We start from the raw sequence: 130,778 nt of genomic DNA, 5'->3' as shown, positions 1-130,778 counted from the left end.
TGCCTCCCTCGCTATCCCTCCCGCCTAGCCTGCGCCGGGCCTGGCTCATCCGCCCCGGGGGTTGACAATCCCGCCGTGAGGTGGTTGCAGGCAGGCGACGGGCGGCCTGGGCTGCTGGCCGTGGCGGGCACGGCAGGGTGCTGGGGGCAGCTGTCCGGCACAGGCGGCCAGCTGGAGGTCTCCGTGCGGGGCTGAGAGGGAGGGAGGGAGGGAGGGAGGGCTCGACTGTTCCCCTCAGCTCAGCCCCGGGGTGGGACAGCTGGTTTTGCATGGTTACTTGCCATCAAATAACACAGGCGGCTTCTTTTCCCTGCTGGTAATTGCCTGACGGTGATATCTTGCGACACAATTAAAAAGGAAATTTTTGTGGCATCCTCCCAAATCTGGCTCGCATCACCCATGGTCAGAAATGGGGAGAGGGGCGGTGCCCTGCGCGAAAAAACCTGCTGGAAGCAACAGCCCTGCCACGTTTTTGGCTGTGGGTTTGCAGCTTTAGGGTTGGCACTTGTTGGCCTTGCGAAGTCACAGCGGTCCGAATGGGAGCTTACAAGCCGAGGTCCCCAGTCCAGGGACCTTGAACAGCAGCACTGCAGAAAATGAGAAATGTGGTCAATGGAGCACACGGGGCATGTTCATGAACCACAGCGTGAAAAGCTGAGCCCTGGAACTTTATCTCAGCCCTCTGAAAACAATGCAATGCCAGAATAAAACAACTTGGTTGGCTATGATGCCTAAGGACTGATCCAGTGGGAAACAGATGAGCCTGCAGAAACCCAAGGAGTAGCTTTTCAAGATAATAAACATCAAAGAAATCTTTTTCAAGTGAACCGTGCCGCAGGCCAGGTACTTCCCTTGTGGTTTGAAGAGAGAGCATTTGAGGCTGTGGGGTATAGTCACAAGTGTCACATCACCAGGTCTTAATGGAGTAACACACAGACTTCAGAACAAAGGGAAGTTGAAAGTTGCATGTACTTAAATGAACAGTCTTGGGTGAGAGGTAACAGTTAATGCATATAGCTAAAGTAGCATCCATTTCTTCCCTTCTGTTTAACTACATACATTATCCAAAACTTCCAATTCATTTCAGCAGATTTTAATCCATCACCCCTTTCTGATTCCCTCAGGTGACGTCCTTAGTGAATCAATGATAAATAGATTTCCCTTCTGGGGTTGCACCTGCTTACAGAAATTTGAACAAATAGCCTGAATGGAACTAAGTAAGTATCTGCATTTGTGATAATTTACTTTTTATGGACTAATAAAAGAAAATATATAAAGCTCCATTCTTAGAGCCTCACCTTGAGAAAAAGCACCCATACATCCTCAGGAGATCTCTTTTTAGGATCAGCATCAAGCTGCAGAATCGCTAGCTCCAGTAATAATCTCCCACAGTGGCCAGTAATAGCACATGTTTCATCAGCTATCATGTGTTTTTCCAGGGAGTGGCAATGTGTGATTCATTTCAAATGCAAGTGTCTGCTAAAGCATATTTTGAGAAACCAAGCCAGGAAATTGCACTGAACCACATTACCATGGAAATATTCACTGGGGAGGAAGGACACAAAAAAACCCCCAGTGAAACCTGCTAGCCATTTTAAGGATGTTACCAGCAGTTGCACGCACACCAAATAAAGGGTGCCCACACCAGGAATTACCATCTTTTCAAGAAAAAACTTTGAGCAGAAATCTATCCGCTTGAAAGGCACGAGCCAACGTAGGATAATTTTCAGAAATGTAGGTCTGGGTGTTAGCAAACAGTTTTGGGGCTATGCAGCAATTAACTTAGAGGCTTCAAAGACTGTTATCAAAACTGGCTGCAAACAGGAGACATTTAGGATTGAACTCTCACCTTGAGCCTTCAGTATTCATGGAAATGTTCTTCAGGTGTACTGCACAGTCAAAACACAGCACACGGTTACTTCGTGAGGGACTGGGATGCCAGCAGGAAGAACATTGTATCAGAGAAATACACATTGTGAGTGTGGTCTGCCTTGGGATCCCTCTGCCATGCAGTCCATCTCCCATCTCCTGAGCTGAGGCATGAAATGCAGCACTTCTGCATGAGAAGATCCTCTTGCAGAAAGAGCAGGGGGAGAAAACCGGAAACTTCTGCCTCTGGGACAAACTGCTTTTGGTATGGGACAAGATTTAGCTACCTCGTTTAAGTAAATAAGTGAAGTGAGACAATCCACACAAGAACTTCACAGCCACAACTGAAAAAAACGAGTAATGCACATAATAAGTGAGTAATCACACAAAAGATAGTAGACTGAAAGGAAAAAAGAACCCCAACACAATCTTTGTATGCTCTTCGAACACCTCTGTGTGAAATTCCTCAGGCATATTAAAATAAGAAATAATTGAGCAGGCCACCACAAGATGTCAGCATTGCAGAATGGTTATTCCTACCAGGTACGGAAAAGGTCTTTGTATCGTATAAGCGTTTGGCATTAGGTTGGGTTGGGGGGGGTGGTTGCTTGGGGTTCTTTTTGTTTGTATGATGGCATAATCTGGCCTTATTTTTTGAACCATTGACGTTAGAATGTAAGTCCAAAATTGGCTGCAAAGGGGAATTTCTTAAATGGCTAATTTTTTTGTGTGTCTCTATCTTAAAAACTTTTCTAAGTGCATTCATGGGGGCAGTATTAACAGCAGTACTAATGGTATATAATGTCCTGTAGCCATCAACGAGTTGTTTCAGGCTGCATCCAGCTGCCTAGAAAGCGCTCACTGAAATTCAGCCTGTGCATCGACGTGTCAGAAGGTTGTCCAAAGCTCTCTGTTGCTGCATGCTAGGCTTTTTTTAAACCCTCACACTGGCTGGAGAAGGGTCTGCTGGCTTCAGTTCTGTGGAGGAAATGGGAAGAAAGCGTGAAACTATTTTGGGCTTCTATTTAGAAAAGAAGGGTACTTAGGGTAGCAAATCTTTTTAAAGGTGTCCAGCAACATAAGCCAAATCACCAGCAAAAGAATGAACTTCTTTTTCCCCCCCATTTCCTTTTTCAAGAATAAAAGATCTGAGCAGCATTTTTTTTTTCTCTTCTTTTCTTGCAAATCAACAAACCAGCCTCATTTATATTTCATATTAAGATTCATCTCCTGTTTTGGTGGGATTCTCTGTAGTTTTCGCCTATACCATTCAGTCCTCCAAAACATTTCCTGTTGCAAACAACAGCTTTTTTGCTCTTCCCCGGTACGGCTGTCATCAGCCCTGCCACACTGCCAGCAACTAGCAACAGGCTTAGCAAACAGCATGTTACTGTGCCCTGCTTAGGGGAAACCAGTGGGAGGGTGCAGTAAGCCAGGAGGGACCGTGTGTGTTCAAAGCAGCCAGAAAGCCATTCTGCTCCATTTTCCTACCTGTTTATGTGATCTTCTGTCCATTCGGCTCTTAATGGTGGCAATGGGAAGGTGACATCTTTAACCATCTGAAGATTTTGCCTGTGAGATGAGTTTGGCTGCTATTTTGAGGCTATCTTTTATTGTCAGGTTCATCTCTGCTACCTCTAGGGACCAATAGGAAGAAAAAAAGAGTTCAATTCTGGATCTTTTAGTACCTTGGAAGGACAACTGGAGAGTGCCACACTGAGATGCAGGAGGTGGCAGATGTGTTCAGTATAACTCAGTCAGATCTTGGTGCCTTGAGTATTGATGTTGTTATGGGGGGAAACAGTACTATATCTACCTTTCTGTAGTACACGTGTTGTGGCACCGGGCTCCCCTCTGTCACTGTAAAAGCTCCCTTATCCCTGCAGTGACAGTGTTTTAGGGTAGCTGTAACTTTCTAAAGATATCCCTATGAAAACCTTGTGATTATTTGATTTTCCCATGATTTTAAGAAAATTGCAGAAAGGGTAGGCTAGGATCATGTCTAATAGATTGTGGTTACCTAAGGAGTCATTTAGTGATATCTCTAAGAATAACAGGGAGGACAATTTGCATGAAGCTGCATGAACTAAGTGCTTCTAACTTTAAATTGTAGTTAGATGGCAGCTACAGAACTTTATCTCTTTTACAATAATGATAAAAGAAGACTTAGGAATAGATAATGTTTCTTGCATGTCTCAAAAAGTCTTTTCCCATAATAGTTTATTATGAACCATCTGGTCTCATTAATGTTTTATCAAAAACCATCTGGCTGCTATATTGTTCAAGCTATTTAAGTAGTAGGACTTCCTCATAAATTAGCCAAAAGGAATGGCTATCAAACTACTGTGTAGGAACCCCAAACATTTATGTAGGTCCTACATAAACAGTTATTTTAAAAGCATATTATTCCACATTAAACTACAGAAGTCTAAATAATATATCAGTAATAAAATCTGAAATGAAGCCTATTCCCTATGCTTAATTTTTCTTCTCTTTTTACATCTTTGGTTCTTGGCCAGTTGGAACAGGGCCTACAAAGTCAAATGATGAACTGTATTAAAATAGCAAATATTAGGATTTTGTTTTTCAATAAAACTTTGCAAACAGAGGATAACTGTCACTGAGCCTCCAAAAAATGAGGCCTTTCATCGTTGTGTCTCTGCACACATACACGTTTCAGACTGTAAGCACTCTGGCAGGGTTCTTTAAAATATAACTGTACAGCACATGGCACTATTTAAAGTATAGCTGTACAGTGCCTAGTACTATGGGCAGCAAGGTACAACTGATTGTAAATTATTGCATAATACGCACTGATTTAATAAATTGTGCTTCCACTTGTAATTGTTCTATTGTTACATTTTCAGATCAATAAAAAGTGTGATCCTAAAATTAGTGCAGTTCATACTGATTGTTATTTATAGACAACCTTAAAGTTACAGTGAAGGGAGGAACTAAGGAAAGCGCATCAAAAGAATACATAGAAAGTTTAGGACAAAATTGGCAAAACAAGAGGAGTTAAATGATCTATAGGGAAGAGCCTGTGACTGACGCTGCCTGTGGAGAGAAAAGCTGACTGTAAGGAACACTTTTCTTTGATCATCTCCCCAGGTTTATTCTGGTACACACAATTCCTCTTGCATCCTCTGAATGGATGTGTATGCACAAGAGCCCTCAAAACCACTCACTATCCAACTGTGGGAGCAAATGATTTGGGCAGAATTTCCCAAAGAATCCGCAGTATGCGACTGCAGCTCCCCACAAGGCCGCTGGCCGCATGGTGTTTGTATTACGCTGACACAGAACTGGAGCACAGCCATAGTCAAACCTCACAAAATGTTCAGAAGCTAACATTAATATTTCATTGAATAACACCAGACCCATGTTTTCATCTACTACAACATTTGTAGCAATAGCTTTATTATGATTTAGAAGAAATTTTGTCTCCCTTTTGGTTTTTGTGCTTCCTTTGTTTTATTTCCCACTTATTTTGCAACTCCTTAACCCCCATTCTCATTACCTATTAATTGTCAGCTCAATCTCTCTTTCAGAACTGGAATTCCTGTTCCAGGGCCATCTGAAAGGGGTTTCTTCAGAACAAAGTAAATGCATTTTTAAGTACCCACAAAGACAAAATCGAGAATTTTGTTTAGAGATCTCTGAAGCAGGCCATGGCCCACAAAAGTAGCAGATGCACTGAGGAGAAGACCACAAACAGCAAAGAAGCCAGTGGCTCCAGAGTGTTCTGAGGAGCTGTGAGGCTGCATTGCTACTACAAGGCTAGTCAAGGCTCCTACATCTTCCCAGGGTCTCTGCAGCAGGAGCTGCCAGGGGCTGTCTGCACCTTCTGCTGTGGAAATGCACACCGTGAGGGAGGACAAAAGGAAAAAAACCCACCCCATTTCATACAGGGCTGATAGTTCAGCCCCATTGGGTACCTAGACTAAGGCCTCATGTTTCTTCTTAAAGCCATTTCATTTTTCACCTTGCTGTTGGTGCCTCCTAGTTTCAGCATGCAAAGGGGTTTTTTTTCAATGTCTTACAGACATTGGGGTAAGAACCTACCTGGGTTTTCCCACTAAAGAGAAGCAGAATGAAAAGAACAGTTCTTGAAACAAGGAGCAAGGGCTGCCAAACAGCTCAAAACTGCGTGGGCTGCTAATTGCATGGGAATTCCTTTTATATTAGGCAACAGTGTTGCCCAAAAAGACAGCAAGGTGCCATAAAAGGGGTGCTGCGAGTCAAAACAGATGGGTAGGTATGAAAGGCTGCAGCTGTCCGGAGCAGAAGGGGACAACAGTGGTGTCCTGCAAATTTGTACAAGTGGTGGCTAGGGCTAGAGTCACACCACTCCAGGTGTTTGTTATATTGCAGTTGCACATACAGACCAAGTCTTCACTATGCTGCAAAAAACGTCATATGAAACAAAGTGCTGGACTGTTCTCTGACAATTAAACATACATTTTATTTGCTCTATCATGGGACTGAAACTGGTGTTCTTGCTGCTTGTACTGCCCTTGTTTGTCTGAATGACGCATCGATTTGGGTGAGTAGCATCTGTAACGGGTGATGCAAGTAACATTGGGTGGGTGGTTTTCTTATTGCCAGTACTACCCTCTTTGCAGCCTGGAGACAGAAATGCACTTCCTCCTGCAGAACTGGTCACAGTCAGCATGAGCTGGGGCTGCTTTAGTTCTTCCACACTGTCCAGCCTCACCAATGCCAATACACCACAGTGCGAACAATGCAATTTCTAAGAGAGAAGGAAGACCAGCTGTGTCCCGAGAGGAAGTGTTAGTATGAAAGGAAACGAGCAACTGGTACTGGGAAAGCATGAACTGCAGCCATTCTTTTGGCTAGGACCTTGTGACAGCACACTTTACTACTGAGAATCTTATTTCAACAGTATATACTCATTCGTCTCATTCCTTTCCCCCATGATTTCAAGCAAACAATTCCTGTTGGTGTCAAGACCAAAGCATTCACATGAGCATCAGCTTTAGGAAGCTTTGCAGCTAGATAAAATGCAGTGGAGCTCCTACTACAGCCTTGCTTATAACATGGCACATCCAGATCTCTTTTCCAGTTTCTGATACTCACAAAAGGTGAGAATATAATATCCTTGAGCTCTCTACCCTCCACCAACTTTGACTGAAGTTTTACTGTCTCTCCAAAATGAAAGGGGACAGGTTAAAGATGGGCTAGGCTCACCACCCTCTGGTAACTAGAGAACCCAGAAAAAGTCAAGCTTGCTCTAACTGACCTATTTGCGGTGCTCTTTCTCAAGCAGAGTCCCCAGTAGAAGTTTTTCCTACGAAAGGACTTAAGAATTTGGTGCACTATTTTTGAACTTCATAAGAAAATTGATCTTCCCATCCAAAAAACCTATATAGCCATTATATAGCTCTAGCTGCTTTCACAAGATTTGTTTCACTGACTGAAGTGCAAGTAACAAACAATGAATACAAGTAGGATGATCTCTTGACTCCACTCCATCTTCAGTCTGTCAATGGCTGAAATGATAACAAACCTAAGAGTAAACAAAACAGTAAATCTCTCTCTGCTATTAGACAGGTTCTCATCTATTGATAAATCTACATAATCTTCCTTGCTCTAGGCAGCAATCTAGGCATTGCAGATATATCCTCATAAAACCTAAGAAGGAAAGGATTTTGCAAGCCACGTACTGCAGTAATTCAAACTAGATTTACTGCAGCCTTTTTGATGGCTTCTCTTTTGTTTTTTTTTTCAACACAAGTTAAAAAGTATGACATTTGTAATTTAGGAAAGCAATTTTTTATTAAAGAAATTCTAATAAAGAAAACAATGTTAACTAAGGAAAAAAATAATATTTTCAAATTTTAACAGCTGGTCTTAGTAAAATAGCAAGTGAAACATCAGCTCAAAAAATCCTCAAGTAGTGCCCTAACACTTAGAGAAAGCCAGTAATTCCTGAAGTCTGTGAAATTACAGACAGAAGCATCACCTGATGTTCGTACACAACATCTTGTCTTCCAGGAATTTATTGTTCCAAGAGCCTGTAAAAATTTACATCAATGAACCCACAGAGTCAAATTCTCAGTTAACTTAAGCCTCACTTATACTCAGCTCAGAAGAGCAATGTTGATTTACCTCAAATGAGGGTTTACACATAGCAATTTCAAATATTTCCCTTGGTACAGAGTAAGCAAAGATACAAATTCGTAAGTATATTCAGCATAACTTGGCACCTGGCCAGCTTTTAACCCCATTTAAAAACTCGGAGTAACCCTACAAATTCTCATGCATCCACTGCACTACAGGGGGTCTAACTTAAAAATCAGCAAATTGAGAATGGAGAGCAATGTTTGCAAATTGAAAGAAATGTAACAGAGGCATTAAAAAAAAAAAAAAAAAGGGAAAAAGAAGCCAAGATATGTCAGTTAACTATGCAGAGCAAGCTTTGCTCAGTTGTCAGTGTTTCTCTTCACGCTATGGTGGTTTGAATCATTTTGCAGTAAGCAAAATTACTTTAAATAGAGATTACTGTAAATGAGCAGACAACTGAGCTTAAACACAAATTGGATGCAAGGTCTATATGAGCCAACTTTACCTTACAGTTCTGCAGGGGAGAACAGCCTGTTTTGTCTGGGTAGCACTGACCACACTGTGGTACCTGGCATGTTATTAGCTCCAGGGGCAATCATAAGAAATTCACTCCATATCCATTTCTCTGCAAGAGAAGTTCCTACTGCCCCAGGTGTTCATGATTAGGGTGCCAATAAAGAGCATCCCTTGCCATCTATCTTCCTTTCCCTTTTATAATTATGAAAAAAAATATTACTGCTTCTGTAAACTGCTATTTTCCCAGCAGGTTGAACTAAATGTTAGTTATTTCAGGTACCAATTAAAGCATAGATCTCTATGAAAGTAAAGAACAATGAAGTGATTCCCACTGACATGATAAGCAAGTTTCAAAGTTCTCAACCCAATACAGAATCAAAATGGCTGGATTTCAAAAAACAGGAGCTGATTCTTGCCCACTATAAAAGCTGTTTTTCTTTCAGCCTCTATCCTTATTCTGCCATGTACAACAGCTGAGGACATTTTGCTTGGTAGCAGATTTATTGATCCAATTTTCCCAGCTTTTCCTGGAATGTCCGTGCTCCCTCTCACCAAATCTTTCTACACAGAGCCAGGGAAGTGCTGCAGAACTGCAGTCAGAAATTACAGGTTGGTCAGCAATTACACTCACTGTACTCCCATATTTTTCAAAATCCTAATCCATATGTATTGCATCGTACATGCGTATGGTGAGACCATGAGACATAGTTAAGATCTGATTGGCAGAGCTGTCCTGAATCACCACCTCTGAGGAAGAAAACACCACATTGATACCATTTCCTTCCATTTATTTATTTTATTCAGTAAATACTATGCTTCCTTGTTTTTAAAAGTTGTTTTATGGAGAACATGTGGTTTGTGGTCTCCACATTCATACTAAAGCATAATATTTATGCTGCACATCTGTCTACTAAAAACTGCTTTTAGGAATCAGCTTCCAGCTATCAGTGAATTCCACCAGCTTACCCCTTTCCCTGCCCCAGTGTCTGGCATAACAGCCATGTAACAGTGCTGTACAGTGTGTGCAGGTAACTGGCAAACAACGGGAACATTGCACAACTACCAGTCAGATTGTAAGAGTGATAAATACGGCTTCTAGCAGATGGAAGCTCTTTCATACTTGCTGTTTTGGCAAGTGTAAAAAGCACAGATCACTACAGCAGCTAGACTTATTTCAGCTGTCACTAACAACCTTTGAAGAAAGATGCTTACAACCCCTGGGAAAAAGTCAGGGTGCTCTATGACCTTTTGCAAGTATGATTTATTAACATCCAACTAAATTGGTTACAGAGACAAAAATAATAAATCAAACTGTGCATCAAGGTGTTCCAACATTATTACAAATTTTTTGAGTAAGTGAAGCAGAAAACAGGAATGATCTTGACTACAGAAAGTTTTCTCAAAAATCTGAAAGTCAGTGATAATTCTAACACACAAGATACCTTTCTTCATTCTGAAATCACTAATGCCCTATCAAAACAAACAACAAATTCAGCATTTAGCAGCTTTGCATATGTAATACCTCATACATGTGGTATATTTTTCCAACACTGGAACTAATAAAATCTTGTTAACGTAAATACAAGACTGCCCGATTCTCAGGGATACCAACCATCTCAAAGGTGCAGAACTGGAGTTCATCACCTCTTGTGCATCAGCCTCCTCAACACTCATAAGCTTTAATACAGTTTTGTTTTACACAACAAAAACACCAAATCCACAATTTATATAAAAAATGAACTGCTGAAAATAATTTTTTAACATATGGCAACTATTTATGTGGAAAATTTCTCTTATTGCTTTCAAAAGCTGCAGCAAGAACAGTAAGAACTGAGCAGTACAATAATACATTTGGTGGCAAGTTACAGCATTTACTAAGTTTCAACAGAAAAGCCAGATAATATGTGCAGTTCCTTATGAACCCACAGCTGCTGGAGTAAGTTGCACCCACCAGCAGCTAGAAAATAGAAAGGATGAGTTAGTTAATACTGTGAATTTTATTTATAGTAGGCATAATCCATTAATGAAAACACACTCAAGCAGAAAAACCCTTCCATTTTAACTTCACTCCTTTGAATAGCACCGTCTGGCTCTAGCCCTTGCAAGATGTATTCAGTTATGTGAAGAAGTTGGATTTCATCCTTTTCTCTATTATATATACACTGTGGGCCAAGTTTTGCACTCCTTTTCAGCTTGCCTCCTCTGTATGAGTTGTACACAAAAAAAAAAAGATAAGAAAAAAAGCTGTATTGAACAAAATAAGACATGCTGAAAATTTCCTGCTCTGTAAAGCTGGTTATCTAGAAGAGATGACAGAAGACAAAAGCAGATATGAGGACATTAATTAGGAGTATGCCAAACAGATGTAGCTGCATGTTTCCATAGCACACTACCCAAACCAGGCTGTGGTCTGACTCCAGAGTGCAAGTGGGAAGAAAGACCTGTTCAGAGTCAAGGAAAAGATACAGAAGTAGGCCACAATGTTTACGGGGAAAGTTTTTAACTATAGCTTTTAGGAATGATTTGTCAATTTAAAAGCTTGTTAGAACGGACTGTTTTCCTATTCTTCAGAAATTTTTTTAATAAAGAGAAAATGGGACACCGAATAAGGACTTTCAGATATGAGAGTCCACATAGAAAATCTATACAGGACTGTAAACAGCTGAGGGAAAGTGGGTAGCATGGCAAAGGGTGAGGTTTTTGTTAGGTTGGTGGTTTTTGGTTTTTGGGTTTTTTTTTGAGACCAGCATTGGACCTTTGTGCAACCCCAAAGCTGTCCCTGGTTGTACATTCTGGCCCCGTGAATTTGTGTTCCTTTCTGCACAGTGATCTGGCTTCAATACTAAACTGCCAGATAATAAGGTGACTGTGTTTGCAGCCACCACCTCCTTCAGGGGCCAGGTTTTAAAAGAAGCCAGCAATCCTCTTTCAGGTCCTTCAAAAACTTGGTGGTGGAAGAACAGATCTCTAGGATGTTGCCTTCTCAAAATTTTGGCTGTTTTCACTCTTCCTTCAAAGCATCTAATTTTCCAAGCTCTGTATAAAGAACCTAAGTACTTTGCTGGATCTGTATTTCAAAAAGTAGATCAGTGCTGGCAAACTAACACATAAAGCATATCTCAGAGAGCAGAGATTAAGGAATACAATGATTAATGGTGCACTCCAGTTTCACTTAGTCTAAAGGGCACTTCATGCTATCAAGAGTAGTCTCCTAAACAAGTTACACTGTTTCATAATCCCAAGTTTACACTGCACCAAAATCAGTAACTGTCAAGTCTGCCAATCTGGAAGTAAGAGTTGTGGGTTTCTGTTTCTACGAATGCTATTTCCCCAGAATTTTTTTCTTTCTTTGCTGTGTAATATGAAAACTGAGCCAGTGTTTTAACACCTAAAGGCCTGAGCTGCTCCATCATCTTGATGTAAGTTTATAGTGAGTTTTTACTTTGTGAAGGGATACACAAAAGAAAGGCAGTGCTAGATAAGTGCTTCTCAAACTGCTCTCCAAAATCGTATTAAGTAATGTTTATAAAGTCATCAAATAAGAGAGCTGTAACAGCAGGCCATGGTCATCAGGAAATTTGAAGACTGATCAATTGAGCTAAACAGCTTGGGGATCACTGCTCTGTATGAAAGGAAGCAGTAAGTTGCCTGATACATTCTTTTTACCATTCAGGGTACAAATGGGGGAAAAAAAGTTCCTCAATGTCAGTTATTAAAAACAACAGCTGTCTTAATTATATTGCAGAAAGCTAATCTAAGTTTTGCACCCATTAACACATCTGAAGTTTTGGGGAAGAAAATTACCAAAATTTCATATTTTACCAAGAATAACTGTATAGAGTATATTAAGGTTTGTGAGTGATGAATATATTTTTATGCAGAAATACACAGAAGTAACATCAAGACAATTTTCTTCCACTTCTTAATATACAGTTGACAGAAGTTTAACAACTAAACCCAATTGTTTCATACAAAACTAAGCAGGGACATGTATACTGCAGTTGGAAACATGGGCTCAGAGGATCATTAACAACTGGCTACATCGTGTTTGTAGATGTGTATCAGAGATTTACAAAAGGAGTTATTTCTTGTGCGATGATTTTGCTTCATGTATTTAAGAAATGCCCTGGATTATTCTCAGGCATTATTCTTCTGGAGATGATAGTAAAATTCTGAAGTTTACCTTCTTGATATGGAATTTTGCTGAAGAAAATTTTATATAAGGTACTACTCAGCCCAATGCTTCCTGTCATTAATCAAATGTATTTTAGACATTTTAGATTGTAAGATACAAGGCAACACTGCCAGTCTGACTTCTCAAAAATCATGACTCAAGCACCCAGTACGAGATTAGTTTCGTTTAACATCTGCTAATTTTAATGCATTACAATTCTTTAACTTTGCCTTTTGGTCTCTAATTCTTTAACTTCAGATGCTACCAACTATTAGGTCATATGACAAAGTATAGGGAAATCCCCTCCATACATAGACAATACAAACCCAGCAATCAGATCAGACAGTAATCACAGTAGCTGCCAAATATGACAATGAGCAAGTTTAATGCATCCTCCACAAATTTTGCTCCCTTTCTTAAAAGCTTTTTTTTTTAATTTCCCTTGCCCTCTTTTGTTGTTAAATGAATGCTATTTTTAGTATAAATGATAATTACCAACAGCAAGGATAGTTACAAATATCAACTCATTTCTGTGCCAAGTTTTGACTTTTAATACAAGAATAAAACACAGGAAGGGAACAAGCCATGAAGAGATCCTCACTTTCCTTGAAAAGCCCAACAGCCCCCAAAGGTTAAGATTTCCTTTGGAATCAATGCCCAGATTTTGTCTCCATATTGACGTGAACCTTGCCTTGTAAGCTGTTGGCGTAGTAGTCAAGTCTTTAAAAGACGTATTAAATAGAAAGAATTATGCTAACTTCATTGGTAATAAATTACATAAATGATAGTGAGACAGAGTTCCTGGGCAAAGTGAAAAATGGTGAAAAAACATTTATCTGCCTATAAGACAATGGGCCTTCAAGGTAACAGAAAGCAAAATTCAAATATACATCTAAATCTGACATCACCGATTTGTTTTAAAATGGAAGCATTCATAGTATTTCCTTCATGTTACATATAATACATGGGTACATTTTTAATGGGTTTTCTTTAGGACAATACCGCACACAGTAAAGTGCAAGCTTTTCTAAGCTACTAGTCCCCCTAGGAGTCTCCCTTATCCGTGCCACGTCCAGTTGTTCCAATCGTAAGCCAGTTTAACATGCCAACAACATTTGGGTTTGTTTTGTGTCATTGAAGTGGCATGTAAGAAAAAGAAAAGGAGGTGATGGTAATGAGAGGATACAGATCTATAACTTGGAAACTGCATTGTTGCCAGAGAGTCACAGACACAGAGAACAAACTTGAAGAATCGTGGGTCAGGCTTGAGTTGCAGATAGGTTGGAATGCAAATTATTCTCTTAATGACTGTGGCATTGTGATTTGATGGGAAAAACAAAAATACCACCCATCTCTATAATCTTCATTCAAAAGTGCAACTTCTGCTACATTTGTTTCCTGCTAAATTTCTGACCTATGGTTTCGTAGTTTCACAAACCTAGCTGTATGTATAAAATTACAGGGAAGGGATGCAATTGATTTAGTGCAAGACACTTGAATATTTATCTGAACATAACAAACAGAGGAAGATCAAAGACTCCATACACTTCTCCATAAGGCAGATGGTCATTTTTTAAATATAATATCTTAAATATGCTGTTTATTTCTTAAGAGGTAGAAAATATCAAAATACTAAGAAAAAAATTTCTAGCTTAAAACAATGTTTGCTTACTTTTTAAAAAGTCTTACTGTTGCAATTTTTAGGTTAATCAAAAAACAAGTGAAGCTATGGAAGCACAGGATTTCGTGCTCTGTATAGATTTTACTTACTGGAAAAAGAGAGAGCTTCTTAATCTAGTCAGTGCTCAAGCAGTATATACAAATGATCTCCTCCTCTTGCCCTGTTGGGGGCTATAAATCTGAAGTGGAAGTTTTTCCAAGTGGAAAATTTTAGCGATTCCTGAATTTCTAGCACTACACTTAGCCAGGTACAGTTTACGTATAAGGCAGTAGAACCACTGATGCAAGCTCAGAACTACCTCCTTCCATAATGCTAAGGAGAAAGCTAATAGAAACAAAAGCTTGTTTAAATCTTTTCTATAGGCAGAAAAAGATCATACTCAGATTCCAGTATCAGCTGATAATCTGATTTAGCAATTTATACCAGCCCAGAGACAGCTGAACTACTCATTGAACTGTGGAAGCCTACTTACAGTTTGAGTTACTAAGGCTTGCACTCTGATTTCTCAGCACAGCTAGGAGATGCTGATGCTATTGTCTCCAATGCAATTCAATAAGGCATAAGTTAACTCAAAACTGACATTATTACACATTGGAAAAGTAGTGTAAAAGCTTTTCTTTGCCCTCTTGCTGTTAACATTCAGTACTATTTATTAAATATTTTATAAAAAGAAGTTAGGGTATTTATACTCATATTTATATTCAATCACTGCAATAGTCAAAGTAAAGGAAACAAATTATCAGATTCTAAATTAAGCACAATTCTGGAGATATGCACACTTGCACACATACACACACTCCACACATATTATATATGTGTCTGTGTGTATATATATATAGATATTTATAGGTGTGTATGTATAGATATATTTTATATATACTTCTTTCAAATCAGATTCAAGAATACAGCACAGAGAATCTTCACTTAGCTCCTCTTTCACCAGAGGACAGGATTGTCCAGTTTGGAAAAACCAGGTTCTTTTCTAAGGTTCAAGTAGGTTCCATTGCTCACCCAGGAGTCATCGTTGGATTTCCTATCAAAGATTAAACAAATGTCTTAAATGTAAAGCTTATATTTTCCATACATATACTGTGTAATGCAATGTAGCACTATGCACAGATACCCAATCCAGCCCATGAACCAGGGGCAGTGCAACTCAGTACAGCCTTGAAACAAGGCAATATAGCTTGGAGAGTCAAACTGGTATGTCTGCACTCGGCCTTGGAGATGCACCTCAATAGCTGAGTGTTCAGCTGAGATCAACACTCTTATTTCACTGTCACATGCCAGTGCCTAGAACTTAAAACTACAGTTCAGTTTTATTTCATGGTCTCAAAGGCAGCCTTGAGTGCAAAGTGGAAGCTTTCCTTTACCTCTCCAAAGACAGTTATTGCATAAAGATAGCCTATAGCTCTCAGTCAAGAAGTGAGACTCATTGTACTAGATACCATACGCTGAAGGAATCAGCCTGCTTTTAATCTAGTGTGCAACATTTTTGGCACAACAGCTAATTATTCTTTTAAGTAAATCAAGGCTTGTGATTTGTTGAAGAGAGAAATCACTATTGAAAAGCCAAACACATAATTCATGTCTATTCTTAACAGTGGGTAACATTTTTGCTATATAGTAATTAAATTCTTTATTCTGTTATTTAAATCTACAGCAAAAATCTCAATTTTCAAATCCTTATTGTGAGGATTTAAATCCTCATCCTTATTCACAATTCTCATTGTGAATATACAATTACTAAGTATTAGACTTTGCCTCTATCCTGCTGGAAGCAACATTTGCTTCTCCTTAGTAGGTGTGATTGACATCTGATAGGTTAGCTCACCAGCTTGTCAAACATGTAGTGGTCAGGTGCAAAAAGGGAATAGCTCAATTTGAAACATTTCTGCGTTCCTCAGAAGTACAGTACCTATCTATCCAGAAAAAAATTAGGATCCCAGATCTGTTAACTGTGCTACACAGGCCCATACAACCTTCACCTTGACTCCAGCTCTTTTATTGCAAGAGAACAGAGAAGCTGGAGGGCAAAAGGCCACATCCTCACTAGCATTCATTTTTGTCTTTCAATGGCTGAAGTCTCCTGTTAATTGATTTACAACAGGAAGAAATAAAGTGCCCTCTGAATGATAATTCTCTCCCCATGAAAGAGGGGAAACATTCAAAAATAGCCCTGGAAATGAAAGGCTCCAACTCTGCAAACTTCTGCACAAGGCAATCCCACTGAATTCAGCAGAAGTTCAGCAGAGGTAATTAAGCTAAATCCAGCTACTTCACCTTGCTTGAAAGAATCAAAGATGCTACATTCACTCAGGCAAATTCAAACATAGATTAAATATCAATTGCCATCAAAGCAAAAAAATTAGAAAGAAATTCAGGGATGGACTAATGAAAAAGCAATATATAATTCTGAGTTTTAACTAAGTCTGGAGTGTTCTACATTGCCAAAGTACAAAAATCAAGAATATAGAAGAAACCTGGAAAAAACTGGAGCCTGCTCTATGGCAGTTTAGAATCAGATCTATAATAAGAATTTAAATAAATGATAGTATATGCTAATTATTATATAGTACCTGAAAAATCTGGGCTGATGCTCTAGATTGTTTTCTTCCAGCACCTTCCGTCGTTCTCTCTGTAGCTGCTCGATCCTCTGCTTTTGCATTTCAGCTCCTTCAATATCCCCTTCCTCCAGAAACCTGTAGCATCAGCAGTGATAAGAGAACACAATTGGTGCTCCTGTCCCCCATCTTTGTTAGATCCTCTAGAGCTCCAGAATCTAGTCTTTACAGCAGGCAGTTCACACTGTTTGAAAGGTCAACAGCTACATCTGCAGACAACCACACCGTCAAAAAGCCCTTAAGAAAAAGTAACTCTCATAACAAGCTCAGAGTCACCATTACATTAGATTCTTTTCCTTGAAAGTTAGCAACAGTAGAAAATCCACCACAGAGAGAAATTTCAAGTGTCTCAGGTTTTGGCTATTGAAACACAGTATACTCAACATCCAGTACCTGAAGTACCGAAGTTTTAACATCTTTGGAAAGGCAGTTATCCAGAAGCATCCAAGAACTAATTTTAGGAAACACGAGTCCATAATGACTAGACCATCTCTTGAAAAGTGATTAAAATGTCTGTTTCAGACGCATATTAGTGTAGAAATAGAAACACATTGCAGGTATCTACACAAAATAGAGCTTAGGGTAAAGTGAGCGTACAGAAGATTAAGAACTATTTGAGGAAGATCTTTATGAGTTAAAACTTCTTACCTTTGGTCCGGCCTAAAACGTGTATCAGTGGATGGGAGTAATGACCTAGTTTGCAGGTCCAGTTCATTTAACTCCAGTGCAAATTGAGTAAATCCATACCAATGTTCATAATCGTTAGGCATCGGATCTACAGAAGAAAAGAGTACATTCAGAATTCCAATTAAATGCTATTATCTTCAGAAGGAAAATTCCAAGCTTCCCTCAGTCATCTGTTCATCTCAACCACAGTCTCAATTCTAGGGGAAGATGAATTTTTTAATAATGTGACAAAAGACAACAGCCCCCTTGATAATTGCACTGCAACAAAACAGATTTCTGTTCTCTCAGCTGAATCAGAGTACCACTGTGATGAAGGCCACGCTATTATCATAGTGCTTTTTCAAACTACAGTAGACAAAACCCTACCTGTTTGGGAGCAGTTCAGATATGGCTGTCGTTACAGAGTTGAGCTTTGGGAGCTATCCTCCAATGTCTAATACATGAAATACACAACACTTGTCCACACAAAAAGTGGGGGGGTTTGTTCCTTCCCCCCCCCCCCTTTTTAGAGTCCTCAATACTCACTTCATGCCCAAATAAGAAAATGAAGGAGAATGGAGAAAATGCAGGAAGCCATGGTATTAAGTTCTTCATATTATTTAAGTTAAATGATTTAAGTTAAATGATGTATTCTTCTGGTCTAAATTCTAAATGCTTGACAAAAATCTAATATGCCACATAGAAATAACAAGAAGCTGGGGCCTAATAAAGAGATAAAAATAGTAAGCTTATTCTCAAGCAGATCTTAAGTTCTGTATGCTACCCATTCTGATCACTAACTTGCTCTCCATATGCAGTTTGAAGATGAAGTTGTCCCACAGTATAAACTTTCATGCCACTTCCCAAAGAGTCGATGCACAACTTTCCCGGCTTTATCCATGACACTGCCTTCTATCTCATGTGCATTTGGATTCCAATACTTTGCCTAGAATTAAAAGGAACATAGGGGAAAAAAGGTGCACAGGAGTTCAAGTGTGAGTGATTTTGCCATCTCAGTAGTAAGTAGTACCATGCTGTAGAATAGTTTTCTGAAATGAAAATATTCATTCAGGTGTGCGTTACAGTATCATATGCAAACAACAGCTGTTAATACTGTTAATCAGCTTATTAAAATACTAATATTGAGCATTGTATTTATTTTGCTTGCCTTTTTTTAGGGGCAGTACTAGGTGAAGCATAGCTGACCTTGAATTTTGCCCAACAACAGGTAACACTGACTCCTGACTTTGCTATCTACATCTTCCCCAAATTTGCAGAAGAGGAAGAGAAGGAACTGATACAGTAATCTCCACTTTAGACAATTTACAATATCAAAGGTGTAAGATTTGCAGGCTCTCAATCTTTAAAATTTGAACTCTAAACATTCACTGCAACTCTGCAAATTACAGTACTTTCAAATAAGCATTTGGAGAAAAAAAAAATCACCCTAATGCTTCTTAAAAAGCACAAAATATACAGGAAACTTTCCTTCTGCTGCTAAGCATGCCATGCTGCATAGTTATGCTGAAGTACTTAGCTTGTATCTGTATGGTCTGTTTCCATGTAAAGCACAGCCTTTCTACAGCAATCAGATACAGAAAATGCAGGTTAAGTCTCCTAGCATGCTTTGCAAAACTATTTCTCAGGTTAGAAATTTTGGCAGTGTTTTAGGTTTTCACTGATTTTCCTTTACTAGGAACAAGTCATCTATTGCCAAAATTAATTTTAATTTCAGTTATAAGGGCATTTCCTGAGGTAGTAGTATCTTGATGCCTTGTACTGAAGCAAAAGCTTTGAGTAACACCACAACCTCTCACTTAAACTCCTCCGGGTACCCGCAAAGGGCTAGAAAAGAGCATTGGGTGAAGCACCCTGCATAAGCACTGGTTCCATAGTTGCCGAATGTTTGCAACCACAGCACATGCCAATGGGTGAGCAGGAGGCATGTGGTAAACCAGTGTCAGTAAACACCTTGTGCCTACCTCTCTCATCAAACACAGAATAGGTTTTTCACCATATTTCTTCCTTTCCTTTCCTCATATTTTTCCGCATCTCCAGTAGAATCACTTGAGAAAGCTGTTACTTCTCTTTCTCACCTGGCTTTACTTACTGAGGGGCAGTTCCTTCAGAGCTAAAGTTTCTCATAGAATCACAGGTAATTACAAGCAGAACTATAGGAAAATAGAGCTTGTAAGCAGTTGTATTGAGCTTCGGCAGAGAGCATCCACCCACTGCTGTGTCTGTTAGAAAAGGCACTCCGAACATTGCTGTGGTTACCTTTATGAAAGTCAGTTTGCAGTGGCAAGTGTCATCGTTAAGATTTTTGATGATGATCTCTCCATAGTGTTCAATCCATCTTTGCCCACTTAAGATGTTATGGATGCAAGATGTCACCTTGTTCCATGCAAAGTGGTCTTTAAAACTGTAAGAAAAACACACATAAGAAAAATCTCATGCCATGTTCAACTGAGCTCATAAACTTGTGAAAAAAAATTGCAGAGAACTTGATTAGAAAAACCCCACGATTTTTTTTTCTGGAATGCCTCAACTTCTTGTTCCATACCTTCTCAAAAACAAACCCTATGACAACAATCCTGTCTCCCAGAAAAAGCTTTTCACTTCTGCTATAAACGTTGGTCTTGAATTCAGTTTTCTCACAATTTACTTTTCCCTCATCACCAGTTCTAAGTTTCCAAAAGTAATCATTCTAATATCTTCTACTGACTGAAATGCCCATTTCACAGCTTGTAACACAGTGACAACTGAAAACACAAGGACATGGGCCACCGGAGTGTGAGAGACTGAAGGAGTTCATGTCTCAAACATTGCGGTGGGGCAAGTTCTGCTTAGTGACTAACTGCATAACAACGAACTCTGTGGAGCAAGGAACCTAAGGTGGAAAGAAGTCAATCAGCGTCCATCAGCAACAGGAGGGAGAGGGCGTGCTGGAGGGTGTACAGCTCCCAGTTCTGCTGTGCTGTTCTGATGTGCTGAGCAGCGCAGCCCACCGTGTATGGCCAAAGATCACGTCAGCAGGGAAGGGGAAGCTACTCCCCGAATGACCTCCAAGCCCGCGGCCCAAAGGCTACCTAATTAGCCTAATGAGTTTGAGTGCCCACCCAAAGGAGGGCAAAGGATGATAAAAGGACACAAACTGAAGCCCCATGCACATGCACCCACTGGAACCGGACCCCTTGGCTGATGAACAAACGCTAGATCCAGGACTAGTGAAATCTTCCTCTTCTCTTTCTCCCTCTCCCTTTTCCTTTCCGTAATCCCTACATCTCATCCCTTCAGACATAAACCGTTGACCAAGTCTGGGACTAGGAGTGGATCCAGCTGCCCCTGGGCTCGTCTCTGAGGAGGAGTCTAGAAAGCAAGGGGGTCTGCTCAGAACCTCATGACTCAACGGGAAAGATCTCCTTATTGTCTTCCCTGAATTGATTCCCAAATAAGCAAGGCCTGCAGTATATGTTTGGTGATGTAGGGTATAGCACGTTACAAAGTTTACTGACATAGTTTCATGCCAATTTTTGTTGTGAGCATACCAATTTTGGTGGTAAGCATGCCAATTCTTGTTGAGAGCAAATAAAAATGGAGTTTTGTGAGTTAACGGATCCATGGTGTCGTTTCACCTTAATCTTGCCCTGGGAATCGGCAAACCTGAGTCATTGTCCTGAGAAATTGGGACGTGACACGGAGTCATCAGCAAATTTATTGATTGGAATGAGCTTGCCTCAAGCTCTCAAGGCTGAGCCTACATGTGTGCTTCAGGCAAGAGCAAAAAATTCTCAGCAGGTTGTTCAAGGTGCAGTTGCACACTAGAAGACAGCAGACAGGGGGAGATGAACAAATACCAATAGGTAATACAACATATTGCCTTTTATTAAAGTAGATGTTCTTATAAAACAGCTTTATAAAACCTCAAGAAAAGGCAAGCCTTATGAAGACATATATTCTACAATTTGTTCTGGGTATTGATAGCCAAATCACTACTGGTAAGGTAAAGGGTAAACTTACAAAGCACCAGTTTTGCCATAGCAACTGCCTCACACACAGCCCATGAGAATATTAGAATTTTTCCGCATCTCCCCTTAATCACTTGCTTTCGCTTGCTGCATTGTAAGACTATGCACAAGAACAGCTTTTGCAGACTAGCAGATATGCAGCCAATTTACCCCACAGTAGCTTTTTTCCTGCCCCTACCTGCAGGTCACATGCTCTATCATGCATGCTAAAAATACTGTATTGGCTCCAGAAATAACCCTAATACTAATGCTTCATTTTTGCCTATAGCCTCAGTACCTTTTTTCTACCCAATTCTATATCAGATACACAGGGATACAAACCAGCACATGGAGACCACATATGAATCAGATTATTTTCCAGTTCATCAGCTCTCCATGGGCCCTAATCTATTAGTTACCTTGCCTCTGAACCCTCACTCACATCCCAAAGACCTTTCACTCCACAGCTTAGGCTAACCACTATGAACACAACATGTTTTATTCATTATCTTTTGGATACTATCTTATTAGATCACAATTTTACGCACTTAAAAGAAAAAAGCATGCTTAGTCGCTTAGTCTGATGACTGCTAGGTTCTTGAGTTATTTTTCTTTTTTTCTTCAGATAGCAAAATAATTCATTTTGTAGACTCTATTTGGAAAACAGATTTAATTGGAACACTACTCAACATTTAGACCTCTGGTTCTGCAAACATGATGGATACAGGCCAAATTTTAAGGGATCTTAATTGCTGATCTATAATGGGCACTCTGACAAGCCAGCATAGGATCGCTACAGATTTTTATTTAAAAAAAAATTTAAACTATACTCAACACTTAAAATGGCTGTTTACTTCCTTGGATAATAAACACCAGATATGCAACTGGTTCTCTTTATCACTTACAATAATTATTTATGCAGTGATGATGGCTATCAGCCTCACCTACAGACCAGGACCTCATGGTGTTAGTGTCTGTACAAATATAGGTACAAAAGACAGGAGGAACAACACCCCTTCTCCCCTCCCCCAAACCCATATTTAAGGAAAAGAATTTACAGCTTCCTCTACCATGCAGTTTTTCCCTTTGAGTTTAAAATGCATGAAGCTTGAAATTCAACTGAGGTAGGAAAATACCAACTTTGCTTTTTTTAAGATACACAGGAGTAATGTTTTTTATTTCATCTTTTGCTTTATAACATTTGGAAGAGTTAGTGCTTCTGTTTTATGCTTCTGGTTTTGGTCTGGCAGGTTTCCCCTCCCCACCCCACCCCCCCTTTTTTTTTTTTTTTTTAAACTAAATCATAATCACCAATTCTTCCAAAGGTCTACTACAACACAGCACAGCTTGTTCTCATCTGGGTAAATGTGGCTTCAGTGTGTGCAAGCATGTCCGTGCCTGTGCGTGAACAGCAATGCATAACTGCAGCACTTACACTGGAAGAGTTACATGTGTTGTACCAACTGGAACAATTTCCATGGACTTTCCCCAGAATTTGTTTTTCCATCTTACATCTGAAACATGAAGAGGGGAAAAAAAAAAGACAGATTTAGTTATAGGCATGAATGAATCAATCTATTTCTGGGTTTTACTTTATTTTCAAGAAATGCAAAACAAAGTGCAACATAATTAAAGTGTTCAGAGAATGCTGTGGACCTTCAAACATTGTTTTGAGGGTGTTTTTTTTCCCATTACATTATTAGTTATTTAAATAGAAAAGTAACAGAGGTTTAAAAGTCCTCTCAAAAACCTTTTCAAGAGACGAATTTGAATAACCTATAGACAGAGTATATTTCTCTACAATTCAGTTGCTAGTGAATGGATACAGACATTTCCAAAATCAAAAGCAGAATTTCAAATACAAAAATATAGCAACTAAGAACATTCACAGTGAAGAAGCAAGAGAATATTTCAAAGGGCGCAAAATTGCAGAGGGCTTTAGTCCAGCTTCCTCTGTAAGTTTAACTGGCCTTTTAAAAATCTTGTCTGAATTACAGAAAGACGTGTCCAAGTCTCACATCATTTCTCCCCCAAAAAGATGAGAAATCTCAATGCAAGTTTAGCCAAATTTATTGAGCAAAAACACCTGGAAGAGAAAGAAACATAGAAAAGCATGGCAGAAAGAATATAGAGTTAAACTGGGCTAGATAATCAGGCAATAACTTTCATAGTAACTTCAGAGCTCCTTGCTGTATTAGAGAGTAGGAACTCCATTCCCTGCCCAATCTGAAAAAGAGGGAAAATTTCATCTCAAGTCTCAAAAAGATGCAAGTACTAACACAAGAAAAATCAAAACACTGTTTCCCACACAAGTGTTGGGGGAAGCTGTTATGCTGGCTGTGAGAGATGCTTAAATCATAGTTAGGAGATTACATATCTCCTGAGTGTTTATGTGCAAGTGGTAAGACTGAGTCACACCAAACTGCCTACCATTGCAAAGGTTGGAATGGGACATAAGGTACAATTCCTCATTGAAAAAATTATCCTTTTCTTATCACTTGAGAGAAGAACCTTTTGGCTTTGAAGTTTGATGCTAGGTCAGCATCTTCACTGACAGCAATTCTGTTGTGATTCTTATACTGCACAATAAGATGTCCAAAACTACCTTGAGTATGATAATTTAATAAGGCTAATTTAATACTAGCTTTTTCTCTTCTGCAGTGAGATGGAAGAGAAAGGTTAAAGGCACACCCTGCTGAGTTTAACAGTTAAAATGTATTATCAGACTGTGTTACTTTCTGTGTTCTCATAAATGGCAAAGCTGTCCCACGGAGATCAGTACATGGGAAACACCTTAGAAACCAGTGTGCAACTTGATCACGCAAAAATTTTAGGACAGCAAAGAAAAGCGAAGTGTTATTTCAAAGCTGTGCTCAGACTACTTCAGGCACAGATGCTGTAACAGCTGGAACTTTCTGTTCTGCATTTCCATTGTTCATCTGTCCACACTCCTTTGCAAAAGCAGAGTCAGCTTCATAAGTCAGGGAAAATGATTTCCAAAATAACTGTCCCTGTCAGAACCCAGTCTTCTAGCTCACTAGAGATGATCAAGAGATTTCTTGATGTTGAAATAGATGAGCTAAAGTCAGTGTCTGGTGGGATGACAGCACTACTCTGGCAATGTTGCTGAGGACTGTCTCCTTGTTGGCTGAGGAGATAATGTAGTAAGTGAAAAGACTTTTGCACACAAAAAGAATTTACCCCATTGACAAGCTACCTTTATGATTAATTTGAAGTTAATATAGCCCCATAACAAGAGGCCACAGTATTTACAAACTGCCTTTGCACTGGAAAAAAATAATTGTCTAGATCTCCCATAAGCTCAGCTAGCCACATTTAAAAACAAACCAAAACACCCAAACCCCTGCAGTACACTGGCTGAGTCTCCTGTGCTCATCAAGGCTAAATCTCAGACTTTATCTCAGTGATCAAATTTTCAGCTCTCACCTTTACAGACAACTTTGTTCTCTAAATGCAAGTGTTAAACTATTTGAGTGATAACCATTGTCAAGATCTGTTAAACAAATCCGTCTCATCGGTTTTTATTAAGACAGGCTGCTATCTAGTCTTATTTATACAGTTTTCAGTTACTGAATAAATTTTTGGTCCTCTGCTTTTTGGCTAAGAACAAAAGGACTCTTGTCCCTGTATTTGTTTACAAAGCAAAGAATTATATTGAATAATGAAATCCAGACTAATGAGCAAGTTCCAACTTCTGTTCAGTATGGCTCCATCTGTAATAACTATAATCAAGTCAGCAGAGTCAGTCATAACGGAATTAAACATTATAATATGGCTACATTGTGAATTGACAAACCTCTGGGTGAAGGATTTTAACTGACTTAAAAGGCATAGTTATGTTCTGTGTACACTTCAAAAATATCTAACCACACAGGTACAGTGACTGGCTGACATCATCAGCATTACATGGCAAACAAAGCTCCAACACACTTCTTTTGAAACACAAAGTTAGTAGTCATAGCACAAAATCTTACATACTATAATAATGCCAGCAGAGACAGACAAGGTAAATATATTTATCCTTTCTGTTATGTTCATTTTTGACAATTATTTTCAGTACAGGTTTAGAAGATCTGCCAAGGCTCAGGATCTAATTCATAGTTTTTCAAGCTGTCTTCTAGCTTGTTTGTTTTGTAAATAGCTTCAGATATGACTCTTCTTTAATAAAGACAGCCCCCCAAACCAAACCTGATTTTAAAGAAATGCAGATATTCGTACATGAAAAGAATAATCAATTAATGTTATTAAAAAAACCCCTTGAACATTTTTATAATGGCAGAACATCCAAGTAAGAAGCATGCAAGTAAGTCCAGGCTAACATTCCTTAAAGTCATTCTAATACAATTTAAGCAGGGAATGTCACCTTTTCCCAATTAACAGGTATTTCATGTTAGACATACAATGAAAATATTATGAACACTGTAAAAGTAAGTGATAGACTGAAGAGTTACCTTGCCAAAAAGCAAAATTCACAGATTCAGCATGGCATGCAGAAATAGGTGGATGGTGACTGACCTAATAGCAAGACATGAAAGGGGAAAAAAAAAAAAAAAAAAAAAAAAAAAGAGATGGATATATTAACAGTTGAACAGTCATTTTTGTTTGTTGGTTTGGTTTTTTTCCCTTCATTTTTCATTCATATATGGCATTCACGATTTGAACATTTACTTTCTTTTTGCCTTTGTGTCCTGAAGGGAGAGTCAGCGAGATTAATAAGGTACTGAGACCTAAGAAGCCTTGAAAGAAACGGGAAACACTTCTTTTAAAAGGCCTGTAAATTTTGTTCATCAAGTGAATATCTAACTATATATTTTGTACATTGTCTCTAAGGTGATAATTACATTTACCCTTAGGACCTCTTCATATACTAACAGAAGCCAGACTTCGAGCACACAGACAAAAATAAAAAAAAACCCCAAACGGCCAAATTCTTTTGTACAGTAAATACCCACACAACCCTGACTATAAAGGAAGAGATAGCAACTCTGAGGGGGCCACGAGTCGAGAAATCAAGGCATGAAATTGCATCTAGCAACACCTACTACTGCAGTAGTGACACCCCAGGTGTTTCTAGTGTGAAACTCTATAACCACGCACACTGCATTTTATCAGCTTTGTGTAATAGCACATACACGAATTAGGGCAAACACCAAAATAGCAATGCAAGGACTGTGAGTAAATAAACAAATACACAATGCAGACTATTAAAAGGAATAGTAAATAATGAAGTAACTGCACAAAGTGAAAGCAGCTACTCCTCCCTGGCTGTAAATTCTCCCTTCTGGGTGAACACAACTAACAGCTGACCAGGACCAAATCTTTGATGTGTACTATCTACTGTTCTTTTGATGGACAGCTTTATTTTCAAGTCAAATTGCTATTTCCCACTATGAATTTAATTTATTAACCACCTAGATGGTTCAAATGCAGTTTTTCTTTGTTACTTATTTTGCACTGCTGTTATCAAGCATTTTTTCTGCAGGCATCCAGTTATTTACTGAACATACTTGCTTTAAAAAAACAAAAGAGAAAAGTACTAATTACTCTCAGCAATGCCCTAGACCACCAAGAGCAACACTCTCTCTCACATACTGCACCCAGATTAACCCCAGATGTCACTATAATTCATGGGTTAAACTTAGCTATCACTAAAACTGTTATAATTCCAGAGTAAGGTCATGGTGCTAAGTGGAGTTATTCTAAACTCACTCTAGTAATAGAACAGAATCTCTGTTATTGTATACATTTTTCCTATCTATTCCATGGATTACATTCTGTCTGCACTAACAAGTTACCTAGAGCAAGCACCAAAATGCTTGCACAAGCAATAAAACAGCAGCTCCTGATGCGAAGAGAAATATTTAATGCTTGCAAGCTGCATGAAACTTCTCTCCTCCTATACTGCTCTCCTTTCCTAATATGCGTTCACCCCCACTCCACTATTACGATAACTTTACCACTCTAAACACTCACATCACTTATTGCATGTATTAGAACAACAGTTAACAGCCCAAGCCCCCTCCTGAATTAAAATCCCTCTTTAGAAAGAGTAGCCTTTGTACTGATTTATCCAATATTCAGGAGAAAATCTCTTCCTTTAATTCAATCTAACGCAAAGCTCAGTACCAACCTTTATTCACCACTTTGTTGCTCCAATTTGATGTTACACTGGTAAATGCAGTGCTTTATACACATCATCTTAGAACTGAAGTAACACAATGAAGAACCAGATACAGTACCTGAACTTTAAATTTGATTCTTGCTTTGACTGTTTTGCTTTCTTTTTCCCCTTATTTTTTACTCTTGCCTGTGACATTTCCCGAGACTAAGGAAAGATCACATAGCCCTCCTTTTTGTCAGTTCTAAGACATAATGTACAAAATGTTGTATCTTCAGAGGTGGTCAAAACCACTTTTTGTTTCCTAAAGGAAGCCTCTTAGAAGGCTTTCTCTGATCAAATTTCTAGGTTATACACCCTTGCCCATAGAACTTCTTGTATTTTTGGTTTTGTTATGTCTAGACAGAATGAGACAGCTTTCAATTATTCTTAAGTCTGCTAGGCACCAGATCATTTAAGTTTTACCTCTTTTTAACATGTCTCAAGCTTAGCAATTTTGCTAACTTGGCTGATTTAAATTTAATATTTTTCACCCATACTGAATAATTATTCTCATACTGGGGAATTATTTTCATAAACATGCAGACCTTGATGTGTTGTATATGTCCTTCACCTAATAAGCCGTGGTACCAGATTTCAAAGGCTTAGCCCACAAAGTATTTGGACAGGAAGCAGAAATATTCATGGTGCCATAGAAAATACTAGTGGTTGATTAACTCACACAAGGGATGTATTTGTCATAAAAGAAGACATTAAACAGATGAAGATACAGTATTTTTAATGATCACACACAAAAGAAAATGACAAGAATGTGAATGCTTGTTGCAGTCTTGATCAGATTTCAGCATGGGGAATTGCACTCTACTTAACCAAGTTACCTAGTTACTGGAGTAGGCAGCCTGCCAGCCTTGGCTTCTCGAGTGTCAGCTGTTGGTTGTCATCTTCCATCCCAGAGTTAGCAGACCTTCCTCAAAAAACAACTTCCTTCATTTATAATTCTGCAACACCCCTTGAGTTTTGCTGGGCTCAAGTTATGCAAAGTAATTTTGTATTTTGCTATTAATTCCAGAGGATTCCAGCCATGCATTTAGAATTAAGCAGTGCAAGAAGTAGCAAATCTAAAGGTTGCAACATACAATACCTGTTCCGCAAAGAACTGGAAACCCTTATCTTCACGAATACATTCATAGGTTTCTCCAAGCACAGGATTAAATGGCTTACTTCCAGCTCGGTAGTAACTGGATGCATAAGCAGAGACTGCAAATGCAGCTATATACACCTGGGAATAACGTATGTGGAATTTTGATTAATTAATTTACCACAGCCATGCACATTTTTTGCTATACATTCTGATTTAATAGAAGGGGGAGGGAAAAAAAAAAAGTTTTATCCTAACATCAGATTCTGTATTTTTCCCCTAATTTGCAGACTACAAACATGCATCCCTCCAGCAAGCTAAGCACAAGCTCACACATTAGAGGATTATTCAGTTTTCAGAGAGTCATACAATGGTCCAGGGATGGAATTATTATGGTCAAACACTGAAAACAGCATTTCGGAAAACTGTTTGAAACAGCTTAGCATTCTGCAACACAGTTCACAGCAGTAACCTTAAAAATCACTGTTAGATTTTGTATTATAACTGGCTTTTATACTTATGGTCTGTGATTCTATAGATCTACCAACCAGCCTTTTCCTAAACATGGCACAGCAAGCATTGGATGAGTTTTCACCAAGTCTGCTATTTCTAATGCAGTTTGAATTGAATTGCCTTTTATCTACTCTATGCTATATTACCTTCTCATGAAACTTCTTGGTTATGACTGAGACACAGGTAACCCTTCCAAATTTTTGCAGTGAGCTCAAGCACAATTCCCCCTAAACCTGAGGATTTAGAATTTGTGATTGTTCAATTCAGGTCTCTTTTGTACCAGTTTTCTCCCTTTTCGTTCCCTTTTCCTCACCTTGTGAAAGCGTAGATGCTTTGCTTTCACAACTTCAAAAACTGAATCCACTTTGGAATGGCGCTGTCATGAACTACTGTAACTACAACAACAGCTAGCATTAATTTTGCCTCAGGAATTTCTCAAAGGCAAAAAATACTCCATTCTGAGGTAATTTCCAGATGCTTGGGTGTGGGAAGGGTGGAAAAGGCTTATTTTCACTCCCATATGAACAACTACTGCACATTTCCTTTTCCTTTTGACATACATTCTCAAGAGAACAAAAAAAAGCTATGCACCAAAAAGCCCAGTTAATAGCCATACACTCTGTCCTGAGGACACTAAATTGTAACCCTTGCAGAGTGTCAGAATGGAGCAAGAGGCTTTTCAAACAGTATTTATAACACAACTATTTACACTCATTAATCACCTCATTTTAAGGTAAGATATATTGAGTTGAAAAGGCTTAATTAAGTTTAAGGGAAAATCTATAGCTTTCATTTAAGAGAATTTAGAGAGCTTTTAATCATTTATTTATGGGCTTACATGTTAAGTAGCTCTTGTGCATCTGGAAGCAGAACAACTGAAATACATTTTTCTTTTGTTCTTTTGCCAAATGCTGAATTCAGGGTTCTGCACTGGCAGAAGACGACACCATTATTGTACCCAACATACGTTCATATTGCCCAGTTTTGCGATCCTGAACATTTTGGATCAACTCCAAAACTTCACAAAACCAGTTAATAAAACAAATGGAGCTCATTTACTTTAATAAAGATATCACAGTAGTGTAGGGCTGGAAGATCCAGCATCCTCTATGCACAAATGCGATACCAGATTAGACACCCTTAAAAAAAAGATACATTGGAACTTTAATACTCAAGAGGGAAGTATATTAGTTCAACGACCCACCCCTTCCCCCCACCTTTTTGCTGTAAAGTTTTAATCTTACTCTGTAAGAGCTGCAGAACAGAACTAAACTACTTCTTTGTTTAACCTTGCAGGACAGCAAGGTACTTGAGGAGAGAGACCTCTTGACAAAGCAACAGAAATTATGCAGAAGAGTCAAAAACAGTGGGTATGTACAGACACATGTTTGGAGAGTCTGCCTCAGCTGGGAGGAAAAGCAAAATAGAACAGAACATCTTCATTTCTTTAGCAGATTGTTTTTATATTTATTCTAATTACATTGAATTGCTGCTAACTATTTGGAATAACGTATTTACCATCCGTTCAAATGGGTTAGGCGTATGCGCTGCTTTATCTAGTAGTTCACTGTACTCTAGCTCCTCGCAGAGACGCTGAAGGGTGTTAAGTGGCTCATTTAATTCAACAGGCATGGCCACTTTAGAGAGATCCTTTCCTATGTTATTTCTCAGGATATTCCATAGGCTAATGTTACTTGTATTAGGACATCGAGCTGGTAAACATGTTCTCCGTTTAGAATTGCATCCAGTTCCACTTTCAGAAATACAGTCTGAAAAGGAAGGAAATGGCAGAACAAGTCAATTCACCGTTTACTTAGTTTCATCCCCTTTGCAAACATAAATTAAAAAGCAACCACCTTTTTCTGTCAAAACTTCCTCCCACCCTCAAAATTCATTCAAGTATTTCAGTTGTGGTTTGAAGATAGCCTGTTATAAAAATGATAAAATTAAGAACAAGTTTTTAATTTCCATATGTTAACTGAGATAAATGCCAGGTACAAAAGATGCATTAAAAAAATGACCTTCCTTCCCCTTAAAGTCCGTAAAAAAGGCTCAGGCTTTCCACTGAATTTGAAAGAGTAAATATTGTAAGTATTTTATTTGTAACAGAGATGGATTCCTATCTGTTTAAGGGACATAAAACCTCCCTCCTTGACAGAGCTTCAATTAAGTTGACACTTCTCAGAAGGCAAGGCGTAACTTACAGATCCAAGCATAATAACAACTCCTACCTATCTTTTCTTAGGTTTTTTAATACTCCTACCAGGGAAATTTACTGCACCACAGATATACATGCAGGCTTTTCCACAGTGCTCCCCATAGTGCTTAGCATTTAAGAAATTTTAGTGATGTTAACTTTTAGATACACCCATATGTTGGTGGAGAAATGGCCTCTTTTAAAGGTGGAAAAGCTGAAGGAACTGTGGAGCTATAGGTTTACTGAAGATAAAAAAAAAGAGAAAAAAAGAAAAAAAAAAGAACTCATGTCAAGAGTCCTTGACATGAATATCTGAGGTCTGTGTTGCCATGTCAAAGCAATTGGAACAGAAGAAATAGTTCTAAGTGTGCCATGAAATGATTTGTGGCAGGATCAAAATAGAGCTACAAGCTTCTGCAACAGGCACTAGTCTGAAGTGATTACATTGCTTAGCTGTACATCAATCTCATTTCAGAGAGGAATACGGTTGCCACTACAAGAACATATTTTATCTTTATACATCCTTAGAAGCACCTAGGAAGCTCCGGCCCTAGAATCAGTTGCCATTTGGAAACATTCAGATATAGCCCCAGTCTGTCAGCCCCTGTCCTCACCTGGCTTTCCTCACTCAGCTTTGTCTTGGAGGAATTAAAACAGCACTGGGCAGCACATCTTTTCTGTGCTGCACATGCCCAAAGAATCACTGCTCTTAAATGCATGGTTTTAACCAGTATTTCCTCTGCTGGTCCACTGACATAAGCATGATATCAGCAGTGCTTCCAACAGTGACAAAGTACAGATAACCACAAGGGCTAACTTCTCCATCACTCCTATGTATGCTAGCCCATGCCTCAGATGGAGATTTTCAAGTGTAATCAGCAGTCTCAAAGTTTTGAGGAAGAAATTTCCATCTTTCCTGCCACTCACAAACTAGGAGTCCTAACATATCACACAACCGAGTTACTGTAACAAGGATGGGTGAATTCTTGGCAGTCCTTCTTTTTGCATAAAAATGGCATGGGCACTATGAATCAAAAAAATCTACCTGAAACAATTATACTGTTAAGAGTTAAGAGGTTGGCTCCTATACTTCCCTCTTGGAAGAATTTATTTAATATTGGAAGAGGCCAAAAAGAAGGATGTTCCCTTAGATACCTCAGGAATGAGGGGATATCTGGAAAGGAAAGAGGTAAATGCTAAAAATTTATCCTTGTTCAAAAGAGCTCTCTGAAATGGGATTTGGCTATGCCCTTTGACAGCTTGATTAAAAGCAGAATACTAATTGACTGAACTACATATTCTGGACCACCCATTAACTGGGGTAAGCTGGTGAAAAAACAGAGTAGAGAAATGACTAAGAAATTTAAATACCAAATTTTCTATTCAGAAAGTTTGAAGTTTGCCCACCCCCGATGAAGAGAAAAGCCCATGCAGTTTTGGTTTGCAAGACCTGTGACAAATGGCTAGCAACAATACTGAAGGAGATTAAGACATCTGACCTCCAGCTACACTCAATGACTTTTAAGGCCAGACTGGGCCATTATCATCATCTGGTCTGACCTTATACGTTATAGCGGCCAGAGGATTTTATCATAATCCCACAATTTATGGTTCAGTTAAAACCCTGTAGGAAAAAAGACATCCAGTTTGCTATTAATGGGAGTGGCAGGCTGCCCAAAGCACAGAAATAGCAGGTACCAGAAGCACGTGGAGGTGCTGCTGATATGGAAGAGCTTCACTGATAGTCTTTGTTACAAGAAGATAAACAGCCACACTATTACAGTTTTCTAAGGTACAGATCATGAGACAAATCAATCTGTATTCTTTCCTATCTTTCAAAAGAAATCTTCATTTTTAAACAGTTACAGAATACAACAGATCTCCAGGCATATCACACTACCCAAGTTCATAGGGATCCAGTGGTCCTTGGAGATGATCAGGAAACAGCTGCTAGTAAGAAACCACTGTTCAGCATTTTTGAAGATAAAAATATATTGATAGAATGGGAAGAACATCGTGGTTAGCTGAAAGGAGTTGAAGGCACAAAGCCAATTAGTTTGTTATGACCAATTCTTCTACCTCTTTTTTTGATTCTGTCTCTAATTAGCAAGACAGTTAAATAAGCATATGTACTAACAAGACTATCATGACTAAAACATGCAAAAAAGAAATCCTTATGGTTACACACCAGGCCTGCCAGTGTGTAATAATTCTTATGTTCCTTTAAACACTGAGTTCTGCTAAAAACAACAGAACTCTGAATGTGGTGTTTAAATTGCAGACTGAAAAAACCAGAGTGACAAGAAGAAAATTACTTTTTGAAAAAAAAGAAAGCAGCTAGGCCTTGCTACTTTGAAAAGTCATGTGGCCATGAAAGGAACTGAAAAGGAGTAGGAGTTGCACCAAAGCAGCCAAGAAAATAGGTGTTTCTTTGCTGATACAAACCCACCATCCTGCTTAATCAATGGTGCCCGGACCCTGTTAATCAGATTAGCCAGAATGTGCTGTTCAAAACCAATCTGAGGCTGTAAGAGAAAACACACAGGCTGTTTACATCTCAAAACCTGTAATATCAAATTATTGCTAGTAAGAGAAGAAAAAAATATCCCAAACAAAAAGAAAGGAAATTCTCAATACATGGTATAAAAAAATACTGAACTTACCTAAAGTTTGTCTTTCATTCTCCATGTCATTGCTTAGGTTATCTTCTGAGACATTATCACTGATATCACTTACATACGAGTCATCATCCGATACCTGAGCGTGGGGTGGGGAAATAAGCAAGATGCATCACTCATTAAAATAACACCATAAGCACATTAATATTGTTACTTTCTGCTGCAAGTATTGTTTTAATAGATTTCAACTGTTCACACTGTGTTACAGGAAGGTACTAAGAAGTCCCAAGAAGACACACTTGAGTTTGGGAGAGATCACCCTCATTGAAAATTCAACTATTCTTTTAGTGGAGACATGCTTCATCTTCTTGGCCTCCACAGCTAAGAAGGCTTTCCTCATATCAAAAGCCAAGGTTTTTATGGAGTGTGAGAGAATGAGGTATTAAGCCTCAATAAGCATGACAGCAGGTATGATGGACAGGTATGAATATATATTTCTATGATACAATTTCTTAAGCACCTGTATAACGACTCAAGGCAAAATTTACAACAAATGCAGTATCTGCATACTAGCTACCTAATTGCCATTTGCCTCAATGCGCATATAAGACTTCTCCATAATAATTGTTACATTTTACTGTTAAGGGACAATGACAACAAATAAATACAAACAGCATATTAATTTTAAAATATTTTGAATATTTTCATTTTCTGGCAGTCATCTGATGTGCAGTTAGCACTCAGAAAGACTGCATGTCAAGTAGCAGATAAGAAACTACATCGGAATGATGTCAGTCTTAATGTTCAGACCTCATTCTCTGAAGAGCTAGCAGACAGTAGGACTTCCTGTGCATCAAAAAATTCTGTGAGAGAGTCAGCTATAGACAGCCTGCTTTCATTGGAGACCTGGTGAACCAGACCTCTGCTTTCTTCTCTTGAATTTTCCTGTTTAAAAGAAATAAAAAGTTTTGAGAGAAGTACCACAAATAGCATTCATGCATGCAATTCCACAGTCACATAACTTAAAGGGCTGTAAAACACTGGGAGAAGATTGATTGCACATGCTCCTCTCCAATTTAATGAAAGGTAGTATGTGTTTTAGGGAGGGATTTAAAACCAAAGTAAAACAGACCAAGGAGAAGAAAAAAAAAAAAGCAAAAAAAAAAGCAATGCATATTTAGTAAATCAGTTGTGGCAGTGCATGTACGTTTTCTTAAAAAAAAAAAAGTAAAAATGCTTTGGTATTTGAGTGATTTAGCCAGATATATACAATTGTATCATCAAAAAGCCCCCAAAAGAACAAAAGTCCCATCTTTTTATTTTACATCCTAGATTCACATTCCCTTCTGATCTTCACAAATTAGTCTTTCCCTCCCAAGCCTTGCTTAATGCAAAGCTTACGGTGCAGTGGCATACAAAATTCAGAGGGACAAAGTTGCTTTCTATATAATAGCAATGCTTTCCTAGCTCACTTTCTTCACTAGATAATTTTCTATGCTGTGCTTTGGAAAGCTTTCCTTCATACCCACACCTGAGATAGCTCTGTGTTAACCCAGACCAACATATTATCAAACTCGTGTAAGTGACATCGCTTTTGCTGCCACAGGCACATTTGACTGCTACAGAGATCTCTGTAACTCCTCCCACAGAAGCTCTACAGATCGTTGGCGTAACAGAGTTCCAAAAGGTGGCCTAGCAAAGGTGAGGTGACCAGTTGACCAGTGAGACTTGGTTCATTCTGTGGATGCAGTAGAAAAGTTGGAGAACATTGTGCACTACTGTTTTCCCTGATAACTCCACCAACTTTAAGGAAAAGGGCTAGCTGGCCCAGAGGAGTGTGTTAGCTGCTCTCAAGCTTTTCTGCATGAGATGCTTTATTAATTTGTAACCATGGCTGTCCTATCATAATTTTGCAGGTATTGTAGTGTTTTACTTTCAGAACAACATAATGAACAATCCAACAAGTCTATAATCAAATTGACAAGTCTTTCACAGCTTTTCTGCTGGTAGATTTTACTATAGTATGGAATGTTATTCAGTATGTGCTGATAATGGTGACATGGTAACAAACAAAACTCTTATCATACAAAAGATTATTTTTTTTTAAATACTTCCGATACAGCAGCAAGAAAAGAGGAAACCTCAACATTGTCTCTTCTGTGGGAAGGCAGTTAGTTATACTAGCCTACCAGTTAAAAAAAAAATTTAAAAAACCCAAAAGTCTTACACATGTGAGCATTGCTACTGGGATTGTTTCCAATACTATTTTGAATCTGAGGAGGAAACACTCATAAAAGAACAGCAAATTTTTATATCTATCACATGAGAGCTTCAGGTTGTCTTCTTTCATGTTCCCACTTTGGCATGATAAAGGACAACATAAACTGCCCAATAAACAAACTAAACTTTTACCTTATGCAAAGGCTTGAGGTACTAGTTTATACTGCTTCAATTTTCACAAGTCTATCATAGCACCTGATGTATCATTTAAAGCCAAGTTTTGTGCAGTGGCCCTGTCTTCCTCACAGCAGCACTACTGTATCGTAGTTCTCAGAAAAATCTAAAATGAAACTTCTCCAGTATAAGCGATTTTATCCTTAAGTTCCATCCCAAACCATGCTAGAGGGAATTTGTGAATGAAACCTCCAAAGGACCTTTTGAAAGCTATTTTTGTCATGTGTGTGTGTATAGTGCATAGAACAAGTTTCAGAAATAATCCATTGTCATTGCAAGGACCTCCACTAAGTAAAGAACTTACTCCTTAAATTAAAAAACAATGCATTAATGCTTGTCTGCCTAGCTGTTTAAGTGCTGTTCAAATTCTCATGGGATTAAAAGCAAAAGGCATTAGAATGATCAACTACCAATCAAACGAACAGCTAAATATGACCAAAACACAGCTCTACTGAAACAGAACAAAACCAGAAGTGACCAGATGGAATGACTAAACTGTCTTTAAAAATAAAAGGAAGTAATAAGTTATATAAAACCCCCAGCACTATATCCACTCAAGTTCTAATGAAAGATTTATACTACAAGCACAACAGAAGTTTCTGTATGAGTTAACATTTAGGAAAATCCATCAGAAAGAATACAGTTTTTGCTTCCCTCACTAGCACCATTAACACCTAAATCCTATGACCTATAAACACATCATATTCACATGCATTCTGCAGCAAGCCAAAAAACTATCTGAACATCAGTATGTCTCAAACTTGCTAACTGGATATGTAGAAGACTCCCTGGCTTCACGCAAAAAAACCTAAATGGCTTAAAGGGATTTTGTACATCTCATTTCTTTGATCCTTTCATGGAAATGTCTGATAGTTGTTTCTAAGCCTTACACGAGCCACACTGGTAGCCAGCATTCTGGGCTAACAATATTTAGACAGGCAACAGAAAGAACTACAGAATTTGAAAGTTAACAAGGGAATAAGGGGAAGAGAAATAGTAGAATGAGGATAACAAGGCAGAAGCTCTGTTCATGCCGAATGGAAAGCAGGGCAGGAGGCGAGGGAGAACACCAGGAACCAGTAGCAAAAAGCAATGGAACTGTGCTCAGGAAAACTGCTCACAAGGAAAGCCTTTGAAATCAAATATTACACAATGCATCATCAGAAATGACTCATAACCATGAAAGCAGACTCATTTTACTAACACAATACACCATAGGGAAGACATGAAGAACAGGACAAGATGCAGCTACGCAGCACTGTCTAGATGTAGGGGCTTGAGGAACAGACATCACTGAAGGAGGAAATCCATACCCACCTTCACCAAATCTGGACTTGATTTTGCATTAGATGCTGAATCAAGGATCATAGATTCGGCATGTATTCTGCGTAACCGGTCTTTAAGATCTGTGTTTTGTGCTATTGCCTGGAATATTTAACAAAAATATTGGGGACATAAAGTTCTCTCAACTAACTTGAACATGGCTTTATTATGTAAAAAGGGGCAAAGATTATTTAAAAGTGCAGTATAAAACACTATCACCACATGATTTTTTACTGGTTCAGCAAATCATTTATTATAAATGCTTCAAACCTTGCTCCTTATCTCACAAATTAAAACTATTTTTGTTCAGTGTGATTGGAAAAGACACATAAATGGAGAAAAAACCCCAAAGATGGCAGGGATATTTGAAGTTACCAGGTTTTGCTAGTTGATTTAGTAAGTTACAAATGAATTTTGTGCATCTTCTTTCAAGCTCCCTTCCTTCACCCCTATCCAACCTAGCCTCTCTCAACATCAATTCTTACTCTTGCCACATCCAAAAACATTTGATTTTCCCATCAGCCTGCTATACTGACAGTTCCCTTTGCCTTCCACTGACAGAGAAATAAGACTTAAATTCAGACAGGTACAGGTACAATTTGTGTCCTATTGGGTTGTAATGGCAATGATCAGAATAAAAACTCTCTACTGCAGACTCACGTTTGTTACATGTTATTTACTCATGCTGGGTGCACCTGGTGGACAGATGTCTGTTCAAGTAGACTCCTACGAAGAGGCTGCAACCCTGCCTGCAATGAAACTATCTCTGAATAAGAAGATTGGGTTACTAATTTTGGAACAATACTGAAGACTTACTGCTCCTTTTAGTTATCTGAATCAATACGAGGATGTGGAGAACCCTGCTGTTTACACATTCACTTTGTCCCACAAATGCTTCTGATTTCGACAGTAACTTTTGCTGGAAATAGTCTTGAGAGCAGGAAAGATGGTAAGCTCGAAGTGATAATGGAGGGGAGAAAGTAATTTCTGGCTTTATGTATGTGTGGTCTGAATTTGCCATACAGGCATATATCACTTCCGTGCCAAGTGTTTAAGTGTCTGTTATACCCACAACATCAAGTGCAAAAAAGAATTTACACAGCTTTCCTGTAATAGCATCTTCCAACTTTCATTGTTTGATACAAAATGTTTTCTTCCTTCTATTGTCTTTTCCTTCCCCCAAAATAAAAATATTGTACTTTTCCCCATTCCGTATTTGATTTCTTAGACTATGTGTAGGTCAAGAATACTATCTTAATGAGGAAGAAGCAGAGGCAGAGATGCTAATTTTATGGTGTTTTATCCACTTTAAATCTGTTCACTTTTCTTCCCCTGCCAGGCTGATGAGAACAAAACAGACTTATATTTGATAACTTCCATCCTGTGAGTCTGATTTTTTGTTCCTCATGTACAGAAAACAAACTGAGATGAACAACAAGAAACACTAAGTCAAAGTCATCAACACAGGACTGTCTTGCAAGGAAGTCTTAGAAATATGTCAAGTTTATCATATCTATGCTTTCATACATCTTCAAAGGAAGCTTATTTCTTTCTCCTACAGGATTTCTGCTGTACAGGGTGAGAAAATTTCTGTTAGCATCATGGCTTTACATATCTGCAGGCTAAGAATAGCTCTCAGAGGTGTTAAGCTCTGCTGAAGCAGCCAGGGTTCACAGGTGACTTCTGGATGGGCTACAAAAGGCTTAGCAAGTATCAGATAAGACCTAAAAGCATGACTTTTAAAAGACAGAGGATGAAGATGGACAGAATTTCATTGCCTAGAAGAAAAAAATTCATGCTGAGTGTTCACTGAGTTCAGAAATTTTAAAAAGTTTGGGGGTGTTTTTGGTTTGTTTTTTTTTAATATAAAAATGGTAGGCAAATAACACTGGAAAAAGAAAATTCACCTATTCAAATATCAAAAGTGGAACATCTGAAATCCAAAAACAAAGAAGTGCAAGTGAGTGAGTATAGTTATGCAGCAGGTTTCAGCTTTCTTTAAATACTATGAAGACATCACAACCTCTACAGGTCTAGGCAGAGAGGCATGTTATACACTTAAACTATAACTATACACAGCTTTTCTAAAACAAAGGGAATTTTCATACTGAAATAATTCTAAGATGATCTATTTCACATTTATCAATGCCAGAGAGTCTCCCCTGCCTCTGATTACGAATTTGCAACAAACACTGAAATTTTAAGACCATGGTAGCGATGGCCCTCATTGCTCTGAAATCAGATCACTGTTTGGTTGACATGTTCAAACATGACCAACCTGAATGTACTGGTTTCAATCAATTACAAAAACCACACCAACCAAAACCCCTCACCTTTTTAAAGAGCATAATCTTTTGTCATTTAGAACTCTGCCCTAACAGCTCCATTGCTGCTTTTAGACAACTAACAGATAATTAAGGTTGGAAGTCAATATAACAAGTTGTACTTGAATTTGCTTTGCAGTGTCTTGGTGCAGCATGGTGAAGCTCTAGTGCATTTGAAGGGACAGATGAGTGCTTTCAGCCACTCTCACCTTTATTTTATGTGAAGTCATACAGTGAATACTTGAGTGCTGTTTAGGAAAAGAAAAGGAAAAGGAAACCCACAACCCACCAGAACTGAGTGATTAAGCAGTATATGTTTTGAGAGAAAGTAGACTCATTGTCACAGAGCAGCCCTCTGATTCTTAACATCAAATGGTAGAGATTATACTATATACCTAAATCAATTTATCAAACCTTAGTGATTTCACAATACCTATAACATTTAGGAAAGAGTCTTTGAAAAACACCATATGTAATAACTTACTATGATTCAATACTGCAAATTCTAGCACAGAACAGACAATAAAGAAACAGAAATTAACTACTATAAAATTTAAAAGTAGTATCTGATGACAATGAAGCTTGCTAAACTTCAGTGTGTCACTTACGGACGTTAAGGCATTCTTCAAGCCAACTATTTGGGCAGATGGAGATGAGGATGCATCGTGTTCCAGCATCTGCTTCAGCTTTTCTCTCTCTGTAGATATGGTGCTGAAAGCTGACCTCAAGGTGAAGTAAACTAGAACCATTTCATAAAAAGTGACAGTTAAAAACAGCTATCAATTGTATACATACCAATTATGTAAAACTTCAATGAAACATCATTTATGGTGACAGAAACAAGAATTTAGGTTGAGAGATCCAGGGTGGGTTACTAAAAACAAGTAATATTAATCAAGGTTATAGGGTAGATTTTTTAGTAGGATAAATGTTTATGGTGAATGCTACCATGTTGACTATATTAGCCACAGTCAATATTACTGTGATTATTTGTGACAGATGGCAACAAAGCTAACTAACCACATCTGCTCTTCACTTGCTTTTGTTCCCCAATTAGCTTGAATCTTCAGATGGTCATGACTCTATTCCACATTCCTTTAAGAATTCCAGTGGGGGAGAAGAGAGGGAAGAAAAAAAAATGAAATAGAAAAAAAATAATCAAAAAAGCAGCTATAACACATACTGTGCCACAGCTATAGAGTTAGTATTTTCCCCACAAGCAAGTCAACTGTGGGGCTGAGTTTTGTTATCTCTTTTTGGGATAAAGAAATTTCAGCTTGTTAGATGATTTAGTGACTCAAAGGGTCAGATCCTGGATGTTGTGCATGTTATGCTGCTACTTCTACTCCTTCCTGAGCCAGTATCCCCAGCCTGAAACATTTAAATCAGACAACAGATCATGCAATTTTAAAATCACTAGATTTGTAAAGGGAAAATGCACTCTCCTTATTTTTTTTACTTTTAAAACATTTAATGTTTTGTTTAACCACAAGGAATAAAAATTTGAGTAATACTTTTTTATGTAGGATTTCAACATTCAGCTAACTGGAGAATTAAGAGGATTTCTGAGGGTCTACTCAAGCCTTGCAATACAGTCATGAGAACTGCCAATGCAAAAATGTATCCATTTACAGGGAAATGGAGATATAAAATCTGAACATGGATGCATGGAAAGGGCAAAGAACAAGAAATCTGATACCTCTCTCTTCTAATCATCCACTCTGAGTTAACCTGAATCATCATCACTTCATTGAGTATTTGACATAACCTAATTTACTCTTCTAAGAAAATATTCTTCTTAAGGTATATTTCAAAACTGCAATTACCAAAGCTAATTCTCATACTTTAACCTATTTTAAGAAATCTTTAACAGTATCACAGGGGGTGGGGAGGAAGATGTATCCACTATGACCTATTTTGTTAGCCTTTCATAAGTGGATGACACGACCAGAATCTTCAGTGACCTCAAATGTCATTTAGTAAGTTGTATGCTAACTGAAATTTTCAAGAATTATTACATACTAAAGTACAAATGTTACATTTTATTTAATTTGTATCAAAAACTAAAGCAAAAGTTTTCTTCACTACCCTTTTTTGGAAGGGGTGTGGTACAAAGCAACTTTGGAAGAAAATTCTTTGTACTCTTAATAAAATAATACTGCATTAAATAGTACCAGATCAGTTGTCCACTCAAATGCATGGGTCAATCTAATCAAAATTTCTGACATGGACATTTCAGGTAAGATGATCTTGAGTAGGTAATTTCTTTGGTCTGCTTAATAGCGACTTTTCCAATTGCGTCCCATCCCCACTTCTTTTCCCTTTTTGGAATACATACATCAGTTTTTAATATCATTGACTTTATAAAGTTTACTACTTAGATACATTCCTTACGTAATGGAATCAAGATACATCAGCACCAGAAGGGAAAAACAAGCAAAGAATGTTTATTGATAACATCAACCATTATCTTGTGCAAAATGGGACAAAGCCAATACTTCCAAAAGTCTTTTGGATATAAATGCTTAAGTGCCTTCCTCACCAAGATCACTTAAACAATAAAAATGTTTCTGGTGCAAGGGTGATAGAGCGAAGCACTGCTAATGAAAAATGATTTTGAGAGAAGAAACATTTCCAGCCAAGCTGCCCCTCTGGCTGGTTTACATGATTTTACTCTTCTGTATTCACTAAAAATAGGTTACTACCATAGCAACCCTTGCATCACCAACAAATGTTGACCCTCAAATACAGTGAAGCACACGAAATATACAAACATACATGTGCTCATATACACACATATGCGTGCAAACACAAAAAAGCATAATCTGCTGTTGTGTTTATAGCAACTGATTTTAGGATTTTTACCTTTTGGCAAAAAAATACAATCCAGATTTTTAGCACATAAAACAAAGGTCTGTCCTTTATTAAATAAAAAATTAAAAAAAGTGGTGATTAAGCCACTTTTTCCAAATAACTCAAGACCTCAACATTTCCAATTCCTTAAGGGAATTAAAGGAAGGAAGGGTACTTTCTGCTTTTTCTAAACAGTAAACAGGAAGCGTTCTCGGAAGTCACATAATTATTTAAATTGTGATGATAAAAAAACACATACAAAAGAATTTCATTTACCTTTATGTGCAATGTGAAATAAATCCTCTTGCATTTTAGTAAATTCTGATGATGTTTCAGAGCCATCGGAGTAATTTTTCTCTTCTACAAAATCTATTGTAGATAAGTTTGGATTGGAAGCGTGCAGTCTCATAGGGGCAGAAAATACTGAAGGCACCTGTAAGGAAGATAGCCATTTGTGACATTTTTACAAACTGTAAAGAAAATTTTGTTTTATTGTACCCACCTGGGTTACATTGGAGACACCAAAAATGGAAAAACTACTGTCAATTGCCAATAGGCTTGGAATGGATGACACCTGGCAAATGAAACCATAGATATAACTTTGCCCAAGATACCATAATTGGAGATTTGGCAAAACTGCAAGAAACAAGCCCACTGAGAGCTGTAGCAAATGCTATACTATTTTTCTCCATTTATAAGTATCTAATCACATGGCCTCTGGATGCAAACATGTACTAAACTATCTGGAGAATTTGCAAAAATCTGTACTGATAAAAAAACCCAACAGCACAACCCCCCAAACTGGAGGCAGTTTGAAAACATGGGTAAAAACCATGGCCATTCTCCTGAAGGTAACAGCATAGATCCTATTGCAGATATCAGTGACAACATATTTGTGTTTTGTCTGATATACCACCACTTAAAACAAGCTAGCATAGAACACTATTTAGAAAAGATTCGTATTTCCTAAAACTGGTCACACCAAGAAGTGATCAACAACTAAGATTTGTAGAAAGATGGGCACTGAAAGGACAGAAGTTACCTGTAACATTCCTTTAGCCTCTTTCCCAACAACTCTGGATCGCCACCTCCTGTGTGCTCTCTTTTCCTTCTTTGGGCTTTCAAAAGGTCCAACCTTTTAACAACACACAGGACAAAAATAATACAGTTTGCCATAAAACTAGCAGAGCCAAGAAGAAATACCTCGATCCTTTAGGATTTGGGGTTACTTTTTGGAATTGCAAGGGAAAACTTTTTTGGTTTTGCTTTTTAAACAACAAACCTGCATAGCATTTATAGCAGGCGCTGAATATGTCCTGTGAAGAACATCCATGCTCTGTAACAGCTGGTTCATTTCCAGTAAATATGCGTGACAGTTGGAGAGGTCTGTTTTGAACAAGAGAATATTTTCAGTTGCCCTAAAGTAACAGACACACCGAAAGTTTTTTTTCTTTGGAGGTTAGTCTTATTTTGATTGTAGCTAGCTTAAATTATTCATTGACTAAAAGCACATTATTAGACAACTGCATAAAGAGCTTGTATCCTTCAATCTCCAAGTTTAAATTCAAAACATTACAATGCATCTATATGGTGTGTATAATGACCATGATATTTTATCCTAGTTGACTGCAGAAAAATTAGAATAATGTGATAATTAGTGCAGTTTGGGACTAGTCAGAGCTCCTCATGGTGAGGGTAGCAACACCATAGGCATCAACAGTGAATTGTACATTCAGAGCTAGAGATGAGTCTCCTCTATATTAGAGCTGAAGCTCACTGGTAGTAGAACTTCACCAAATAAGTATCACACAGACACTACCAACATGAGAAAGATCTTCATGCTCTTAGGAAAGCATGAAAGCAGAAGGTGACTTTGAAGTACAAAGATTTAGTGCTTTTTAAATGACTAGGTTTTGGATGCTTCCCTTTTTTGAATACCCAGCTTAAGAAAGTTCAAATCTTACTATTGAAGGTGATGTCTGTATATAGAATAAAATGTACTGAAACATATAGCTTCCTTGAAGAGGTGCCCACAATTGATACCCTCACATCTAAAATCACTAGTCCTTTTGAAAACGAATAGACAGTAAATCATCAAGCACCCCTTTCCTCCCTCCAGTTTCAGAGAAAACTCTAACTGTAATGACTACTTACGGTGTAGTACTCTTGTTGTCAAGAAAAACTAGGGGAAACATTAGGCTACTCTCAACTTCCTTCGAATATCATTACCTCTTGAGCATTTTTCCATGTCTTCAAAAGACTGCAGCCAAGATGAAATCCTGGACTCATTACTCGAAAAGGAAGATGACAAGTTACCTCCAGCTGACAATGAACTCTGTTTGGTCAAGCTGCCTGCCTGTTCCAAAGAATAACAAGTGAATTATTAACAAACAATATTTTAATGTTGTATGCACAAATTTTGACAACCAACAGTTGAGCTCCACTATCAGGGACAAGGACTGAAGGCATCAATAATATGGAGGAAAAAAGTGTATGAACTAGACTAGGTGTCATTGAGCATAATGTCAGGATATCCAACTACCGTCTACAAGCAGTATAAACACTAAAAGAACCATAAAAATTTCCTGAAAACTAAATTTTGAGGAAGGGCAAAGTTCTGCCTAAAGCAAGTCAAGTTAATTCAATTAAAGCACCATATCTGAACGGGACCAAAGTTGGACATTCTGTTTCCTCTCCATGTTCCCCAAAGAAGCCCTCAAAGTAACTTGTAATGTAACATGCACATACTTGTTAAAGCTATTTTTCAGTGAAGAAAGCAAGATCTACTAGATGTTATTTAAAAATTTTACTCAAGGTTGTATGACTTTAGCATGGATTTGGCTTGACAGGCCTTAATATATGTGTGATCATACACCTCATCTGGGTAAATACTACCCTTTTACAACAGCTCAGTAACCATTTTCAAACTTATCTCATTTTCAGCAGTGCCCACTATCAGATGCTTCAGGACATGCTGGAAATTCTGTGAAAGAGCTAATTGAGCAATACAATTAAGTAGTTTCCAATGGGAAAAAATTTCTACCTGATACTATTACCAGTTGATTGTGACCTATAATGCTATTTTCTTCTCTAACATAACTATGAATAATAGCCATTCAAATGCCTAATTATTTTTAGACCTTACTAAACCTTTCATCTTTAATAATATTTGTCAGGAAGTTGCACAAATTACATGCTTTGTCAACATCACTGTCCTGGTTTCAGCTGGGATAGTTAATTGTCTTCCTAGTAGCTGGTATGGTGCTATATTTTGAGTTCAGTATGAGAAGAATGTTGATAACACACTGATGTTTTCGGTTGTTGCTAAGTAGTGTTTAGTCTCAAGTCAAGGATTTTTCAGCTTCTCATGCCCAGCCAGCGAGAAAGCTGGAGGGGCACAAGAAGCTGGCACAGGACACAGCCAGGGCACCTGACCCAAACTGGCCAAAGGGGTATTCCATACCATGGGATGTCCCATTTTAGTATAGGAACTGGGAAGTAGGAGGGGGGGGAAATTGCCGCTCGGGGACTAGCTGGGTGTTGGTCGGCGGGTGATGAGCAATTGCACTGCGCATCATTTGTACATTCCAGTGCTTTTATTGTTACTGTTGTCATTTTATTAGTGTTATCATTATCATTATTAGTTCCCTCTTTTTTGTTCTATTAAACTGTTCTTATCTCAACCCACGGGTTTTGCTTCTTTTCCTGATTTTCTCCCCCATCCCACTGGGTGGGGGGGGAGTGAGTGAGTGGCTGCGTGGTGTTTAGTTGCTGGCTGTGGTTAAACCACGACAATTGCTTAAAATCAGTTTTAAAATGTTTCACCTTAAGTGCCATTACATGACCACTTTGCTGGTTATAAGAAAAGCTGACCAAATTGTTGAGCTCTTCTCTTCACAAACCTTGTTACCTCCTGCTTACCTTATCTCAGAACTCAGGTAGTACTAGTTTTAAATGTATCCATAGGAAACATCATCTACATCTCAGTCAGTTGCAGTTTTCTTAGCTGATTTTTTAAAATTTACAATGTAAGCTCCAACTTGAGTTGCAGAATAAAATAAAATGCACTATCCATGTGATGTCATTCAGTACTGTGTCAATTTGTATAGTCAGTATGCAATAGTAGTAAGCATCAATAAGCACACTTATTTTTAAATTCATCTGTGTAGTTTAGCTGTTTTATTCCGAAATAAAGCTGTATGAGCTTTAATCATCTATATATGTATACCCAAATAATAATCCCAGCACCTTTAAAAGCACAAGTTAACTGAATTTAAAGTTGAGCAATTGTATTGGCATTTTGTGAAAAAATCCCACGTTTATCTCTTCAGAAATCTATCTCATATAATCAACTTTTCCAGAACTCATATACATGAGGGGCATGAGCAGGAGGGAAGAAGGAAGTAGGCATTGCCAAGAAACAGGCAAGAGAGAGTTTGTGTAGCTTCAGTTAGCATAGTTTTGCTTTTGATAAGCACGGCTAAGCTTTAGAATCCAAGCATTCCACATAAACATATGTAGATACATACACCCACCGTCCAAGAACAACAAAAAACCAGCTGTGAAAACTGATCAGGTGTTTCTAAAAGCCAATAAAATGCAATGCAAAAGTTCACTTGATATATTTTTCTCAAAATAACCTAACTGCTGGATTGATAGCAACTAACATCAAGCTAAGGTTGGTATAAATTGGCAAACTTCCATTTAGCTTCAGCAGAGCTAAGGTGATTAACTGCAGCTTAAGAACTATCCCCTTCTATTTTTCACATGAAAATAAGTAGGGCTTCTTTGCAGTGCAAATCTGGATTAATAAATTAGAAGTGAATTAAAGTCTTTCATGCCAAAGAAGAAATGCTTAGTTTCCTGACATAGATTTTACATATGCTGGTCACATGGATATTTTTGAGAGAGAGAGAGAGAGCGCGCACAGGCACAGATTTATCATGCGCTTTGCGATGTTCCACTTTTACCCTTGATATTCTTCTCCCGTTCTTTCCCTGCTCTCTTTTGGGAGGAAGGAACTAAACAGCCCCAGGAGGTTTGCCATTTCCTTGCAGACACAGCCTCAGAAGAGCAGGCTGTCAGTGCCACTGAGGTGCTGGCACCATGGAAAGTATGCAGACAGCAATTTGCAGAACAGCCCCGTTACTGCAGGGTGAGTTACTGTGTTTTCAGCTGCCCGCTCCACAGATCCCCTCACTCTCAACCACTACCAAAAAGCTGTTCAGGCACATGTCTGTGTTTGGTAAAACTCATACTCAGTTACAGGATAGTTGTACCAAAGTGATGAACTGCAGGTGTTGGGGAACAAGCCCACTCAGACCATACAGCAATATAGCCAAGGAAAAGAAAACCTTAGATAGGTGGATAACAAACAGGTGACTGCTGCTTAGGAGACACTCTGGTATTGACAGAAAGGGAGCGCCATTTCAGTTATAGCAAGTAACGCAATATTGCTAAAAAAGACATTATTCTCAAAAGAGATCACTGGTTCTAAACTGTAGCAGAAGAGCTTCTTTGGTTGAACGTCAGCCAGTCAATGTGCAGACTGCTGAAGGCACAAACACAATCACTCTTCCATAAGACTGCATCAAAGAGGTCAGTTATGGTGTTAGACTGAGCATTTGTCAGGTCATTTGTGAAACTAACAGTCACAGACATTACCTAAAGAGAAGCACGCTACTGACGGGACCCATCCAGACCCCACACCCACCTACAACATGGTCCTTGGATTGGTTTGAATAATGCTTTGATCTCAGTTAAAAATATAAATAGTGGCCACAGGTGATGGCTCTTGGATAATTCCTATATACTACTCAGGTAAGCACAGTTAGATTCATTAATGTAAAAGGGGAGAGGTTTTATTAGCTAAAGGATAAATGAAAAAGTGTTAAAGGAAAAAAAAAAAAAAAATCTAGCTGAGTGCTCTTCTGTGACCCAGACTTGTATTCACCAGCACATATCAGACAAATACTGATATATGTCTCAAAAATTATGAGGATTCTAACTCAATATGCAGTTTTAAAAGTCATCATGAAAATACAATTTACTGCATTAAACCAATGAGACAATATTATAAAATTTAATATCAACATAGAGAAAACTGCTTGGGAGTAGATCAATAAATAACATCATTTTCCTCTTGATATTTTAGAACATAACTTAAACCCCACCACAAACTTCCATTATGCTCTTTACTTAATAAACACAAGTCAGACTAATTTAATCCCTGATGAAAGCTCATTATTTATAAATCATAACTACTACCTTTCTACCCAGAGTAGAATCACAGAAACCAGGGACAGAGTCCGCAGCAGTAGACACAGGGAAGAACAGATTATTGACATCATGAGGAAACATGGAGATTTCGTTCTGGCGGTACATTCTGTGGTGACGAAGTTTTGCTACCCATTCATCAAACAGCTCCTGAGATTTCACCTACACAAAATTTCAGGTTTTATAACAGTCACATTCAAAATCACTAACAAATAAACAAAGATATTTTTTGCTCATTAAACAGCTAGCCTAGCTGACCTTTATTGGCAAAATATCAGGAACGTTCTTCTAATGATGCTCCTACTAAAATGCATACTGTATGAGCTTAAGCATGACAGAAAAACAATCACAGGATAGTAAAGAAAAAGAGAAACTTCAATTAGTATAGTTATGACTTCCAATGCAGAACACAATACTTGGCAATTTCTAGATGGAAAAAAAAACCCAATATAAATTAAAAAAACATTTAATTTGTTATTTCTTAATTGCCATTTTGAAGGTTTCATCAAGGTTTAGTTAAACACAAACAGAAATTTGATTCTGGTGAGGTATTTCAAAACAATTTATTCCACAAGGATAGATAAACCTACACATTTGACTATGGAAAATACTTCTTATAGATAAGACAAAGAGCAAGATACAATTACCGAAAATAAAAGCACTTGTGCAACAAGTGCATACCCTTTGCTGAAAAAAGTGCTAGGTGAAAAAAGTGCTGCTAAATATGAGGCATCTTTGAAGTTTCTATTCAGGGGGTTACTGACTCTGGAACAGTACAATGAGGCCTCTCAAGTTATAAATGTAAACTAGTCTGCTGAGACTATAAAGTAAGTTATTAGTGTAACTATTAGTGTAACTATCAGACCTCCTACTATTAAAAAAAAGAAGTCTCCACCATACAGAGCTAATGTTGTTATTTTGGGAGTAAGGTTATAACAATCTTGAAGACCTACCTTCAGATGGTATATCTGCTCTTCTGTATCCAAATCTATACATTTTGTTGATTTCTTTACAGACATGACAGAAAGTCCAACATCAATACAGCCATGAAGCTTCCCTCTCTCTATCTGCAAAAAAGTAAAAGGAATACAGTCACTCCAGAATAAGGCAAAAGGATAGATATTACCTGCTGAAACCACCATTTTCCTCCCTTCCCCCTACTGTTTAGAACTGCTGAAACTCTCTCCCCCATTGCCAACAACATGGAATTATTTTTATTTTGGATGAAATAGTGTTGCCACCTTATAATGGCCTTAAAGGGTTTTGGATCACTTACATCAGCTCGGCATTTAGAATACTTCAAAATCCCTCTGTCCAAAAAGAAGTATCTCTGTAACCAGAAATGCGGAGAATTAAAAACAAACAAACAAACCACCCCAAAAACCCCAAACAAAACCATATCACAATCCCATCCCCCATTTGTTTGGAGAACAATTTCTCTGCTCTTAAGTAACGTTTTTGCCACAAAACCACACCAAGTCCCACTCGCAATGGCATCAGGCTTTCAGATACACATTCATTTCCTACCTTGTGCCAGCCCTTCAAAGGCCATTTCCTCTTTTTCAGTAAGCAGCCCTCCTGTTTCTGTGGCTCCTGGGTACAATTCATTGCTCCCCGGAGTCCTTCTACAATTTCCCAGCTGTCCTGCTTAAACAGAAAATCCAAATGTACAACTTATCTCTTCCAAAGAACAGAATTGTTAAGAAAGATTCAAGAGGAAGACCAACATAAGTAAAAAAACCCCAAATGGTGTTGAAATCTAGGCTTAGATCTGTCTTTACACTTTGTTATGTATCTTCCAAGAGACAAGATTCTTTTTTATTTTGATAAAAACATACAAACTAAACAAAACACTTTTTATGACACCATCCTTCATTGAATATATCTGCTTACCAGAATTTTATGTGTATATTTTTCTGTACATACACACACAGTGCATAGCCACAGCCTAGCCACAGTTTAGCATAAAAAAACCTTCTGCCATCACAGGCAGAAATAGCCTATGCTAAAAGGATATGTTTTGTAGGTTATGAAGCAGAAATAATAGACAGTGAAAATGAAGACCTTTTCTGTAAAAGTCTTTTGCCCATATTCATTAACTCAAGGTTTTGTGTTTGGTGTGAATTGCAGCCTCCCTAAACTAAAAATAATAAAATAAAATAAAAACAAATGAAAAAGCCAGGGAAGTAACTCAAGTACTATGAGGAACATGACATAAAGGGAGAGTACAAGAAGAATAAAACCCACTCTTCATCTAATATACCTCTAATTAAAAGAGGATCTCTCTTTTTTTGCCATCAGGAACTCTCAAATGAAAGACCCTGCAGCAATATAATAGAGAACAAATCTCATAGTATTTTTACAGTTCTTATTTATGGATGGCTGCTAATGAATGACAACATAACATGAGTTTCAAGATTTCTGATCAGATCTCATGAATTATTTATTGCCAGCTACCATAGGATTTGACAGATCTAGAATTATGAACAACTGACAGGAAACGGCATGTGCTAGTGCCATCCCCATGTATTTGAAAAAGACAAAGAATACTTTAACACATAGAATTTAATGACAAAAAAGGACTAGTATGAAACACTTTGGGGAAAACAGAACTATACCAGGTAGGTAAGTACTCATGGTCCTCCCTGCAAGATACACAGGGAAGTATTCCCAAGAAGATCTCAATTGACTAAAAAAAAACTTTAAAAGAAAAATGAAACAAAAATTAGCAAGAGTGCTAGTTGTGCTCATTTATCCATTCCAGAATCCTTAAAATTCACCCCTAGAAACCTAGAAAAAAAAATTACATCAGGTAATATGCTTATTACTTGAGTAAAAAGGTAAACCATCTTCAAAAAGACATTCACTAAACAGCTTAAGGAATGAGATCTCTTATTCCACCATGTTACTGGTGGCACTCCACTATTTCATTGTTATTTTCCTTGCACTGGACTTTATGGAACGAACTGGAAAGCTGCTCTGCTTCCCTGGATTGAGTTCACTCTGCCAGCACTCACCACACAACAGGCTGCAAGCAGTTGAAATGTGGGGCTGAGCAGCTCCTGTCATTCAACATCCTACAGATGACCCAGTGATGTTCTACTACCTGAAGGTAAGTCAAAACTGCAGTTGTCCTAACTGAAATTGTTATCACAGCACACATTTTGTGCCCCTACAGGTTTGGGTTCTATCCTCGTCAGTTTTGTAACAAATAGCTTCTTTTACTCCCTCCAATTTGAGAGATGTTTTGACAGCTACTTAGATACCATTATTTCTAACCAAGGATCATGAAATCATATTTTTCCTATTGAAAACCAGAAGTTACACTCCATAATGCTTATTTTTAGTTTTACTACTTTGGAACTCAAAATTCTCAATAATTGTGAACGCTTTCCTGCTTTGGGGTAAATGACTATGACATCAGATCAGTGAACAGAGAAGTTACTCATGGATATCATGAGTTAGTGGGCTGAAGGCCTCCTGGGCTGTTTCCAGCACATCAGCCTAACACCAGCCACAGCAGTGCACGCTCTGCTGCTAGACACCAACGGCACTGGTCTTTCACAGGGTTAAGCTGACAGAGAATGAAGCAGAGCGCCAGCCTGTGCCCATGCAAGGACAGTTAGCTAAAGCTTGCTAGCTACAGTTTGACAGCTATTCAAGTACAAAGGCAGCTCTAAGCCTCCACAGTTAAGGACTTCCTGCCCCCATCACCCCTTTTTGTTTTTTTGACAGAACATTCCAGTCTACAACCTTGAAAGCCAAAGAGAAATGATGTTCCACCACCTCTTTTGCCATAAATGTAAATATTAGGCCACTAAATGTTTTCTGTAGTGGTCTTGGATTCCTTTTTCCTGTAAAAGATTATTTATTAGCCCTTATATAATCACAAGGATTGGGACTGTTATGATGATAGAGAACAGCCTCTTCAAATATCATCACATATAGTGTAATGCTACAATTTACATTAAGTAACAGCTGAACTTACTGCTGCTTAAACGTCCACCTGTGGATAAAATCTCATCTCCTCAGAAAATATGATCTACTAAATGAGCCAATATAAACAACAATCTTGACATTAGCCGATTTCCAACTGGGTACTTGGATAAAAGTAAACATTTTAAAGAGTGAGAAACCTGATGGAACTAGTGAAAGATAATTCTAATTAAGAACTAACAGGACCATCTGCAGGATTAACAAAAATGTTGTGTTTATGTCTTTGTTTCTTTCTTCTTGAAATTAGCCAAAGAGCTTAAAAGCTGTCTTGCCCGATTACCAAGCAAGCCATTTCCCTTGCCTTCACTGAAATATATTAAACTGCAGTACCCAAACACATAACTTTTCCACTGAGAATTAATCTGATAGCAGTCAAGACTAGTGAACAGTAGATCCTTTTCAATATTCTAGTGTTATACCAAATGAAACAGTTTTCTTGAACTTTGGATCAAGTTCTCACAGGCTGGTTAAGCTTAAACACAACATATGGTTGATAGAGTGGTCTGCTTGCAGGAGACAAGCAGAAATTTAAGCACAACCAAGAAAAACACAAGAATACAGATAAGCTATAAGGATAAGCTTAGAAAGAAAAGGACTCCTGAAGTGAGACAGACCCACACTACATTGGGCATATGAGGTGAAGAGAAAGGAAATAGCTGAGAAATAGCTCAGCCAATTACACCCACCTGGAATATACACAGCATCAATAGTTTGGGTTAAATTTTTTAAAAAAGAGCACATCCTGGCCTGCATTACAACTCCAATTTTGTCTGGGCCTTTCCTGCAGTCCAGATACAAGGTGTCTCCCACATTCCTCCAGGAGAGCCACATTTCTCACTGTCCTGCAGGTCAGTGAGCAGCCAAGAATGTGCTTTCACAATTAAAAAGTGTGAAAATGGGAAGAAAAGCTGGAGTGGGAGCACTTCTTCCCATCAAGCAGGCCCAATGGCCTGCCAGATCTCAGGTGGTGAAGGCAAGTCTCCTACTCAGATTTCTGCCCTGGGAACCGCACACTGCAACTGCAAGCTTTACGTAAAGGCAGCTTAGTTGAATTCGAAATGGATCCTTTTAAAAGCACAAGACTATTTAATCAACTAAGTTATCCAAGGAAAGGCAAGCAATAGCTCAAAGAATTAACAGTTTGGGGACCTGCTGGACACATACAAGGTACAACGCTGCAGTAACAGCATCTGGTCCTCTTCTGCATACATCCATCCAGAAGAGTCCAACCTTTCCCACCTGAACCACCAAACTCCCACATTTTTCAAAACACTGCTGCTGTGACTGATTTTGGATCCGTTTGCTCTTGACCCAGACCGTGCGGCATCTTGATGGATATTTTGTTTTGCAAGAGATCTGACACCTCATTTGGTGAAGAAAAAGCATCAGTTGGCTACTGCTGGAAGCACCAGCGGAAGTGAAAGAAAACTGCTTGGTCTCTAAAACAAAGGCAAATGAATCAGGCTGGTTGGTTATCAACTGTTCTCATCTGTCCGAAATAGCAGAGGAGCAAATTGGAGATACAGGATTTCCTGAAAGCTACTGGAAGCATTCAGATTATGCTCCATTTTGCCAATTTTTATCCCACAACAGGGAACTGAAACAGATACCCCAAACCACAGTGCTAAATTAAAAAAACAAAAACAACAAAAACCCAAAAAACAAACCACAAACAACTGCCACCACCCACCCCCCCCCAAAAAAAAAACCACACACAAAACTCCCAGCTGAATGGCATTAACAATTCTAGCATAAGCCTGATGTCCAGATTGGTAGTGTTTTAAGATTATGGCACTACCAAAGATTGTGTATCATTATGGGCCAATATCCACACAAAACGATCAACACTGCATTTGCTGCCCAGGCAGAAATTTCACTCAAGGCTGAGGGAGGAACACACTCTTTACTTTTCTCAGGTCCAGAGGTACTCATTTCAGATCATCACTGGAAATTCTCCCTGTAGTTGCTACTTGGCTTATATACCTGCTTTGTGGCTGAGAAAAGAACCATACACTTTGGTCTTCAGAGATAAGTCTGTCATTAGATAACTGTAGTCATTTTATTTATTTAATAAAATAAAAGCCTCCTCATTTCCTGCAATTTACTGTACCATACAGCCCCTCAAGGTAAATTATTTCAGCAGAAAGAATGAAGCAATGAGTTTGAACAGCTCTCAGACCAATGCTTGCACTTACAGCTCCCTGAACAAAACAGATGACAGTGCCAGACTTTCTTCCAGTGTAAAATGCAGTCAGTTGTACCGAATATTTTAAAGTGCCAAAAATAGAAACCTGCTTTGTGGAGGATAAGGGTTGGCAACAGCTGCAACTAAAGCATTTGTTACAGTTCATAAAATCAGCAGAAATGATTTAATTTTCTTTTTTAGAACATGAGGTTTTTTTAAGCAGCTCTTCTGACAAAGAGCTTTTCCCTACTGAATCTATTTTGAAAGTTAGTTAACTTATTAGACTTAAAAACAACTACCACAATACATCTTCTTTTGATTACAGGTCAATTTAAATTTAAAGAAGACCAGCACCGGTCTTCCTTCCTTACAAAACATAGTTGGAGTTGTGGTCTTGTAGGAGAAATCCCTTCCCATGACTGAAGGAGAGGGGCAGAGAAAAAGCAGAGAAAAAGCAGAAAAGTGGGATGTGGCAGTAGTCTCCAACCTGCTATAGGGCTTCAAGGAGAACTTAGTGAAACAGGATTAACAGTTAGCATCTTCAGGTCACACTGCATCTGGCAGAAAAAGGGCACCAAGTTTAGCAAAGGAAGGAGTAGGCCCCTCCAAGTCCTGCAGCCCTGCTTAAGTCAACTCTTTTTTGGCACAGTGGCCCATCATCTGCACAGGACTCTACTTAGGCTCTACACCACTGACACATGTTGCTCTGCAGGGAGCAATAACTAAATTTTAGCAGGCACAGCAGCCTTGTACTATGGGGGTTCCATATCCCAATCTCAGGTAGCTGCTTATTATTTGGTGCTAGAGTGTACGTGCAACAGACTCTGTGCCTAGGAAATCAGAGACTCAAACTCAGATCCCACTGGTTTGGGGGGGAAACAAATGAATTGTCCAGGTCCCTTCCCCTGGGCATTTCAGAATTTCTTTCTACTTAGTCAGATTAAAACAACTGCTGTGTCAGATCAGCAGCACAGAGAAAAGCACCTGTCAGGCAGATCTGCCCTTAACCTGCAAGCAATGAGCCTAGCTCCGAGAGACGCACAAGCATTTGAAGGAGGAATAAGCAGCCCTCCATGGAGCTGGAAGGTGAAGGAAAGAATATCAAAATGATAGCACTTCACTCTCCAATCTGCACATCATATGGCAAAATTATTTAAACTTTCATGATAGTATTAATAAAAAAGTATCACTGACAGTGTTACATTGTACTCTTCTACCAGGGCTTGGGGGTGGGGGGGTGGGTGTGGAATCTGTGGTACTTTTAAGCATAGGGGTTTTTCAACAGACTTGTAGAACTTTAGGTTGTTGCTATTTTCTTAATAGAACACCTAAAGTGCTGTCGTTTAAACTAACATGCAGATGAAAAGGGCAAATTAAGTAACTATCAGACAAGTGGCATCACTCATCCCCAGTCCTGTCAGCTCTGAGCAGGTGGATATTAGTAAGGACAGACTGTGAAGCTCCCATTTACCAATAAAAGAAGCTGAATGAGAAAAGAAGCAATTAATGACATAAACAAAACTACTTGATCTGGTGTGACATGAAATCCTCTGTGGGAAGGGGGGAGCAAAGGGACAGGACACAAGAATGATCTCAACATCCTCACTGCCCAGACCAACAATTTAGATTTTATAATATATGCTATACTATATGGTTTACACCACTAAAGAGAGGGGCCTCTATAATCTGCAAGACCAGAGCCTTTCGAAAAACAGGGAGAAGATAACTGTTCCTCATGCAAAGCACTGCTGTGTCCAGGCCAGTAAGTCTTGCAGAGCGCTGCCTCTGTCAGACCTAAAAGTCTGTCTTTCCACACGCAGCACAGAAGAGTATATCTAACAAAACATTCCCTGAAACATGCTACCATCACAAACTATAATTAACAAATAAATTAAAAAAGCATAAGGGAAAATGACCCACAGAAGTTATTTTTAAGTAAATATCCAGAGTGCATACTGTACAGGATATTTAAATCTTTGTTTTTCCCAGCAAAACAGTTTGTTCTGTAAACTGCAAGACAACCTCAGTGTGAAAAAACAGCCGTATGAAAAACACCAAAAACATCAGAAAATTAAGGAAGGAACAGCAATACACAGCCATGCACATAAACACTGACAATGCTGAAAGGAACTGTAATTTAGAATTAATTTCTTTTTTTTTTTCTTTCCAGATTTCGCTACTTTGAAGGAAGACCTCCAGATCACTTCAGCAGATGCAAACAAAGTTATAAGATAAGATGGAAAATTATTGCACTTGGTAAAGAAGGAAATAGAGAAAGTATTGGAAGTATTCCTTACAAATATTAGAAGTCCCTATTTAAAAATAAAAATATCAGTCAGACCAGTGGAACCTCAAAAGGCACCTGTAATTTCTGAAAAATATTTGTAAATTTTCAGACTATATAGAAAAAGTCAGCAAGCAGAGCTTTTAGCCCTGCTTAGTGATCATTTCCCAGCATATAACAAGTCACACAAACTCCCCAAATTCTGTGGGCTTGCCCCTATCATTACCACCTCCTGAAAACATGGACAATCACTCAGTAGGTTCCCCAGATGTAAAAGTATACTGTTACTTACTTGGTATTGCAATGACTGACCTTGAAAAGATTAATACTGAAACATCGATCAAAGTGGAGATACTTATCACAATGCCCCATATTATCACAAAGAAATGTAAACTGTATCACCCTTCAATATACATTGGGAAACAACCTACTTTGTACCTCTTTTTAGCTTGACCTGATAGGTGTATGAGTCAATTTACTATCTGCCTGACTATAATGAATGAGCACAGATGTACCAGGAATACAAACAAAACACCAAGTTGCATTTCTCACCTTGGTCAGGTACACCTTGCATTTTTGTACAAGGATTAAACACTAAAAAATTGGGGATTGACAAGATGACATTAAACCTTACTGAACAACAGATTCAATCATGTTAAATGGCAGCAAGTGAGGTTCTTGAAGAAATTGCCTCTGCATAAGTATTGTTGCTTATACTGGCTGTGTAATGCACCAATGGATTTAGTCAAGCTCATGTAAATCTTATTTAAATACTACATGATAACACTTGATAGACATGAACTGTTGAAACAAGCTATATCAAATGTTTTAAATTACACTTTTTAAAGGATACCAAGGATATAAAAAAAATAATGTTGCAGGAAAACAAAAAAGGCACCCTGAAAGCAAAGATTTCTTTGCTTGGTATACTAGAAATGCACAGCATTTCTTACAAGCACAGCACTTTAAAAGGCATAAATAGTTCAGAGATTTGTCTGCCTCGCCAATTTTATGTATGGCGCTAGAAGTCCCAAAAAAGCAGGTGCTAATTCAAAACACAGCTGAGGTCTCCAAAGCTTTTGGGGGATTGGATACTCAATTCCAATTAAAATTTCAACCTGAGACAGCTTTAAGAGCTCCACTAAGCCAGCATTTGTACAAATAAAAGTTTATGTTGAGCGTATTGCTCATGATTTTGCAAGCATGGATTGAGCGTGTTTAAACTTAATTCTCAGTGTGGCTGCAGGCCAATGTTTCTTGCCCACAAACAAAGGCTGTCTTCAGCAGTCTCACTTGTCAGGTGCAAACACTAGTAGACATGTCTTTTAAAACTGTAAGGTTTAAAGAACTGCATTATCTCTGCAGAAAACAAAACACCCTTTGCATTAGGTACCAGGGTGGATCACATTACACAAATAGTTATTTTCATAACTACAGTTCTACAGCAACAACCAACACAGGCATTCACAGGCACTTTTTCATTGTCAAAGAGGCCCTATGTCAAGTTTCAGAAAAATGCAGTCTCTTTCACACATGCATGTACATCTTTCCCTGGAAACTTGAAATAAGCAGAGCAGTAAGACAATAATCTACCACAAAAGTAGTATCTTACAGGGAAGATTTGGGATTTCAGAATCAAACCACTGAGACCAGGCTGCTACAGCAGCAATATTTCACTATAAAGACACCATACATACAATGTAATAGAAATTCAAATTCACTGTTAGCATTCCAGTTTTACAAGTGCCTGCTATTCAGTAATGTGTGTTTACTGCATTTAACTCAAAACAAGATGCAGCTACAAACAAAAAACCAAAAGAGACTAAGGAAAACAAAGCAGCAATGAAATAAAGCAAACAAGCAACACGAAAACAGAGTTTAACAGATTCATGAGCAAAAGTAACAGCCAATCTTAGTAATGCTTACAGTTTGGTTAAAAAAGTTTGCATTACCTGTCGACTTCCCTGCTTGGAGGAGCAGCTGCTAGTACTTCTTGAAGGTGACAACATTTTCTGGGACACACCAAAGCTTTTTTCTTCACTCATGATCCAATACCATTTGTTTCACATAAGCTTACTTAGAACACGATTAAAAGGTAATTTAGAAAATGTGTTGGAAGGCTCCTGAAAGAAATGCAGAACTCATCCTTTATCCAAATGCAGTCCAGTGGCATGATCTGCACCCCATGGAAATTCCTAAAAGGGAAAAGAAAAACAAAAAGCCAATTTATCAGATGCTGTCTTTTACTGCCATCCTGTAGCATGAATCATAATAAAGCCTTTGGTAATACAAGCTGACTGCATTACTGTACATTATTAGAAATTAATTCAATATTCACTTTAAGATAAATTTTCAAGTCTCAAACAGGAACAACGTGAATTTTGGATCCTAAACACATGCTTTAATTGTCACTATTTATTCAGAGGATGAAGTAGAGTATCAAGCATCTTTTTAAAGATTTAAATGAATTAAAAAATTTTTATTAAAGACACACAAAAAGTATAAGTAGTATCTATATAAAATGGACCAAAACAACCTCAAAATGAGAAGAAAGCATCTAACTGTCTCACAAAAAGGATGGCAAGTAATCAAAAAAATACCTCTTTTTCTCAGTTTCTTGGTAATTTAAACAAGTAAGCATGCCTTCAGGTTGTAAGCAAAAAAAACAACAAAAAGCCTCTCTATATGAAAGAGCAATATATAAAAGCAGTGAGCATGCAAACTCAGCTGCATAGAGCTGTGCATGACTACTCTTACTGGGATCAGAAAGTTGTAACTATTGTCACATCAGTTCTCAGTCAGTGACTGGAAGAAGAACTAACAGTCTGTTTAATAACAGTGCTGTTTGCAGCATATGCAAATAAAAGCCATGCCAGAAACTCCCAATTACGGATTTCCATTGTGGGCAAGAGTTGTCATGGTAACTGCATATATTTTTTACAACCAGAGGACATAACAAAAGGGTGATGCTTTCCAAAACTTGGGGTGGCGGACGAGCTTCATGAACTATGTATCACTTCAGATTTTATTGTCTTGGGCAAGGAATTTGCACATTAGGAATAGTGCAAGAACCACCACTGAGTAAGGTCAGGAAGCTTTCACAAAGAGAACAGAAATTCCCTTGCTGAAACAGGGAGGCACTGCTTCACAATCCCCTTGCTTGTGCTGTCAGAACAGTCCTGAACTGGGATCACTGGCTATTGAAGTTTGCCATTCATTTTTTCTTGAAGAGGCTGAAAAACCTATTCAGAGGGAAGCTGCATTTTCAGATCCCTAGTAAAACACTCTGTGTATTTTAAGAATTCCATTCCCTTTAAAAATCCAAACCAAAACCCACAGACAAAAAAAACCCCCCAAACAAAAAAACCCAAAACCCAAATAAAACCAGGTGCTATATTTAAGATGAAGACAACACTATGCAACATAAAACCTCTCTCCCTACTGCCATAGTCTGAAGCACCCAACTTCCAAACAGAGACCTTTTCCAATCTACAGTGCCCCTTTGGCAATATAATTTGCTGTAACATTTCAACCAACATAACCTTTTTTCACCTGAAACAAGGTCTTTCTTCATGGCATTTACCTTACCTAGTTAGAAATACTCAATGATCCCCAGAGCAAATCTATGCTCAGCAACAGCAATGAAGCAGCCCCAGTCTCAAGTGAGAAAGCGAGTTCTGCTGGTGCTCTTTCACTGGTGAGTCAGATTGGCAATTATTTCCAGGAACCAGACAGGTACAAAGCCAGGGAGAACAATGCAAAAGCCAAAGAAAACCAGAACAGCACAGCAATATCATAGCAAGGTCTGAATTGAGCCTACCACATGGGTTTTAGACTGAAATTACTACTGAGATAGGAATAGTGCATTTTGGAGGAGTTATAGTCGCTTTCTATCTGGAAGATAACTTTGTGTCGCATTTCATTAAGGACTAGTGCTTTTAACAGGTTTAGATTTATCTCACTTCATGCAGTTTTTTAACTGTGGAGTAAGTATAAAGTATAACTTTCTTGCTTAGTTTCAAGCTGTACTAGTAAAAGACTTTAATGATACCATCTCTATTAACAAGCAGAGGTCAAATATTCACAACAGGAATGGAAATACACTTTCTGCAAACTCATCATTCAGACACCCCCTTGAAAATACCATGCAGCAAATGCTTTACTTTTTTGGCACACTGTTTGCTCAGAAAACTGCTTGTCCTCTTCATCATTCCATGTTCATAATAAGCACTTTATCATTTGGCTTTCATTGGTGACTATCTGGCATTTTGGCAAAGACTGGCAGAGTTCATGGCAAGAAACAGGCTCTAATTTGCAGCAAATGCACTGAAAGTTGCTGTCATCAGTACCTTCCAAGTAGATTTCCAGGACACACTAGATTTAAGTTATACAATGCCCTTTGCCTGTTTGAACACACAGCACAATGTTTGTGATGTCCTGGAAGCGTCAGGTAACTGGAAAAAATTGAGATTTCATGGCCTTTAACACAAAAAGAAGCCATATAATCAGAAGAGTATTTCTATCACCATGTTTTTGGTGTGGAGACTAAATGAAGTTAAGGTGTGGCTTTACTAGCATCTTAGGACAGACCATAAGGGCACTTCCACTGCAAATCTCCTGGCCCCCCCCTCCTTGCCACATTTATGTTTGTATTGCAGGGCAGTCTTGGAGCATGGAAACTAAATCCCTTTTGGATGGAATGTGCTCCAGGAGTGCATCCAGTGCTCAAAGCATTAGTCTAGTGCTGTGGACTCAGAGCTAGCCCTGACTAGTCCCACCCTGGTGTAGATGTTGGGTCCTCACCTTTAACTGATTGACTACAAAGGTCCGCTTTTACTGCATTGATCTACTTGCTAACATTCATGTCATCTAGACACAGACTTACGTCACTGAACTAAGTACCTAAGATCTCCTAAGGCAATGCCACTTGTCCTTCTGGAATCAAAAAGAGAGAGACAAGGACACTTCCAGTTTTCAAATGAGCTGAAGGGGACTCACCCACCTAACCAGAGTTGCTTGAATGAGGGGCAGGAGACAGATGGGGTAAATCTGACAGAAAGCATCTGAAGCATTTTGTCAGTCTGCTTCTAAAATTGGGCTTTTGAATTTTCCTTTATTCCTTCAAATTAATTTGCTACATGGGCTGAAGAAAAGGCTTTTGTTACCAGCCCTGAAGAAGGCAGGAGTAAAATGTGCCCTGTCTCCACAATGTTTTATTATTATTTCATTGGTGTTTCCCAGTAATTTAACTTATTACCTTGAGACTTCGAGATTTGAACATAAAAGTGTATGTGAATAATGAATATGGCCCCAACTCATCTGTGAAAACTGCTGCATGTTCCAGCAACTACTTTGTGCTCCTTTCTTAAAATTCTCTTCAAGTTCAGGAAGAAAAAAGATGACTGTGGTTGCCCTTCAACAATAACCCACTTATTCTTCCAGGAATGTGTGAAAACACTGATCCTGCATCCCGAATTGACTCTCATTCTGGCTGCCAGCATTAGTGATTGGGCCTCTCTAGGGCAACTGATATTTTACATTACCTGTGGAACTTAAGGCTACCAGGTACAAGAGCAATTACAACTTTAAAGCAGGCATAAAAATCAGCATTATGCTAACTAAGCTAAGATTGCAGCTAAAATTGATGTTTTGAAGACATCATGATCCAATTCAGGTTCAATACATTTTGCTCTTCCCTATGTCACAGGACGGCCTCAGGACTGTGTTTGTCCCACCTTTCCTCTGGAGCACACAATGCCACTTACTTTGGTCTACTCCAAAAAGACAAATCAAAAGTGTGAGGCTGAAGCAAATCCAAATAAGTTTAGGACAGAAATTTTCACAAGTGTAAAGTGTTGGCCTAATTCTTCGCTATCAAGTCAACAGAAGCAAAAGTAGGCCAGGAGTACTTTTGCAAATGACCTCACCAGGTGCATTTTAAAGAACTAAGAATACCTGAGTATCAAATATTATTTATAGATACTACATTCTAAACCCATAAACAGCACTTATCTCTACTTATCATCTGTTATTAAGAGTCTTACCATTCTACATCAATTAAAGCTAATGTAAGCTTATAATAACACATACAACAGGAAGACCCATTTTTTAAAATAAGTACTGTCCCGAGTTGTCGTCAAACCTTTAAAATTGCGCAGGTTCAAAGCAGCCTCTCAGTATCACAAATCATCTCTCACAACTCTCAAATTAATAAGCTTACAGCAAAACCCAAGTTTTTCCACATCTCACAAAAGAAGAAAGGCAAAAAATTCAGAAAAAAATGGAAAACTGTAAAAAAATCAAACATTATGCAATATTTTTGTCATGGCTCCAGAAGAAAAATAAAGCCTTAACAGCTGCTTCAGAGCTGATTCAGCAGTGAAAGAACACTGTAAAGAGATTTTGAGCAGCAAAACTGGAAGCATAGATCTCATTCTATAACAGTAGTCAATTAAGGTTTTGTGGATAGAAGAATAAGAACAACAGAAAGCCTGATGAGAGTCATGTAGACAAAGCAAGCACAGGACTGAGCAATCTAAATCAGAGTTGCAAGCAACAGTGAGTGACTTGCACAGAATCAAAAAGAATCCGTGCTGAAACCTTTGCTCTGTAGCTATTATTAAATTACATTCAGTCATGTCCACTTGGATAAACAAAGCAATAGTCTTTTCCAAGTACTGCTTTCATGGCTTCTCTGTCATACTTCAAATTGTCAGCTTTAATCTATCCCAGTGTCTCATCTGGCTCAGAAAAGGAAAGAATTATTTATAGACTACAGATATGCCATGTACAACTATTGGAGATATTTTTTCAAGGCAGGTATTTGCTGTTCCTGAATTAAAAGATTCATACTATTGAAGGACAAAGCACACAAATACTGTCCTGTTGCTAGCTATTCTCTTTACAGAAAAAAACTTGCAGAAACAAACATAAAATAGTTTGAAACAAAACAAGCTCTTAAAACTATCCTTGAAACCTAAAGTTCAAACAAATTAGGGAGATTAACAATAACATTAACTATTTCAGAACGGCCTTCCATCAGATAGGTTCTGTCTCTAGACATCATCCAAATCACAGCCTCTGCTGAGCAGATGCTTTCGTTAGCCATGGATACATACTACTCGCTGAAGTAGTCCATGATGCAAAGAAACAGTTCCATCTAGCCCACCTCCTTAAGGAGGCTGTTGTAGTAATTAAATCATGCTATTTCAGTGACCCCAAAGAGGAAAATTTAGTTCAAACAAAACTCTCCTAACTGTCTAATCAAGAGAGACACATACAGAGTGGGAAAGGGAAAAAGCTAGACAAATGACAAACATACCACATTTAACACCAGGTTACTTTTCATGTATAATGTTCATCACCTGATGAAAGAAAATCCTGTATGATCCAATACCGAGAAAGCAAAGAACCAAAACAAAAAAAACCAGAAACAATCCAGTAGAATACATCCCAAGAAAGACGTTGAAGAAGAACATGCTTCAATGTGAAGTCTAGTCAGACTCCCCTGAAGGAAAGCAAGTATCTGCTGTTTCACTAAACCTTGGGGCAAATAATTCAATCCTTATATTAGAAAAATCTTATATAACTTTAGAAATAGGTCAATCAGCATCCTGAAATACAAGTATATATAAAATTACCACCTTTCCCTCACATTCACCACAGAAACTGACTATAATACTGTATGCGACGTGATTAATTTTAAATGCTTAATGTTGACACTGTTTCCACCCCCCCAGGAGATCTGCGACAGATTACGCTTGTATAAAAAAAACCTTGCTGAGTATATATTCTAGATAGATATGTTAAAGGTCTTGGTGACTAGCAATACAGAAAATACGTGCAGTAATGGCTGTATTATTATGGTAATTAGTCGGCTGTCATACCATCTTTTCCACCCAACTTTTAATCGCAGATGAGAATCGTAACTAATAGGACTGACCTAACTCACAGCCAGGTTCTAAATAACTAGTAATTCTCCTTCTCCCCCTGCCCCTTTTGGAGAGAGCCTTGCCTAGGGACAGCCTGGCAGCTCAGGGCTCTCTAGCATGAGCTGCCAGACTGAGTGGGGTCCCACATGCTCCCTTCCAGCTCTTAGCATGACTTACACACTTGACTGAGAAGCCAGAAGCTGGGGGACCACAGGAACCAGTTTGTGACCCAGTAACAGAGGGGTTCCACAGTCTCCCTGTCAAGAGGGTGGAGCAGAAAAATAACAGCTACTGAGCTGTGATCAAATCCCGTGCTGGGAGCACACACACTGACTGCACGTACCAGTGCTAACAAGGTTGACAGCCCTCCCTGTGCTCAAATAATAAAGCAGCAGTGGGTCTGTTTGTACTGGAAGTGCTATTCATCTAGAGAAGACCTTACAAGTGAAAAGGCAAAGGATGATCAGGCAATAGAAAAGAGAAAAAAAGCCTTATTATCACAGTAATGAAAGTAACAGGCACATGGTATCATCTTACAGACTGTACTAAAACCTTGGAAAGGCCCATCTGTTAGCGATAACGTCCCAGAGTTGGTACAAGTGGAAACATTACCATCAGAGCCTTGGCACAAACTTGGTTGCCTTTCTTTCTTCTGCTGTTACTATTTAAAGCTTTGCTTTCTTCACTAAAACAAAGATACTCCACTATGCTCAAAGGCTTATTCCTTTCTAAAACTGTACTTGTTATTGCTAAAATGTTACTGAAATACACACTGTTTGTTTTCCTAGTTTCAGTTTTGATAGGCCCAATGTTAGTTCTGGAAATATCTGTCAGTCTGCCAGCATGTAGTAATTCAAGATCTTAAGACAGCACTGCCTGCACACCAAGAAAAAGACATCACTTTCCTGTCAAATCATTGAAGGCATCCATGTAACTACAAACCAGGCTGTCTCTTTGTGACCTGATAAGTTGCATAATGCTGTGAGATGCACAAGTCTATCAGGGCTGACATCAAGCAACATATTTTATTAAACCAGCTGACATAGTTGGTTTAACTATGGAGAAAGAAATCCAAACCCAGTCACCTGTGGTTTCAGGTAGAACAGCAAATAGGACTACTGGAAGAGTTCAGGTGGCCCAGGAACAATCCTCACCAAAGTCTGAAGAATAACATTATGGGGTATGTATGAACAGCAAACAACACAGAGATCCTTTATCTCATGCAAGAAAGGTAGATGTGTTCATTAAAAAGTAGCAGGATCCAACAAACCTGATTTGTCCTCTTTGATGTGGTGTTTTACTTTTCACACTTTGGCATCATCTACTTCCAAAAAAAAAAAAAAAAAGGGGCAAACAAAAAAAAAAACCAAAAAACCTAGGGTCCCCCTCCCAGATACCTGTTTTTCCATAATACACTGGAATTGTCATGTGTATCTTATGTATGTCACTTAATTTCTAAAAGAAAAAGAGTTACAAAGGAAACAACACTTCCCTTTGAGAATGGTTAGTGCTTCTCCTTTATAAGCAGGCCTATTAGCTCAAAATTTAAATCTCATTAACTTTAATGACCGTGGTAACAAGATTCAGTTCTTCTTAAGGTACACAGAAATTCATTTATGTACTGTATAAAGTGTAATGACCATGAGTTATGAAAACATCACATTTCTTCTTGATTGACTTACCGTATCTTTAGAAGCTTCTGTCTCTAAGTCCATTCCAGTACACCTTTTTCAGTGTACTTTACAACATTAGTATTTATAAATGCAGAGCTAGACCTTTCTTTTAAATATTATGCAGATTATTTCTTCACAGAAAGTCTTTCATATTAAGATAGCCCGAGACATCAAAAGACATGTATAGTATTCTGAACAAGGGCAGGTAGTTGTTAGCACATCAGTGTTAACCCTTTCTAACACCATCCTAGGTGAGGGGCCACTAACTTCCCAACACTGTTTCTGAACACGCAATGTGTGAATAAACCTTGACTCTTTAGAGATGTGTTGTAGGAAACACTTAACTTGTATAAAGTATATTGAGGACAATTAGTACTACAAGTGCTAAGCATTTTTGGTTTTAATGACAAAAAGTAAGAGTTTGTTAACCCCAAGCTTTTGATAAAAAAAACCCCAAAAACAAAAACCAAAAACCCACAACAAATATAAAAAAGTATACATAGAAATATGTTTTTTCAAAATTTAAAAATATTAAGGCTTGGGCTGGAGCTTTTCAAGGTCCGACAGGATGACACCTACAAGTGTCCCTGTGCTTGGAAACAAGTATCACATACTTGTATGCAGGTGACTAAAACTGTGAGGAGCAGATGCAGATGGAGTGAACAATGCTCTTGAAAGATTCTACATCACAGTTGGTCTTAAATCCATTCATATTTATGATTGTAACAAACACCTTGACAATGGGAACCAGGAAAGAGATTCCACAGATCAGGTTTTCTGCAACATTATCCTCATGGCATAAGATAAAGATGAACTGAAAGCGACCTAGAAGCAGAGGGATGCAAGATGTGGGAAACCAGATTATAAATCTGAATGATTAGATGCAATTTTTTGCCTAAATAATAAGAAACGGAAAAGTATCAATCACAACAGCTGGGTCAGCCAAAGAAGATGCAGGCTAGAGTAGAGGGCCTCCGATTAGGTTAACAGGTTAGCTCTAGGGACGTCTCCCCATCTCAAGTGATAGAACCCCACCAACATCTCCTCAAGTTCTAAAATTCTGGAGAAGAACCCAAATACAGCTGGGGTTACCTTAGACGCTCTACTTGGACAGAGCTGATAAGAGAACTGTTGACCTTGAAAGAGGAAGAAAGTAAACACAAAGCTGCAGAAGCAGCAACTGTGCTCGGGAAGAACAGAAGGTCCATTTCAGAGAGTGCTTTCATGTCAGATCTTGTCCTGCTGCTACCTAGCTACCACACAACAAAAATCTAAAAGCAAGTTAGGAGATTGGCCAGAAAGGAAAGCTTCAATTGTGTGAATAATTTAACACTATTACAGACAGGCCAGAACAAGGAAGATGTAGAGTTTTAATGCACTAAGTTTGTTTATACACGTCTACTACAGAATGACATCCCAATGTAAAAATATGGCCTGCCTTCAGCAATAGAGCTCAGAGTTAATACAAAGCTGCTGAGAACTTTTATGGGTCTCAGTAGCAGCTCAGTGCCTCCACTGACAGGTTAGAGCTCAAATTCATATTCACTTTTAAAACTGCCAAAGGAGTTAAAGAAATTCTTGCTAGCAAGCAATTTGTTACTGTCTCTTTTCTGGAGATCAGTAGTTCCCCTGCCAATAAATAAATAAATTTAAATAAAAATCACAGGAGCCCTCCCCAATCCACTTCAGTGGAGAGCTGTTTGTCACAGGGAGTAGGTAGTTCACATACTTTGCTTTGGCCAAAATGCAGGGATGGTCATCACCAACTTGTGGGTAAGAAAGTGGAAGCAGTATTGTTTTCAACCGATCCAGACAGATCTGAAAAAGATACTCTGTCCCTAATCTTACATTCAGATTCCAGTTAGTGCAAGCTACCAGCTATCTATTTGAATTTAATCAAACACAAAAGAAATTCTGCGTGATTAAAAAAAGCTTTAGGTACACTCCCATTCTCAAGCATTTTTAGAGGTTTAAAAGATGGAAGGTTTTAATTAAGGTGCCTCAGCAATATGAAAGAATGAATAATTTACAAAGAACTTGTTTTGAGCTCAGCTAAAAGGTGCTACAACTTAACAATCCATACTTGTTATTTCTAATGAGTACACATTTTTTACTTCAGTTCCAGTCACTGTAAACAGGCTATAGAGACAGCAGACAACATGAAGAGCTTTACGTGTGCAGTCTAGCAACTTGGTTGCTTCATAGCATTTTTGAGGTTAGTTATACTTGAACTGCAGCTAACAACCTGGATTTTAATTATAGGCTATAAAAGCAGCAATAAAGAGAAGTGTTTACAAGTGATGTAGATTCCCCTTAAACTGCTTAATATTAGAAGAGTGTCACCATTCTTGGTCTTTGCCTTCTATCTCTACTCTCTTCCCAACCTCTCATCATTTTTGTGTTTGTTTCTAAAATGCTGGCACATGGGACTGGCTTATCTAGACCATCAGAACTTACAACACAAAAATAAATTAAACCTATGGTTAATTATGAGTAGTGCAGCATAAAGTGCATCCTGACATACTTAACAAAACATTTTCTACAATTTTTCATATAATGCACTTGATGAATTTCTGAAAAGGAAAATAGAAAAAAGAAGCAATTTCTTAGAAGAATGAGCTAAAAGGGGTTTTTGTTTTTAATAAAAATATCTAAAATAACAACATATGAAGTTGCAGGAAACATAATATTGAAAGCTAATTTCTTAACAGATGGCAGTCATGCCCACTTCACCCATTCTGACCTATATATTTTTTCCTTTGCTTTTATTAATATTCATCTTTCATTGACTGTGTTTTCCACAATTTTGCCAGCACATGATACTGTTTGGGTAAAAGGTCTGAGAAACTCATTCAAGTACATGTTTTTCACATGGTAAAATATAGAATGCATGAAGGAGGAAAATGCCTTTACAAAGCTTATGCCATAAAACTGCACTTTTGATATAAAATTTTCTTTTCAAAGGCTGCTCAAGTTTGAAACTCTATGTACAAAGTCTTCATCAAGTCTTGATGGCAAGACTTGAAGTTTGCAGGCATTAAAGCATTTTCATAACTCACACTTTCTTCTAGAAAAAAATACACCTGTGCCATACAGTTAAGACACAACCATTGAACTGAATTTCATTATTTTATTATTTTTCTATGCATTTAATTGTGAAAAGGTAGAAAAATTAAATGCCTGTAGAAAGTGAAGAACTGAAGGAGGAATGTGAAAAAAATTTGCTGTGACTGGTAATTTAAGTCAAGAAAATTTAAAATTTCCATATAAAGTGCATCCAATCTTTTCTCCTAAGCATTATGTTATAATGTTTTTGAGAGCACATCATAAAATATGTCAAAAATATTCAAATCTTTTACTTTTGTTACTCAAAAATGACAAGGATTTACATGGAATGTCACATCAAAGATAAATCTTGGAATGACAGATGGCAGTTGGAAGGATTACATTTGAAGAAGTTACATCATAAGCATTTGCAGTTTTCCAGTCTTCTCTTCTGTATTCAAAAAACAAGAAAATAAGTCAACTGTCTGTCCTAGCAGCAAACAAACAAGGTGGCCACAGGAGCTGGTACTCCCCCAATTCCTATTTCAGACTGTTGTTCTTAAGCACGCTAACTTGCCTAACTGCTCATCAGCATCTGGGGAAAAGAGCAAGGCAGTTTGAGCATATTTTCACTTCATAAGCAATGGAGAGTGCTGCAAAAATATCCTTTTGGAAAGACTTACAGGCTTTCCTGGAGTAAAAGAGCTGAGCTTCTAAGTAACAAATTCTTTATGGATGAAATTCATGAGCAGCATTTCATGGTTAGCAACATAGAGATGTCAAGAAAAGTACCACATGTATCTGATTGCCTAACAAAACTCTGAAACCCTGCACATACGGGCAGAGACTCAAAAGGACAAATAGTTCCTATTTTGACCAAAGGACCATCCCCCTGATGTCCCTCATTATAATGATCTTCCAAAGTAGAAGACTCACACTATTTGGGAGAACCATAAAATAGTTGTTGTTGAAGCTATTCCCATGTTGTTCCCATAGTGAAACATTGAAAGATTGTTCTCTAATGTGATTTTACAATACCAGTTAGGCAGATGAACAGTGAAAGTGACCATTGCTTCAAGTCAGTAGCCAAACTATAAAATAAAATACAGTGACAAAACAAACAGGATCTCCTGTCACACTCCAGTATCATTTGCATCACTAAGAGAGATGATTTTAGGAATTGAACGCTTATCATGCTGAATGAGTATCATACTTTTAAAAGGTGACAGTCAAATACCAAGTACAGTACAACACAACACATTTCTTGAGCACCTGGTGTTGTATTCTAGCTCTTCATTTTGGTCAATTGAATTAAAATGCTGCCAGTTCATTTAGGAAGCCCACATATAAAAAATCCAAATAATTTATATTTGTGTCAAGTACAAAAAAGTTATTGAATTACTTGGAGAAAAAGATTCTGATCTCTCTCCTTATGTTTCTCTCCTTTCAGCACCATTAGGTTTTTGAACAATTTTGAAAGTGGGACAAATGGGAGCCACATGCCAGGCTCTGAATAGCATCCAGTGAAAGCTGACCATCTTCATGCTTCCCAAAACATCCACCCTACTGTGCAGTTCATTTAGGCTGACCCAAAACTGCATTAAAAGCTTTCACACTTCACATTTTGCTTTCACATAAATGATAGCATTCCCAGCCATACAAATTCTGACTTATTACAATCACCAATCTATTCAAAGATTCAGTATCATTCCCAAAAATGGGATATAAATTTGCCTTTACTCCCTGTGGCATCTAGCAACTCATTTTGAAAAGTCTGCTATTTGCTTTTGTGGGTTGTCCATACAATTCCAGCATGCAGTGCTTTAAAATAATTAGAGCTTCCAGTAAATGCTGCAATGCACTGGTCTTGCTGCCTTGTGTAGAGGGATCTGACTTTGTATCAATTTGGCCTGGGGACTCCACAAACTGCTCAAACAGAGTTCACATCTGCTGTTGCCAGTTCATACATTCACAGACTCCATCTCTCTCCATCTTTCTCCCTGCCCCACTCCCTATGCCTGCAATAATTTTCTAGCACTAGGCTAGGACATGGAAAAAGCATGAGGTATTTGGAAGTTAAAACCAGAAGCAAACCACTTCATACAGCAAAATTAAGAGGCTCAAACTCACCAACAAGTGCAAGAATTGTCAAGTTGGATGTTACGTATTAAGCATGAGAAAGTAAATACATGTGACAAATGCTTTTCTTCCCATGTGAATGTAATGATTCTCAGCTAATGTATCTAAATTAAGTCACACATTAGTTATGTCTGAACAGAGCAGAATGACAATTAACATTTTGTACATAATCAACCACTGGCTTTTTTAGATTCAGAACTAATTCCAGGGACGCTGCAGGCCTGACTTTTCTTCAGCTGAGCAAGCAGCGAGATATTATTTCAACAACATCCAGTTAGAGTAGCCAGCCTTCTTGTCCACATGCACAGAAGGAGGATATTTCACAGGTAGCAAATCAAATAAATCATGTGAAAGCAAACAGTTCAAACTGGGTTGCCACGATTTATCCAAACCACTAAACACCCTTCCATTTGATCTTCCCTGTAACATAATGAATCAGGACTTGTTCACCACTAGTAAGAGAAATAAATAAATATCAGCAACACTGGTGTCCTGGTTTCAGGGATAGAGTTAACTGTGCTGTTTTGAGTTCAGTATGAGAAGAATGTTGATAACACTGATGTTTTCAGTTGTTGGCAAGTAGTGTTTAGTCTCAAGTCAAGGATTTTTCAGCTTCTCATGCCCAGCCAGTGAGAAAGCTGGAAGGGCACAAGAAGTTGGCACAGGACACAGCCAGGGCACCTGACCCAAAGTGGCCAACGGTATATTCCATACCATGGGACGTCCCGTTTAGTATAGGAACTGGGAAGTGTGTGCGTGGGGGGGAAATCGCCGCTCGGGGACTAGCTGGGTGTTGGTTGGCGGGTGGTGAGCAATTGCCCTGCGCATCATTTGTACATTCCAATCCTTTTATTACTACTGTTGTGATTTTATTAGTGTTATCATTATTAGTTTCTTCTTTTCTGTTCTATTAAACCATTCTTATCTCAACCCACAAGTTTTACTTCTTTTCCCGATTTTCTCCCCCATCCCACTGGGTGGGGGGGGGGGAGTGAGTGAGCGGCTGCGTGTTGCTTAGTTGCTGGCTGGGGTTAAACCACGACACTGGTTTTCACTATCATTTCAGAGTACTCTGGAATACAAATGCATGCAGAAATATGAGTACTTTTGTGACAGCAATAAAATACTCTTTATAAAGGTGGGTACACCTACCTTCCCCTGCACTTTATAACATGTTACTTATTGTTCTCAGACTCCAGCTTAATGACAGGAATTTTACTAATACTCAGTCATGGCAGTTGCAGTCTGATGCTGCAAGGCTGAAGGACAATTAAAGGTTACTGCCTATTAGAGTACACAAGCCTCACGACAGGGCACATTTGGAAGCTAAGGCAGAAGGCCCCTTGCTCTGAGTCACTGCAGAATCTCAACAGATCTGGACTTTTCACTCAACATCTGCATCACTTAGGCTTTCTGAGCTGGCCACTGTACTCAGATCCGTCAGTATGCCACCTGCCTGGGAGACTCAGATGGACTGCAGCCTTGCTCTCTACCAAATACACCTTCAGCAGCTGTATTCCATTTAGCAGGCTAAGAACTTCTGCAGCACCTTCCATGGCAAAACCCACAATTCTTGCTGGTCATAAAGCTGCTTTATTCCCAATACCTAAGCAAAGCATACACATATTTATACACATGCCTTCCATATGTACACCTGCAGTGATGCTATCACCTGGTTCAAGTGTCAATGATCCTTTTTTAATCAAGTCTTAATGTACGCATTTATTTTCTCTATGACAACACCTCTCTGTCTTAAATGCATGCACCATATCTAGCATAGCCCAAAAGTCTGACCACAACATAAGTTAAATAAAATGCAATGCATAGTTATGTAACTGAAAAACATGACTTTGTCTTCCCCACAGGTGGTGATTCTAACAGCACAGCTGGAGCATCCCACACACAGGCAGACATCCAGGCAAAAGACAGTGTTAGTGGTTCCTTATGCCTTACAAGTTACTACTAAAAGGGTCTCCAGCTTATAAAGATCTCACTTCAGAAGTATTCCTCAAATTTTTTGCTGCTAGTCACAAATTAACCAAGTCTGAAGATGCTAACAAGATAAATCCCAAAATATTCTAATCTGCCTAAACAGATGCACACTAAATAACCTGTGGCTTGACCAACATAACCTTGCAGAGGCATTTATATCTTCCTCTATTAGGACTTCAAAGAAAAGAAGAAAACTCTGATAGTCATCTACATTGAGTTGCATTTCAGTCTTAATGGGGGTTTTCAAGACCTCTAAATTTGCTTTTTCAAACATATAAAAGACGCAAGACAACACTGACAGGAATAAAGTGAAATACATTTAGAAATAAGATTTTAGCCTGGGTTTATGTTTTACAGAACCCTGAGCTGTTCATGATTTGAAAATGGCTTTCTACTTCTGCTTTGAAAGATACATTTATTATACGAAGCCAAATATCTGATTTTAAGTGCAGACATACAAAGTTGTAAGAAATTCTTATCACTCCTTTCTTTCTTTCCTTGTATTTCTCTAAAGCCTGTAGTCACTGTTCTCTACATCTTTCAGCCATTCTGTCCTCCATACTTCCCACCGCCATGTAGAGATGGTGATTATTGATGTGTGGTGCCACTCTCCTACCACTACATCCACTTTTACTAAAGCACAGCTCATTTCAGTGATACTGTTTTGACATACTGACAATCTGAAAGTTACTCAGTACTTAGGATTGTTATGTGTTTCTTCTTTTGACAAATACTTCTGTGATATTGTTCAAAAATCTTTCATCTGAAATGCAACTGCAGGGAGAAAACAAAATTAAAAACACAGCCAAAACCAGTGAGAACTTACTGGCATTTCTGGGGGTGGGAAGAGAACAGACTCAAACGAAAAATTGAAGTTTTTCATTGCAAGGGTCTTATTTAAGACATCTCAATTTTGTCAAGTGAGATTTAATGATATAGCATAAAGCTACTTCACTGGGGAGAAGTTGTTCATTTCCCCCCCCCTTTCATTTCAAGGGCCATTGTTTGTTAGTTATTGCAGCTGTTAGTTTGTTACAGTCATTACTTTCTTTAGCTTGGTGTTTGGGGATTTTCTTTTTTGTAGTTTCACTTTTTTTATTTAAATGAAATGAGCATTATTTTCCAAGTTGATTCATTAGGCCATGGCAATCGCTGCCAGTAGAAGTAATATACACCACCCTTGAAAACAGACATATTTTTTCCAAATATATCCAAGGTCAATCCCTACAATATAAATTTATTTAGCTTCATGTATAGCATCTAGGTATACACTTATTAGAATAGGATGTGCAATTTCTATAAACTTGAGAAAAATAAAGACAGCCTTTTTCAGACCAGATCATAAGTCACCCTGATGAAGATTATAGGAAGGGTCTGACAACAGGGCAAATGTTTTGTAACTATTCAGGGTAACGACTAACACACTTTCCTCCATGGCATCTGGTACTGGCCAGTGCCAGAGACAGGTACAGAGAAGCACAGAGTACATCTGCATTGGGTTTGCATGGTAAGGTTTTGGTAGCAGTGGGGCTACAGGGGTGGCTTCTGTGAGAAGCTCCTAAAATCTTTCCCCCATGTCCGATAGAGCCAATGCCAGTCAGCTCCAAGACAGACCCACCGCTGGCCAAGGCCAAGCCCATCAGTGACAGCGGTAGCACCTCTGGGATAATGTGTTTTTTTGGAGGGGGGAATCCTGCACAACAGCAATGGCAGCCAGAGAAAGGAGTGAGAATATGTAAGAGAAACAACTCTGCAGACACCAAGGTCAGTGAAGAAGGAGGGGAGGAGATGCTCCAGGCACCAGAGCACAGATTCCCCTGCAGCCCATGGTGAAGACCATGGTGAGGCAGGCTGTCCCCCTGCAGCCCATGGAGGTCCACGGTGGAGCAGGTGCATGCCCAAAGGAGGCTGTGACCCCATGGGAAGCCCACACTGGAGCAGGCTCCTGGCAGGGCTTGAGGCCCCATGGGGGACCCACGCTGGTACAGTCTGTTCCTGAAGGACTGCACCCCATGGAAGGGACCCATGTTGGAGCAGTTCATGGAGGACTGTCTCCTGTGGGAGGGACCCCACGCTGGAGCAGGGGAAGAGTGTGAGGAGTCCCGTCCCTGAGGAGGAAGGAGCAGCAGAGACAACGTGTGACAAACTGACCACAACCCTCATTCTCCATCCCCCTGTGCTACTGGTGAGGAGGAGGCAGAGACTATGGAAGTGAAGTTGAGCCTAGGAAGAAGGGGGGGGGGGGGGGGGGGGGGGGGCAGCGAGGGGAGGTGTTTTAGGGTTTAGTTTTTATTTCTCATTACCCTACACTGATTTGATTGGTAATAAATTAAATTAATTTCCCCCCCAAGTCAAGTCTGTTTGCCTGTAACAGTAATTGCTGAGTGATCTCCCTGTCCTTACTTCAAACCCACAAGCCTTTTGTTATATTTTCTCTCCCACATCCATTTGAGGTGGGGAGTGATAGAGCACCTTAGATGGGCACCTGGCATCCAGCCAGGGTCAACCTACCACAACATTCATCACAGCAGCCCCTGCACCCTGGTCACCAGCATTCCTTCACCAAGGAGTTTGCAAATACAGGGTAGATTGAAATCTCAACTTGCAGGGGGAGATAGTTGCAAGGGGAGATGATAAATCATGCCCTTAGCAGCTGTTACTTAGCTATCACCACCTCTTAATTAGTGGTTTCTTTTAGATTTTTTTATAACTGTATGGCACAGGGAAGAAAAAAACCCACCCAAAACATAAACCATAAGCAAAAATTTTAAAAGTGAAGTATAAACTACAGTTTGGCCAGATAGAACAAACAGCTTCCTAGATTCAGTGTCTAAGCGAAAGCATGAATCATGGCCTGAGGGAAGAATCATTTTGTACCTAGAAGACTTTCAAAAAATTTGCAATTTCATGGGATGACTTTGAAAAACAAGCAAGTGAACTCCCTCACTCTTCAACCACCCCTCAGCAGAATTTGGGCGAGTAAGGAAAGAAACATTATCTCCAAATTTGATACATCCAAGTATTTCTCTGGAAAATTGCCTAATAGACCCTACTTCTGTAGAAGAAGCCATGCTGCGCAAAGCTAAGAAGGTGATTTAAGCAGAGCAGTAAACTCCCCACTTTTTCTTACGGTCAGACAGCCACAGTCCTCCCTCACCCACTGCTAGCCTCCCTTTTCTTCTCTCCAATAGATCCTCCAATAACAATGAGGGAAATAAAAATAAAAATGCATGCTGTCGAGGACTGATTTATAAGAAAAATCAAAAAGTTTATCACTACTTCGGACACTGATGTGCACGCTTCTATAGTTGGTCATCCAGCAAAGATACAGCACATGCAAGAAATTCTCCAGGCTTAGTGATCTGCTGTAGGAAAAAAACCAACTCACTTTCATCTACATTGTCATTCCTTTATGTTTAAGTAAAATGAGTGAACCACTGTATTCATTAATATCTTTTCCAACTATAACACTACAGATCATAAAACCTGAGTTTAACCAGTGTTGTTTTAGAAGTCATTGTTAGTTACTCTTTGTAAAATCTATTATTGGAAGCATATTACTGTCTGATTGTTATTTAGAGTGTGGCAGTTAGAGCTTTTGCATATTTTATGACCTGTTGACTTTCCCACTAAAAGAACTGAAAGGAAGAAGACAGGAGAGCTGTGTCCTCTGTTTCTCAGAGGACAGGTGGATTCTGTCACCCCAGATGATGACAGAACACTAGAAAAACTGAAACCGTGGTCATTATGGACAGCCTGACATGCCAGCAAAAAATAACCTTGTCAAAATGTTTAACTTTGAAATTTTATTTCCGAAGTTACAATTACACTGCCTGACAATAGTCTACTAAACATGATTTAAATTGAAAAAGCAAATTAAAGCAGCATATGCTTAAATGGAAGGTTTTAAGGGGACTCTATCCATGGGATTAGGAAAAGCTGTTAATCAGCCACTTGGAATCAAGGTTGTTGTGGAAAGTTAACATGACCTTTTATATAGCAACATCTTCAGGTAATACATGCTATGTAGTCTGAAGTGTTGTATATTGCTCACTCAAAAGGAGGAAAGGCAAATGGGAATTGCAAAACCTGCTAATTCTTCACCTAATAAATTAACAAAATAATAAATTTTGCACTTCTGAAGTACAACCAGAAACAAATCAGTACAGTGGAACAATTGTACGTTTCTGGTTCAGTGAATTAGTTCTATGTTGCACTTTTAAATGTAATTTTTAAAATTACTTTTTCAGTATTTTAACCTATTTCCATGGAAATGCACTTTACCACAGATCATACACAGAATATCATCTTAGTCACCATTCCAAGAGTAATAAAAAGTGTAAAATTAAGAATCTGAATTAGACATATGCGATGCTATATAAATTATTACTTACTTAAGCAAAGATGTACAGCTGTCTGTGAAAGTACTTTGTTTTGCTAAGCTAAATTTACTACCAGATATCCACATATAGCTCATTAGGTTTTAATGAGAATCAGTCTTTTATCTTCATAAAAAAAGCAAACATACAAAAAGATTAAAGTAAACTTAAAAAAAATTGTCTTCTAGATTTAGGGACACTTTTGTAGTTTTCTAGTACCACATTAATTTACATGATCACAGAGATATGTAGCATGTTTCTTCTTTATGGGCAGAGAACACTGTCTGCTCTGTTAATATTTTCACATCCCCGTTTCATTACAACACGCTAAATTTAGTCAGAAGTTTACCAGCTATGAAAGCCGTCTACAGGCATAGAAAATATGCAAATTCATACTACCCTCATGACAAATCAAAATCCACTGAACTTTTCAGTTCTTAACTTGGCAGCCCGTCTCCCTCCAAACAGTGGAGAATCCAGTTACCTTCAGAGTCCCAAAGCCTGAGCTAAACAATGAATGCTTTTTCCACTTCTCTTGAAGAAATGTTTTCTCTCAAAAGCTGCTGGCCAGATGCTGGAAGATATTACAGGTATAATTATAAACTAGCTTATCTTACAGTACCTTTTAACTTGCCAACCACTTGTTAATATAATTTTGTCCAGTGATGACAAAAATAAAATCAGCAGGTAGGGAGTAGCATGTCATTAAGTATTAAAAACTGCATTAACAAGCAGTTTCAACCTTCAGAAGCAATCACTTTCTGCCCAAGAAAAGTTGGCATTAAAATCACACATAAAGGGACAGGGTACTTTTGCAGTCCTCCTTATGCTTCTGAGCAGCAACACCAAATTCTATTGACATCTCTCAACCAGAAACACACTCAGCTTTTTCACTGTCACAGTGAGCACTGCTGTCTCTGGACTATTACTGTAGCTGACAGCATCTACCTTTTAGCTAACATAGAAGCCCTCCAGGAATTAAAATTACTTCATTTTGTAGCACTTGACAGCTTGTTAGCAGTTTCAAACACTTGCTGCACTACAGAAAGAGAATTTTCCAGTATCAACATTTTCATTAATCATTTAGTGTTAGACTTCTACGTAGAATAATTTAAATTTCTTTGATTTTTCTGAAAGCACAATTCCTGCTGTTCAAAATAAGCTACTACTTGCAGTACATTCAAACACATCTGTGGACAGTTGTCAAATTGTTCAGATATTTAAGGATCAGAAGTAAAAAAACTCCTGGGGACAAACATACATGTAGACAAAACTTAGGCAAAAAAGATAAGGAAATTTTTTTTGTACTTTTTAAGGTAAGGCATCATATAAAATCTGGTCTTGGATCAAGAAATTTTCTTTTTCTTTAATAACTTGCCACCTTAGCAGAGCCCAGGTCTGCTCCAGAAAATATGGAAGAACAGAAGTCACCTGGACAGAAGGGAGGGCCAGTGAAAGTTACAGTAAAACATGCTGCTGCATTAAAAGCTTCTTAAAGCTTTTAAAAATCATTTTATACTGTATTGCTCTGATGTTCACTATTGCACCTGCCAGTTACTAGCCAGCATGTTTTATGCCCTACCAGATAAGACCTTGCCTGGTTTTCTGCCAGAATCTTAATGTTCTTTCAACATAACTTCTGCTGATGGGAGAATATATTTTTCTTCTCAAAAGTTCTTGCTATGGTTTTTTTAACTAAAAAGCATGTGTCTCCACAGTACACATTTTCTTTCATGTGTGTGTGGCACAAACATAAAGTCAGTAAGGTTTAAAAACTTGTTAAACAAATATTGCAAATGTTACATTTCCATAAATACATTTCTGTTTATTAATCACTATTGATAATTATCCTTGGTCAGGGTTGACGTTTTTTCATCCCTCATATATGCTTTGATAAGACGTGCAACAAAAAAATCTACAACAGATTACATGCTTGGACCAACACATGAGGATAAAAGATTAAAACACATTACTACAGAAGCACACTCACTGTGAACTTTACACAGGTGACTTAAAATTATACTGTTAACATTTAACACAGTCTTTAAAGTAATCTTTATTTCTTCTTGAAAAGTACCTACTTTAATAATCATAATATTTTTCTGTTTAGTGTAGGAAGCTTCTTCAAACCTAAAGAAACAATGCAATTTTCATTTCTTCTTCAAATACCTAATGCTACAAGAACTAGCCTTATGAATTAAAATGAGGATATGACCTTTACCCAAAAGCAAATGGGAGTATAAGGCATCTAAACTAGAAGTCAGTGAACGAGCAAAGGAGTCACTAGAGGCCAAGAACATAGCTCATTCACTATTAACACACACCAGGATCGGAGATTCAGTCCCACATCCTCATTACCATACTACTAAAGGAGTTCAATAACTGCAACTTTCTCTTCCTCTCTCACACACGTAAAAGCGTGCAAAAACTTTGCTATTGCACACCGGAAAGCAAGGAGCCCTGAAGCTGTACAGCAGTTGCTCTTCATAAATAAATTTCTAATGCCACCCTTGAAATGTGACAAATCTTCCACCTTCTGTTGTATCTGAAGCATTATTTTTATTCTTCACCTGGTGGACAAATAAACAACTTGCTAGAGTTTACATAAGCAAAGGCAGGAAAAAGTTACTCAGTCTTTCTAAAAAAGATAAAGCTGATCAAAATGCACGTTCAAACATATACTGAAAGACAGAGATGGTATCTTAGAGCTACTCTTAAGATGAGGGGCAAGTTTTCATGGCTCCTCCAAGCGCAAAACTGATTTACAAAGGACTGACTGAGTTCATGACCTCCAAATGAAAAGTGTGTGCTTCTGCTCAGTGAGAGTACAATGAAAATATTTTCAGTGGTAAGAATCTGGACTATCTGTATCACTTTCTGGAAGCAAAATGCAGAATCTCACTTTGTAAAATCCTCCTTGTAACGGCAGTAAAGCAGCAATTTGTTCCTGTTGCTAAAATGCACAGTGACCAAACTGATAGTCTCTGGAATGATGAGGCACACAGCATAATAAGCAGATAAGCATGAGGAATAAGAAGTTTGAATAACAGGAGACAAGATACACGATCTTCTCTTAGAAGTTACTTTTGGCTATGCTAATTACCTATTTCAAGCACTTAAGTTCATAGTCTCTCCCAAGGTAGGAAGCAGTAACTATTAAAGAGCTCTTAATTTTCATGTCTGAGACGTACTGTGTCCCTATTGCAGGGAGAACATTCTGTGGCCTTGACACCACAGGACCAAGGAGCTCCTAACCTTTTCACACCCCTTTAAGCCCAACATCAGCCTGGCATGTTTGGCATTTACAAGTGACAACTTGTCCTAGAAGATGCATTTAAGCTATGACTGATTTACAATGCTGTATTATTGAAACTGTGCCTGTACATTTGATCCACCTTTTCACAATTTCACAGACATCTAATTTCTACTGACACAAATTCTAAAAATTACTTTATTCTGTAATCATACTAAATAAATCAGCAGTCCAATTGTTTCAAACAGCTCCTCTGTCTAATCAAGTATTACCCCTTTAAGACCAAAGCACCTATGAATGACAACTAAAAGTTACAAAATTATGCTCTTATGAGGTAAAGTTATCCTGCTTCTTCAGCCCTCCCTTCCATAGATGTCTTCCATGATGATTAGATGTATAGTTTATTTTAGTCTTAAAAAATAACACAAAATTAATTTATTTCAATAGCAACTAGTAAGACAGTAAGTTAACAAACATCCTTTTTCTCCCCTTCTCCACTCTTTTTGGAGGAACATCTACCTGTGCTACTATCCATTGAACAAGTTAGTGAAAGTATTTATAACTAAATCCACAAGAAACACTTTGGAATTAATCTGAGAGAAGTAGCTTAAATTCACAGACATGAGCTTGTGCACAAAGAAGAGCTAGGGTTATGCACATTGGTTATTTTTGCATTTACAGGTATATGCACAATAAGACTTGACCTCATCTTCCTTCAAAGGAAGTACTAAATGACATTTTAGCACAGAATTTAGGTCTGTACAAAGAGTTTCTCATATAAGACTGTTAGTAAAGAGCCAGCAGACAATGTTGAGCTACCAATATTCTTAACATTTCTGTCAATGTTCAACTTACAAAGTAAAATTAAATACCTTTCACAAGATTTACTACATCAGAGGTCCAAGTGAGAGAAAAACAAAAATCAATGTACATAATATTTGTACTGAAGAACTAAGCTTAGAATTTTAGGTTGGCAGAACCTAGAGAAAATACCAACAAAGGAATATATGGGGTTTCCATGAAGTTTCTTTAATAAAATTTATGAGGATTGAAGAATGTGGATCACTTCCTTCACTATATTTTCCTACGTTCAAGAGAGCAGTAAAGAATTCCTCTACAGGCTCAGTAATATATGGAAACTGCTTCAGTAATAGCCATAGATTCAGTTTTCAACTTTGTAAAAATGAATCTAAGATAACTGCAGCTTGGTAAATTGACTTTGAGCACCAAGTACTGTTTCTTTCCTTTTTCAAAGACAGAGCTATTCTGTGAAATTACACCACATGTTAATGTGAGATTTAATGTTTCTCAAAAAAGGGTGTTACAAATTATTAATGCATTCCAAGAACATATGCCAAAAGGATGGTACTATGTCAGTATGACAACAAAAATACTATTGTTAAGATAAATACTAGTTCTCATTGCAGCCTTCTGCTACTGCTATTAGAGGAGCAATGAAAAATTCTCTTTTTGTAACTGTTGAAACTGTTGGCTTTGTATCCCTGTAGATCTACCACCCTTCCTTTTGGCAACTATCAAAATTGTCTTTCAATGGAGAACATTCTTGCACTAGGAAGATTAAGATCAGCAATGTGAGGTCTTGCCCTGACTTTTTCACAGGTTTCCTGCACGACTCCATGTGAAGTCATGAACATACCTGTTCCACAGGAACCCCCTCTGTAAATAAAATAGCCGCATGTTGCAGACTGGGGTGGGGCAGATGTATATTGATTTCTGCCAAGTACACTGAAACTTTTTGAAAGTCATTAGACAGTCATCAAACATTGCTTTGCTACTTAAACATAAAACTTCACAACATAATCAGCTAACTATTTTGTAATAGTATTTGATAAACTCTGCTATCTGCGTAGGTAAAAGGATCCTATAGCAACTGGGCACCTCCCAGAGAAAGCCCATTGTAGCAATATGGCAGGCAGTACCTACTGACACAAATAAACCAAGTAGAAATATCTTCCACTCCTTGCTCTCCTCCGACTCTTCTACTCTAATTCGTAGAAGCTGAAAGGACACACAGATGTTAATATGCTTTACAACAGCCACATCTAGCAAAGATTCAACCCTTGTGCCTGTTACATACTTCACTTTTCATGACTCATCTCCAGCTTTCCAGAGGCAAGTAAGTCCTACTGGGCAGTACATACAGCTAGTGATACCTTTTACATGCTCACAATAGGAACTGTCAGAGATTTAGTCTAAAAGGACTCACCAAGCTTAAAGCAGTGACTAAGGCTACACCAACACAGGTGTAAGTATAATGGGAAATCAGTGCAGAACAGCAGTGCTATATTCTGCTTTACAGGTAAGAGGTCTATGTAAGCCTGTTAACACCAATTTCAAAACATTAGTTTATATACAATCGCAGGACTGTAAGAACTGCACAGTTCAGAACATCCAGCCTTCCACAAGTGCAAGCAAATATGTAAGTCATATGCGTGTAGAACCTACAACATCCCACCTGTCCTTTAAAAAAGTTAAAATGCAGCACAAGCAGCTAGCCAGGAAGCTGAAGTGCATTATCAATGTCCCTACCACAAAAGAGAATTTGTTAAGTATTCAGGATGCACTCTGAGTACATGCCATCAGAGAAGGTGAAATGCCACAAGTGCCATGACGGGCAATATGACTTGGGAGAGAATTTCCTCCTAATGATAAATTTCACAAATAGTGAACACTCAGACAAAAACCACACCCACCAGCAACACAAGAAGTGTTTCGATATCACCAGTAACATAATCTCAACCTTGCTGAAGTCCTATCTTTGGCTGCAATCTATAGAGAGCATTTCAGAATGAGACACAAACCACAGAGACCAATGGCACAATGGGTGAGAGAGTCCCTTCCTGACCTGGTAGGGGACCAGTGGAAACGCCAAAGCCTAAGATTAAAGGGAACCCAAACACAGTACAACCCAAGAAATGATATTTTTTCCAGTTCCCTCAAAAGTAATACAGTTTTGAGGTATTTTTGAACAATTACCCTCATCTCAGCAGAATATAAGGTTGCGTAAGCACAACTTCAGGTTTACCTATTCCATTTCATTGCTACATCCTTCAATTTTTCTAAGATATACGATTAAGTAAAATGTATCATCCCAAACAGGGATTGAAGTGCTACCTCTGTGCCAGCTATACTACAGTCCTCTCTGATTCTCCATTGATAGAGTGATTCTTCATAGCAATAAGCTTCTTAGACAACTTCTTTCCTCACGTCCCCTCTAGGCTGAAACAGGCTCCACATCAATATAACTTCTGCTTTTCTACAGGGAGGGTACCACATCCATGATAGAAGATTGACTTACAATGAGTGGGTAGTCTCTCAGTGCCAACTATGAAGAATCCAATTTTTTTTTTTTTTTTTTTTTTTTTTTACAGCAGTGAAAGTCTGAGCAATTCCATTAGGCAAGGTGTGGCAAGCTCACATGAGTCTGGTGTTTGATCTGAAAAACAAACAAAAAAAAATCAGATGAGAAATCAAACTTCCTGCTGCATTGTCCTTTCACACCTGAGAAGAACAAGGGCAGTAAGGAACAGAATATATGAATATCTGGAAAATTTCATGCCTTGGGTTTTTTTTGTGTGTCATTCCCCATCCCCATCCCCCCCCCCCCCCCATATTTCCCTAAAATACAGCATCTACAGCTACATCTTCCTCTCCTGAAAGATACGTATTAGAAGTTCAGGTTAGCAACATTCTCCTAAGCAACTAAGTTTTAGTCTACTAACACACTAACAGAGCAATGCATTTTGTAACAGAAATATCTCTTCCCCAAGGATCCAGAATTCTGCACAAGTGTGCAACTCTACCAGGGATGTAGGGAACCCACTCAAACATCTTGTCAGCACAAAAAAAGAAAGAAGAATCCTGCATATAAAGAGATGCCAGGTGTACTACTCTTTGACAAACTCATATCACTATTCAGCTGTTGCTTTGAAGCAACCAACATACAGTTTTGACATTTAGTCAAACGCACTTTTTCTGAAGACAATCCAATTTTACAGTTTTAGTGGCCTGCAGGACTTCTCTGTACAACGTGAACACTACCAAACAGAAATCGCTTATGACAAAGTTTAATGTGCTCAATTTGAGCTAAAAAGGATCAATAGTTTAGCCTCTATATTCATAGGCTGTATGGTTCTTCATTCCAATTATTAGATTTGAATTTCTGTTGCACTGAATCAGTTCCCATATCAGCTTGATGACAATCATTCCAAAAGTCTGTAATTGACACCAGATGAACCAGTGTCTGGGTACCACATATCACTGTTTATAAAAACAAGCACATCATTAGGCTTCCACCCATGCTCTGAGGCTTTCCTGATGTTTCTTCAAGATCAGTAAGAGAAACAGAATTCCTCAAATTATTTGTACCCTAGATTCAAAACTGTTATCCAGTGTTATAATTTAACTTTTTTCTTAGTTATTATTTCTATATGTTGTCAATAGACCACACAGCTTCATTTCAGTAATGGAACTAAGCTCTCCTGCATTTCTTCAATTATTGACATTACTGCCCTTATTTAGTAGTATTCTTCAAGTGTTAGCATATTTTCCAAGGAAAAAGGAAATCTTTTTCTGTGTTTTTCACTCACTGAGTTTTGAGCAATACTTTTGCCTTCTCTTATCAGTTGTCTACATTTAATAACTCCTAATTCATGTTTACACTCAATTCCTTACTACTTCTGTTCGTTACATTCGTGAAAATGCCACTGCCCCCAGGTGGTTTGAAGTCTAAATATCCATGATTTAATTTCAGAATTAGTTTTTTATTGTATGAACTTGTGTATTTTTAATACTCCAAATATTAAGGGTGGAAGTTTTTAAAACTAGAGTAAGAAAGAACATTTGACATGTTAGCTTCGATACTTTAGATTAATTTAAGGTTCCTTCATTTGTGCTGTCTCTTAAGACTAGAGACTTAAAATAGCTCTTAATATAAAAGCCTACCAACATTTTTAGCCTGTACTGGGCAGACGCAGCTGAAATAACATATTTGAGTGATGAACCAACTTTACAATTTTATTACTCAGATTTTCCCAAATCTATGGCTGCTGTTTTTCCCAGTAACTCAAAAGTTAAGCTGTTCTACACTTACAACTTCCAACTAATCATATGCTAAAAACTTCTCATGGTTAAAGCAACAAAATCACTTTATGATAAGCCTTTGAAAAAGAAATAAAAATACCTAGCTCTGAAAAATAGTGCCTTTAATTCTTTGTGTTACTTGCATGAACAATGTAAAAGAAATAGGAAAAAAATAATCTGATAAAGGTTAAAGACTATTACATTAGTTATCAGGAGTATATTACATATCACACTGAAATAGCAGGGACCCTAGAGGGACCCCAAAGGAAAGTGACAGACACAAGGAAATACAATCTAAGCATTCTCCCTTACTAGGCACATTAGGCCATCAGCAGTTCTGTGCTAACTTCTAAAATACATGATGGCCAAAAAAATAGACATAAAAAAAAAAATCACTGTCCCCCAAAAAAGCAAGAAAAATAATGGAGCTTTTCATGGAGCTTTTCAATACAGCCCACAAGGTCAGACCTTATGCAGCAATTCCACAGGTCAAGGGACAGGAAAGGGGAGTTGCCATTTCCCACCATTTCAATGTCAAAGCCTTTGTTTATCTAAGTTACCCAAAACAATATGTAAAAATTTCCACTGTATTATGCAGCTCCCTGTGTAAGAGCTTGGCGTTGTCTTCATAACTGCAGAATTCATGAACTCCATGCCACCCAGTAAAAGACAAATGCAGGGGCCTTAGCTTTGAATGACGTTTCCAAAGGTATCCGAGAAGCCCATCAGGGAGCTGAGGCTTGTGTCAACCACTTAGTCACCCCATAAAGCTAACTGATGCGTTTGCTGTTCCACAATCTTTCCACATATTCACACACATAGCAAGTCTTCCTCTTCCCAGAATGAAATTTTCCCCACAATTTGCTGGTCCAAAAAATGTCCCATGTTCCCCAAACCACTGTGCTACAGTGATCCAGTCTGACCAGTAAGCATATGGATGGCACCCATATTATACTGTGTTTCTGAATATCTTGCAATATGAGTGCACACTTTCTAAAATCATCTGGGAAATCCAGACCAGCTTAACTGCACTGTTGAATGATTTGTAACTTTTTTTGTGTCTACAAAATAAAAAAGTAATCCACACTTGTACAGACATACTCACAAACATTAGACATTAGAAAAATTCTAGAGCCTGATACAGTGGAATAGAAAGATAAATTGAACAATGAACATATGTCACAGCGGGTGACTACATCTTATGTGAGCATCATAGAGGGATGCTCATTTAATGCAGAACAGAGAAAACTAATTATTTGGTATCCAAGGAAAAAAAAGAAAAGAGAATGAACATGCAATAATTGACTTTTTAACAACTCTACAACAATTCATTAGGCTGTTTTGTACTGTATTAGTCCCAAAGAAGCTACACATTTCTAAGTATTTCTGGAAGAGCCTACCAGGAGTGTAAGAAAGTCCTAATCTGGCAATTGAGTGTGATTTGGTGTAAATCTGCAGCAAGTAGAACTGGGCCCTTGGGGAAGAACTAGCCAATTCTCTCCTTTCTCAAAGTTAGCCGTTTATTTTTGCTGCAACTCCTACGAAAACCACGCCTATCAAAACTCCACAACTACAGAGTGGAATGAGAGTGGGAAATGAATCCAGTTAATAACTAACCATGAAAAAAGCTAGATTTTTAGCCACATTGCTGAACTAGTTCACTGCATGAACATGCTGCCAGCATATAGCAGATGAAAAGAGAAAATCAGGCAGCTGCAGACAGGAGGGTAGAAGAGAACTACCCCTTTTGGGAGGGATACAGGATTATGCTGGTTTACATTAAAAATGGAACTAGGAAAAAAGCAACAGGGAACAGTAAGAAAGCAAGTGACTTGTCCAAAACGACCTGCAACAGACATGTCTTCTAAAAATCAGAGTTTAATGAATGTGAGCAAAAGCTAACAGTAATTTCAAGTCTGACTGAAACCAAACATTAAAATCTTACAGTTTGCATGATGGATAAGCTAGTTACAAGTGTCATTATATAGTGCTAGCTTTAATTGCTCTGAGCTAAATATAACTTTCAGAATTTAATAGCTCCCCCTCAGCTTTTCTGTCTTGCAAGGAAGGAAAAATATTCTCATTAGAAAGAGCGCACAGGCATACACAATTGCATGTTACCAGAGAGAAGCAGAAGTAAACCATTAAGATGATTACCTTAGAATGTCCAACACTCCTTCAGAACTCCTATTTTCAAGTGATCAATTGCTTTCCTATTCCACCACTCTGGTTCCAACAGGTATTGGAAGCACGCATACCTGCACTTTTTTAAACTAAGCAATCTTGTTGCTTTATTATCAGACTATACTGAATCTTGTTTGTCCCATGTTTCCAGTCAAGTTGCTGCTTTTACAGGCAAGCTACTCTGGTACCCACGTGCTTCTTCCTGTGCCACTTAGCTAGGCACCACAGGGGAGGAAGAGGAAGAGCAAGAGCAAGTCTCCTGCACACACACATGCAGCCTGACTCTTCCCTGCAGCCATTGTATTGGCCTGACATACATGAGGCGATCCAAAATCTGCTATGGCAGCAGAGACTGCAGCACCCCGATAAAGGCATGAAACAAGTTCTCTCTTCTACCTTGTTATACCCAATAAAGATTTCAAAATTTTAAGGAAGAGTTCTATGTAGGTTCTCTCTCCGAGCCAATAACTGGTTTCAGGCAGAAAATTTGGCTGACAGCTAGAAATATGTTCTACAGACTCAGCATTTCTGTTCACTTTCATTTTAGAGGTCATTATGTAACTGAAGTACCCACAATTTTTCTACAATTCAGTAAGTTAAATTTAAAAAAAAAGAAAAAAGCAGCCACTACTGCAATAACCAGTCTTTCCACCTTCTCTCAGGCTGTAACTGTAAACTCCCTTCCCCCAAACCATCACCTGGCCTGTGCCCTCTACCTATTTTCTCTGTTTTCATCCATCCTCTTCTCTTCTTTACTGAGCCGAATTCTTAATTTTTAAAAGTTCTGCTCTTCTTTATCCCTGTCTTTGGTGAGTGGGGAAAAGAAGAATAACACAACTTAGGGAAAAGAAAGTATTTATCAGACCAGATGAATTACTGAATGCCACATTAGAGCTGAAGTGATGGGCAGTGTCATGGTTTAACCCCAGCCAGCAACTAAGCACCACGCAGCCACTCTCTCACTCCCCCCCCACCCAGTGGGATGGGGGAGAAAATCGGGAAAAAGTAGTAGAACTCGTGGGTTGAGATAAGAATGGTTTAATAGAACAAAAAAGAAGAAACTAATAACGATAACACTAATAAAATGACAACAGCAATAATAAAAGGATTAGAATGTATAAATGATGCACAGTGCAATTGCTCACCACCCACCAATCAACACCCAGCTAGTCCCCGAGTGGCGATCCCCCTGCCCCCACTCACCCCAGTTTCTATACTAGATGTGAAATCCCATGGTATGGAACACCCCGTTGGCCACTTTGGGTCAGGTGCCCTGGCTGTGTCCTGTGCCAACTTCTTGTGCCCCTCCAGCTTTCTCGCTGGCTGGACTTGAGAAGCTGAAAAACCCTTGACTATAGTCTAAACACTACTTAGCAACAACTGAAAACATCAGTGCATTATCAACATTCTTCACATACTGAACCCAAAACATAGCACTGTACCAGTTACTAGGAAGACAATTAACTCTATCCCAGATGAAACCAGGACAGCCAAGACTAAGACTCCAGGTTTGCCTGTGTTAGAGCTGTGCATGCACTGTAGGAGCACCAGCTGGAGGCGTGCCAGGAAGTACCTACTATACTCAACAAGGCCAAAGGTAGCATGCCACAGCTTTTTCTGTCCTCTGAGCTACCATTTCTGAGGTGCAGACCAGGCTGGATAAAACAGGTTAAAGGAACTATGTCTATTTGTTACTTAAAAGAGATTTTAAAGCGAGCCTCCTGACATGCATTGTTCTGCATTGGAACATCTGTGCTCTACTGCTAACTGAGCTGCTGCAGAACAGAAAGGGTCCCTACTGTCAGTGCAGGCATAGACAGGCTTCATTCATGCACTTCTGATAAAGCACCAAATCGTGATGCTCATTGCCATTAATATTTTTCCTTCTGAAGTAACAGACCAAAATATGGATAAATAGCATCAAAAATAGGGATGAATACTGGAGGCACTTTGTATACTAGCTCTGTCACTTGCAGAAAGCATTTTTATTTCAAAACTGCCAATCATGACAGCCTGAACGCTTTAAAAAAAAAAAACACAACAAACAAACCAAACATACACAACATCACACATCTACTACAGATAAATATACTCTTAATGCTAAGTGTTAGCTGTCATGAATCAGAGCTGAGTGACCTAGAACTCCGCGGGCCTCTTCCTAGTAGAGCTGTTCTGCTCCCAGGCAGCGGCAACCAGATACAGGCAGGGCAGGATAGGGCAGGGCAGCCTGCCAGCTCTGGCTGCACAAGTCTCAAGCATCAAACATCTCACCCTCTCCCCACATTTAAAACTATCACATAAGGTGCAGTAAGTAGGGACATACCACATGCTGCTTTTTAAGAAATTAGAAAAAACCCGCACAAGCGGAATGATAGAAGAACAGTGGAGATCAGCCAAAGCAACTGCAGCATTAGTCTGGGAAAGTAAGCACGCAGCTGTGGTAGCATTACGTGACTGTCCACTAAATCTGGATCTGGGGATTAGCAGGAGAGAAAAGATACCAGAAAAAGGTGATTTGTTTTCTTGTCACCAGTAATACTGAAGAGATTTTACTCTCCTCTCCAAAATTAGAACACCTACATAAGTATAACCCCTTCTTTTCCTCTTGGTGTCTCATGTATACACAGAAACCCACCAAAAAAAAACCAAACAACAAAAATACCCCCACAAGCAAAACATCATCAGTCTCAGGTCAGGACGGTTGAGGCCTAAACATTCACAAAACTTTCATGGAAACATTAATTAAAAAGCAATTATGTTAAAACAACAAGATTCAGCAGAGTAAATATATACCAACCTCCAGGATCCACCAGAATAAATACCTGCCATCCTGCAAAAGCTGCAAGCTATTCACAGGAAGTTTATTCAGATACTTTTTCCCTGCAGACAAAAAGAAATAGATGTGGCCGGTTATGCTGCCTACAAATTCTGGAATCTATTTATTTACCAGATGCTTTTCTCCACATCTGGTGACCTACAAAAATTGCCTCAGCTGTAGCAATAGCTGCTGAAAAACTCTGGCAACAGCTACTACTGTATCTGTGACTTCATGGGGAAAGAAAGTTATATATAAATATTTTCAGTTAAATATATTCACTTAAATGCAACTTGAGGTTTTTTTAACGTTTACATATATATATATATTTATATGAAGTCAGTCACATTTAAGTGAATGCTTTCACAGTCTCATCAAATGATTCATGTATGTCAGCCCTTCCCCTTCCTCCTTGCACTTGTATTTCCCTGCTGATCTGAAGCTATATTCTTTCTGGGTGTTCAAGGTTTCTCAAGTTACAATTACAGAACAGAGGGGGGGGGGGGGGGGGGGGGGGGGAGGCAAAGGGGAGGAGAGCAGGAAATCTAAAGATTATTTCTATGGCAGAACTTCAAACAATTGATCCAGCTATATCTCAAGGGATTTGATAGAGGCATTAAAATAAGGAGGAGGGAGAAAGATGAGAGAAAGATGGGTGAAACACTGGAGTATTCGGAGTCACTCAGCAGCTGATGGAGTCTCATTCATGAGACAATGACACTGAGCCTCTAGGACAAGGTGACACACCCAAGAAGGGATTTACAAATGAAAGTGAGAAGTGAAAGTTGTTGGGCACCCATGCAATCTCCCCATCTAACCTCACTGTACTATACCAAAAGAAAAATGAGGATGTAGCCAAGAAGGACTCTTACCTCTGATTGTTTGATAAAGGACCAAAAGTCCTAACACAGATGAGAACAGGGGTCAGGCAGACAAGTAGTCTGCCCTGGTAAACAGGTATGACCAGATAAAACATTCTGAAGCACTTGTGTACTTAAAAGAGAGGCCTATACTACAAAACTGATGAACTTGAATTCAATACAGGCTAGATATCACAGGGACAACAGAGCCTTACTGGCTACAACATATACTGAAATGTATACACTATTCAGAAAAGCCAGTAGAGGTAGGGGCAGTACCTATCTACACCACTGAAAACTGTGACAGAATTAGGAAAAAAATCAACCACACACACCACACTGCAAAAGAATGAACAGAATCCAACTGCATCCAAAAAAAGCACTTTAAAAAACAGACAGCCCTGCTCAGAGTGCTGAGAGTCTGCAGTAGATTCAAAAAAAACCAGCATTGCTACAAATTTTATTTTATTAGAATGAAAAGCACAGTGAATTGGGCATTACAGGAGATTAATTTCTCTGACTCAAGTGAGCAATAAGCAAAATGAACTAGTTTAAGTAGTCTGGTAGACTGAAGAATTCAGACTCTCTAATGCTAGCCTGCTGCTTAATTAAATGTGCAGAAACAAATCTGGGAATGCCACATGGGATGCAGTGTGCAGTAAACAACCTGCAAGATGAAAAGAGGTCTAACTAGATAAATAGCTTCTCCACCCCTCCCAAAAAGGCAAGAAAGGAATTAAAGAAGTTGCACCTCATACGTTAAAGTACAGGAATAAAGCTAAAACTTTAAAAAAAAATTATTTAAAACATATTAAAAAGATTTCTTCAACAACACATCGAAACTAAGTGAAGAAGTAACCTGGCACTGAAAATTTCTTAGTAAAGAAACAAAGACAGGATGTCTACTACGAAACAGGCCTGGAAACTATCACAGCCAGCATGGAGTCAAAAGTAACAGCTTCCTGAGCATGAGTTGAGGAAACCAGATGATACTGCTACAGATTTCTGCAAGAAAATGCAGATTACATTGTACATATAGTTGCAAATAAAACTTTCATGCATTCTCAGGTTATTGTGCCTACTTCACCTCTAGCCAATATAGAAATTTAAAAACCATAATGTATACTTTTCAATACGACAAAAAAACCCAATAGGAGATATTCTACAACGGCAGGAGAGCAAACAGAATACCTGTCTTTAGAGTTGGAGGTGAGGGGAGAAAAGAGAAAAGAAAACAGCCCTGCTACGATCAGTAGCATGCAAGATTTCAGATTAAGTCAGAGAGTCAGAAGGAAATACCAAAGTCAATGGTAACAGATTAACTATTCAATAAAAATTTTAAAAAGATAAGGGAAATCTGTAGAGCTCATCTGGACCTGACAACAGCTGCTTAAAAAAATTAATAAAGCCGTCAGTGATCTTATTTAGTAGAAGAATTGCAAAGCAATTAAGTAACTTGCCACAGAAAACGATTAAAAAAAAGTATCAGGCTGGACATGGATCACCAGAACAGGTTGCCAAGAATTATCTTGGGGCTAGTTTTATTTAACAGTCCTACAAATGGCAAGGGAATTGAGGTGTCTAATAAAAATTGCTGCCAACAAAAAGCATTGAGGCACCTCTGATGCACCAAACAACTAGAACACCAGGTGAGAGGAACCACATGAATGGAAGTGGTGACAGGGAATGTAGTTCATCAGTCATGAAGGCAAGGTCAGGACCAGAGGAGTAAAGCAATCAGAAGTTCTGCTATGACAGCTGGAAGTGACCAAGAAGGGGAAGGTACTCATATAAGCTGATTACACATTCACTCCATCACCAATTTGATGAAGGTCTGAAAAGAGAAAAAAGCTGTCCTTTAACATAAAAATAAGGCATTTCCTACAGAGGCTTATAGGGAAACATTAAAAAAAGTAATTGCGCAAGGCACTGCCAGCATCTGTTCTGGTCAGGAAACAAAAAAGAGCACCTAAGACATGCCTGAGATCACTCTGCACTTATGCAACGAAGATTGACAGCAGAATATTGTCCTGAAATGAATACCATGAGCATACCTAGTCAGCCACATCACAAGATTCTCTGCATCTTTTCAAGTCTAAATGCAAGTCTTCTAGACTGACTTGGGGGGAAGGGAGAATCTCCCCCAAGTGAACAGAGTAAGAAGTTAACCAGTTTACAAAGGCTCAGAGGGAACGCAGATGCTCTGATAAACACAGAGAAAATACCAGTTTTAGCCAGGTGTACAAACTGGTCACGGATACATTTGGTCAGAATCCTGGAATACAGTTTTAGTGAAAGCAGGGAAGTTTTAAAATAATTTGTTAATAGGACACCTAAGGACAAAGCTCTGACTATTTTAAGATGATGCTTGGTCACTTTACAAAAGGGAATTGTATTAACTGCAAACAATATTGAACATTGACTATCCAGGAACTCTCTCCGAGAGTGTTCCTGTGATGTGTCAGTACAGCCACTTTCAGCAAGGAAGTCTTTATATACCACTTACCAACATTACTACTGCTAATTTAACCTGGGCTGTAAACTGGCCTTGCCTTAATACTCTAAAGTTTCTATTAAGTAAAATAAATTACTTCGGCCTTACTCACTTACATGCATTTCGTCTGTCAACAAAGGTTTGGTGGTTTGTTTTTTAAGGAATACAAAGAAGTGGCAGAGCAAGGAAACTGTGTTTTTTAGAATCTATGTTTAGGCTACCAGGCATATGTAGCTTCCACTACATCAATTCTGACAATGAAATTTGTTGATATTTTCTTCTTGATTTTATGTCAGTACTTTGCATGCCTATGCCTTTGCGAAGATGATGACTGCAGTTTCCAGAGTTCTGGGACTCAGATAAACAGAAACAAACATTTCAGAATCTCAGTGCAGGGAGCAATTAGGGGGATCAGAACAGTTTTCTTCAGTTCCCTTCTTCAGCAAAGCCAATCCAAGCACAAGTCAAGCCAATCTATGCCTTGTGATTTTTGTTTGCACTCCTCCTACATTCCACAAAACATTCTTGCATGCAAATGTTTCAGTGGCATCCACAGTCTGGGCAAAACAGTTTCATAAGATGATTCACCTGGATTTACTTAGAATACCTCTGTTATTTTCAAGGGCCAAAAAGAACGACAGGGAAGTAAAAAAAGCAGTTTGGTCAACAAGAATAAGAAGTGAGAATTAAAGTTATGTACACTAGTATCTAAAAATCTGTTTTCCCACCCTTCATCCCATCCCTTCATCCTTAGCAAATACCACCCTTCTTCTCAGCTCTAAGTGCATTAGGTTAGCCTAATATAGAAGATATGATTTTATCGATAAAGTAATGCACAACAGATGCACAGCCTACACCTCTCTTCTTAAGTAACCCATCACAAGGTGGATCAAGTGGCAATGCACTTGCGGACTGTTGAGCAATGATATTAAGAATGAAAATCCCTCAAGACTTAAAGTTCACAAAATGTGAGTGCTGTGAGACAGGCAAGAGTGAGAAGGGAATTACATCTTCCTAATATTCAAGGGACAAACTTTTTTTGTTGTTTAGAACATAAAATTCACTTAACAGCAAGCAAAGACGATCCTTTTGCAGAAGGGCTGTGCACACTGAACTACTATTTAATAGTTTAATTTGGGAAAACCAGAAGCAAACAACTCATCCTGCAATGAATAGAGGGTGCATTTATGCTAACCATGCATTCTAGTCACATTGAAGTAAATAATGCAAGCTCATTTGGCAAGGAACATTTGGTAGTTCAATGTGAACTGTCATTGAGTCTGGATTATCAAGACTGAAATGGCATCCACAGTTAGGAAAATGTGGATGTTTTCAAATGCTAAGCTATGCCTCAGGAACCAATATTTCCTAAGCCTCTTCAAGTAGGAAGCAGTCACCACCACAGCAAGCCCCACAAACATTTCCTAAAGTGAGAACACTCAGTCACTTGATGATACTGAGATACAGCCACCATTCTACCATGGAATTACTATGAAATTAAGGAAGTCACTTGTTTAAGAATAAAGAGATGGCTAACAATACAGCTAGAAATAAATGGGAAGTTGCATCTTCCCTACTCAGCTCAAATTAATCAACTAGGACTAAAAGCAGATTATTAAAGCCTGCCTGATGAAAACAATGACCTTGAATGGATTTAAAAATATTCAATGGTGTCCCATTACTTGAAATTTGATCTTTTAAAAATGTAAATTTATCACCACTAAGGGATCTTCAGTACATCAGCAATTGCATGCAGACAACATGGCAGAAGAAAGTGACCTTGTATACTTAAGTGTTCCTGCAATAAAGGAAACAAACAAACACAAAAAAAAACCAAACCAACTTTACAAGTCACCCTTATCAAATACTCCATTTTGTGAAAACCTGACAATACTTTTTTTTTTTCTTTTAGAAAAAAAACAAGTAAACAAACAATAAGTCTCATCTGCCAAAGTGACATCCTGGCAATGACTCTGCTGTTGATTTTCAAGTGGAAGTGTTGATCCTGCTGAACTTCAAATAGTAGAGTACAATATAGTATTATACAGAGGAAAATAAGCTGTGAAATGAAGAAGGGGCGGGGAGGAAGCCTATGATTCAGCTATCCTGTGGAAAATTCTAACGTCTCCAAATCTGAAATGAAATTCTATATTTATTCAGTGAATTGAATGAAAAATCATGATTGTAGCAGTGCATTTTTATTCTTATTCTAAGAAATAGGATGTTAAAAAGCTTGTTTCAACAAAACAAAGTGGACATCAGCTAAAAGGCAAAAACTTTGTTTATTCACCATCACCGAGCAGTTCCCTACCTCAATAAGTTCTGCTTTCTCAACAATTTGAGATTCTCTAAGCACTGGGAGATATTTAGTAAGACAGCCTTAATTTTACAAGGTGTAGAAGGTTATCATACTACTGAGTGCTTCTGGTTTTAATGCCTTGCAGATGAGATAAGTGGATTTGAAGGAGAGTAACAAATCTGCAAATGAACTCAATGATACCACTTTTTTTTTTAAGCAACAGGAAAGAATAAATGGGTTTTATCTTTCCTGAATTTCAGCAGCTGTGGCAATAGCATAAGAGCATTGAATTGTTACTTCCTAGCTAGGTCACTCAGTAAAAAAAAAAAACTAACCAATCATCAGTACCATTAAGTTAAGGAAAACAACAATCAATCACAATACTTTGGCTCAATATTTTGCTCAACACCAAAACTTTAGATTTCATTTCCCTTTAGATCTGTTCTTTGGATGGAAGGTTAAGAATAATATGGCAAAATAGCCCCTTATACCCAGTCCAGGAATCTAAACCTAGCTGGGTGCCTGCTCAGCCTAGCAGTGGTACAGATACCACAGTCGTAGACAAATGAGGATCCCTGATACATCTTAGCTATCCATCATTTTATTCAGTAATATTTGTTGATGCTAGTATGGGTACACCTACTGAAACAACTTCTTAAAAAACAGTAGCTTTCTTGCCAAGACATGACAAAGTCCTGGAAACCAACACTTGAATTCTTTTCCTTCCATTGTTCGACCTTAATCAGAACACAAACAAGAAATATCAATTCTTCTTTCCCAACATGGTTGTTACTAGAGTTCAATAACAGGACTAGATTTAGCCTAGATTCTCCTTTTTTCATACACAATTTTTTTTTATCTGACCTTACTATCAGCAAACTAGCAAACCCCATTAGTTCTAATTCTCTTCTATTTCTAGAAGTCAAATTCTGTCAGACAGACGCCACCAATTCTCCTACAAAGCCTATTGCAACAATAGTTGCACCCTGCTGTATGAAAGATGACCTGTATCCCAACCACAGGGTTGCTTATTGACTCAGTTAAGGCCCAGGCAAGACTGGAAAAGAACACTAGTACTCCAACCGGCTTTTCCAAAATAATTTCTCAATCTAACAGAGTTTGAAGAGAAGAGTTGCACTACACTAAACTTCAAAATACACTAGTAGAATTATCACAGAGTGGTTGAGGTTGGAAGGGACCTCTGCAGGTCATCTGGTCCAACCTCCCGCTCAAGCAGGGTCACCTAGAAGAGGCTGCCCAGGACCACGTCCAGACAGCTTTTTAATATCTCCAAGGAGGGAGGCTCCACATCATCTCCATGCAACTTGTGCCAGTGCTCAGTCACACTCACAGTGAAAAAAAATACTTCCTGATGTTCAGAGGGAACCTCCTGTGTTTCAGTGCCCAGTGCCTCTGGTCCTGCCCTGTTACATATCTTAACAAGTGACAAAACCATTATCAGGACGTTATCTTTTAAGGAAACTAAACATGGCTGTTCTGAGCAATTCAACTAACCCTATTTAACAGTAACAGTAAGAAAGACACAGTTCTGAGAAGTTTCCAGGACATGACAGCAACAGGGTAGACCACAGAGCCTTATTAATCACTCTTACTCACTAGCAAAAAAAAAAGTTAAGGAGAAATCTTATCTTCAGACATAGTCTTAATAACACCTTTTGCTTATTATTTTTTGTTTCTTTGTTCCATTATTGCTTATTTAAAAAGCAAAGACCTGCCATTTTTTTAGCAATAATACCAGCTCCAAATAGCCTGATGCATGCTAGGTGGCCTGCTTCTTTTGAGGTGGTGAAATCATTGCTAACAAAATGGACTAGCAAGTTCTTAGAACATCTGCTACCTGAACAGCTGCATAGTTCCCAAGAATTGAGAGGTCACATGCCACTGAGCTGCACAGACGGATACATCCAATGGTGGGGGGGGAACTACTCACAGTTACCAAATTGTAGAAAGGCATCTCTCAGCAAGCACCAGCCTGCCTACCTTTGGTAAGCTGCAGTGTATCAGGGAGTGAACCTGAGAAAGCCACCACAAACTCCTACCACAGTCATCTTAAACTAGCAAAGACTCAGTAGCCCACATCCTTTGGAGATAGCTTCATCAGCTCCCCAGTATGCAAACAGTAATCACTAGGGTGTCTTTGGGATCCCCATTGCTACTGATTATTTACTTTGTTATTTTGAAGTGCTCAAGCAGTACCACATAAGATTAACAGGCACTAGCGGTTTCTTTTTTTAAGGTATACGAGACAGTCAGTGACTGAATCACATTCATAGCAAAACTTCCTCCCTCCTCCCCCCCGCTACATTATAAGTTGCACTTAAATTCACAGTTTATGCTGTCAAAGCTTTCTCTAGGGGATCTCAACACTTATATTGGTCACAAGCAAGGGATATAGAAAGAAATGATAGAACCATTCAGTCTCCTTCAGAATACAGTATTGTATAAGACTATTAAACAAGCTTCTTTTCTAGCAATACAGTTGCAACCGGCAATGTCCCAGGTGCCAGTGTGAGCAAGATGTGTTCTGCATCAGGTTCAGAGGAGACGCTGCTATTATGCCTTGCAGCCTGAGGCAGCGGCAGAACCCTTTTGACAATAAAACTTATCAAGGCTGGTTTCAATGCCATATGTTGCCACCGCAGACAGGACAGCAAAAGTTATGTAAAAATAAGAATTGTACATTTCACTTGGGGAGCTAAGAGTATGAAGAAACTCTCTTTATCCCTCCTCAGGGCTATTTTTCTAGACACACTGACAAAGCAATTATCTTGCAGAAGAGGGAGACACTGCAACCATTTTTTTTTTAATGTGAGTGGTTGGCGAGATGCAAGAAAGTAGTGCCAGAGACCTATATCCTTCTCTGTTCATGTGAAAACTTGAAGGGCAGGACTTAACCTTCTGTAACAAGCAGAATTAACAATGACACAGATGGGCTTGTGCACTGAGAAGGATAAAGTCTCCTGCGCACATGCTTCTGTTGGTGACTGACAAGCTGTTCAGAAATTGTTTCTTCTATGGTTTCAGCTACTCTCTGGGCAGAAAGAAGTAAACATTTAAGGCAAATGGAGTATACCCACACAGTTGTTCTTTATTGGAACTACTGAGACCAAGAGCTTCATTCATTTTCACCAGCAACTATATGAAAATGGAACAGACTAAAATCAGAACAGTAACAATGCATATGCTGCAACTATGAAAAGCCTCCAGAATCACAAGAAAAAGTGGCTTAAGTCAGATCAGAGTCCCCTGAAAGGGACCTAAGTGATCACCAGAACAGATAAGAGATGTCACTTGTGATAACACACCCTTTACAGTATCATCACGAGCAGTAATAACAGAATTGGCAGAAATTACGATGAGGGAAGAGTATGACTACATTCAGCTAGTGAAACATTTCAGAATTCTACCCTAAAAACATTAATCAGAGGATATACCGAATGGCCAGAAAGCCCAATGCTTTAGGTTTTTTTAATGGAAACAAAAAGTCATTACTGAAATCCAACAGGAATCATTACATTAAACATAATAGTTATAAAAACTGGTACAAAAAAAGGATTTGTTTCTCACCTTTGCTATTTTGTATTGTTACCATCTTCACTCTAAGAACAGCAGTTAAATACAAGTGTGCTGCATGACAACCGCAGCACCACATACTATCATGTTTTTGCTGTGACGGTTTTTTAGGTTTCGGCTCAACCAACATGCAGGCAGAATCTGAAGATATCACTTAAAGTTGCTATTATGGAAAAGTGAATCAAAAGAAAAGCCTCCTTAATTCCCAGTTCATGTATTACATTGGAATGCAGAAGAAAGGGAGATTTATTTGGCACTTATGTTAACATAGGTGTGCAAGAAAAAATCCAGAAGGAAATAATTAAGCATTGACATGGCAGCAGCTGTGTTTGCCAACCTAAATATGATTTACCGATCAACACCCCACAACTTAAAGACTAAAGAGGGAATCTTCAGTTCAAGTACTTGTACTTTAACAATTGGACTTGAAAGTGAGAAATCTAGAAACACAGATATATACACACTTCTTGGGCAGACAAGGAATGCAGAGCTTGGCTAATATGCTATTCAATGACTTCAAAGGAAGGATTTTTCAAATTCGGTCTAAACTGTTACAAAATTGAAAAGCAACACACAGAGGCACATAAAGAATCATATCTGCAGCCTTCCTTCTGTGACTTACCAGATGCTATTAGGCACCCACAATCTTTATGTCAGGCTGTCTTAGAGACAGATATACAATTAGTAAGTTTGGAGATCTCTCTAAGAGCTAGAAACTCATAGCAATTCTCAATGCACTACTCCAGCTCAGGGCTTAGAGGTCAGTGAAAATCAGTTCTTGCTCTTATTCCTCCCTCCTGTTGCACATAACAGGGTTTTCTGTCAATTCATGCTTATCAGTACTTATTTTCCATAGAAAAAGAGTCAAGAGCCACGTCTAGAATAGCCTTCATCCAAAGACTGTGAACCATTAGCAAAAAGGCATTGCAAAAATCACTTAGCACCCTCCACATCAAAAGCTGCTTGACTCCATTTCTTTACTTTCGTGGTTAGCATCACCAAGCACCCAGACACTGAAACAGGATTAAGCACTGCCATGCTTAGTGCTACACACTAACACGTGACTTCTACCCCAGGGAGCTTGCACTGAGTCAGTGCTGTTCTGACACACCAGACAGGCAGGACGGTAGAGGCTGAGCTGCACTGGGCTGAACTGACTCAATGCATTTCTTGGTCTCAGCTAACCACTTCTTAGAGCGCTCACTGCTTTTACTAACAAGGCAGGTACCAGAATTGCCATTGAATTTGTAAAAAACCCAAACTCTGATCATTTAACAATTATCTCAGTTGGGACGCCTGAATACAGAAAATCAGAACGAATTTGTGCAAGTTTTCTGTTTTCTTCCTCCACTGAGGCTGTCCTCAGCTTTTTTTTTTTTTTAAGGTTTCAAGCAATTTGCAACAATGTGCCATGAGTTTCACGTTGACAGAGCTCCAAAACCACTACTCCAACACTGCGTTAATTCATGTCATAACTTCATATGTAATAGAATCTGCTATTTCTGAGCACATGCACTACATGAAAGTCACAAACAGCTTCAAGAACTTTGCATGAGCAACAAGCTAAAACAGATTGAAAGCATGAGGAGCTACAAATAGCCTGCCTCCCAGGATCAGACCCACAGCTATACTTTTTCTTAGCTATTATGTTTCCAAGTTTACCTAGATTGCCATATTCATTAGCATCAACACCCACATCACTCAGCCTTGAAGGCAGACAGCAAACCTGCTCTAAGGTAATTAGAAATTAACATCAAGGAGATATATTTTGTGTCAGCGGAATAGGGACAAGTACCCACAAGCAGGCAGAGCATTACATACACAAAAGCTCCTTGTCCTTCAAACAAATGAGAAACTAAAGCAACGAAACATGTATTTCAAGGCAGAGTATTGAAGGATTTATGTACTTGTACCACAAGTGACCACTGCAGGAGACTTAAAACAATGTCTGTCCCCCAAAGTATACTGCTTGAGCACAACCACAAATGCAGAAGACCAATGTGAAAATCCAGCATCTCAAAGAGCAGAGCTGGGTAAATTTAGTAACAGAAACACATTAGTCCTAGTGTAAAGAGTTGTTTGTCAGATCTCACAGTATCTGCATCCTATTAACGGAAACTTGATACAGGAAAAGGCAATTAGATTCTCCTAGAAGTTTCTTTGGCTTCCTTAGCAGTGGTGTATCGCAGTATCCCCTAGCCTTTACCAGCAAAACTTTACATCTTTGGTGAGTCAAATCTTAACAAGATTGAAATCAACTAAGAAATTTCTACTGACTTCAATGAGATCAAAATATGCCGATATAAATACTATGCTGCTTCTGATGTATAAAAGTACCCCATGACTGCACAGTCCAATACTCATTCTGCTGCCTTGTTCATTACTGCATTTTTTTTTGAAATGCACATTAAAGCAAATCAAATTTAAGTCCAAAATATATTAGCTACAAAATGAGAAAAGCCTTCCTGTTGAAAAAGTAGCTCATATACAAATTGCCAACAGCACTGTTTGTAGCAACTGAAAACTCAGCTTTACAGTTAGAAACCATAAGATCCCAGACTGCCAGAATAATGCCCTATTCCACTCTACTCTCTACACAGCATGTAACAAAACCTACAGAATGCAACAAATGAAGGAAAACTTGTTAGTCTGACATACATCTATTTATAATGGATGCAGTTTGAACTAGACCCAATTCTGTACAATGACATATGCACAGCTATCAAAAAAACAAAAAAGGTTTTGTATAAAATACAGTATACTTACATTTGCAAAAGTGAATGAGCCAGCTACAGATGCAGCATCACAATAAGCAGGCTCCATCTGAGCCTCACCATGACTTCCTGTCCCTGGTGAACATGCTGGTAATTTCAGCCCAACCACAACTGTTCAGCGCGCGCGCGCACACATCCACACTCACACACAGCGAGCACCTCCAATCCCTAAAACTCCCCTCCCACCTTTCCTGCATGCAAAGCCAGATATTATACAAAATGGTAAGAGAGGACATAAATGGGCCTAACAGTGTGCAGGGAGGGGGATATCAGAGTAAAGGAAAAGAGAATAAAGAATTGTGAATGCTATTGCTTTGTAGACAGACTAGGAGCCACAGTGGAAAATATTTAGCTTAATCTATTGGGAGTACAGACTAGGGAGTATTACTTAAGGTTTTCTTTTTAAACATTTCCAACAATAAAAAACAAAGCTCATGGAAATTAAAACTGTTGTTACTCATGGCTTTACAGAAAACATCCACGAAAACACTTGCTTTAAATACCCAAACCGGACTTACAAGCTCTGCTGAAATTATGTAGAGTGAAGCATCCTGAACTCTGTAATTAATCAATGAAAGTCAAGGGATAAAGCAACAACCAAGTGTTCCCTGTGTCCCTTCTCAAGAAAGGGGAGAAGGAAAAACACTGTTACCGTCATTAGAGGCCTAGGACAAAAACGTAAGGCAGACAAATTACCTTACAAGGAAGGAGTGAATTTATTAAATGCCCTTTCTCTAGCCATTCTAGAAAACCTCCTAGTAAAAATAAATCAGCCAGTATCAGTGAAGAGTACTTCACTATCAGTGAACTGTACCAAACAGTTTTCAAGTAATAGAGTATTTAAATGCTCATATTGCCCAATTCCTTCTCAAATGGAAATTTAAACAACCTGGAAAGTGAAGTGGCTGGATTTAATTAACCTATTTTCTTGAAGATGTGGGCAAGAAGGAAAAAAAAAAAAAAAGATGGCATTTTTTATTTTACACGACCACAGATTTAGACAAGAGTGACGGCTTTGCAAACATGCCCGAGACTTCTGAAGTTACTTTTAACAGCCAGCCGGCTGCCAACTCGACTCCCCAGAGCACGCAGCAAGCGGGGAGACCTGTCCCTGCCCTCCCCGCCGGGAGGGCCACCTCTCCGCCCGGGAGGTTGCGCCCGGGGAGCGGCTGCCCGGCGTATCACGGTTTATCTGGAATTCGCTCCGTCTCGGCGCGCACCGGGAGATAAGTGATGAGCAACCCTCAGCACCACCCTCCCGAAGCAGGGGAAGGTGTTTTAAGTTCGCTGCCGCTCCGGAACAGACTGCCCGCTCCGGGGCCGTAGCGGCGCGGCCGGGGACCCCAGGAGGGGTCCGGAGGGGGGGCAGGCCGCAGGAGGGGACCGGAGACGGGCTCGGCGGGGCAGGCGGGAGGCGCCGGGGCTAAGCCGCTGCGACAGCTGCAGCCGCCCGCCCGCCCGCGCCCCGGCCAGCAGCCCTCGGGGTTCTCGCTGTGAGCCGGATGAGAAAGGTGCGTTTTATGTGGTAAAAACCCACTTTTCTCGCCTGCTGAGTTCGCCGGTGGCCACCACCCCCCCCGCCTCCGGCCCGCCCCGCGGACTACCGGCACGCCGCGGCGCTTCAGCGAGGGGGGCCGCAACCGCCACCCGCCCACCCGGGGACTACGGCTTGCCGCGCCGCCCTCCCCCCGTCTACTACAGCGCGGTGGGGAAGCGGCCCCGTGGCCGCCAGCCCCGCCCGGACACCCACCTGAGCTCCTCACCTGCCGCCGGCCGAGCTACCGCTCGCCGGGCGCCCCCGCCATGGCCCCCGGGCAGCGGCGCCCCGCAGCCAGCAAGAAGCAGGGAGGAAGGAGTCGGGCGGGAGCGACAAGCACAACCATAAAGAGCCGCTCTACCTGCGCCGGTCCCAGCGGGGAGGGCGGGGGCGCGCGGAGCAACACCTCCGCTCGCTTCGGCTTCTGGGGAACATCCACGAGAGGGACCGGGGGCGGGACCGTCGCGCTCGATTGGCAGCCGCCCTGACCAACGGGAAGCGCCCGTTCACCCTTTCCCCCCCGCCGCCCCCTGCTATGGAGGCGTTATTCCCGGCCGCCCTCCTCGGCCGTTGGGGTGAGGGAAGGGGGTGTTTCCATGACGTCACGGGCGGCGCCCGGCGGACAGGTGGGGGAGCGGTCCCTGAGGGGACGCGGGGACAGGAGCCCCAGGCTAAGCCGGGGCTGAGCCCGCGAGCCGGCCTTAAGCAGCTGGGGCAGGGCAGGGCAGGGCACGCGGTGCCGCGGGCGGGGCGAGGCGAGGCGCGGAGCTGATCCCGCACCGGCCTTGCGGGAGCCGGGGGAGCCATGGCTGCCTCAGCCGCCCCGTCCCGGGGAATCCATGGCTGCCTCAGCCGCCCCGTCCCGGGGGAGCGGGCGGGCGCCGGCAGGGAGAGCTCGTCCGGGGGTCGCCGCACCCACAACGGCCAGAGGGGGTCAACGACCGGGGACCGCGCCCCGCGCCCGGCCTTGCCCGCCGCCTCGGGACGGGCTTCCTCCGGGGGGAGAGAAACACCCCTGCCCGCCCCCCTCCGCCTTCCCCCGCCCCGCCCCGGCGTCCTAAAATTAGCGTGTTCCTCTGGGTCTTATTTAAAAAGAAACAACCTGAATGACTAACTAGATCCAAGCCGTTAGAAGCGCTCTGGACTGCTTCCCCGAACCGTTTAATGTGGGCGCTAAATCTTTCCAAAATTATTACTGCTTCCGAGGACGTAGACGGGATGTGACCTGGCGCACAATTCACACAGGTTTTGTTTACAAAGTGCGATTTAATCCCCACTTAGGAGAAAGGGAGGGGGGCGGGAAGAACCACCCTGATTTCCCTACTCAGCCTCAAAACTGATCAGCTGCTTTTCGATTCCATTCGGAACTTGGTGCTTTTCTCGGCTGCAGTGATTATGGGAAAGAGAAACCCTTTCCTTCATTGATACCTTTCATACTGCATTAGAAGAGAGCAGAAGCACTTGAAATAGCAAGCTCAAGTGACGTGCCCAAAGGTGGCGAGGGTGCTCATGGATGGGAACTCGTGGTAGTATAACCCGGGAGTAGTACTTTGCACTTTGAATGAAATGAAATCTTACAAGGGCATGAGGGACACCACAGAGTACCGCATTTATTAAGAACACTATCCAGTGGAGGCTTCCCAAACCATAGACACCAAAGCGACTCGAACACCTCGAATGCTGCTTTCAGAGCTGGCCAGCGTGCTGCTACAGCAGAGAGGGCTCCAGTTGCCTCTGCTGCTGACTGTAGCCATACAGCCTGATGATAGCTTAAGGGGATGCTGCCTACGCAACGAAAACTCAGGCAATGATGTTTTGGTCAGCATCAAGCAACAAAATCGAGGAAAAGCAACAGAAGCAGTTTTAGTTTTGATTATATCGTTTAACGTAGCTTCAAGTTGCTGCTGTATGGGAGTTCAGGCATTGCCAGAGGGTATTTGTCAGGGTGCAAACAACTGGAATTTAACAATAGCATATACCAATTCCTTAGGTTCAGGTTTTATTAAGGCTTGTTTTTATAAAGACAACTTCTAGGACAAAATTAGCAGTGTCCTTTTAAAGAGCACAGTTGTTGAACTAAAGGCACCAAATAGCCTGCAGCAGCAAATCAGTTAAGGCAAAATTAGGCAACTGGAATATGTTGATGGTACACCTTTCTAGTGATCACATGATGTAATAGCATACTGTTAAGTAGCAATGTTTCCCATGCATGTGCGGCCTGTTCCAGCTCCCGCTGAAACCAAACTCAGATTACCTCTTGATTTAGAAAGGAATGGGTGGCTCCCTGAGGATGTACAGTCTCCAGACCCTGCAATGAAAAAGAAATGAACAAAGCAAAAATAAAATTATTTTCTAGTCCAAAATCTCCATCTTGAGTCCTGCTGTATAGACATTGCAGTATTTGAGCTTCCTGAAATATTTAGGACATTTACTGTTCCTGTGTTCCATCACAGCAAAAAACATGGACTGAGCACCAGGGTTTTGTGCTGTATTAAATTGTTTCACTGGAGTTTCATCAGGAAAAAGTTTGCTCTTTCTATGGATTTCAGGCTTTGTTTCCTTTCCTTTTGTTCTGCTCTTCTGTTGAACAGAAACAATGAAAAAATATTGGAGTGGTCTTTTTTCCTGGGCTAAAGAAAAGTTTAGAAATAAATTAATAGGCAGCCCTTTGAGAATAAGATCATTCTTTCTGTTAGAAAATCAACACACAGAGAAATAGTGACAGTCTGTTAACTGAGATTGCAAAATACAAGACGATTGTACAGATCAGGGGAAATACACAGGCAGAAAGCCTCTGCCTGAATACAGATGGCTGGTTTTCCTTCTTAATAGATCCATCAACACAAGCCCATCCGGTTTATAATAGTAAAAGGACGGTGGTTAGGGTGTTCCTCAGCACCACGCACTTAACCTTCAATTTATCCTTGGCTCTTTGGTTTTTCTGTTCTGAGTGATGGAGCCTCATGACACCACAATCTTTCCAGAGCTATTAAGAGGAACTCCATTCTGCATAATCCAACAGGTATTTTTTTTTAATTCAGTTTCCCTTTGATCTCATATAATTCAGAATTAAATTACATGGCCTGAATTTACCACTTTGTGTGTCCTTTTAGCTTGCTCTTTCCTGTGGTTTTGTAAAGACAGTTCTCAATAATGTTTCCAGTGGTGCAATAAAAGGGATTGTCTTTTGATTTCCAGATTTCTTTTTTTTTAATTATTAGGTGAAAATAATTACTGCATCTCTATTGAACTCAATGCAATGATGTTTCATGTTTAAGCAATCTTAGTCTCCTCTGAGTGGACAAGCTTCCATACCATGTATATGGACGAGACAGAGAAAGGCTCATTATGAGATACAAGTTTATGTCCTGTGGTTTGAGCTGAACAACTAAGACAAATAAGACCTGTGAAGAGCTTCTACATTTACAGCAGAGGAATATATTTATCAATATGGTTGTGGCCAAGAAGGTGTGAGCAGCAGGAGAGTTGTGTACATTACAAAGTTATTGGATTAATCTATCGTTCTCCTCTGATGACTATGCACATATATCTTCAGTCGTGGGCAGGAGTCATCTGTCTTGAAATTCAGCAACATCTTTCCCTGTGCACCAAAATAAATCTGTCCTTGGTAGCTTTCCTCTTTCCACCAGCCCTCCCCATCATGTAATTTCTGTCCTTATGCCAGTACCTTTTATTTTATTCTCAATCACCGCTGAGAAGCCTTCTATCCCATTGACAATGCTTTGGCAAATGTTGCTGTTGTCCTGTTGCATTTACAGGCTGGTATCATGTAAGCTACTGGCACTATCTTTCCTGTGTCTTTCTTGCTGGTACTTCTAAATGCTTGCCTGTCTCCCTAATCTGCCCAGGCCTCTTTCCACATGACTGTAGTCACTGGGTCTTCTTCCATGGCTTGTCTGGCTTCCCAGCTAGAATTAGCCTTGTTAAATTCCCTTTGGAGCCCTTCTGAATAGCTCTGAGGTACCAAGTTCACCTCTGAAGTGCCTGATGCTGTAATGCCCATGTGAAAGCATCTCATATGTGTTGCAAAATTCATTTTTGCAAATACTTTTAGCAGTCTTGATTCTGCCCTTCATTTGTATGGTGATCAGACCTCTACAGCGGGGGGGGGGGGAGCAGACCAGCTGTTGCAGCAACCTTTACTCTTCTCCCTACAAACTGCTAAACTGGCTGTAGTTTACTTATTCAGATGAGGGCAGAGAGTAGAGGAAGTCTTACAGCCTTTCCGTGTTGGCAAAGCAGATCTGTGGCCAGAAGTTGGTCAAAATGCGAAAGCAAAAAACTGAAAAGGAATGAATATCCACCAGCTTGGCACTCCTGGGGACTGTACCACAGTGAAGAAAGTAAGCAGATGTTCCTTTGCCCATACCCAAACTGCTCCTCAAGAGAGTCCCTGTGCCAAATAGTCAACAGAAGTTCGCTCTGGCCCAAGACTTACAAAGCTGGAGTAGGACAAACCAGGCAGCAAACATTCATAAGATGCACAGATTTACTATGGCTGCCATGACCACGCATAGTGTATACCTGCTGGGTAACATGACACATGATAGCTTTACAGCCTCTTTCCATGGCACTGCTGATCCACCCCGGAAGGCGCCAGTGCACACCAAAGAAATAGAGAAGACATGCAACATAAATTCTTTAAAAAAAAACAACCCAAAGCCAAAAATACAGACTCTGGAGAACCCTGTCTTTTTTTGTGTGTGTGCTTGTGCAGCATCTGCCACAATAGGATCTGTGGCCTTGGAAACAGCTGAATTCCAAATAATAACATTCATCACTGGTACTAAAAGTACTTTTCTTGCTGTTGATTTGACTTGCATTTGTCTGTTCCATTTAGCTCCAGGGAAACTGGGAGGGCCCAGTTGTATTGGGTCTAGCTACCAGGCTTACTGCATTTGAGGGCCAACTTGTGAAGGTCAAGTGGTCACCATGAGGTGAATGAGCAAATCTAACGTCCAGACCACTGGAGAAACAGGGAGTTAAGAATCACTAAGCTTCTGCTTCACACAGACAAGGACATGCTTCAAGCAGTAACTTTAATACTGACTTGGAACTGAAAGACAACTCCAAGGTTTTAAAGAGAAAATTACTCTGATTTTTTAAAAATAGTAGCATTTTCCTTTAAGAAGAAAAGCTAAACAAACTGGCAATTGAAGATTCTGGATTTGTCAGTCTTGTGCTGGTTTCATACATGCCAGATGCTGTTTTATAACATTTATCCTCCTCCCCCTCATTGGTGACTATTACTCATTCTTCCAAGTATTCTGGGATTTTAGTATTTATCTAAAATGCAGTCAGATGGAAAAAAAGAGTCCTATTTTTTCCATATTACTTAAGGCAGAAAGTATCAGAGTACATGGAAGTTTACTGTATTCAGAAAGCATGTTTACAGAGGTGTGATACAGGTCTCCACAGAATCTGGCATCCAGATGCCATTCAACTGGCAGAGGGCAATACAGCTATTAGGAAACAGTGTAATTCAGTGCACTGTGGGCCAGATAATCCTCCCCTACTGATACAAGCCTGGTTATTCGGGTTGCTGGTGAGGGGTTCTCTCCAGAGTAGGAGAGACAGAAACCTCCTGTGGGGCACAAAGGATTAGCAGAGATATTCCACACCCATGGGTCTTTTGCCTCTCTAAAGTCTTATGTAGTTGCAGATAGAAGACTTAATATGTTGTCCCTTGCAACCAAAGTTTATACTTACTTCGCTGGGGTCTGGGTGAGGCCCAGGCATACCTCTTGTATTATTCTTTCTTGGTAACTATTGCACACAGTGTAGAGCACTTCAAGTCCAGAGGTTAGGACCCTGCTCTCCTTTTCTCAGAGGAACTGCACACAGATTCTTTAAATCTTTGAAGATTGTCATGTTTTCCACAGTGAGAATAAGATCCAGATTTCTCTGATTAGGGCTACCTTTGCTATTCTTTTCCTTTGAATAGACACAGTAGGAAAAAATGTGGAAACATTAATGCACAAAAACTGCTGACGTCAAGTTACTTCATTCTTTCAGGACCATGAAAGCAAAAGGTAAGATAAGGCACTGAATTTATATCTAGAAGGCATTTTCTGGAAGGCCATGGGACAGATGCCTTTGCATTTCACTTCAAAGTAAAAATAAATTCTATTGTTCAAGCCTTGTAAATTGTACCTACAAGGTACATTTCCTGATAGCATGGGCAAAGTTTTCCATTGTGTGAACTCCTTAAAGTTGCTAGTGCTTCATCTGAGTGCATGTGATACTCAGCAAGGGTCAGTAGTGGCAGTAACAAGCATGAACCTGACAATGTGTGCAAGTCCAGCTACAGACATTAAACTTGTTAGCAAACAGTTATCCTGACTGGTATCAGAATGGAAGAGCAGAGAATCAACTCTCCTCACGCTCACTTGAAAGTTAGGCTTCTGGCCTCTAACCAAAGAACTGTTCCAGAGCTTTCCTGCTCCAGTGATCAGACAGTCTCCCAGTTCTCAGACTAGGCATAGTTAGAGCCAGTTTGTGGCTATTGATACTTTGCACTCCCGGACCTGCACCTCAGTAAAAAGTTAATGTACCAGACCTAGCCACAGCTCTTAGATATATGTCCATAGGTAAGAATTTCACTAGAGGAGAGTAGAAAGCATGCCTGTTGCTGGTGTGAATTAACTGTTCATTTTGCATCAGGAGATTTCCAATAGGAAAACTGTTCAGTCTGGCTGCCAAGTTGCAGTGGGAAAAGCTAAGCTAGGTGGGATGAGTTCTGCTGATATACAGTAGTAGCCTCTCCTCTTTCTGTACCGCAGCCATTAGTGTCATGGCCTGAGTTTTAAAACAATTCAGAAGCATACTAGTATGGCTTACTTCCCATTTTCAGTGCTGCCAACACTGGTATGTTTGACAGAGAAATACATCTTCCCAGACATCATAACCCTGACTCCACACAAAAGAAGTCAGTAAGTCTGGACAGATTGCCCTTTTTTTTTTTTTTTTTTTTTTTTTGAGAAGCCAGCAATGGTTCCAGGCAGAAGGAATATCCAAGAAATGAAATCTTCACCTTTATTTGAAGTAGCATTACAGTTCCAGGCAGCTGTGTCAGACCAGTTCTAGAGCTGCTGAAACTGGTGGAAAAATCATCCTTCAAGTTCAACGAGCTTTGGGTCAGATGCCTTGCCTAACGGATCAAAATGTTGAGAGGCTGGGATTTTCCCTTGCATCTCAAGACTTTGATGAGAATCCAGGCAGCTTTTGGGAGGACAACCACCTCCCCCAACTATTGCTCCACACTAACTGAGGCAAGGCAGGCAACCCAGTCTATTGCTCAATGCATCCTTTCATCCATGCTGTTTTTCTAAGGGCTTGCTGTTGAGTAATGGGTCTCTGTGGTTAAGAAAGTTTTGACAATGTTAAAGCAATGAAAGCCTTCAATTGAACTCAAAGGTGATTGCTGAGAAAGAGAAGAACAAAAGTATTTATGGCATTAATGCCACAGTCTGACACGACTGACTGACAAAGTAAAATAGAGGAAAAGCAAACCTCCCACACGGCCTGCCTTGGGCAAACACAAATATAGAGGTCACTAGCAAAAGGCATGAAAGGAAGTTTACTCACCTGCAGCCAAGGTATAGCCAGTTCATCACGGTCACCTCAACCCAGTCAGTTGCTAATCAAGTAGTCACTTGGCACAAATTCAGTTAACAGTGCCCTCAACGATGACAGAGATGTGCAGCTGCCTTTCCACTTTCCTGCCTCCGGAAGAGGTGTGGAAAAAGGATATGGGTACAAGGTTTTAAAGCCAGCCACTTTTAAACTCTCCTTTTGAGTACAAATAGGCATGGATTTACCAGCTGTTAAGATTCATTTTTAATAAGCTGCTATTTTTAAATGGAATTAAAAAACCCCAAACAACAAACTGTTGAAAAGTTAAGCAAATACTATAGCAAAAATGTTGAGGCCATTGGTCTGTACACATTTGTAGGAACATTTTAAAGTCTTTAAAATGGGAAAGTCCTCCATTCATAACCAAAGAAGAAAAATATTTGGCAGAGACATGGAGCTGTTTATGTACATTCATTATCACACTAGTGAGTATAATGGAATGTCAGGAAATAACTACCTGCAGGGAATTCAGCATTTCATCTAAGTTTTTAGAAGTAATAAAGGCGAAAGACTCGTGGAGACATCTTTGAATAGATGAAATTAAATCATGTTACATAACTGGGAGCAGGTGATATAAGAATGTCCAGTGAGAACTAAAATAAGAAGCAGATGAATTCAGGAAAAGCCATCCCACAAAATGAAAAATGCACTTTGAATTAGATGGGCTGTTTATCTGACCTCAAAGAGCTAAGGCAATGTGCTATGGCAAACATTTACTTTGCAAGGAGAAAATGAAAAACATAGTATTCGCTCTTTAAAGTGGAACTCATGTTGATTTTAGGAATCATATAGGTTATAGAGTTTTAGTTCAGTGTTGAGGTAAAGAATTAAAGGTGCATTTCTGAGATAGCTGCGGGACTATTATAGGCTGGAAGCAAACAGTCATAACAATAGGGGGAGAAAAGCAAGCAAATATGCCTCCCATGCACTGGCTTTGAAAAGCCAAAATAAAGTTACTTGCTAGTAGTGGGAAAAACATTTATTTTCTAAGATGTAAACATTATTTCAATATTAAAATAATGGCTAATGAAGGATGAGGGGATGCAGTTAGCTCAGAGCCTTGAAACTGTCAATAAAGTCTTTCTCAAAGAGGCTGTAAAGGAACTTGAGAATCAGAGGTGAAAGGTAAAGTTTTGTCATGAGTTAAAAACTAGCTGACAGAGAGACTACAAAGAACTAGAATAAATTACTACCTCTTAAAATGGAAAAAGTTTAATAGCAGGATGCCCCAAGAACCCTGGCTGGAACTAGCATTCTGTATATTATTCAGAGTGAATATTCAGATGAATAGTTTGGTGGTAAAATTTGCTTGTGATACAGATTATTTGGGTTTGGCACAGTTTGGGAGGATTACGAATACCAGATGGATCTAATAAAGCTACTGTAAACGTTTGGAAGCAATATAATTGCAAATGAAATGCCAACGGAGAAAGTTCAAGATAAGGCTTGTTGGAAGGAACGTAGGCTGTGGCACACTTGTGTGCAGTGGGCTCTGAATGAACTAACCTCCAAGGACAGCTCTAGGCAGAACTGGCAAGAAGACCATTAAAAAACCACCAGTAAAACTGCCAGTGTGATCTCTGTCATCTTGAGACTGTTTGCAAATATGAACTGACTTTGCCAAATAGTTTCAGCAAGAAAAGACCCATAAATGTTTGAGGGCCAGATTCAAAAAAGTGAAGTAGTAACTGGAGCACTTGGCAAAGATGCAGGAGAACCAGTTCCGCTTCGTCTCCCGTGAGGGAGTTGCGTATCTGGTGGGGGAATGCCAGAGCGACCACAGCACAAACTGTGCCAAAGGGTGTGGGTTGAGGGGTTTCATTTACTCAGAGAAAAAAACCAAAGAGAATGAATCCCTGACTTTGGCAGTGATTAAACTATTCCCAAGACAATGCGAGGTTTTAATGCCTCTACCTGATCTAGTGTGTTTAATTAGCTGTATGCCAAAACCCCCTCGATTCCTTTCAGCTATCCCTGAAGATGCTTTAGACGGGCAGTTAGATGGATAAGCACTTACTCACTGAAGAAGCAGGAACAGTAATGTTGAAGGGAGGGTTAGATTATGTTTTCATCTACCTTTCTTCTATGCAAAGCCTTTCTCTGAGGCTGAATGGAATATTTGCGTCAAATGAACCAGTGTTTTTCAGGGTTTTATTTTGGCAAGGAGAAGATACGCTTCAGTCTTGATTGTAACCAATTTTTGTTTAAATTGTCCAGTTTAGCTGTCAAATCAATTTGTGGTGCTCAAGATGCAAGTGCATGTTGACAGCTTATCCAAGACATCTGCTGAGTGCTCAGCATATATCAAAAAGTAAGGTATTAGCATTTATAAGAAGAAAAAGGAAAGGTAATAAACAAACCAATATGATACCATGCAGTGTTCTTCTGGTCTTCACTTTGTCAGTTAACAGAAGGCTGCTACAGAGGTTTGAAACTTAAAGGAATTTTTCAAAGACGTCCCACATTGCTTTCTCGTGCAGCTTTTCCCACTTCCACTCCCTCATTTCATCTACCTCTTTTCTCCTTTGTTCCTTCACCAGACTCACATGTACCATAAATGCAGACCCAAACATTGCCTCTACTATTTATCCTCTGTTTTTCCCCTTTTCCCCTCTCACCTCCTCAGGTGGCCATCCTGTCACTTCTGTATGTATCTGAGATTGAGAATAACTTGAATTTGAAAAGCACCTTGTTTAGCAGATACATGCTAAAAATCTCAATGCTTTCAATTCTTGAAATCTCACACATAAAAGAAAATGATCCAGACATAACCAGCTGACGCTTTCACAGATCACGACTGTCATCATGAAAGTTCCCCAGTGTCAATGTGAGGTCTGTATTCAGTATTCACTCTCCAAATGAAGAAAAGTGACACAGACAATGTGTGTGGGGAAAAATGGAGTGTACTGCTTGGACTTCTGTGTTCTCAAAGTAGCTCAGGGAGGAGGTGCCCAGAAAGGTGGCTGTTGTTTTTATCCAACAAATGTAGGCTGAATGGCAATGACATCTTCAAACTGGCAGCTGAAAAGATCTGAGTCATTCAGGTGAGATTTCTGAATATAAACGGCAAAAAAAAATTCAGAGTAAGAAACTTCAGAGGGAAAGAGAAGACAGTATTTCATGGGTAGCAGAAGTAATAAGTCTCATCTCCTACAGATTTGTTTCTCTACATGTTTCCTACAAAGCTCCACTCAATAACCCCAGTTGTCCCCTCATCTTTTCCAGTTTATCTACATGTCCCTAAGCTCTCCTATAATAGTGTCACTTCACTCCAGGTCCTCTAATTACCAGGCAGGGAAAAGGCCAGATGTTCTGTAGCTAAATTAGAGCTCTGCACCTGGTCAACTAGTAGCACAGTCTAATGGGCCAGCCTGTTCTCACCCAAAAGAAAAATGGCTGAATTTTTCCTCCTTTTCCTGCATCATGAAGGAAATAATAGGCTTTTTCTACCTAACCACGGATTTTTTACATGATTTGCAGGAACTTTGCAAATTTGCCAAATCTTCCTGATATCAGTCTGCAGGTTCATAGTTATTAGAACTAAATTGATAGATGGGTGAACAAACAACTTGGCTGAGTAGGCATTGTTTCCTTAAGAAAACAGACTAAAAATAGTTTTCCGTTGTGAATGCCCAACACTCTGGGGCCTCTTTTCACAATGAATAGACTCAAATAATTTTCAGCCATTTTAAAAGAAGTAAAGCCTAGCTATCTGATCCAGCTGAAATAACTTTGTAAATGGAAATTAGCTCCTAGAAATACAAAAGAAGAAAAAGGCAAAAGAGTTTCTAATAAAAGCTGGGTTGAAGCATTGCAAGTATGGAGCAGACTTCTGGCTAAATACAGCCATCCTAGCCACCCGATCCAGTCATTCTTGTCTTTTTTAGCTTGTGTGAAATACAGGCGAGTGGGTTTTAGTTTACATTAACCCATCCAAAACCGAAACAACTAGAGTGTCCTCCTAGTTAGCAGGGTAAGAATTAACCAGGTGGCATGGTAACTGTGCTCTCGGTGCAGAGGAGGCCACACAGGCTCCATGTGAGCCAGGTTGAATCTGGAAGCGATATACCCATGTTCTCATGGGGATCCGCTCTAGGACTTACTGGGTTGAGCTCATGCTAGTTTGGAGAGCCTTGTACTGCAGAGTTGCCTACAATTTAATCTCTTTGTGTGTGCTGATGCCAAGTTTTACCAGTGTTTTTATTAACTTTGTTATTGTCTTGTCTAGCTTATCCTAACACCTCCCTCATGACTAACTGGGCAGGACTGTGCTCCTGAATCTGGCTCTGCAACCTGAGGGTGGCCTTCATAGACTCTGCTGGCAAAGATAGAAATGACCAAATTATTCCCGACTAGATTCTTTCTTCCAGTAGAGCCCAGATAGGATTCAGCAGTGTTTCTCCAGCCAGATATACTTTAAAAACTAGTTGTCCTCAAGCATTCACCCCAAGCCCTTTAATCCCAGTCCTAGCTCATGCAGTGGGTGAGGAATGTGAAAAGCTTCTGTCCTGCCTGTCCTAGGTGAAAAAATGGCTTAAATTGTGAAAGCTAACAGGGCACAGATAGTTGGGTGTATGTGTGCGGGGGTGAATGTCTGAAGCTGAACTTCTGAACTGTCAAGGAGGAGCCTGCTGCTTACTAACTGCAACTGGTACAGGCTGGTAGTAAATTTTGGTAACACCTGGACTAAACAGAAGTGGCACATCCCGAATCCTGCAGTTAATGAAGAGATGAGACAGAACCACCAATTACAAGGCTGATCATGAGCATTGTGCTTCTGCACACTGGCTGTTCAGACTGGGAAAAATGGGGTCCTGGAATTCTGGAAAGAAGAGCGGGTGATAAAATGAAGGATTCCCGAAAGGAAGTGCTCTCAATAAAAGGGAGGTGGCCTGGAAAAAGGAAGGTGAAGATCCTGGATAGAGGAAAGGTCCTGAAAGTGGGGGAAGATCCTAGAGACCAAAGGGCTGCGTGTCGGTGAATGCCAGGGGATGGCCTTCCTGGCTGGACAGTGATATCCCTGCTGGGAAGGGAAGTTGAGACCTAGTGGACATAACGCTGGGGTGGCGGTAGGAGTGAGTGAGTATGTGAAAAAATTAAGAAGGGTAAAAGTTCTGATACTGTTGGTTGTTAAGTAAACCCCAATTCCGAGATCCACCATGGGCTGTCATTTACTCTGTCTCATCCGCAACACTGCCCTTTTTAAAGTAGCCTGCATTTCCTGGGCTAGAGATGGTGTTGGCTCATGTGACTTCTGTACATTTCTTTGCTGTTGTGATACAAAAAAATAAAAAAGAACATTGTCATATAATTACTGTTTTCCTCCAAAGAATTCTCAGCTGAGACAAAAGCACCCCAAAGCACAGCTTTCAATGGGAGAGGAACATTGACACTCTTAACCCTGAAAGTAGGCGCCTGAACCAGAGTAATGCAGTACAAGAGGTAAACATTGGTCTGGTTCAAAAACCTGCTGGTATTCTAAATATTTGTGCATGGGAAGGGCCTTTTCCAGATGTAATAAAAAGAGCTAATATGGAAACTCATCAATATTAAGAAGTCTGCAAACTGTTAAAATGGGTGCAATTAAAAACAATTTTCAGGAATACAATCAATTTACAATGCAATAAAATTGAGTAGTGTGTAGCTAAGTCATAGTAATACTTATTTTTCAAATTGCCCGCATCTAGCAGTGACATACCTTTGAGTGACTAAGCTCAAGTCCTTCTCATTGTGTGAACTGAAGCACTGGAGATTTGCAGTGACATCTTACAGTGTGTTAAGCTCATCTGGATAATAAGCACTAGCCTTGTATCAGCAATCTGCTTCTCCTTTCTCCTCTGACTCCACAATAAATTCTTGACAACTCTTTCTGATGGTCAGATATGTGCTTCAAGAGCTTGTTAAGCTGTCCATGTGGACGTACCCTTTTGTCACTGTTTTCAACAAAGTCTTGTAAGCAGAGCTGAGAAAGGTCAGAGATCTCTAGTTGCTCGGTTACAAAGAACCACTTTCTTTGGCAGCACAATACCTTGCAGCAGCTCAGGGCAAGCATTTTCTTCTGACAACATTTCAGCGATGTAATCATAAAAGCTGCAAACAATTATCTTCTCAGAGAGTTTCTGAAACTTACTGGTGAAGGGAGCAAGAGAAAGTATCAAGGACTCTGGCTGTGGTGTAATTCTTGGAAGGAAAAGGAGGGTGTCACTACTTTGGCAGGTCATTTCCATTTCACTTTTTACTGCTAGATCTTCACAATCCTAGATTAGGAAAATAATAAAAGATGGTTGTCTTATCTTCTGCAGAGTAAACTTGTGCTTTTTTTTGGTTTTAGACCATTTTTGCAGACTATGCCCATTGCCTGTCTACAAAGAATATTGTTGCCATGTCCTTCAGCTTGGTGAAATGACTGTTGTGCAAACCCTCTGGTTTTCTCTCTGAAACCAGGATTTCCAGCTGCCATTTGTTCCCTGATGAAGCACAGCGCTTCCTTTTTCATGTCCTTGTAAAGTTCCACAGTACTTTGCATCAGATCACATACATGATGAGTAACATGGATTCTGCAAGTCTGGGGGTAATTATCCCAAGTCTTCTCACTTTGTCATATCCCACCACTTTCTTGGAGGCTCACAGCAATATTATTGCTGTTACCATTTGCCTTAGAACTTCAGTAGAGCGCAAGTTGTATAAGAACATAACGCTGAACTGCAAAAGGGTGACACAGTTACCTTGACAAAGGGAGCAGCAATCAGATCTATTGCAAATGCTATTCCTGGAGGAAGGTAAAAGGTGTAGATTTAGCCTCTGGTTGGTACAAACTCTGACCTAGGCATACTGCCGAGTGAAAAAACCTCCATTCACTGAGGAAGTGGCAAATAACTCTTAGGGTGGACTGGTACAAGTTCTGTACAAGCGGAATCTAGTTTCTTGCATAACAGCAGCTCTTTCAAGGTCACAGCTTGATAAGGCCTATTCACGTTTGCAGAACACCCACACTAAACACATCAGAAAGCCAAGAGTAGGAGAAGGTGTTAAACACTACACTTTGGGTAAGCTCTACTTACATGAGCTGGCTCAGTAGTGACTTCTGCCTCTATTTCGTACAGATCACTGCAGTGAAAGAGAGAACTGCTGCTGACACACGCACACACGCTCTTTAGAGCTGTGGCTCTTCCATTTGCTTACTGCAGCTATCGGGGAGCTGCTCCCTGGCTAGGAAACACTATTTTTTTGCCATGCTAGAATTTCAAGCAGATGTGGAAGTTTGCATCTGCCTTTCCAGTTGTTGCTGACAAGAAAGTGAATACAAAAACAAAGCTATGGAAATTGGGACTGAAGAAGGAAATAACTTATTCCATTAGCAGTAAAGAAAATTAAGGCTGATGTCCTGCAAATGTATTTTCTGTGTCCTGAGCACTAATCCATAGATGTAACCCAACTCTCACTTATGCTTCTTGCAACACTGCCAACACTGTGCCCCCAATCTTTGTCTCTCCTAAATCCTCCTCCCCCTCAAGCTCCTCTTACAGTCCCTTGATGTGTTCATAAAACATCCGAAGATCTACTTACGTCCCTTGTTTACAGCCTTCAGGCTTCCTGCTGAGCACAAGCAAGCACATGGTATGAAGAGATACAGGCACAGTCACTGGTTAACCAGCTGCTGTCAGAGAGAAATCTCAGCTGAGTTCCTCCTGCTGCTCCCTCTTTCTTGCCCCCATCCAGTCACCTGTCAGATCTTCATGCCTCTGAGATCTCTGCCCAGCCACTCATTTTGCTGAAACTGGTCAACTTGTTCAAAATTCTTTGACAAAGACTTTATTTCCTTAAGACGTGAAAGTGAAAAAAAAGCCCAAACCAACCTGCTCTTTCTTTTTCTCTCTTAGAAAAATAACCCACGAAGAAGAGTGTGCACACTTAGCATCCTTATACACTGGACAGTGAGAACCAATAGAAGTGAGAACCTGGCAAAGGATTGGAGGTGCGTGGTACTCCAAATAACACAAGACCCACTGAAAATCTAGGGAAAAAACCGCAGGCTCAGCTCTGTATTTCTTCTTAGCCAGGCCCAAAGTGTCACTTATGCCCAGAGGTTTGTCAGAGATGCAAAATGTGACTGGGACAGCATTCCTGCTGCCACCCTGGATTCCAGGGGGTGATTGTGGCTGCGCTGCAGCAGCACCACCACTTCGCAGTGGGAGAGGTGTGGGGTGACATCCAAAGCATTACTCATGTCCTTCTGTCTGCAGATAAGTGATGATGGCAGTCCCTGGCGGCTCTTCCTGGGCACTGAGCCCAGAAGGCCCATCACATCTGAGGGGGGAGGCACTGTGCAAGTTCTCAGACTCTTAATTCTGACTCTTCCTTACCCAGTCTCCCCTGAGCTGCAGATATCATTTGAAAGGCCACAGACATCTCAGCTGTATCAAAATTAACAATTCTGAGCAACTTCTGGTCCTTCAGTATTCCTGTGGTCTACCTCTGCATGATCAGTGGCAATACAGGTGACTGTTGCATCATTCATTGTAGGGAACCTGCGTTAGCTACACAAAAGAATTTTGTCAGGATACTTCATTCAATAATAAATGAAAAATGACTCTTGCTTCCCGACACTATCCTAATAATAGCCCTTACACTAACAGCTCAGTAGAGCTCTGCATAAATGCTTTTGTCCTGCTGATTCGGGTATAGGAGTAATATAAGTGTGAAACTCAGCTGGCAACTGTGAAACCCAAGTACTGGTCCCAATCCCAGCCATCAGACATCCGTGAAGGAATGGAACAGCACACACAACCTCATTGCTAGCCCTGCTGCTAACATCAGGGAGGAAGCAAATGCAATGAAGATGATTCATACTTATAATATTTCCCATGTAAGTGTATGGGAGTACTTTTAGACTTTTACCATAAACTAAATTTATAGAAAAGCAACAACTTGTTTCCAATTCAGTAACAGAAGCATATGACATTTTATATTAGCCTGAGAAATGAGGGAGGACACAGTACATCATAATTCTCTTCTTTGATGCTCCATGTTTTGCAAATTCATGATATTTACATACTATATTAAGCCATTTGAAGAGCTGCTGTCAGCCAGAAGCAGCAAATAAATGAGTGGAAGAATGTATTTGGAGAGTCATAAGGAGAAAAGGCCACATCTTATCAGACTTCTGACTAATAAATATAGCACAGCTATGATGAGATCCTTCTAAGCTGTCACAAAATCTTTTGACTTTTAGAAAAATAGAAAAGATGAACAAAATTCTCAAATAAAGATTGATATGAATAACTGGATTTATGACCTGACTTCCTTAAACAGCAACAAACAAGTAGACAAGGCCTTGATTCAAGACACATTTCTGTCCATAGATGCTACAGCAGGAAGCTGGGCCACAAAGATCTGATTTTTTCCTCTTAGTGCTAACAAAATAATGGCTGCAGCAGATTTTAGGTGCCTCGTTCTTTATTGAGCACTGCCCATGATCTCCTGGAAGATGCCAAGGGAGCCCAACCAATTTACACAAACCAGAAATATGCCTGTGAGAAATTATAAACAGAAGCTGTGGTATAGGAGACTGGCCATATGAAGTTAGGGATGACTGGCAGGATGGGATTACAACTTCCAACAGCACCTTGAATTTGGAACCTGTGTCCTGATTTTTCTAAAGATATGTTGGCATTTTTTAAAACAGTACTCCAGAATTTAACTCAGGAAACAAAGCAGCTGTCCTAGCAAGACAGGGAAAAAAATAAAAGGAATTTTCCAATATTACTCTCTCGCCATTGCTCAACGGCATAAAATTACAAATTATAAAGTGTTGGTATGAGCCATTGTATTTCCTGGTCATTCAGATCACTACAGTATGGAGAAATCTCTTCATTTACCTCCTGTATATCTCCAGTCATTCTAGCTATCACAGAGACCCCCCCAACCCCCGCTTCTGCACGGTTCCTGTGCTGTAACTCCACGTGAGTTACAGCCAAGAGTGCAACTACAGAAACCTAAGTTTAGATCTTTTGTTTCTGAAGCTGTGCTGCTGCCAGCAGAAATCCACTGAAAGAACAGCTTAGAAGGACACAGTTCTCCTTATACTATGTATTTTTACGATTTTATAGCTCATTGCCAAATGCAACAGTTGAAGCTATTGTAGCTCTAGCAAGCTGATGGAGATGAGCCAATTTTTACGACTCAGAATCCTGGCTCTATTTCCACATTCCTGTCCACCCACTTGTTCTGTATTGTTCCACAAAACCACCTCATGCCTGGGCTATTTATTTTCAAATGTGTTACACTTGTCTCCAATTACAGTGAGAGAGTAGATGGACTTGCTAGTTCTATGTGAAATATGCTAATTGTAGTATCATCTAAATAATTTTGGAAAAAAAAGATCAGCTCTATAAAGAACACAGTGAATGAAGGAGTAAAACACGACCATGAAGTAGTCCTGATAATTCAGGAATGTGAGTCAAGTATTTCAGAAAGTTTGAAGATCTGGGAAAATTGGTTTCTGACAGTGTACAGAAAAAAATCCAAAAACAACCCAAAACCCCTCCAGGCTGCTTGCTAATACAGTTGAGTGCAATTTGTTTCTTTATATAGCTTGCAGCGTACAAAACTTTACAAAGAGAGTCAAGAGTTGACGAAAGGGATGAGTCAGTGACTTAGAGAAGGAAAGAAGATTGGATACACGTGGGGTAGCAGGTGCGACGCAGCAGTCCTTTGTTGTAGGACACTGCAAAAGTGCAAAACAAAGGGGACTTAAGGTTTGTCTGCAAGGAGACACTTGGTAAATTAAGCCAATTCATCTGACCATGGGAAACCAACATGCATTAAAGCCCCAAGTGGGTGTCCTCATTTAGGATTACAGTGGTCCTAATGAGACTAAAGTGGTCTTTAATCATCATAGATTTATTCCTTGCTCTGAATTGATTCAAAGGCATTTTGTAGGATGAATTCTTCAACGTGCAGGTTTCTCCCTTTATAAGTTATGCCAACTGACTTCAATACTTCTTCTCGACTCACCATAACGTTGCTGATTTTCCCCATGAAACACAGCCTTAATTTGAAATAAGAGCATGCAGACTGACAGGACAGAACGAGTATTTGGCAAACTGCAGCCAAGCACTGCATCGGGAGCACTGGAGACTGCATAACACCAATCAGAGAACAGGTAAAAACAGAGCAAAAGCACTAACCAATCTTGGCCTGAGATAAAAATTTCCAGGCAAAAGCCCAGAGGTAGCCACCCTAGACCAACAGCACTCAAGCTACTGTTCCCAGGGTTAACCACCTTTGCTAACACAGGAATCACCTTGTGGTTTGGGTGGGGTAAATTTTCCAGCCAGGGCAGATTTGCCTTAAGAAATTGTGTCACGTTCTTTAGGGTGGAAAGTGGGGAGTAGGAGGTAGTTAGGGTTTTCCAAAGGTATCTCATCTATGTGTTCATAGCTCAGGGTTAGTTATAAAGCAGTCACGATGGCACTTTGGGGGAGAAAGCAGTGCCTGCCACAGTCACTTCCCCATCTCATGGTACAAAATACGCTATGGTACTTACAGACGAGGAGAATTACACTCCTCCTGATTTCCCCCCGCAAATCCATCTCTGTGAGGCCTAAGAAGATAAACCCGGAGGAAGTCAGGACATACTGATCTTCAGGGCGTATCCAGCTTTCGGCCTTCGGCACTCAGCTTCAAGATGGGACGTCGGCACCAAATGCGTCAGCTTCTGCAGAGCAGCACCCGTCTGCTAGAGCCTAGAGACATGGCTCAGGTTAATTTTACACAGCCCCAGCAGCTGTTTCAGGCTAGCAGCTTCCTTATGAACTGCCAGCAAATTAAAAACTACATAAATAAAGGAGGAAAAATGTTGATCCCATCTCAGCTCCCAAGGACACTGGCAGCAGAGAGAGTATGGGGATTATTCCTGACACTTGCACAGCACACCTGCTTCAGTCTTGTTTTAAAATCTTCCACTGAGGAACATACAAAACTATTTATTTTCTGATGAGGAAAGGCAAAACTGTGACACTAATAGAAACCATACATTTTGCACCAGACTTTGAATCTTTTGACATGCTTACCTAACCTTGTAACACGCACTTACCTGCAGGTTGGGATTGTCTATACTTCTATACTGTCTATACTACTTCTGCTATGAGTTACAGCAAATGCTTTCTCCATTCTGACTTCTGCATGAGCTGAAGTGTGGGGAGACGTTTCCACCTCAGCTTCACTCACATTGAAGAATTAGGCCCCAGGCTCTGCAGATGGGCTGTGCTGGCCTCCTCTAACAGATAGGTGCAGAAGAGTCCTAACAGTGCTCTTATATTCCTATATAGTACCCTCTAAGTGAAAGATATTTGTGTGGCAAGCGCTGGGCTAATTTTGGCCAGCTGAACGAGCAGGGCTAGCACAACCATCTCTCTGAATGACAGTAAATAGTTAAACGTAGTTTGCAGTGCTGAGTCCAGCTACTACTGCCTGCTCAGTCGTAGGACAGATAGTGAGGCAACTCAGCCAAACACCGAAGAAGAGCTTCATTACTGGCAGGGGAATACAACCACTGCTGATATTTCCAACGCACAGTGCGGCTTATCAGCCACAAATGGCAGATTGTGGGGGATGCTTTGGATCTTGGCTCTCTTTCATGATGTGGAATGTCACTGGACAACTCTAATCATACAGGAATGGAAACTTCTCTCCATCATGCTATAGCCTGCCAGTGTGACAGTTGGGCCCAGAGGGTTGAGAAACAACAGGTAGGAAGCTATATATGTGTACATGTCTGTGTGTAAGACACACAGAGGGAAAGCAAACAAACTTGATTTTCTCTGTATCAAGATGAATTTGTCTGGTCTGGCAGCAGTGAGACAGGAATCCTTATTGATGCACTTATTTGATCATCCCAGTGGCTGAAGCATGTCTGAAAAGAGTTTCTAGAAAAGAACAGACAGCACGGTCTTTCCCTGGGGTGCTGTTGAGAAATTAGCTGTGTTTCTGCAAAGACAAAACAAAGTGGACGCAGCAGAGTGAAAGTGCAAGAGATACAGATGAGGCTTGTGCTGCTGCAGCACTCCTTGCACCCTTGCAGCTAGGTCAAATCCACAGCCTGTGAAATCTGGTGAGCTGGCATTAGCATTCAGCCTCTTTAAGGCACAGCTCTCTAATCCAGGTGTCACAGAGGTGTGCAGTCCCACCTGCTCAAGGAGAGGGAGAGGGAGAAGGGTGAAGAAGAGAAATGAAAGTGGGATGAGAGGAAAGAGAGTGCAGAAAGAACAGGCTGGAGGAAGAACAGTAAGTTTTAGGTATAAACTAAAGCCAGTGGAGATGGTGATGTTTCCTACGAGCCTTTCTTTTTCTTAGCAGAATTAGGATGACAAAAGCCCATCTCTCAGGAAAAAGGAAATAAGAGCCCCATTATGTTACAGAGCATTTCAGCAAAAGGTAAAAGTAGGGCCATGTTTGTAAAGCTGGACTCTGAGTGCCAACTTGGCACTTTCAGCATCAGTACCAAAGTGCAAACCCAAATGGTACTAGCTAGAATGGCTAATCTCCTCTTTTTTTTTTTTTTGCCTTTAGCTTTTTCTGACTTTTAAAAATAATTTCACAGAGCAAGCAGAGTTTGACTTTTGCTGCTTAAGACACCTTGGAGTATAGTCCACAAACACACCACCAGCTCTGCCCTTTTCAAGGGCATTCTGCCCAGAGTGCAGTGCAAAACTGCCCTAAGGAGAGCTGAATCTGGGTCAGAATCTTGCAACAAACAGCTTCAAGAATAAATTACAACCATTTTCATGTCATTATATTTTTGATCATCCCTTAAGAAGCAAATGTCTAGAACACTTGCAGTAAGTTCTGCAGAGGGCATCACTGAAGGTTAAGGAGAGCTATGTACATTCCGGACAATGAGTTTATGAGACACAGGGATGAAGACATTACTCTTTTTTTGAACTGTCCGTTAATACCTCTATGTCTAAACATTAATTGCTGTTGTCTAGAGGAAAGTGATTTACCTTAAGATAAATGTTATGGTCTGTGATCGGCAAGCTATTGCTCAGTGTTAAATTAGATTTTCAAGTTTATTTCTGCACTGTAAAACTTGCAGCATCACAGTCATATAATGCCAAAAAGGATTTCTTGTCATTTGGCTAAAGGAAAGTGAGTGTTCCCCAGTAAACAGCTTCATTACTGAGTCCACTGGCAGTACGTCCAACACACAGTCCTTGTGCTGCTTGAATTGTACCTCATACATAGTTAAATACCCAGTATGGCTCGTTTAGCCTTCTTTTATTTGCCTGTAGTTCTAATAAGCCACGCATTAAGGCTGATTTATAGAACTGCACTCACTCAGTATGAAATTTGGCAGAATACTCCTTCTCTCTCAGGACAGGCAGAGCCTGGCATAACAACAGATTTCCAGCAATCGAAGAGAAAGATTATATACTGTCCTACTGCATTAGGCCTAGCTAATCCCACGAGCTTTCTGAACAATATGTGGAGGTAAAGTGGATCTTCTGCTGACATTTTTCTAACGCAGCTTTTAGAAGAACTGAGTATTGGCTCAGCTTGATGGCAAGAGCATGGAGCAAAATCGATAGCACTGCTCGAGGTGGTGGGCAAAGTGTTGGCTGGAATGACTGCAGAGCCTCCCCAGGCGTTTCCACCAGCACTTGACACATGCTGCTCTGCTTTGGGCCCCCACGCAGCCAGTTCCCTTCGAAAGGAGGGGCAGGATCCTGCTCTGCTCAGGCTGGAGAAAGAAACAAATCAATACCCGGATTGATGTTCCCAGTCAGCCGCTGCCACTCAGCTGCCTTTCATCTCATGGAGGAGTTTGGTCAGAAGGCAAAGATGCAAAGGTCTCTCAGCCTCGCTGTGTCACTCATGAGCAACCACGTCTTTTGGAAGGCCACAGGGCCACCACATGATTATGGCCAGCAGGCAGGCTCACCTGGTGAATCACCCGGGGATGCGGTCAGTGCTCTTTCTTGCAGAAACATTGCCCATATCTCCGCGCCAGAAGACGGTACCTGGCTGTGACGCCTGACCTAGTTAGTATTAAATGAGTAGAGGCATCCAAGCTAGTTTCTCAGGAGGAGAACTTGGCTCTCATGAAGTGCTCTGCTAATGCAGCTCTTATTTCTTTGATAGCAATGCTAGCTCAGTAACAATTAGTCTGGAGAGCTTTACATCGCGCTGCATTGTGGAGCACAGGTATACCTAATCCTTAGAGTGAAAAGCCTGAGCAAGCCTAGAGCAGAAGAGAATAGTAGAAGCTCCTATTTCTGCTGTCACCTTGGAGTATGGAAACATTGCTTCCTAAAGGAGTTCTTACTTGGTTGTCTGAAACATCCTTTTAACCAGGCCTTCTCCTAAGCACAAATTCAAGAAATGGGCCCGCCATGTGAGGCATGAGAACTTCTTTAAAACTTCATTTCCAGTTGCAATTAAACCTGTACTTCAGATGTTCCTAGACATTTTGTCCTGGTTTCAGCTGGGATAGAGCTAACTGTCTTCCTAGTAGCTGGTACAGTGCTACGTTTTGAGTTCAGTATGCGAAGAATGTTGATAACACGGATGTTTTCAGTTGTTGCTAAGTAGTGTTTAGTCTCAAGTCAAGGATTTTTCAGCTTCTCATGCCCTGCCAGGGCACAAGAAGTTGGCACAGGACACAACTAGGGCACCTGACCCAAACTGGCCAAAGGGGTATTCCATACCATGGGATGTCCCATTTTAGTATAGGAACTGGGAAGTGGGGGGCAGGGAATCGCCGCTCGGGGACTGACTGGGTGTCGGTTGGCGGGTGGTGAGCAATTGCCCCGCGCATCATTTGTACATTCTAATCCTTTTATTACTACTGTTGTCATTTTATTAGTGTTAATCATTATCATTATTAGTTTCTTCTTTTCTGTTCTATTAAACCGTTCTTATCTCAACCCAGGAGTTTTACTTTTTTTCCCGATTTCCTCCCCCATCCCACTGGATGGGGGGGAGTGAGTGAGTGGCTGCGTGGTGCTTAGTTGCTGGCTGGGGTTAAACCACGACACATTTATTTATTATCAGAGGATAGAAACCTTCTATATATTTACATATAAGCAACATTTTGGTTATTACTGAACTGTAGGTCAATATTATTAAAAGGAACACAAATAGAGCTTGGGTAGTAATTTCCCCACTACATATTTCCAAAGCAACTTTATTCAGAAGATGACACTATAGGACTATCAATTTCAGCAATGAAAGATGCTTCCAAGAATTGCTGTCATTTTATGAGTTTGCAAATAAGTCTTAGCTCAATGAGTTTTTAGTGCTACCAGATATACTCATTGGTCTGAAATTCCTCCAAAGAAAATGGGATCATGGGTGTTCTCTTTCTTCTACATGAGAACAAATTAAAGAACATAAAGGATTCACATCTTTATGGAAAAATAATATACAAAGCTCAAACCCATATGAAACAGAGGATAATTTGGCTCAGGCATTTTGGTAAATGTGGTTTCAACTGAATAATTTATAATTGTTTCAGTGTGTGTATATGTCCTCCTGCTATATATGTTCTAATCACTAATGAAGTAACTACATAATTAATAATGTGAAGCTTTCCCATAGTTTTCAGTTGTTACCTCAGTTATTGCACAGAATGAGACCAAAGGCATGTAAAAATGCCCATCTGAAGAGCTGATCGGAGTGAAAATTAGACCCGATTCCTGCAGCTGCTGCCTATGGAGGTACAGCGCTTCACTATTGTAATATTGCTTTTTGCTGTAAGACTACTTTTTAAAATTTTTATGGGCTTTCAGCTGCACAAGTGCAAGATCAGTCAGCTTTTCAAAATGAAAAAAAAATGGACTGGTATAGACTGTATTCAAAATAACAGAATCTAGGGAAGGAAACAAGCCATTAGTCACTCATGCATGGAGCAGAATGCTGGATGGGCCAAAGGCTCATTAAAACAGAGCCAATAACATCCTAGTCCTGTTCTGATTCTTACTTTCTGTTTCTCCTGCATCATCCTTCTATGTCTGGGTGAATTTTCTGTAGCCTTTTTAATTTCTCACACTTTTCATGGAAATTCTTCAGTCCTTTTAAATTGCATGTGCTTTGCTCCTTTCTGAAGTCTTAAGCTTTCCTTA

The 130,778-nt window shown here is 39.6% G+C and overlaps 1 protein-coding gene across 7 annotated transcripts; it reads right to left on the bottom strand.

The window, feature by feature from the left end:
• Positions 1-14,959: 14,959 nt before the first annotated feature.
• OSBPL3 (oxysterol binding protein like 3) lies at positions 14,960-106,418 on the bottom strand. Of its 7 annotated transcripts, none has more exons than XM_049798113.1 (24): positions 106,210-106,418; positions 85,656-85,793; positions 59,877-60,119; positions 50,987-51,106; positions 50,736-50,789; positions 50,413-50,526; positions 49,451-49,621; positions 45,413-45,539; positions 44,466-44,569; positions 44,226-44,318; positions 43,460-43,616; positions 40,939-41,069; positions 38,001-38,108; positions 35,040-35,174; positions 34,275-34,368; positions 30,933-31,183; positions 28,905-29,042; positions 26,097-26,160; positions 23,060-23,138; positions 19,895-20,039; positions 18,419-18,563; positions 17,600-17,726; positions 16,907-17,029; positions 14,960-15,360 (listed from the first exon to the last, which is right to left on the bottom strand). In XM_049798113.1, exons 3-24 carry the CDS (start codon positions 59,967-59,969, stop codon positions 15,264-15,266), a joined length of 2,670 nt encoding a protein of 889 aa, XP_049654070.1. In that variant the 5' UTR covers positions 59,970-60,119; positions 85,656-85,793; positions 106,210-106,418; the 3' UTR covers positions 14,960-15,263. The 7 variants fall into 7 exon arrangements, with proteins under 7 accessions (XP_049654070.1, XP_049654075.1, XP_049654071.1 ...); XM_049798118.1 differs by having other exon boundaries at positions 50,987-51,103; XM_049798114.1 differs by having other exon boundaries at positions 106,223-106,418.
• Positions 106,419-130,778: the final 24,360 nt, after the last annotated feature.

Source organism: Accipiter gentilis, chromosome 4 (assembly GCF_929443795.1).
Source record: "Accipiter gentilis chromosome 4, bAccGen1.1, whole genome shotgun sequence".
NCBI classification, from domain to species: domain Eukaryota; kingdom Metazoa; phylum Chordata; class Aves; order Accipitriformes; family Accipitridae; genus Astur; species Astur gentilis.
The sequence above is the reverse complement of the archived record's forward strand: the minus strand, read 5'-3'. Positions and strand labels throughout refer to the sequence as shown.

Coding starts and splice junctions, on each gene's coding strand:
- OSBPL3 (XM_049798113.1), bottom strand. CDS start 59,969: ATGAGTGAAGAAAAAAGCTTTGGTGTGTCCCAGAAAATGTTGTCACCT. Junction 49,622..50,412: donor AGCAGATATACCATCTGAAG/GTAGGTCTTCAA, acceptor AATTTTGTGTAG/GTGAAATCTCAGGAGCTGTT. Junction 43,617..44,225: donor AGGCTAAAGGAATGTTACAG/GTAACTTCTGTC, acceptor TCTTCCTTACAG/GTGCCTTCAGTATTTTCTGC.